The 139,291-nt window shown below is 53.6% G+C and overlaps 5 protein-coding genes and 1 non-coding gene across 22 annotated transcripts in view; 3 read left to right on the forward strand and 3 right to left on the reverse strand.

Moving 5' to 3' along the window:
• Positions 1 to 2,620: 2,620 nt before the first annotated feature.
• Positions 2,621 to 65,139, reverse strand: NCAPD3 (non-SMC condensin II complex subunit D3). Of its 7 annotated transcripts, none has more exons than XM_042233608.1 (34): positions 65,060 to 65,139; positions 63,984 to 64,138; positions 60,996 to 61,158; positions 59,513 to 59,697; positions 58,787 to 58,954; positions 58,644 to 58,705; positions 58,366 to 58,453; positions 56,227 to 56,360; positions 52,638 to 52,710; positions 51,520 to 51,645; positions 51,103 to 51,355; positions 50,676 to 50,729; positions 50,022 to 50,072; positions 37,757 to 37,830; positions 37,100 to 37,234; positions 36,119 to 36,339; positions 29,514 to 29,705; positions 29,095 to 29,192; positions 28,892 to 29,007; positions 21,425 to 21,532; positions 18,995 to 19,109; positions 18,795 to 18,905; positions 17,890 to 18,128; positions 17,705 to 17,784; positions 10,391 to 10,528; positions 10,112 to 10,245; positions 9,505 to 9,704; positions 7,816 to 7,926; positions 6,270 to 6,392; positions 5,688 to 5,824; positions 5,445 to 5,566; positions 4,364 to 4,462; positions 3,124 to 3,292; positions 2,621 to 3,045 (listed from the first exon to the last, which is right to left on the reverse strand). In XM_042233608.1, the coding sequence occupies exons 1-34, from the start codon at positions 65,121 to 65,123 to the stop codon at positions 2,940 to 2,942; spliced, it is 4,404 nt and encodes a 1,467-aa protein (XP_042089542.1). In that variant the 5' UTR covers positions 65,124 to 65,139; the 3' UTR covers positions 2,621 to 2,939. The 7 variants fall into 7 exon arrangements, with proteins under 7 accessions (XP_042089542.1, XP_042089541.1, XP_042089540.1 ...); XM_042233607.1 differs by having other exon boundaries at positions 37,757 to 37,833; XM_042233606.1 differs by having other exon boundaries at positions 50,022 to 50,111.
• On the reverse strand, positions 30,091 to 30,163 carry TRNAS-GGA (transfer RNA serine (anticodon GGA)). The gene has a single exon. It is a non-coding gene; the product is annotated as a tRNA-Ser (tRNA).
• A 633-nt stretch (positions 65,140 to 65,772) lies between the features above and the next one.
• VPS26B (VPS26 retromer complex component B) lies at positions 65,773 to 80,409 on the forward strand. 3 transcript variants are annotated; one of them, XM_042233612.1, is made up of 6 exons: positions 65,773 to 66,211; positions 73,158 to 73,314; positions 75,510 to 75,674; positions 77,148 to 77,396; positions 78,417 to 78,559; positions 78,965 to 80,409. In XM_042233612.1, exons 1-6 carry the CDS (start codon positions 65,989 to 65,991, stop codon positions 79,042 to 79,044), a joined length of 1,017 nt encoding a protein of 338 aa, XP_042089546.1. In that variant the 5' UTR covers positions 65,773 to 65,988; the 3' UTR covers positions 79,045 to 80,409. The 3 variants fall into 3 exon arrangements, with proteins under 3 accessions (XP_042089546.1, XP_027835631.1, XP_042089547.1); XM_027979830.2 differs by having other exon boundaries at positions 77,221 to 77,396; XM_042233613.1 differs by lacking the exons at positions 77,148 to 77,396; positions 78,417 to 78,559; positions 78,965 to 80,409 and adding an exon at positions 76,166 to 77,141.
• Positions 80,410 to 80,744: 335 nt separating this feature from the next.
• On the reverse strand, positions 80,745 to 85,912 carry THYN1 (thymocyte nuclear protein 1). Of its 9 annotated transcripts, XM_060399603.1 has the most exons (9): positions 85,852 to 85,912; positions 85,589 to 85,771; positions 83,939 to 84,430; positions 83,640 to 83,821; positions 82,735 to 82,803; positions 82,306 to 82,398; positions 81,780 to 81,875; positions 81,422 to 81,572; positions 80,745 to 80,926 (listed from the first exon to the last, which is right to left on the reverse strand). In XM_060399603.1, the coding sequence occupies exons 3-9, from the start codon at positions 83,946 to 83,948 to the stop codon at positions 80,880 to 80,882; spliced, it is 648 nt and encodes a 215-aa protein (XP_060255586.1). In that variant the 5' UTR covers positions 83,949 to 84,430; positions 85,589 to 85,771; positions 85,852 to 85,912; the 3' UTR covers positions 80,745 to 80,879. The 9 variants fall into 9 exon arrangements, with proteins under 9 accessions (XP_060255586.1, XP_060255589.1, XP_060255585.1 ...); XM_060399606.1 differs by having other exon boundaries at positions 84,380 to 84,430; positions 85,589 to 85,912; XM_060399602.1 differs by having other exon boundaries at positions 85,589 to 85,912.
• ACAD8 (acyl-CoA dehydrogenase family member 8) lies at positions 85,211 to 100,820 on the forward strand. Its single transcript, XM_027979829.2, has 11 exons — positions 85,211 to 85,377; positions 91,111 to 91,211; positions 91,616 to 91,785; positions 92,354 to 92,463; positions 92,750 to 92,826; positions 93,062 to 93,199; positions 96,380 to 96,515; positions 96,603 to 96,700; positions 98,961 to 99,113; positions 99,283 to 99,385; positions 100,352 to 100,820. Exons 1-11 carry the CDS (start codon positions 85,269 to 85,271, stop codon positions 100,402 to 100,404), a joined length of 1,248 nt encoding a protein of 415 aa, XP_027835630.1. The 5' UTR covers positions 85,211 to 85,268; the 3' UTR covers positions 100,405 to 100,820.
• Positions 100,821 to 125,428: 24,608 nt separating this feature from the next.
• The window catches only part of LOC114118341 (beta-galactosidase-1-like protein 2), a 39,573-nt gene continuing 25,710 nt past the window's right edge, over positions 125,429 to 139,291 (forward strand). The window contains exons 1-5 of the mRNA XM_042232642.2: positions 125,429 to 126,223; positions 126,310 to 126,507; positions 132,816 to 132,884; positions 136,747 to 136,842; positions 138,183 to 138,291. Of these exons, the coding sequence (XP_042088576.1) occupies positions 125,934 to 126,223; positions 126,310 to 126,507; positions 132,816 to 132,884; positions 136,747 to 136,842; positions 138,183 to 138,291 (762 nt within the window). The 5' untranslated portion in view covers positions 125,429 to 125,933. The remainder of the gene's footprint in view (positions 126,224 to 126,309; positions 126,508 to 132,815; positions 132,885 to 136,746; positions 136,843 to 138,182; positions 138,292 to 139,291) is intronic.

Below are 139,291 nucleotides of genomic sequence, written 5' to 3' on the forward strand. Positions count from 1 at the left end.
AATCCGCTTGAAACTAAATACTCTGCGGCAAGTCCTAGAGATTCAGGGGTTTTCTTTGGGGCTCTGGCTCCAAAGTTCTGTCTCTGTGGGGAACCATTTCCTAGTAAGAAAGCTGCCAGATGTGCCCAGAGGCTGGTCAGTGCAGGCGGTGCCCGCAGGTGGGTGCTGCAGCTGGTGGGTGTCACCGCTGCCGGGCGGAGCTGCTCCAGGCCTGGGGAGGGTGGGGGACAGCATCTTCTCACCCCTTCCTTTCTCCAGATGACCCCAACACTGGCGGCACCATCGGGGGTCCTGGCCGTTCTGACCCTCATCACAGAGGCGTCCGCTGTGCCTACACACGGGGCTCCTTCGTCAGCCACGATCGAGCATGGAGCACTGAGCCTGCCAGGCGTGAGCAGTGTGCCCCGGGCACTGCTGGGGCCTGTTGGGCCTCACTCGACTCCGCTACTTGGCTTCAGCTGCAAGAACCCAGGGAAGCTGGCCAGTGGACGGCAGGACAGGTGAGGAGGCGAGGAAGCCTGGAGACCTCGGTGTCGTCAGCAGGGAAGGTGATGTCGCCTGGGACCAGCGAGTCCCAGGAGAGAGATGTGTGCGCTCCGGAGGCTTCTGGTCCGCAGGCCTTGCTGCCGCCCCGACCGAGCTCGCGGCGCAGAGCGCGTGGTGTCAGGCTCCCTCCCGCCCACTGGGCCCCGCAGTCGCAGCTTTCTTCTAAGGTCCACTCAGAGTGGCGGGCTCCCAGGTGCCCAGGCCAGCTCGCCCGCCCTGGTCCACTTGACACCCAATGCAGCTAAGGGTGGACCAGCCCTGCCCATGCCATTCACACGCCACATGGGTCCGCCCGGATAGCACCAAGGGGGCTGGGAGGGGAAGGGTCCTCTGTGTGGCCGCTCAGCCTGGCTTCCCCGGTACCGAGCTCTGTGGCTCTGACTCAGAAAACACAGCGCCTGCTCTCTGGCCTCTAAGTGCCTTCCACTTTCTCGTGTGGTTCATGAGACGGTCCAGGGGCAAAGGCAGTTCTAAAATCGAATCTGTCAACTGCATTTACATCTGTGTAAAGACAGTGACCCCCGTTCCCTCTCTGCCGTGAGACAGGGCAGGCTCCGCCTCACCTCCCAGGAGGCTGCTCTGCGGGGCTGTGAGGCCGGCAGCCAGGGAGTGGGGGTGGGGGGGTGGGGCGGGTCGGGAGTCGGGCAGTGGCCCAGCTGAAGGGGGTGAAGCGTGAGCCCGACTCCAGGGCAGTTTCCTGACGCTGATGAAGTTCTCACCACCCGACATGCTGCCTGCTTTGAGGGCTGTCAGGGACGCCTTGCAAAGGCCTTTGTTCCTTGCAAGCAGGCGCTCCCGGCCTCAGACACGCCGCTGTGCTCCCACCCGTCATGAAGCCCTCTGGAGCAGGGGCTTCACAGAAGGATGCTCCCATGCCTCTGTGTCACTGGCTCTCACAGGGAAGGACACGGTCATCATTACGTTCAGTGTCGCCATCTTTTACGCTTTGTTTTTAATTCAGCACCCCAGACAACGCTGACCTTTCCTTCCTGAGCGTGTGGGCACCCTGCCGCAAGGATGGCAGCAGCGGAGGACAGCCCCTCATGGTGCTGGGGGAGCGTCTTCTCTGAGTGTGTGACTCGAAAGCGCAGACCTGAGACGGCCCTTCCCCTTCGGCTCCGCTCGGTGGGGACAGAGGTGCCCTCTGTCTTGGGGGCAGCTCCGTGATGAGGTGGACTTCGTGGACCCTAAAGCCTCCAGCCCGTGCCCCAGCTCTGACAGAGGAGAGGGCAGTGACGTGGGTTGGGGAGGTCGCTGCAGACAGAAAAGAAGCCTTGAGAGACTTTTCAATGTGGACGTGGCTGGAGCTTGGAGGCCGGCACCCCTGCTGCTGTGGCCTTGGCTGCAGCTGAGCTGCGTGCCGCAGACTCATGCTAACACAACCTGCGCTTGGTGTTTGTTAAACGTCATTTATGAAAGCTTTACCAAAACAAGTGGGAGCAGGGCCTCTCCACTTGCCTCCTTCTTGCATCGTGCTGGGCGTGCCCTGGGTCTGAAGCGCTGGACGGGGGCGAGGGCATCCCTCGGGGGCTGCCCTCTGACCCTGCCATGCACACACACAGAGTGTGCTGTGCAGACGTGTGCACACACAACTGCTCACACATGGGAAGCCGGGGTTAGGACAGCCTCCACGCTCTCAACCTATCAGCACTCCATGTGCAGCATGGACAGAAACCCTGTGTTCTGCTTCAGCAGATCCGGGATGAACCCTGGGCAGACCCCGTTTCTCTCTGCTCACTCTTGGACAGGGCACACGCTCACCAGTGTTAATGCGCCCAGAACCTAAGGCCCCCCCACTGCAGGGACAGCCCTTGGGACTGGACGTAAAGCAGCGCTCCTGCTGCTCTGGGTAAGAAACAGGTTCTCTCTAAGCAGGGACTGCAGTCTATGCTAAGACAGCTGCTGTGAGGAGGCAGAGAACCTGAAACTTCAAGAAAGCCTGGGTCCCTTTTCCCTAACAGGAGAGATTGGGTTTTATTCTGCTCCAACACTGTCAGCTAAATGACTACTGATAAAAACCCTGTGCTAAACACACTCAGAGGCTGGACTCATGCTTAACCTTTGTGCACTGGAAGAAGCTTTAAAAAGTTTGCAATTTAATAACAATAGAGAAAATACGACAGTCAGGATATCAGATATAGAAAGCAATGTCCTTACTGTAAGGAACTGGAAAACAGCTGACAGAAGCAGGACTCCTAAGAGACAACATTCTGGACTGGGACCAGAACAGAGCTCATTAGAATGAGCGGGATGTTTTCAGATATTTAAGTCCGTATTAAATACCTAAGGCGTTTCCCTGGTGTGTTACAGTTCTTAACCAGGTATTGACCAGCCACAGAGATGAACAGGCGGTTGGCCCCGGGGCTCCAGGCGAGAACTCCCAGGAGAGGTGGTCACTTGCCCCTCTTCTTGGAGGCCTGGCGGCGTGGCCTCCTGGAGGCGGTGCGGTCCTCGCTTCTGGAAGGAGACCTCACGTTCCACTGGGAAGTCTGCGGGGGCCTGCGGGGACAGGTGCACACGTCACGTGGGGCCCCAGCCCTCAGGTGGGACTGTTCCGGGTAGGGACTGGGGACTTACGGCATGTCAGGCAGTGACAGACACAGAACATTGTCCCCCTGGCCTGCAGCTCTCGAGCCCTGCCGGCTTCCTGGAGCGCGCCTCCTGCTCTTGCTGTGGAGGGAAAGCGACTGGCCCGGTGACACGATGTAGCTGATTTCCGAGCCAAAAGTGACATTTGGAATGGTCTCTGGAAGGGAGAATGTTCAGTGGAAGGTTAGCAAAGGCCTTCGGGGGAGAAGCTGAGCAAGGGCAGGTGCACGGTGGGGCCAGGGCCTGCCTCCCTCCCCGGGTCCCTGGCCCTGACCACCTTCCAAAAACCACTGCTCATGGCTCCTCCTCGGCCCCCCGAAGGCCTCACCGCACTCAGAGCCCCTGAAGAACCCTGCTCCTGCCACTCCTCCTGGGTGCCCTGAAGATGCTGCCCTGCTGGCTGGCCCCTGCTCACTGCCACCCACCCCCCACCTGGGCCAACTCGGGCTTTGCATCCCAGCGTGAGCTAAACTGAGAACCTCTCTCTCTAGAGGGGACACAGGCACCGTCCTCAGGGGAGTCGCCAGCTTTAAAGGAAATCAGTGGGGTCAAGTCCTCACTCGGTGCTCGGCCAGGACAACCTGAGTGCTGAGGACACGGAGCCCCCGCTGTCGTACGCTAGTGGGGCTCCCTCCCGACCCAGGGCTGTCTGTGTCCAGAGCTCTGTGCGCCCCTCAGCCTGGGCTGCGCCTCACAGCAGGTGCTACTGCCCCGGGACGCCCTGCCCCATCCCAATTAGCTGTGCTCTCACCATACCCGCCACACGGGCAGGCACCACGCGCTCCCCGTGCTGCGACCACTGAGGTCTGGGGAGACCTTCCCTGCCGGGGATCAGGTCTGCTGGTGCGTCCGTGGCGCCACAGGCCTGGGAGCCCCTCCCGCCCCTCACCGCTGCTGTGCAGACCCCGGATGGGGCTCGGAGCCCTCCGCACAGCCCAGCACGGCCAGGTGGCGGCGCTTCCGCAGCCGATTCATCACGAAGAGGGACCTGCTATCCCAGTGCCCCCTGTTCAGTTAAACCTAGCCCTGAAATCCCCTCACGTCCACCGGTGGCCCCTGGAAGGGGCCACGGTCAGCTATGCCTGGTCAGCAGCACCGTCACAGTCACTCAGGGGCAGTCAGTGTGACCACACGCCCCATGGCGTGCATGAGGAAACTGTGCTGGGGCCCTTGCACACGTGGTACGCGCTGCAGTCAGGAGACTTGCTTGTGCCCGCAGCCTACTTACGCTCAGGGGTGCTAATCCCTCGCTTCGTTTCGAGGTCAACAGCTCCACTGGACTCCGGGTCAGCTCCACTGGATTCCAGCTCCAAGACCCGCACGGGCACTGGGAGGAAAGCGGACAGCATTACCTCTCCAAAAACCCAATCAGCCCCAGAAACAAAACACGCCAATGAGAAAACCATTTGCAAGATACATGGTACACTCAACATCCCAAATAAAGTTTCTATAAAGAGATAATTCAGAAAGATACACACAAATGATAAGCATGAAAAACCATGGCCTTTCTCACTAGGATTCAAACAAATGAAATTAAAACTTTCGGCCTACAGCTCATGGGATATTATGAACCCCTTTCTCTGTAGGATATGGGCTCTCATGGGCCAAAGTGGGAATTCACGTGAAAGGAACAAGAAACAACGGTCTGACACCATCAAAAGCTTAAAAAATACTCGTGGGAATTAATCCTGAAGATCATACACACACAAGACTACATCCCAACGTTTACTGTGACGTGATCGGTTTCGGAAAGTTGAAAAACACCTACATTTTCAGGGACAGGCAGGTGAGCCCTGCTCCACAGCCATCACGGCCCGGGCGAGGCCGAGGAGAGCCGCCAGCCCCTCCCAGCCGAGCAAGGAGACCGTGGGAAGGCCACGCGCACGCCCTCCTCCTCACTGCCAGCCGCCCGCACGCCCCCCTCCTCTCGCCGCTGCTGCCGGGCACGTGCACGCGCTCCGCTCGTGCCCCACTCCTCTCGCTGTCGGCCACACGCACGCCCTCCTCTCGCCCCGCCCCTCGCCGCCGGCCCCGTGCACGCGCTCCTCCTCTCGCCCCTCACTGCCGGCGCACGCACGCCCCCACCCCTCGCTGCGCATGCGCCCTCCTCCTCTCGCCCCTCGCTGCGGGTGGGTCGGCTTCACCCTGCCCTCCAGACCGTCCCCTGTGAGCAGGGCTGCTGGACACCCTCCGACCCCGGGCCCATCCCAGTGGCTCGTTTAGACGACAGACAGAAGTGCCTGATGGGGACAGGGGTGGGCCCAGGTCTCCTGAGCTCCGGGGCGCCAATGGGCGCACGCGGGGCTCACCTGGGCTCTCAGGACGACTGTCCGAGGGCAGCGGACCCGTGGTCCGGCTACTGTGCCAGCGGCGCGACTCGACGACCTTCTTGACGGAACTCAGGATGTCCATGGTGCTCGCCGACATGGGCCTGTTGGTGCAAAGCCACCGTGAAGCACGGAGGCGGACGCGCCCGCCTGCTCCCTGGAGCCCAGTCCCCGCCCACGGGTGCCGGGGGCGCCCCTGCAGCGAGCTGAGCCGGCGCCGCACACCTGTCCTTGGGCACCAGAGACAGGGGTGCAGCCGAGTGCGCAGCGTGGGGCCTGGGCGTGAACGGCTGGTCCACGGCGGCAGCCGCGGTGTCTTTTTCTCGGCCAGCAGGAGCTGGACTTGTTTCCAAGCTCAGAACCTGTCACAGAGAAGAATTAAAGAGCACATCTCCCAGCACTTAGCATAAAGGGCATCTTACATGCTCCGCGCAGGCCCAGAGGAACTCACTTCAAAACCATGTCAGAGCCGGGCTTCCGGCACTGCCTCGCACAGAGCCCGTGGGGCTGTCCAGGCTTCCGGGGGAGCAGCCACCCCAAGGAGGGGCTCGGGGGGACTGCGCTCTCTGCCACCAAAGGAGCCAGGACCCCATCAGGGTCAGGGCTGTCTGGGAATACGCACACCTCCCTCACTGGGACGCGGGACTTTCCAGCAGGGTAGGGGTGACAGGGAAGGGCCTCGCTGACGGTGTCCCCTGAGACAGGAGGCCACCAAGGTGGGTGTGGGGTGACACTGGGCAGACAGGGGCAGGGCCGCCGCCCACCGGCCGCTCTGCTACCCGGGGCACCTGGGGCCGCCCGCCTCACCGGCTGCTGCTGCTCAGCCAGCTGCTCCTGGTAGCGCCTCATGTCGTACTCGAGTTCCGCGGCCAGCTGCTTGTCGACGGTGAAGAAGTCCTTGACTTCATCTCCGTAATCCTGCATCACCTCCTAGAATGGACCGCAGCATCCCTGAGCGCCCCCTGAGCCGGTAAACGGGCTCTTCCCTGCAACCTGATCCCGACGGGAACATGGTAGGATGCATGCTCAGAGCAGACGGTTTCCGCTCCATCGACAGACCAGCGAACCTGACACCACTTGCCCAGGAAGTGCCAACTGCTGCTGTGCTGGCCACAGGAGCCTCATCTCCTGGAAGCTTCCTGAACCCTTGCTAGGCACCATGGACCCCTAGAACTTCGGCTGGAAGCAGCCCCCAGCAGGGCTCAGAACTGTCTGCGGCTGCAGGGCTGTGGGACCTGTCTCAGGAATCCCAGCGGGAGGCTGGCAGGCGGGCAGCACACGGCATCCTGGCTAGATCGGGCACGGGGAGCCGTCCACACCGGCTTTCTCAGGACGCAGCTGAGGCTTGGGGCCATCTGTGCGTCTCCTCATGACGTGACAGAGGCTGTGAGCACACCAGGGCTAAGGTCAGAGGCGGGGACCCGGCCTCTGTGCTGTGAGGAAGAAGCCACTTTTCCTACTAGAGGCAGGGAAGATCTACCTGGCCCAACCTCTAGGGAGGAGCTCCCCCACCCCAGGCCTCGGGCAACCAGGGGGCTCCCAGGTGCAGGCGAGAACCGCAGGGGCTTCTCCGACAGGGTCCACACAAAGCCGGGCGCACAGCCCTGCTCGAGCGTGCCCAGAGGCGGGGGCTCCCTGTCCGCAAGTGTTTCAGGGGCTACCCAAGATTTCATTCCTTTCTGAGGCTCACCGGGGCAAGGACAGTGTGAGTGACCTAAAGCCCTCACTTTCTCCACAGTCAGCCTGTCTTTCCCACCTTCACTTCTGTAGGATGAAGATGTATTTGAAAACTGTATTCGATGTAATCCTGCCACAGCCCTTCTTGGGAAATAAGGAATCTGAGCATTTTTTGAGGAAGAAAACAGCATAAACGGAAGGGGAAATGCTGTGTTTCGGACTGCAAGACTCTATAGGAAGGTCTGAGACCTCATTTCTGTGCACTCTTGGTCTGCATGCGGCCCCTGGGGAGCCCAGGGCCAGGAGGCAGAAAGGCTGCTGCTGGGTGCAGTACCCCCGACTGGCACCCAGACACAGAGCCAGGGGTGAGCTCCCGTCAGCGATGAGCGCCTCCACTTCACCCCATGCAGAGTGAACCGAGATGGGGGCCCGTTTGTGGCCGCAGCTGAGAAACTTCAAACCTGAACCTAACGGTTAAGGACACAGACCCAACTCCCTAGGAAAGGCAGAGACAGCCTCTGGGGGACCTGTGGCCCCTGTCTTCTCTCCCAGGCAAAGGGCAGCCTGGGGCCCTGCTCCAAGCCACGCTGGACCCACGGTCAGGACTGTGGGGTCCTGAGTGACCAGTGGGGGCTGGGGGCGGGGGAGGCAACCACACAGTCCGAAGCCTCCTTACCCTGAGGTAGAGCATGAGTTCTCGCAGAGCTGGGATCTTGTTCTTTTCTAGGGCAGACTTCAGGGAGGTGATAATTGGAATAATCATTTCTATTAAATTCCTCTTTTGAACCTGTGGTAACAGAAGAAGGCTGTTTCAGATGCATGAAGTTCTGAAAGACAAACGTGTTTCCTTCATCTAGTTCTTGCAAGGCCGATCTCGAACACGATGTCAAGTTTACTTTTTATTTTTGATGCCATTCTGAGAACTGGAGAGGAAGTTACCTCAGCTGGGGAGACTAGGAAACCATCACTGCAAAATGGTGTAAAGCAAGAGGCATACACATACTAGTCTTATTCCCAAACAAGAAAGAGGAACTAGAAACACAGTAGAGCCTTGAACAGCCCCGTCTGTAAGTACAGAGCCTCACCTGTGTGGGAAGCAGGGAGCTGGCACCCTCGCCCACCGACCCCAAGGTCAACTGAATTAAGGACTGAAAACGAGCTCCCAGCCTTCCCACGAGCCCGTCACACAGCCCGGCTGCACCCCGGGCTCCTCCACGAGATGAGAGGGGCTCGGCCCTGCCGCACGAGCACGCCTCCTGCCTGCAGGTGGGGCAGCGCAGGAGGGGCCGGGCTTGGAGAGGGTGTGGGCCCCTCTCTGAAACTCTGTACACAGGAGATCTGCGGGTAGTCACACACTGCCGTCACCAAGAATGAGCGCCGAGCACAGATGTCTGCGCAAACCTCTGAGAATTAGAGACAGCACACTGCATTAGCCCCTGCATGCCAGATGACCCTTCAGAACCCGAAGGTCACTCTTGTCCCATTTGAAGTCACTAGCATATGCTCTTTACTTGTAATCCACTCATTTCTAAAGACTTAGCAGAGTTCCTGAAACAGGAGGGCCAAGACTAAAAAAATAATTTAATAAAGATGAGTCTGAGCAGAGGCTAAGTTAAGGAGAACCTTGAAAAGTGGTTTAAACGTATTCACTCCACAAATATCATCCAATACCTTCCCTGCACTGGACACCAGGCTAACCTCCCAGGCGACAGAAATGGGGCCAAGAACTCACGCCTTCAAGCTACTTCCAGACCAGGCTGTGTCACAACGTGAGGCTGGCAAGGTGTGAGGGGCCGTGAGGGTGCTCGGAGTGAAGGGGCAGGGCGGGGTGTGTGTCTGGGGGACTGGTTGGGCAGGCGGCACAGGGCAGGCTGGGCAGGGAGAGGCCCTGCAGGTGGAAGTGCGACCCCTTGGAGACCAGAGCCAGCGGGCTGCAGAGCTGGGGGGCGTGGGCCAGGCCACACGTGGGCATCGAGAGTTTACCCAGAAGGTGACAGGAAGCCTCCAACCCACTTACTACAGATACGTGAGTGGGTATAACATCCACACACACAACACCAGGGCCAGGCACATGCGAGCCGCTGGAGCCACAGGCTCAGGCAGAGAAGAGCCCCGACAGGGCGGGTGTTCGGGGAGGCTGGAGGGGGCTCCGGGGACCCCGGGCCTCCGGGAGCAGCGCACTCGCCTCAGGGGAGCCGGGGCCTCCGGGAGCAGCGCCCCCGCCTTGGGAGCAGCGCCCCCGCCTTGGGAGCAGCGCCCCCGCCTCCGGAGCAGCACACTTGCCTCCGGGAGCCGCACCCCCGCCTCGAGAGCAGCGCCCCCGCCTCTGGGAGCCGCGCCCCCGCCTCGGGAGCCGCGTACTCGCCTGTGAGAGGAGCTTCTTCTGCGACTCCTGCAGGGCCGCTCGGACCGGGGCCAGCTCCTCCTCCTCCCCTAGCTGCTCCCTGTCTGCTCTGGGCCTGAGCGCCTGCAGCCTGATCTCCTTCGAGCTGAGCACTTCAAACGTGTCCGAGAGCAGCTCGCTGGCTTCCATGTCCAGGGGCAGGTCGCCGTCAGCGAAGCAGGCTGGAGGAAGCAGAGGCGGACCCTGAGAACTGCTGCCCACAGTTGGGGGTGGTGGTGCTGGGCATGGATGGAGGCAGTGGCCTGCTGGCCTGAGGGCAGGACTGATGGCTGAGGGTGACGGGGTCTGGACGTCAGGACTGGGGCGTCAGGCGGACGGCAGAGGGCGTCGGGGTTAGGATGTCGGGCCACTGGCCGAGGACACGGGTCAGGACACCGGACCGACGGTGGAGGGCATTGGGGTCGGCACGCCAGGCCGATGGCCGAGGGCGTCGGGGTCGGGACATCGGGCCGATGGCCGAGGACACCAGGGTCGGGGTGTCGGGGCCCCTGGGCTGCAGGGCGGCTAGGCCCCCAGCCACTCAGCAGTTCCCCCCCACACTCTTCAGCCCTGCTCTGGCCGGTCCTACCCAGGATGCTTTCGAAGATTCTGACAGTGATGTTGAACCGCTGCTCGTCTGTGAAGTGTTCCAAGAGGAACTTGTATATCCTCATCCTTCTCTCCCTGCTCTTGGCCCCCTTCAGGGAGAAGAGCCGCTTCTCTCTGGGACAGAGCAGGACCGTCTCAGCACAGCCCCTCGGCGAGGCTGGAGGACCTCTCTCTCCTGGGCCACCTGCCGGGGGGCCGCCGTGCCTGGTGGGGATGCTGCCCCCCGGGCCCTCTGCGCCACCCCCGCCTCGGCACCGACCTGTCCGACTGCGGGAACCTGTTGAAACTGTCGTGCTTCTCATAGCTGGTAAAATGGAAGATGCACTCGATGAAGTGCTGGTAGAACAGGGCCGGGTTCCTCTTCAGGAGCAGGTGCACCAGGCAGACCTCCCCGGTGCTGCAGAGAACGGACGGGCAGGGTAACGCCGCGGGCGCCTCGCAGGCCCCCAGGAGCCTTCCCACGGAGGCCGTGACGGGGCGGACACAGCTCCGGGGCCGGGCTGCCCTGTGAACCCAGGCTCCCCAGCTATGCTTGCAAGCTCAGAGCCCCCCGTCACTCAGCCACACCTCACGTGCAGGAGCCCCCCAAGCTGCCCCTGCAGGTGGACCTGCCGGCTACGACCACCCCAGGCCTCCTGCCTCAGCCTGCACTCTCCTGAGGACCAACACGAAACCCATGAGCGGGCAGACAGGGCCGTCCACAGGCAGCGACCGCTCAACCCAGGCGGCAGAGGGCCACAGGGCAGCACCCACAGCCCCGGAGCAGACGCTCGAGGACAGGGCGGGCGCCCAGGCTGGGCCAACCCAGGATTGGGCTGGCTCTGACCCAGGGCCCAGCCAGACCCACATTTCCGCACACCTTGAGCTGACTGCAATCTCCAGCTGCCAGGAGCCTGTCCCCCAGGGGAAGGACGGGGGACAAGAGAAGTCTGAATGCGCTGCTCTTGGCCACGGGATGCACAAGACCCCCCAGAGCCCTGCCGGCAGCTCTCCTCCAGGCTCAGGACTCGGTCAGTGTGCTCAGAGCTCACACCGCAGCCAGTCAGAGGTGGCCACTCAGAGGCCCCAACAGGGCAATGACCTGCTGCCAACGGCGACCTCGGAATGTTCACCGGACGCACCCTTGAGCACACAACCGCTAAAGCGCCATCTGCTCAGGGGAATGGCCTCTCCTCCCAGGGAGGAGGCCTGCCAATTTGAGTTGGGTCGGGAAGATCCCCTGGAGAAGGGCATGGCAACCCACTCCAGTATTCTGGCCTGGAGAATCCCATGGACAGAGAAGCCTGGCGGGCCGCAGTTCATGGGGTCACACAAAGCAGAACGTGACTGAGCGACTAAGACTTTCAGACGTTCAGCGTCAGATGCTGGTCCATTCACATTAGGTCAAAAGTAGGTATAGGTCAGGATGCACGGGCAAGCACCCTGGAGAGTCACCGGCCTAACCAGCTGAACAAGTCATCCCACAGGCATGTAACTGACACACAGGGTCTGGACACAGGTGGAGGGCAGGTCCAGAGTGGGGAGAACACCCAGCCGCAGAGACAGGCCCCCAGGGAGAGACTCGCCCTGGGTGCACGAGGGCACACAGAGCCAGCCAGCTCGACCGACTCGCCAAGAGGGACAGTGTGGTATCTGTCAGCTGAAAAGTTACAAGAAACCAGCGTCCTCCGCGGTGCCTGCTGGGGCGGGCCCCTTCTCCTGCCCTCCTCAGCCCCAGGACCCGAACTGGGACCACACGCAACACACCACCAAGTCAGGCACACTGCCGACTTCACACAGAACCATCTCACGTGAAAACCAGAGGGAAGGGAGGAAATCCCTCTGGAAAATCCCGAGGAGCACTGAGAATCCAGATCTCCATTCCATCAGCCCGACAGGCTCAAGGGGCAAGCAGCGAGACCGCTTCCTCTTTGGACAGAGCAGGAAACACACACGTCACTCTTCTTTTGGACGTCTTCCTACACACGTGCTACTCAGTAGCTGATATCCCCTTGGTGGAGGCCGAGTGGATAACTCAAGAGTCCCGACCCGGATGCTCTCCGGCTCGGACGGGGATAGACCCCCGCCCTGCGCTGACTGCAGCTGTGAGCGGGATGGACCCTCGGCCTGCACTGACCACCACCGTGAGCAGATGGGGATGGACCCCCGCCCCGTGCTGACTGCCACTGTGATGGGGGTGGACCCCACCCCGCGCTGACCGCCGCCTTGTTCTGACCGCCACCATGATGGGGGTGGACCCCCACCCCGCCCTGACCACCACCCAGCGCTGACCGCCCCCTGTGCTGACTGCGGCCGTGATGGGAGTGGACCCCACCCCGCGCTGACCGCCGCCTTGTTCTGACCGCCACCATGATGGGGGTGGACCCCCGCCTGGCGCTGACGGCCGCCCGGCACTGACCAGCCCCTGTGCTGACTTTGGCCGTGATGGGGGTGGACCCCACCCCGCGCTGACAGCCGCCTGGCGCTGACCGCCCCTATGCTGACTGCGGCCGTGACGGGGGTAGACCCTGCCCTGCGCTGACCGCCACCTTGTTCTGACGGCCACCATGATGGGGGTGGACCCCGCCCTGCGCTGACTGCCGCCATGAGCTGGACCTGTGGCTGCCTCTCCTCGCTCCCTGCCGTCACCTGCGTGCGTCCCAGCTCTGCTCTGCCGCCTGCATCTTGTCGTGTGTGCTGTGGTCCTGCTCCCCCTCGGTCCCTCCTCTTCTCAGCAAGCGAGCTGTTCTTCAAGGACCCAGGGAGTGAAGCCCACCCTCTGCCTCAATCATTTTCACTCACTGACTCATCCAATGTCCCCTGAATGTCTCCTTGACTTCAGACCATCTCAGACAGGAGGGACGCCCATAAATGAGACCACGTCTGACTCCAGGATGCCTGTGTCCCACCAGGTGGACAGGTGTTATCAAAACTACACAGAATGTGTTGACAAAAGTGATCTGAAGCCAAAAGGTGGCTGGGAGGGCGTAGGGGAAAGGGAGGCGGCCCGCTGCTGGGGAGAACCCATGTCCTCCCCTAGAGTTACCAGGTTCAGGCTTTCCTCTAGCCACTCCTGAACGCATCTGTTTCACCCTCACCTGCTTGCTAGGTGCTTCCTGATTTTCTCCATTCCAAGCCCCAACATCACTGCTAGGGCAGGCATACCAGTCTGTGTTCCCCAAATTCCTGCGCTGGAAACCGGGCCCCCCAGGGGGTGCTATCAGGTGAACAGCTGGGAGGAGGCTGGCCCATGAAGGCCAGGCTCTCTCCAACGGGGCGTATCTTATAAACAAAGTCCTGGAACACCTCCCTCCCTCCCTCCCACCTCGTGAGGACACGGGGCCGTGTAGACGGGGTGGGTCTGGCTCCCTGGAAACTGCTGTGCTGGTGCCCCTCTCTGACTTCCCACCTCCAAGCAGGGAGGGGGCAGTGTCTCCTGCTCATCAGCTGCCCAGGCTGTGGGGCTTGCTCCAGGAGGCTGGCAAGCCTGCAGCAGTCGGCAGCGCACCTTCAGTTCCACACAGCCCCCTGTCCTCCCGGCTTCATCGACTCCAGGGACCCAGGCTCTGTCACAACACTGGAGCCCCACGGAGGTCGGACAAACCGCCCACTGTTCTGACAGCTCTCTGACTCCCTCAGCCCTTCACCTGTCCTGCACGGAGCCCTCTGGATCCTCAGTGACGCACTTTTTTCCCAAATCGAGCCATCTCTGCTCTTCTTTCCTCTCTATGTCACCGGCCCGTCACTGCAGTGCCCCTCCAGGCCTGCCTTCCTGCAGAGCTGCAGCATCTGCCCTGCCCCGAGACAGCCGACCTGTTGCCTGGCCATCATCCTGACTGCTGTCTGCAGGGCTCACGTAGTTGGCAGACAGGGTACATCTCATACAAGCTTGTAGCCTCCACACTAGGGGTTTATATTTTAGGACCAATCCAACACGTCATGCAAGGAAACCACAATCTGAAAAGACCCACGCAACCCAGTGTTCACTGTAGTGCTGAGCACAACAGCCAGGACACGGAAGTAGCTTGAACGCCCATCAGCAGAGGAGGAGATAGAGATAATGGGGAACGTATATACTGCGGAGCACTCCTCAGCAGGGAAGGAGGAGATAATGCGCGCGCAGCAACGTGGATGGACCTGGAGATCATCATTCCCAGTGAGGGAGGCCAGACAGAAAGACCAGCATCAGAACACCACTCACAGGCGGAGTCTAAAGAATGGTACATATGAGCTGACTTACAAAAAGAAGAGCCACCGATGGAGAAAACACTCACAGCTGCCAGGGGGAAGGAGGGCAGGAGTACACTGGGGGTATACACAGGGAGCACTGGGGGTATACACGGGGAGCACTGGGGGTATACACGGGGAGCACTGGGGGTATACACGGGGAGCACTGGGGGGACACACGGGAGCACTGGGGGGTATACACGGGGAGTACACTGGGGGTATACACAGGGAGCACTGGGGGTATACACGGGGAGCACTGGGGGTATACACGGGAGCACTGGGGGTATACACAGGGAGCACTGGGGGTATACACGGGGAGCACTGGGGGTATACACGGGGAGCACTGGGGGGTATACACAGGTGCACTGGAGGGTATACACAGGTGCACTGGGGGTATACACAGGGAGCACTGGGGGTATACACAGGGAGCACTGGGGGTATACACAGGAGTACACTGGGGGTATACACAGGGAGCACTGGGGGTATACACAGGAGCACTGGGGGTATACACAGGGAGCACTGGGGGTATACACGGGAGCACTGGGGGTATACACAGGAGCACTGGGGGTATACACAGGGGAGCACTAGGGGGTATACACGGGGAGCACTGGGGGTATACACAGGGGCACAATGGGAGGTATACACGGGGAGCACTGGGGGTATACACAGGGGAGCACTGGGGGTATACACAGGGAGCACTGGGGGGTATACACAGGGAGCACTGGGGGGTATACACGGGGAGCACTGGGGGGTATACACAGGGAGCACTGGGGGTATACACAGGGAGCACTGGGGGTATACACAGGAGTACACTGGGGGTATACACAGGGAGCACTGGGGGGTATACACAGGAGTACACTGGGGGTATACACAGGGAGCACTGGGGGGATACACAGGTGCACTGGGGGTATACACAGGGGAGCACTGGGGGTATACATGGGGAGCACTGGGGGGGATACACAGGAGTACACTGGGGGTATACACAGGGAGCACTGGGGGTATACACAGGGGAGCACTGGGGGGGATACACGGAGCACTGGGGGTATACACAGGGGAGCACTGGGGGGGATACACAGGGGAGCACTGGGGGTATATACAGGGAGCACTGGGGGGTATACACGGGGAGCACTGGGGGGTATACACAGGGAGCACTGGGGGGTATACACAGGAGTACACTGGGGGTATACACGGGGAGCACTGGGGGGTATACACAGGAGTACACTGGGGGGTATACACAGGGAGCACTGGGGGTATACACAGGAGTACACTGGGGGTATACACAGGAGTACACTGGGAGGCTGGGACTGACGCTGGGAAAGACCCTGATGCTGGATCAGGGAATGACTGAAGGTGGGAGGAGAAGCGGACGACAGAGGACGAGATGGCTGGATGGCGTCACCAACTCGATGGCCGTGAGCCTGAGTGAACTCCGGGAGTTGGTGATGGACAGGGAGGCCTGGCGTGCTGCAGTCCATGGGGTCGCAAAGAGTCGGACACGACTGAGCGACTGGACTTAACTGGCATTGCCATATACACACTACTGTGTATAAGATAAGGACCTGCTGCATAGCAGCGGAACACACTTCATCCTCTCCAACGCCCTCTATGGGGAAAGAACCTAAAAAAGAGTGGACACGTGTATGATCCGACTGAGTCACTTTGCTGTACAGCAGAAACACAACATTGTCAACCAACTCTACTCCAATAAAAACTGATTTTAAAAAAAGTCATACAATTTTGCTCATGCTGGAATCGTCAGGAAATCCACCTCGACCAAAAGTAAATTCACAGGGCTCTGCCGCTAGAGTCTCTTGTGAAGATCTGCCCTAGCAGACACACATGGAAAAATCAACATGTATAAGGAAGCAGACAGGCCTGACCTTTGGCCTAAAAATAGATGATCAGGTTGACTTAAATCAGCGTTTCAAAGCTCTTCAAATCACCCTCCACATTCTGCCGTGGTTCAAACCAACTCAGAAGGCAGGGCTAAAGTGGGCAACCCTCAGGCGACGAGGGCACTCGGGGAGACGCCTGCCTGTCCTCTAGCGTCCCTGTGACTTGTGACCTCGTCACTGCGTGCTCCACACAGCTATTGAGGCTGTGACGCATAGGGGAGGGGCCAACGCGCTGAGCTCCTCTCTGCCCCTGGGTCCCCCACAGCACACGGGGCCTGGGGCTGGCCTGGCGGAGAAGCAGAGAGGACACCGTGCAGTGGCCGAACCCCTTCCCCACTTACGCAGAGGGAAAGGAAGCGCGGGCGCCTCAGCCGCCGACTCTGGCTCTGGACATGCTCATCAGCACGCCAGCCTTCTCCCAGCATGTCAGGGAAATGCGCCTCCTTGCAGAGACATACGCAAAGGAGACCAAACAGGAATTCTCCCACGGAGCCCAGAGTGAGCCACTGTCGACAGTGTTCACAGCAAGTAAAGGTGAAGGCGTTAGCCGCTCAGTCCTGTCTGGCTCTTCCCCATGGACTGCAGCCTGCCAGGCTCCTCTGTCCATGGGATCCTCCAGGCAAAAATACTGGAGCGAGCAGCCATTCACTTCTCCAGGGGATCTTCCTGACCCAGGCATCAAACAGGTTCTCCTGAATTTCAGGTTGATACTTCACTGTCTGAGCAACCAGGGAAGCCCATTTAGAACCAGAGGGACCCATTATTACACGCTATTTAGAGTTGATGGATTTGTAAAGACCACTTTCCAACTGTGGGAGCTCCTGCCACGCATTCAACACTCTATTTTCCCACTACAGACCTGCTTTAAACAGCATTATTCGTGAAACACAACTGAGGTTAGCAAATTCTCAGCCCCTTGAAATCTTTAAGAAAATTCCAGAAGGACAGGAGTGAACAGGTGGCAAGGCAACTCTCTTGCCGTCTAATAATCAGGAAATGCCCAACCCACGGAGCCCTATTCACTGTGCACTCCCACCCCGCACTGAGCAGCCCTGCCCTACCTCCCAGAGTGCCTTCCTTAGTGTCTGCACTTCGAGGGAAGTCTGAGGTCCTGCGTCACTGGCCCAGAAGTCGACTGTGCGTCGTGCGGTGGGCACGGCTCCTGCCCCGGCAGCGGGCGTGGCAGGGGCTCGCCCTGCTCTCGGCCTCTGCCTGGGACGGGCAGTGTCGGCAGGCGCGGTCGGCGCTCGGCTTCTCCCGAGCCCCCCTGGGCCGCGGTGCTTTTGTTCTTAAACTTACATGGAAACTAAAGCTTTGTTGTACAGCTCAGTACTTTAAAAGCTGACTGATTATCTGGCAACTGCCAAAACCTCACTAAATCCTACACGACGCAAATCCAAAGCAATTTAAAAGAGAACTTTCCAGAAACTAGGCCAATCACTCAGCTGCCTGGTGTGAGGCAAGAGGCTCACCTGGCGACCTCTGGGTTTGGGTCCACGACTGTGATGATGAAACGGAAGAACAGGCAGCCCTTCCACCTCACAAAGTCCTCCTGCAGAGAGAAGGAGGTCACACACTTATTCCGCTGCTCAGACCCCACACCCCTCCTCCCCACCCCGGCCCCAGGGCCGGCTGGCGGGGCCGCCCTGCCGCACACCTGCAGGAGGCCCGTGAGCAGGAGCAGCGCCTGCTTCCGGACGAATGGGTTCGGGTCCTTCAGACATGTGCAGATGGTAGGGACGTACTTGTCCACCAGGGCCGTGTAGCGGACGCAGAGGTCACACAGGACGATGACGATGTTGTTGAGGACGTTCCCGTCTATGCCCACCTCCAGCTCCCGCACCAGGACAGGGACGCTCTCCTTTGCAAGATCCTCGTGCTGTAAGCACAGCTTTCCTGTCCCCGAGAGAGACAGACCCCCACTGTGCTCTCACTCTGCCTCACAGGCTCTTCAGCTACACCTTGCCAGGGATTTTATTCAGTTACAGTTAAAACATCACATCAACAATCACAAACAAAGAAGCCAAAGGCAGACAGACCTATTCTAAATATTAAGGCGCTCAAAACACATGTACTCCCCACCCCCAGGCTACACGAGACAGACAACGCTGAGAGGCTCCTCTAGGGCAGTACAGATGCCTTCTTCTAAGGTCAACATACAGATTTTGGAGTTTTCGACTTACCTGGAAAATGACCAATAAAATGTAACTGATGATACCTCTTATTTTTGATTATACACATAATCAATATAAGTAAAGAGCTTAGTGATGAACTTGAACCTGAGCTGGGTAGACACAGTCGTGTCCTTCCCTTCGCTTCTCGTTCAGTCAGGAGAAAAGAGGATGTTGCTGAGTTTTGTGTCTGCACCTTTTTTTTTTTGGCCTGGAGAACACTTTGCTCTTCTTTAGTTCTGAGATTTTTGAAAAATCTGATGGACACACTGAGGGTGAAAGCGCCACGGGAGCCCCAGTGCACTGACGGCGAGGGTGCTGCAGGGCCGCAGCCCCAAGAGCAGACCACCGGCTCGCTGGAGACCCGGCGCTGGGTGTGCTCCTCACTCACCCAGGGCGATGACGGCGTGCGCTCTGACCACCGAGGGCATGACAACACCCTGGACCTGGGAGAGGGGCTGCGAGGCCGGGGCCACACTGCTGCCTGGGGGTGCCCGGGGCCCTGCAGGAGAGAGGGGAGGTGGGCTTACTGCACCGCTCAGGGCGAGGCCAGCCCTGGGCAGCGAGCATGGGGCGCGTCAAGGGCCTTACGAGGCTCTCTGCTGGGAGACGCGGCCAGGATAGACAGGATCAGGAGGGTGGTCCTCTGGTCCACTCTGGCTGGACAGAGCTGGGCGACGTCTCCTAAGGTGAAAACATACTTCACCTGCAAAGAGAATTGGTTCTGCAGTAACAGTATGGCAGAGGAAAACAAACTCTAGTGGGATGAAGGCCGTGTCAGCGCAGTTCCTCTTTTTGTCCCGCTAATTAAATGGCTGTCTTTTCCCTCCGAAACAAGACACAGCCATTGGAAAAACTCAGCCACTGCCTAAAGCAGTTGTATCATCTACCTCCAGATACTCCTGCAAGTCAAAGGGGCGCTGGCTAGCAGGTACACTGTGGTAACAGGGGTGACCTCGGTGCTCCCAAGTAAACAGGAACACGGAACAGCCGACTCACAATCCTGCCGCCCACAAGATACCACCCTTGTTTTTCTGGATGACTTTCTTTTCCAAGTATTGTTATGGTCATAGGGCTCCATGCTTGCGTTTCTCCCACACTTACCAATCCCACTGGGTTGAAGGTCGCGACTCTAAATTCCAGCATCAGGCACCCTTTCACGTCAATTAGACAACAAATGCGTCTGACAACTGCACAACAGTGTGCTAAAACCAAGGATGCCGGCAGAGCTTGCCACGTGTCGCCACGCGTCTACGCGACTGAACCCTTTGCTGCCTGCATCGTCTCCGACGCACAGCCCTGCACTCTGGGATGGCGCTCTGCCTCCTCAGAAGGGCCGTGTAGGACGAGGGGGCATAGAGTCTGCTGCTGCTGCTGCTGCTACTGCTAAGTCACTTCAGTCGTGTCCGACTCTGTGCGACCCCACAGACGGCAGCCCACCAGGCTCCCCCGTCCCTGGGATTCTCTAGGCAAGAATACTGGAGTGGGTTGCCATTTCCTTCTCCAATGCATGAAAGTGAAAAGTCAAAGTGAAGTCGCTCAGTCGTGTCCGACTCTGCGACCCCATGGACTGCAGCCCACCAGGGTCCTCTGCCTATGGGATTTTCCAGGCAAGAGTACTGGAGTGGGGTGCCATCACCTTCTCCAATAGAGCCTGCTACACACTTTAAATGCACTTTCAAATTGTCCTCCTGGTTAGCTTACTAGTAAGATTCCTCCCGAAACTCATCAAAACCTCAAGGCACCATTACTGTGTCTTTATTGAGGATGTTCAGCTTAATAGTTAAGCAACAGTATTTTAATTATTCAATCATAAAAATACAAGAGTGATATTAACTAAACAGTAAAATGTTAAGTAAAGACTTTTTAGAGTAAGAAAGCTAATAATGATGTATGTGCTTAGAGAGACCTGAACATACTGTATCTCAGTGAACGGATGGAATATTTGAATAATATTTAAATAAGAGTGAAGTAAACAATATATATACGGGAAACTTCTCCATGTATTTTGACTGAAGGGTAGATTCTGGTGACATATTGAACAGGAAAAAAAGTCTTACTAAGGAAAAGTCCCTGGTCATATTACACCTTTTTCTTAGACTGGGTAGGGAATCCCAGACCCATCAACAGAGAAAGACCCTCCAGAGAAGCCCTGGGTCAAGGCCACTCTACACACTGCGGCCTCTGACCCAAAACACCAGGGTTCCTACTGATTAGGATAATTCTAATTACTGAACTGGGAGCGTATTGATGTCTCAGCACAAAGATTCTTCTCCTCCAAAATATCCAAACAGCCATTGACCCCCAGCTTCAAGTGCGAGGGGTAACTGACCTGAACAGGGGGGAACAGGAATTGAACAAACAAATGGGGAAAATGGCCGGCTTCAGCTAAGTGATAGCCTAGCCTAAAAGGCCCTTCCTGGATGGTGTCAGATGCCAGAATCAGAATCACCAATGTTTTGCTGACAGCCAGCCACTTGGATGAGAAAACAGGCCCCGTGTGCAAAGACTCAAAGGCACCTCTTCAAGACACAGTTTCTAAAGCAGCTGCATGTCACACAACCTCACTGCTCCCGGGGCAGGAATTTCTCCAGCTTTCAAACATCTCTTCTTGTTTCACATGTGACCTGGGAACTGTTCTATAGCCTGATGTTCAAACCACTCAGCAGACACAGCAGACAATTGTACAAAACACCACACTCAATCCCAAAGAAGCAAGAGCACACTCACGTTCCTCTCTTCTCACCTGTCACTTCTGAGCTCACAACACACACTGTGTTCTCCCTATTGGATCAGGAATCTCACAGGACCCAACTGGGAGAAGCATTTGCCATCATTTCCCCCAGGTAGTGAGTGAGAAGAAAATGAATAGGTCAGCAGTAAAAAATTCTAGAAAAGAAGAGTAAGCATCAGGCTAGGAACATCCTTCTCCTGTTCACGGTGTCGGAAACACACACCACAAAGGCATCCCCAGCCCCGCCGGCACGGGACGGGGAGGACGGGGAGACGGCAGCCACTTACCATCAGGTCTTCTCTCATCCGGCCCGGCCCGTCCTCCTTCAGGATGATGTCGGAAAGGTGGCGCACGCAGGTGGCAAGCACGTCCCCTGACGCCTGCACCAGTAACTCCTGCGGCAAGTCAAAGGTCACCTCTGAGGGGCGCCGTGCATCCAGCAGACTGCCCGTGGCATACGACTCGCACAGAAGAAACGCTGTGGCCTCCAAATGCATAAGCTGGAGGCCACGGAAACCCCAGCCACCATGGTTTGCATCCTTGCTCCTCCTTTCAGTGGCCTGGCAATGCAAGCTGGTCAGGTGGGATCCACAAAGAACGCTTCAGGCATGCTCTGTCCAGCACACTCTGCGCACTGCATTTTGTATGCGTATACATATTCTAACCCTGACAGTCCTCGTATATGTTAGGTCTGTCTTTCTACACTGGCTCTGTAAGAGGGACAGACATCTACTCAGGGAGGTCTCGAGGCCCCATTTCTAAGAGATCTGTAACAGCAGTGCTCCTCTAATAACAAGCACATTGCAACTCTTCTGGCGCATGAAGATGGTGAGTTAACTGCTGTACTGAAGAGTGCATTTTAAATAAACAGACTAAAAATAATAGTTGTTACCCTCCTGGAATGTATTCATTAGAGACAAGTTTTCAGAATCTCTTGTTAGTGAAAGTGACTTCCAGGGGTCCCATCTCCAGCCCATGCACCTCACCACACCCAACGGGCTGCAGAGGGTCTCAGCTGCTCCCTATGACCTGGATGCCACTCAACACCCAGGCTGAGCTGAGCGGCTCCACACCGTGACAGGTCGCTACACTGCCAGACAGTCGCTGTCTGCCATATCTTCCATTTACTTTTAATTGGAGGACACTTACTTTACAGCACTTTGATGGTCTGTGCCATGTATCAGCATGAACCGGCCACAGGCGCACGCATGTCCCCTCCCTCTTGGACCTCCCGTGCACCTCCCTTCCCATCCCAGCCCTCTAGGCGCCCCCAAGCACCAGCTTTGGGTTCTCTGCACCACAGAGCAACTCCCCCCAGCTGTCTATTTCACACACGGTAACCTCCACGCTCCAGCGCTGCACTCTCAAGCCCTCCACCCCCTCCCTTTCTCAGTGTCCACACGCCTGCGTCTCCTTTGCCACCCTGTAAATAGGATCATCAGTACCATCTTCCTAGATTTTACTTTCTTCCTCAAGTGCACACAGAACATTCTCCAGGACAGATCACATCCTGGGCCATAAATCAAACATTCGTAAATTTTTAAAAAGTGAAATCATTTCAAGCATGTTTCCTGACAATGCTATGAGATTAGAAATCAATTACAGAGGGAAAAAACTATAAAAAATACAAACACATGGAGGTCAAACAGTATGCTTCTAAATAACCAACAGATCACTAAAATAATAAAAAAGGAAATCAAAATATGCTTAGAAACAAATGACATGAAAACACGATGACTCAAACCTGTGGGAGGCGGCAAAAGCACGGGTGGGAAGGCAGTTTATAGCTGCACAAGCCCACCCCGGGAAACAAGAGAGAAATCAAACAAGTAACCTAACCTTACACCTACAGCAACTAGAAAGAGAACCAAAAACCCCCCAAAGTTAGTAGAAGAAAGACATCACAAAGATCAGAGCAGAAAGAAATGAAAAAGACATGAAGGAGACTATGGCAAAGATCAATAAAACGAAAAGCTGGTGCTTTGAGAAGATAAACAACACTGACAAACAGCAAGGCTCATCAAGAAAAAAAGGGAGAAGACGCAAATGAATAAAATTAGGGATGAAAATTTACAACAGACGACAGAGAAATACAAAAGGTCGTGAGAGACTCCCATGAGCAGCTACATGCCAATCAAACAGAGAATCTGAAAGAAGCGGACAGACTCTCAGAAAGTCTTCCAAAATGGAAGCAGGAAGAAACAGAAAATATGAACAGACCAATCACAAACATGGAAATCAAAACTGTGATAGAAAATATTCCAATAAATAGAAGAACAGGACCAGACGGCGTCACAGGCGAACTCTACCAAAAGTTTAGAGGCGAGCCAGCACCTATCCTGCTCAAACTCTTCCAGAAAATTGCAGAGGACGGAAAACTCCCAAGCTCACTCTATGATATCAAAACCAGACAAAGATACCACAAAACACAAAGTTACAGGCCAGTATCACTAATGAACATAGATGCAAAAATCCTCAACAAAATTCTAGCTAACAGAATCCAACAAAACATTAAAAGGGTCATATATCATGATCAAGTGGACTTTATCCCAGGGACGCAGGGGTTCTTCAATACATGCAAACAATCAATGTGATGCATGATATTAACAGATTTAAATATAAAAACCAAATGATCATCTCAACGGATTGGGAGAAAGCTACTGACAAAACTCACCACCCATTTATGATAAAAAACTCTCCAGAAAGCAGGCATGGCGGTGGTGGCTCAGTTGTGTCTGACTCTTGAGATCCCATGGACTGTAGCCCACCAGGCTACTCTGTCCATGGGGTTCTCCCGGCCAGAATACTGGAATGGGTTGCCGTTTCCTTCTCCAGGGGATCTTCCCAACTCAGGAATCAAACCCGGGTCTCCTGCATTTGCAGGCAGATTCTTTACCAACTGAGCTACAAGGGAAGCTCAAAAGTAAGCACAGATGGAACATTTATCAATATAATAAAGGCCAGATATGATAAACCCACAGAAAATACTATTCTCGATGCAGGAAAAAAAAGCATTTCATCCAGAATCAGGAACAAGACAAGGGTGCCCACTCTGCCACTATTAGTCAACATACTTTTGGAAGTCCCAGCCATAGCAGTCAGAGAAAAAATAAATAAATAGAAGGAATTCAGATTGGAAAAGTAAAAACTTTACAGATGACATGATTCTTTATGTAAAAAACCCTAAAGATACCACCACAAAATTACTAGCGCTCATCAATGAACACAGTAAAGTCACAGAATACAAAATTAATATGCAAATCCCTTGCACTCCTATACACTAACAATAAAAAATCAGAAGGACATTCACTTGTTTCAGGACTTACTCTACCACAGAATTACCTGCTACCTGTGGGTCTCCCCCACTGCGTGGCAGGGGCCTTAGGAATGGGCAGTCTGACCATCACCCCAGGTAGCGCCCTGCAGCTCAACCACAAGGCGGTACTCAAAGTTTGCCAAACTGCTGGCAAACCACCAACCATCACAACCCAGACTTCTGCGGCTGACCTGGCCTAAAATGTGTGCACACCCCTGCTGAGCTTTACACATCAACAGCACAACCTGGACCTTCTGGAACGAACATGCTGTGTCCCAGTCGTCTGGGTCCCCAGGCCCCCGGCTGCTAGTGAGAGGAAGACTTCAGAGGCTGGGTGAGCTGCGGGTCAGCCTGCCTGCCTGCCCACCTTGGGCCCTGTCCCCACAGGCGCTCCCGCCCTGCCTCCAGCTCTGCCCTGAGCATCCCCGCTGACCAGAGCCGTGTCCAGAGGTGAGTCTGTCTGGTCTAGGCAGACCTCAGAACGCTTTTTCTTCAGTTGCCCAAGATCTGTCTCCTTGCAATTCCCACCTACTGGTCCAAACCAGTCCTAAGTGACCCTGAGTCACTCTGATTGTCTTAGTCTCTAGGCCGACTTGCTGCCCCACGCTTCTTCCTCTCACGCACTTCCTCCTCCAGCTGCTCACGCCAGGCCCCTCAGCCACCCTGGCTAGCCTGCTCTGACCCCTCGCTGCCGCTCACCCGGTCTCACCCACCCTGCTCTGAAGGCTGTCCTGAGACAGAGGACGGGGCACTGGTCTCGGACCCAACTGGTGCAGACAGCAAGACCGCGCCTCTGCTGCAGACCCCGGTGCCACTCACAGCGCCCACTGCGGACCGCGGCTCCACAGCGGCGCAGCTCAGGGCCACTGGCAGAGCAGCCACGCCCACGTCCCAGCCTGTGGCTCGGCGGTCGTGTCTTTGGCACCTGTTTTTCTCCGTAAAACACAGGATGTTCATTTATAGAAAAAGGAGAGACAGAGGTATGTCTCTGGTCGCCTGGATGGAGATCACCCCCAGCTTCCGGGACACATCGGGCCTCAGTCCCCTGTCCACCACGCTGTGGGGGCAGAGCCAAAACCCTGCCTTCTCCTGACACAGCAGTGAGCTCCACACTCTTCCAGTCTCGTTTGTACATGAGAAGAGAACTCAGCCTTCCCCACAGACGAACAAGGACCCAGCTTACTGTTCTGAGCACCGGGGCCCGTGGCGGGCAGACAGTGCGTCCTCTCGGCCCGGCTCCCCCCAGCGCAGACCCTCCTCCAGCCAGGGCTGGGGACCTGGGGTCCGAGCCACAGGCCTGGCTCCGCACCAACAAGCAACGCACCTCAGACACCAGCAGGATGGCTCCCTCGGCACAGGCCACAAACCCCCACCTTCCCCCTGGCACTCTTCCTCATCATCAGCTTCTCGTTTGGTCCCTACCTGTTTTCTGCTATTCACGCGTGCTCCTTACTGAGGGAATGTCCCTTACTTAACAGGTTTTCACACACTTTCTTGGATCAGAGATAAATGGTTAGAAAATCAAATAAAATAAGTATCCCTTCCACCAAGAAGTGTCAAAAAGTTTAGTAAGGAAAATCCCAGACACAGAAAGAGCTGGGTATTTTTTAAATTAAGTAAATTTCAACCTGTTCATACCCTAAGCAAAAAAGTTACACTATGCTGTCTTACTATACCTGTTAACTTATGAGGGAAGGACATTTTAAAAGGAACTTATACAAGAAAAGGAAGCCTAGGAAGGTGGCAGGTGGCTCAGATGAAGCAATAATGTTTTTATTCTAGGAAATGTAAATATATTGGTTGGCCATAAAGTTCGTTTGGGTTTTCCCATAAGATGTTCCATAAAAACAAGAGGAAACTTTCTAGCCAACTCAGTATTTCGGCAATCATCTAATTTTTGGCTTCTAAAATCATGATTAATAGTCCCCAGTCCTACACTGCTTCATCATGATTAGCACTGTCTGGAAGTGCAATCCAGGCATACCTGGTGGCTCAGACAGTAGAGAATCTACCTAAAAAGTGGGAGACCCGGGTACGATCCCTGTGTTAGGAAGATCCCCTGGAGAGGGAATGGCTGCCCACTCCAGTATTCTTCCCCAGAGACTTCCATGGACAAAGGAGCCTGGCAGGCTACAGTCCACGGGATTGCGAGTGTCGGACGTGACTGAGCGACGAACACTTTCACTTTCTTCACTTTCAGAAGTATATTTCATGACAAAAACTGAATACATGGTAATAAGACGACCCATCATTAGAGATACTGAAATGGAGAGCACTCAGAAGTTAAACTAATCCCCCGTCTCCCACAGAACGCTGGTCTGTGAGGGAGCTTCCCGAGGGTGTGTCAGCAGGAGGCGCTGGTACCAGAGACATTAGGGGGAAATAGCACAAAGATCTACCAAAACCTTCTGGCCTGGGGGGAGGCCCGGCCAGGAGGAGAGCGCTTACACACCCTGGGAGGGAGGGAGGAACTGAGGCAGGAGGGGCCCCCAGGCTACTGTGAGCACCCAGCCTAAGAGGATGAGAAGACAACCTTGCAGATTCCATCTTGGGACCAAGGGCCCAGCAGGCGTACTTCCTAGAAGAACACACAGAAGAACTGTACAAAAAAGATCTTAATGACTGAGATGACAGTGATGGTATCATCACTCACCCAGAGTCAGACATCCTGGAATGCAAAGTCAAGTGGGCCTGAGGAAGCATCACTACAAACAAAGCTGGTGGAGATGATGGAATTCGGGCTGAGCTATTCAAATCCTAAAAGATGATGCTGTGAAAGTGCTGCACTCAATATGCCAGCAAATTTGGAAAACAGCAGTGGCCACAGAATTGGAAAAGGTCAACTTTCATTCCAATCCCAAAGAAAGGCAAGGCTAAATAATGTTCCAACTATTGCACAATTGCACTCATCACACACGCTGGCAAAGTAATGCTCAAAATTCTCCAAGCTAGGCTTCAACAGTATGTGAACCAAGAACTTCCAGATGTTCAAGCTGGAGATCAAATTGTCAACATCTCTTGAATCATAGAAAAAGCAAGAGAACTCCAGGAAAACACCTACTTATGCTTACTGGAGAAGACAATGGCAGCCCACTCCAGTGCTCTTGCCTGGAGAATCCCATGGACAGAGGAGCCTGGTGGGCTACAGTCCACGGGGTTGCAGAGAGCCAGGCACGGCTGAGCAACTCCACTCTCATGCTTTATTGATTACGCTAAAGCCTTTCCCTGTGTGGATCACAACAAACTGCAGAAAACTCTTAAAGAGATGGGGCTACCAGACTACCTAACCTGTCTCCTGAGAAACCTGTATACAGGTCAAGAGGCAACAGTTAGAACCGGACATGGAACCACAGAGTGGTTCCAAATTGGTAAAGGAGTATATCGCCAAGGCTGTATATTGCCACCCAGCTTATTTAATTTATATGCAGAGACATCATGCGAAATGCTGGGCTGGATGAAGCACAAGCTGGAATCAAGATTGCCAGGAGAAATATCAGCAACCTCAGACATGCAGATGACACCGCCCTTATGGCAGAAGGTGATGAAGGTGAAAGAAAAGAGAGAAAACAGAGATCATGGCATCTGGTCCCATCACTTCATGGCAGACAGACAGGGAAACAAGCAACAGTAACTGACTTTATTTTCTTGAACTCCAAAATCACTGCGAATGGTGACTGCAGTGATGAAATTAAAAGACGCTTGCTCCTTGGAAGAAAAGCTATGACAAACCTAGACAGCATACTAAAGAGCAGACATTACTTTGCCCACAACGGTCCACCTAGTCAAAGCGATGGTTTTTCCAGTGGTCATGAAGGGATGTGAGAGTTGGACCATAAAGAAAGCTGAGAGCCAAAGGATTGATGCTTTTGAACTGTGGTGTTGGAGAAGACTCCTGAGAGTCCCTTGGACAGCAAGGAGATCAAACCAGTCTCTCCTAAAGGAAATTAACCCTGAATATTCATTGGAAGGACTGATGCTGAAGTTGAAACTCCAATATTTTGGCCACCTGATGTGAAGAGCTGACTCATTTGAAAAGACCCTGATGCTGGGAAAGATTGAAGGTGGGAGGAGAAGGGGACGACAGAGGATCAATGGTTGGATGCCATCATCGACTCAATGGACATGAGTTCGAGCAAGCTCCAGGAGCTGGTGAAGGACAGGGAGGCCCGGAAAGAGTCAGACATGACCGAGTGACTTAAGTGCCCAGGATGCACTTTCTAGAAGACAGTGGCGCCCAGAACCAAGGAGGTGACCTTCTAAAGGTGCTGTCTTTAGCAGCCAAGGTCTTCTTGGGGAATGTCAACTGCTGGTCAGATGGGCGCTTCCTTGAAGACCTAACTGCCCTTCCAGGCTGGCCGAGGAGCAACCCCCAGCCTCAGGGCAGAGCCCTCTGTCTCCGCATGGACGAGTGACAGCCGCGCACGAGTCTGTGGTGTACCTGTTCCTCCGCTGGTGTCCCTGCAGTTGCCCGGCACAGGCTTTGTAAAGTGTCCACAGCTGGGGTGATCAACAGTGTCGACCAGCAGAATCCACTCAGCTTTTTCTTGAGAACAGCTAAAAAGAGCCAATTCCCTCCAGGTTTTTAACTCTCAAAACAAAGTGAGAGGCAAGCCTTTCCACGGAGCTCCGGCAGACACTCACCTGCCACCATGTCCCGGGTGCTCTGAGGAAGGTGCTTGGCGATATGCCGGATGACACACAGGATGTGCCCCAAGGTGTCCTCACTGGGGTTCTGCTGGCTGGGGAGAGGGCAGAGGAAGAGTGAGTGCAGAAGCCGGGACGCACTGCTGCCGGCGCAGCGCTCTCCTCCCGGATTATAGCACTGGAGGGAGGAGGGAGCCTGGCCCACAAGCCAAGCTGGGGAACGCGACGGCACTTCCTGTACTTGGACAATCAAAGCTTAACAGTGATTCCATTTTCCCTCTTGGTTTTTACACCAGAATTTAAAGAAAAGACCCATGTACACAAACAGCTAAGAGAGGGCCCACTTCCTCAAGACACAAGCCCTGTGTCCAGGACTCCCTCGGGTCCAGTGGCAGCCCCGTGACAAGAGTGCGAACCTGCTCATCCTCTCCCAGGCCTCGATGACAGTGGAGTGGTCCAGCACGGGCGACGCGCCAGCCACCTTGGCAAGCAGCATCCAGGCAGGCGCAGAGTGCTCCTTTTCCGTGTGGGAGAGCACATTGTTTACAAAAGTGGGGGAGAATCTATCTTTCCGGGACCAGATATGAAAAGCCTTGTTTAAATAGCAGCTGGAAAAGAGACGGAAAGCAGGACTGTCACTGAGTGCACAAGCCTCGACCACCCCTCAGTCCAGGCTGCGGGCTTCTGCGGCAGCCTCGCCTCCAGTACAGCAGCCACAAAGGAGTTCCCACCAGGCGGCACGTCTGATACCAACCGAGGTGTCCTTCCAAATGCTACGACACCAAATACGGTATGTTAACCCACCTCCTCCCCAAAGTTTCTACTTTTAAAGGGAAGAATAAAGTTTCAGAATACACAGAAAAGTGGAAGTGAAGTCGCTCAGTCGTGTCCGACTCTGAGACCCCATGGACTGCAGCCCACCCGGCTCCTCCCTCCATGGGATTCTCCAGGCAGGAGTACTGGAGTCGGGTGCCATTCCCTTCTCCAGGGGATCTTCCAGACCCAGGGATTGAACCTGGGTCTTCTGCATTCCAGGCAGACGCTGTAACCTCTGAGCCACCAGGGAAGAATACACGTGAGACCCTCTAAAACTTGTATGTACCCATATGTGGTAGGATGCCAACAGCACACACATGCAGAGCTTATGAGGTTTTAGTCACAGAGCATGTAGACAATGTCCTTTTTCAGTGGAAGGGCTGGGGAGAAAGAACATCCCAGAGGTGAAATACAGTGGTGTTAAAGGAGCTCAACTTAGCTATGACCTGTCAAAACCACTCAGAACTACATATTTCAAACTTTTCTAAAAGAAAACAAAAATTCTTCTGATGTATTAAAGTGTCTGTGTGATGTCACTGCTACTCTTAGACCATTTCTTATTTTATTTTTTCCCACAGCAGTGAATGACATACGACTCACAAGACAAATGTGACATTTTATATTTAAGTGGAAAAACAAATACATTCCTTCTCCAAGTAATTTCTTCTTCTGCTAGGAACACACACACATATTCAGGTTAGCAAAACCTTTTCATTAAATGAAAAAAACAATTCTCAAAGCATGCAGAAGATGCCTACAAGAAAATAAACACACCCATACACAGTAAGCATACGCATATAAATGAATGGTCTGCATTAACAAATTAGCTTTTATCTAAAAAATCTATCTAGACTTTTACTGCAAACGACTAACATGATTCAAACCTGACTGCTGTCCAAAACCAAGATACAGTGAATTGACAAATATTTTAAAATTTATCTACAAGAATCACACAGAGTATTAAATGACATTTACTACAGGAAGCCAACAGAATGAGAAATGTCCTCTGAACTTAACAGTTTCAAGAGCTCAAATCCAGTTCCCCTGGAGGGTGGTCACACACACCCTCCACCAGCGATGAGCCGTCTCCAAAGGCCCCCTGACTGGACCCAGCCAGTATCAACCCACTGCAGTCACAAGAATGCAGCTCAGCAAACATCACCTGGGCTTCCTGAAAAGCACGGCTGGCCGCCAGCCTGAGAGCCACCCGACGCGCCCTCGGGGCCTGCCCCAGCGACCCCTGTGGAGGAGCACTGGCCCTTCTCCCTGACACCACAGCCCACCGCCTGACCGGTGCGCCGACTCCCGTGCTCCTCATCGCACCAGATGCAGACTCCGAGAAGGCCTGCTCCACGTTCCCTGCTCCAAGCTACAGCCTAGCCTGGCGACTCCCTCCACCGCGAGAAGAGCCAAAAGCAGGCATTTAAAGCAGGGCTCCACGCACAGCACTCCCCTGCCCTGGCTGGCCCCAGCTCTGCTTCTTGGCCCAGAAATCCCCTAGCAGCCCTGTCATTTAGGATCCGAGAGGGTCAGGCCTCTCGGTCTCTGCGCTGCCATTTCCTGCCTGGAGACCCTCACCATCAGGCTGGTCTAGCTCATCTCAACTCTTTCCACCTCCAGAGATGACTGCAGTCACACCACCATCGACGGAAGCCACTCTAAGCCAGAGAAAGAAAAGGAGATAAAAACCATGCAGGGGAAAGAAAAAAATGAAACTTCTAAGAAATTACCCAGGAAGACATCTACATAGCCTACAAGACATCTATAGGAAAAGAGTTCTTAAAAAATCCATTAACCATAAAGAAAACCACTAACAAACTGAACTCGTCAAAAGGCACCATTAAGAGGCTGAAGAGGCAAGCACTGGGCCGGGGAGGAATCTGTGATGCGTGCAGCAGTGTTTCTACACGTTGAGCGCTTTTGGGTGAACAAGCAAAAGAGCGACAGACAGCCTGATTAAAAACCGGCGCGCTATCTGGGCAGGCAATGCACAGCGTGAGTATCCAGACGCTAATCCCCCTGTGAGAGGGGCTCACTGCATCACTCACCATGGCAGTGCAAATTGAGACCCCCAAGACCCCAAACACCGGCCACCAAAACGACCAGAAAGACAGACCGAGGGCACGAAGACAGGCAGCAGCTGCAGCTCCCAGAAGCGCTTCCGCCCGGCACCGCCGCTCCGGAGCGCCGCCTGCAGCGGCTCCAGGGAGGATAAGAGCACGCCCAGCAGCACCGCTCCCGGGGACACTCGCAGCAGAGATGTGCACCAAAGACACGCCCAGAAATAGTCACAGCATTCTCCCCCACAATAAAAAACTGGAAACGATCCATCGTCAGCCGACAGCCGACAGGACACATGAACTGTGGCTCCTTCGTGACTGCGACACACACACCCAACAATGACGGTGAACGCGCTACAGCTGCACACGGGCCCCGAGTGGGCCCGGCACTTCTGTGAGCGGAAGCAGCCAGACCCACAAAGCGCAGAGACCACGGAATCCCCTTCAGGGGAACAGGCGGCGCAGAGAAGCCACACCCGAGCCCGCGCCAGCGGCCCGCCTCTGAGGTGAGGAGCGCCCCTGGAAGGGAGGGGGTGCTCCCCGGCCGAGCACGGCTCCGCTCCTGGACCCAGGGACCACACCCGCTCGGGCTGCGTCCTCTGTGCTGCAGGGCTCCCTCACCCACTGAGCCGAGAACAGAAGTGGACGGCGAGGAGTGGAAGGCTGTGGCTGAGCCGCGCCACACGCCGGGACTCCCGGCTTCCGGCCAGGGTCAAGGTTTCAGCGCTCAGAGCTTTCGTGTAATAAAGTTTTATTAAAGTATAAAGGAGACAGAGAAAGCTTCTGACATAGACATCAGAAGGGGGCAGAAAGAGCACCCCCCCACTAAGTCAGACATGACTGAGTGACTGAACTAACTGAACTGAACTGCTGCTGCTGCTGCTGCTGCTAAGTCACTTCAGTCGTGTCCAACTCCGTGCAACCCCATAAACGGCAGCCCACCAGGCTCCCCCGTCCCTGGGATTCTCCAGGCAAGAACACTGGAGTGGGTCGCCATTTCCTTCTCCAGTGCATGAAAGTGAAAAGTCAAAGTGAAGTCGCTCAGTCATGTCCAACTCTTTGCGACCCCATGGACTGCAGCCCACCAGGCTCCTCTGTCCATGGGGTTTTCCAGGCAAGAGTACTGCAGTGGGGTGCCATTGCCTTCTCCGGAACTGAACTGAGCAGTCTGTTAATGAAAGAAAGGAATGTCTTAAAACTCAGAGAATGGCACCAGGCCCCTCATCCATAAAATGTATTTTGGGATAATCTCAGCACCAGAGGATTCATCCCAGGCCATAAAACGATTGACTTGAATCTTGTAGAAGAGCAGATTACCATACAAACAGTTTCGTTTACATAGATTAGGGGAACAATGTCTGAGTATAACATACTGCTTTGTCAAGCGGGTTCTGAGCCATTAGGTGGAACCAACTTGAAGACAGAGTTTGGGGTAAATGCATAGGATATTAACATAGCTTAAGACAAACATTTCCGTAATAAAAATGCATTGGTTAACTCAAGGTTTGAGAAAAGGTAAGTTCAGGGGGAACCAGGTGTCATTATGGCAACACAGTACTTTTAAGAGAAGCCTCTTTTTATCTGCACAAAGGGGGGGATATATATATATATATATATATCCCTGGCTTGTTCCCTCCTGCCGCTTGAGAGAGAGATAAGCAGCGTCTGACACCTGCAGCCTATCTCCCCCATCTGGAGGCCCCTGGCCTTCCCGCCTGTCACCCTCGCAGAAGAAAGGGGAGATATGCCCAACTGAATCCAGAGTTCTAGAGAATATCCAGGAGAAATAAGGAAGTCTTCTTAACTGAACAATGCCAAGAAAGAGGGGAGAAAACAGAACGGGAGAGACCAGCGATCTCTTCAAAAAACTGGAGATACGAAGGAACTATTTCATGCAGATGGGCACAATGAAGGGCAGAAATAATCAGGACCTAATGGAAGCAGAACAGATTAAGAAAAGGTGACAAGAATACACAGAACTACACAAAAAAGGTCTTAATGATCCGGATAACCACGAAGGTGTGGTCACTCGCCTAGAGCCAGACATCCTGGAGTACAAAGTCAACCGGGCCTTAGAAGCATCACTATGCAGAAACCTGGTGAACGCGAGGAAACGCCAGCTGAGTGTTTCAGATCCTGAAAGATGATGCTCTGAAAGTGCCGCACTCTACGCCAGCCGGCTGGGAGAACTCAGCAGTCGCCACAGGACTGGAAAAGGTCAGTGTTCATTCCAATCCCAGAGAAGGGCGACACCAAAGAATGTTCAAACTACTGTACAACTGTGCTCACTTCACATGCTAGCAAGGCAACGCTCAAAATGCTTCAAGCCAGGCTTCAGCAGTACGTGAACCAAGAACTTACAGATGTATAAGTTGGGTTTAGGCAGAGGAACCAGAGATCAAACTGTCAGCATTTGTTGGATCATAGAGAAAAAAGTTAGGAATTTCAAAAAAACATCTACTCCTGCTTCACTGACACTGCAAAAGCCTTTGACTGCGTGGATCACAACAAACTGTGGAAAATTCCTAAAGCGATGGGAACGCCAGACCACCTTGCCTGTCTTCGTAAGAAACGTGTATACAAGTCAAAAAGCAACACTTAAGAATCTTTCATGGAAAAAAATGAATGGTTCAAAACTGGGAAAAAGAGTATGACAAGGCTGTGTACTGTCACCCTGCTTATTTAACTGCTATGCAGAGCACATCATGCGAAATACTGGGAAATGAATCCCAAGCAGGAATCAAGATTGCCGGGAGAAATATCAACAACCTCAGATATGCTGATGGTAACACTCTAAGAGCAGAAGATGAAGAGGAGCTAAAGAAGGGTCTCTTGATGAAGGTAAAGGAGGATAGTGAAAAAGCTGGCTTGAAATTTAACATTCAAAAAACTAAGATCATGGCAACTGGTCCCATCACTTCATGGTAAACAGAAGGGGGAGAAGAGGCAGCAGTGGCAGACTTTATTTTCTTGGCTCCAAAATCACCGCAGGTGGTGACTTTAGCCACGAGACTAAAAGGCCCTTGCTCCTTGGAAGGAGAGCTATGATAAAGCTAGACAGTGTGTTAAAGACCAAAGAAATCACTTTGCTGACAAAGGTCCATATAGTCGAAGCAATGGTTTCTCCACAGTCATGTATGATCGTGAGAGTTGGGCCATAAAGAAGGCTGAGCACCAAAGAATTGATGCTTCTGAACTGTGCTGCTGGAGAAGACTCTTGAGAGGCCCTTGGACTGCAAGGAGATCCAACCAGTCCATCCTAAAGGGGATCAACCCTGAATATTCACTGGATGGGACTGATGCTAAAGCTGAAGCTCCAGTACTTTGGCCACCTGATGCGAAGAGCAGTCTCATTAGAAAAGACCCTGATGCTAGGACAGGCTGAAGGCAGAAGGGGACGACAGAAGACGAGATGGTTGGATGGCATCACAACTGGATGGACATGAGTTTGAGTGAGCTCCGGGAGAGGGTGAAGGACGGGGAAGCCTCGTGCACTGCCATCCATGTGTTTGCTGAGAGTCAGACATGACTTAGTGACTGAACACCAACACTACACTAACCCTGTTGCTCTTCCCACTGGATGCTGATTCCTCCACACGCACACACACAGGGAGGGCGGTGCCTCTTGCACAGTAAAGAAAACAAGGCAAGGAGAGCGCAGTCAAAGGAGCCCGAGCGAAGGCCAGCCGCAGCTCCCTGCCGCAGAGGCCAGCACTGACCAGCGCCAGCGCCAGCTCGCCACTGCACTGCCCCTGCACAGCGAGCACCAGGGAGCACCACGCGGGAAGGGCACGGCGGCGCGGTTAGGTCACCAGTCCAGCAGAGCGTCAGAAAGCCTAACGCGTCCTCATCAGGGAGCCATCTGTCGCAGCCAGAACTGTGGAAAGTGAACGGCAATGTAGCAGACCCACTAATGCCTTCTACTGCACGCTAAGACAGCAGCTCGAAGCTGGGGGCCCTCAGAAAGGCGAAGGAAGGCTGCACAGAGACTGTCACCACAAACGCTGAGAGACTTGAGCTAGGTCAAGAGAAAGAGACCAGGACTGAGTCTTTGTATATCAAGCAATTTGGAGAGCTGATTTTCCAGTATCAACCCGGGAACTGATAACCAAGGCCCGTCACGCAGCCGCCCAGGACAAGCATACCCCAGCTTCCGGCTGTCCGTGTCCAGCAGCGACAGAAGCGCCCAGGCGAGCGCCTGGCCGTCGTCCGCAGCGCAGCCCTCGCGGTGGTGCTGGACGCTCTGCAGCAGGAGCCGGTCCAGGCACTCCAGGGCCTTGTCCTGCACGCTGCTCTCATCGTCCGTCACGGCCGGGACCACGCCCCCCAGCCAGGCCTTCTGTATCTGCACACACTGCGGCTGGGCCTGAGAAGTCCAAGTCAGGAAGTCATAAAGGGGCGAGCACAGATCACACAAAGGTGTGAGCCATGTTTTAGGATGTGTTATTAGGTGGTTCCAACACAATTACAGACAAAACCTAACAGCGGGAAAATGTCATGCTCCAAATATAAGTGGAAACAAAGTTCAAGTTCCAGTTACTATAAAGCAGAGCATATTGAAATTTTAGACTTAAAGTGATTATCACTGGTAAAAAAGCAGCACTTTTTTGGAATAACTCAAGATTGAGAGAAGAAGTATCTATCTCAAGGAGGAATCGGAAAAGATGCTAATGAAGAAGGTCAAACCAGGCATTGTTTAAAGTCTTCTGCTGTGAGAAAAAAAAAAAAAACCACTTTAAAAATTCTTCAAAAGCTGGCTAGCTAGCAGAAGTGAACTATATACAGTATACAGACAGTGTCAGTGGATCTGCTCCTTCGGCAATGTCACCTACACAGGTTTCAATGGACAAAAAATAATGTAGGCCCCTGGCCTAACCAAACTGGTTTTAAACTTCACATTTCTGTGTGAGATGTATGCTGACTACTAGCGTTTTCCAGCACTAGTCCACATGGTACATGCATATTTAATAAGAAATGCAATCCAGCACAAGTGGTGGAGAGGTTCCTCTCTGTACACTGCTGGTCCCATGGTGGCTCAGGAGGGTTGCTAACGGGCGCACCATCATCATTAGGCTGGGTTATCCTGATGGAGAAGGGCACCTCAGACACACCGCGGCCAGCCTCACCAGGAGCAGCTCGGTGAGAGACTGCAGGGCCTGCTTGCGGACAGACACTGCGACGTCCCGGCAGCGGTCCTGCAGGATGATGAGCTCGTCCTGCAGACTCGAGATGTCACAGTGCTTCAGGAGGTTCACCAGGACCTAGAAGGTACGCAGGTCACACCGGCGGCGACACAGGCACCAGTCAGCACAGACTGCACACAGAACAATCCTTCAAGTTCCTGACTCTCTGTTTTGAGATCACAGATCCGTCCCTCCTCCCAGTAACATCCCACCCCTTAGAATGTGAGGAAATTTAAGACCTCTCTGGAGAAAATCTGACATATATTTTACATCAACATGTACTCAGAAACCATTTCAAGGGTTTTATGAACCCTATCAAAATCCATCTGTGGACGCCAGGTTAAGAATCCCTACTCTAAAAAACAAATTAAGGATCTAAAATTGTGGTTCCTAGGAAGCCAGCAATCCAGCAGGCCACTTAAGAACAGAGGGTCCTTCAGTTCATCTGTGTAATTTACATTTAACAGGGACAAGGTGAACTGACATCAAGTGGAACATGAGTACTGAATATGACAGAACAGGTTTTAAGACAGTCTCTTGCACCTTCAAGCTGTCAATGCTTAAAAAGAGGGCAGGGAAAGAATGTCCAGAGAAACACACCTGGACCGCAGACTTCCTGACACTGGTCTTCTCGTCGCCGACCCTATTCCTCAGTGACACCAGGAAACCCATTTCTGCTGAGGAAACACCAAGAAGTCATTACAGGCTGAGGACACGAGAGCCCCAGCCTCTCAGCGCACGCTCCTGAGAGCACGCGCCAACCCAAAACTGGCCAGTCAGCTGGTTTTAAATCATAAGAAACCACAGCAGGAAATCATGTAGAAACAGAAGAAAATTCAAATAATTACTTATTCACAATCATGCAGAAGCAGTAGTAGGCAGAGTAGCAACATTTCAAAAGGGCATAAGTTCTGGAAAATTAAGCTTTAAACTGGGCTCCTAAGACTAAGATTCTGACTTTATCTAGATTCTTCATTCTGTTTACTACAAACGGGAAGATGTAAACCACTGGGTGTTTTAAAGGCTAAGTAAGACAAGACAAAACAGGAATTTTAAAACCCTCCCGTCAAGAGTCCCCTTTACATTATTAGATATTACTGAAGACTCATAAGAGGTTTCTTTTTTTTTCAAATAAATGTGGATTGTAGCTTCTAACATGAATTAGAAACTTAAAATGAGAATTATAGAAAGATTTAATAACTCATCTTAAGATACCAAATAAGCGGCATATACTTTATAACTGAAAAATAAAAAGGCAGTGAAGAGCATGGCACTGATTCACATTCTGCAAACTCTTCACTGTCAGACCGAAAAGACAGCTGGGCTGTCATCTCTGCTCCTACCTGCTTCTGCCTGTCTGGGACCTCTGCTGCAAACTCCAAACTACACTTTCGTGCAGTTGTACAAACTACAAACTCCAAAGTACACTTTTGAGAAAACCAGAGAGTAGAAGGTAACTGAGGTCTTAATATTACTATGAAAACTACTAACTTCAAGGGCCCACTGAAGGAGGCTGAGGGACCCCAAACCACACTTGAGAAATGCTGATGCACAAGAAAGAACAGTAGAAAATGAAACAACAATTAAATCAGATTAAATCAATTAAAATCAAATAAAATTAATTAAATCAAAGTAGGTTATTTAAGATCAACAAAACTAACATTTTCCTAAATGGAAAATAACAGATGAGTCTAATTGCTAAAATCAGGAATGAAGGAGGGACAAGGTTATGAACACTAGGAACAGTTTTATGCTAACACATTTAAGTAACCTGGATTAAATATCTAAATATTATTAAAGATATACATTAGGCAAACTAACTCAAGAAGAAGTAAAGACTGAATACACCGTAACAAGTCAAGGGATTGAACTAGTAAGCAAAACACTTCCCACACAGCCACAAAGGGTCAGGACCAGATGGCTCTACTGGAGTCGGTCAACTGTTAACAAAAACACCAATTAACAGAAATTAATAACAACGCTTCCTAAACTCTTTCAAAAAACAGAATCCCTGTATCACTTTCCACCTCATTCTATGAAGCCAGTATTATCCTGAGAGCAAAACAAGACAAAATAGCTCAAGAAAACAGACCAAAATCTCTTGTGAATACAGACATAAAATCCTCAGCAAGGGCCTTCCCTTGGGTCCAGTGGTGCAGACTCCAATCTTCTGAGGCAGGGGACACAGGTTTGTTCCCTGGTCAAGGAGCCATATGCCCCGGGGTGTGGCCAAAGCATAAAAAAATTAAAAAAAAAAAATCCTCAGCAAAATATTAGCAAATTAACCCAGCAAGATACAAAAGGGATTATACTCCATGCTTGGGATTTATCCGAGGACATGGGAAAATCATTCACTGTGATACCCCATCACAGAACAGAGGACCAAGGCCACGTGATCATCTCCATAGATGCAGAAGTGCTGTGTGCAAAATCCTAACCTGTTCACGATAAAACCAGTCACCCGAACCAGAAAACAGGAGACTTCCTCACATGATAAAGGTCACCCTGAAGCAACGCAGAGCTAACACCACGCTCAACGGGAAGGACAGACAGAAGACAGGGATGTCTACGTCCCCCACTTCAACTCCACTAGAGGTCCCAGCCGGGGAAAATAGGCAAGAAAAAGAAACAAAGGCATTCAGATTAGAAAAAGGAAGTGACTATTCTCACAGATGGCATGATCTGATAGGCAGAAAATCTTAAGGAATCTCACACACACAAAACCTTTTAAGGCTAGTAACTAATTTAGCAACATTGCAGGATACAAGACCAATCATTAAAATTAGTTGTATAAACTGTCAATAAACAATCAAAAGTGAAATTAAGAAAGCAATTTCACTTATAATAAACAGAGTCAAAGAGAATAAAATACTTAGGACTAAGTGTAAACCACAAGAGTTACACACTGAAAACTATAAAGCATCACTGAAGTGAATTAGAGGAGACCTACATATAGAAAGGCATCCCTTGCTCATGGGCTGGAAAGCTTAGTGTTCTCACAGTGGCAATACATCCCACACTGGCATTCCCTGATAGCTCAGCTGGTAAAGAATCCGCCTGCAACGCAGGAGACCCTGCTTCCATTCCTGGGTCAGGAAGATCCCCTGGCGAAGGGATAGGCGACCCACTCCAGTCTTCTTGGGCTTCCCTGGTGGCTCAGCTGGTAAAGAATCTGCCCACAATGTGGGAGACCTGAATTCGATCCCTGGGTTGGGAAGATCCCCTGGAGAAGGAAAGGCTATCCACTCCAGCATTCTGGCCTGGAGAATTCCATGGACTGTATAGTCCAATGGGTCAGAAAGAGTTGGACAATTTGATATTCACATTGAAAGCTGGATTCCTAACTCACATCATAAGTAAAAATTAACTCAAAATTGAACCAAGACCAAAATGTTAAGAGCTAAAACTAAAAAACTCTTAGAACACCATCAAGAAAGTGAAAAGATAACCCAAAGAATGAGAAAAACAGGTGTGCAAATCATATTCGAAAAGGATCTGGATGTAGACAACATGAACTTTTGCCTCAAAAATCAAAAGCTAAACGGACACTTGGGCTGTTTCCACTTCTTGGCTACTGTGAAGGATGCTTCTACAAACACCCTCATACCATGCTGTGCATGAGTGTGGATGCTGTGTGTGCGCGTGTCTATGGATCCACTCCTCTTCCCTTGTGGCTGCACACTGAGGAGTGGAACTGCTGGGTCACGTGGTGACTCTACGTCTAACATTTTGAGGAACTGCCAGAATGAATGAACACACAAAATGTGGTCCATCCATACGATGGACTATGCTGCTGCTGCTGCTAAGTCGCTTCAGTCGTGTCCGACTCTGTGACCCCATAGATGGCAGCCCACTAGGCTCCCCAGTCCCTGAGATTCTCCAGGCAAGAACACTGGAGTGGGTTGCCATTTCCTTCTCCAATGCATGAAAGTGAAAAGTGAAGGTGAAGTCGCTCAGTCGTGCCCGACTCTTAGCAACCCCATGGACTGCAACCTTCCAGGCTCCTCCGTCCATGGGATTCTCCAGGCAGTACTGGAGTGGGGTGCCACTGCCTTCTCCAACAATGGACTATATTCAGCCATAAAAAGCAATCGCGTCCTGATACAGTAGTGCATGCCTCACCGCGGATGAGCCTTGAAAACAGATGGCGGAGAAGCTGTCTGCACAAGGCTACATGTTCCAGGGTTCCACGTGTGTGACATGTCCAGAAAAGGAGGATCCACAGACAGGGGGCGCACAGGGGCTGGCTGCTTGTGGGGATGCGGTTTCCCAGTCAGTTAATGAGAAGCTTCTGGAAGCTGATTACACACATTTATGAACCACTAACCACCACTGGTGGAGAAGGCAGTGGCACCCCACTCCAGTGCTCTTGCCTGGAAAATCCCATGGACGGAGGAGCCTGCTGGGCTGCAGTCCATGGGGTTGCTAAGAATCGGACACGACTGAACGACTTCACTTTCACTTTTCACTTTCATGCGTTGGAGAAGGAAATGGCAACCCACTCCAGTGTTCTTGCCTGGAGAATCTCAGGGACGGGGGAGCCTGGTGGGCTGCCGTCTCTGCGGTCGCACAGAGTCAGACACGACTGAAGCGACCTTAGCAGCAGCAGCAACAACCACTGGATTTAACATACTTTAAATGGTGACTTTTATGAATTATTTCTCAAAAGAAAAAACACCAACAATGGTACTTATTAGCACAGTATCTGGCATGTAGTAACTATACAAATTTTTTAATGCACAATTAATGCCAACAACACAAGTCATTTTAGTTTATCAAAAATAAAGTGGGAACATGGGCTCTTTACATCTGGCAAGCTCTTATAATTTAGAAGCATCATTAAAGCAATACAGTAGTGTTTGGAAGCATCTGCACAACACCGAGAATCCACTGTTGGATTCTGAGGCGGAGGAGAAAGACTTGCGCTTACCTACTCCTCCAAGAACACCAAAATTGAAACTAGATGCTGAACAACCATCCACAGGAGAATGTTGGATCTCACCAAAAAAAGATACCCCCACGTCCCAGGGCAAAGGAGAAGCCCTAACAGGATGGCAGGAGGGGCGCAACTGCATTTAGAATCAAACCTCATACCCGCCAGAGTTGCTCAGAGGGCGCAAACAAAACCCTGTCTGCACCAGGACCCAGGAAAAGGAGCGGTGACCCCCACAAGAGACTCAGTCAGACCTGCCTGAGAGTGTCTGAGTGTCTCCTGCGGAGGCACACGTCAGCAGGGGCCTGCCCTGGGGACGGAGCTCTGGCTGCAGCAGGCTGAGGGCCATGGCACCTGGCCGAAGTCCTCTTGGAGGAGGTCACCATTACTCCCACCACAGAGCCGCCAAGTAGAGGATGCACAGACTGGAGAACAATTACACCAAAGGAGTTCTCACACTGTTGCAAAGTCCTGGGGCCCGCAACAGACTCCCCGACCTGGGGATCTGGCAAAGGGGCTGATAACCCCTGGGGGCTCTGACTGTGGAGGCCAGGGGGATTTGGTTACCGGACTTCCACGGGACAGGGAAGCAGACTCTCAGAGGGCACGACCAAAACCTTGTGCCCACCAGGCCCCGGGAGGAAGGAGCAGCGACCCCCAACAGGCACAGCCAGACTCGCTCTGAGCATCTGCAAGCCTCCAGTGGAAGCACGGCTCGACAGCGGCCTGCCATGGAGCCAGGGGCGCTGAGCTCAGCAGCCCTAGGGGCCGAGGCGTTCTGGCACAAGTCCTTCTGAAGGAGCTCGTCGCCACCGCCACCAACCTCACCACAGTTTGGCCTCAGCCAAAGCCAAACTACAGGGGGCTTCCCTGACAGCTCCGTTGCTGAAGAATCTGCCTGCGGTGCAGAGACCCTGGTTCAATTCCTGGGTTGGGACGATGTCCTGGAGAAGGGACAGGCTACCCACTCCAGCATTCTGTACTGGAGAGCTCCACGGACTGTCCATGGGGTCCCAAAGAGTCAGAGAGGGCTGAGCAACTGTCACGAACGACAGGGTAGGAACACTGACCCACACGGCAGCAGAAAACTGGATTAAAGATTTACTGAGCACGGCTCCCCACCAGAGCCAGACTCGATTTACCCCACAGTCAGTGATCCCATCAGGAAGGTTCCGTAAGTCTCTTATCCTCATCTATCACAGGGCAGAGAGAATGAAAACCATAATCACAGAAAATTAAGCTAGCCAAACCGATCACAGCCTTGTCTAACTCAATGAAACTGAGCCATGCCATGTAGGGCCACCCAAGACAGACGGGTCGTGGTGGCGAGTTCTGACAAAATGTGATCCACTGGAGAAGAGAATGGCAAACCACTTCAGTATTCTTGCCTTGAGAGCCCCATGAATAGCATGAAAAGGCAAAAAGATCGACCCTAGAAGATGGACTCCCCAGGTCAGTAGGTGCCCAATATGCTGCTGGAGATCAGTGGAGAAATAGCTCCCGGAGGAATGAAGAGGCGGAGGCAAAGCAGGAACAACGCCCAGCTGTGCGTGTGTCTGATGATGGAAGCAGAGTCTGACGCTGTTAAGAAAAATACTGCACAGGAACCTGGAATGTCAGGTCCATGAATCAAGGCAAACTGGAAGTGGTCAAACAGGAGATGGCAAGAGTGAACGTTGACATTCTAGGAATCAGCGAACTAAAATGGGCTGGAATGGGTGAATTTAACTCAGACGGCCATTATATCTACTACTGCGGGCAGGAATCCCTTAGAAGAAATGGAGTAGCCATCACAGTCAACAAAAGAGTCTGAAATGCAGTACCTGGATACAATCTCAAAAACGACAGAATGACCTCTGTTCGTTTCCAAGGCAAACCATTCAATATCACAGTAATCTAAGTCTATGCCCCGACCAGTAATGCTGAAGAAGCTGAAGTTGAATGTTCTATGAAGACCTACAAGACCTTCTAGAACAAAGAGCAAAAACAGATGCCCTTTTCATCACAGGGGACTGGAATGCAAAAGTAGGAAGTCAAGAATACCTGGATAACAGGCAAATTTGGCCTTGGAGTACAGAATGAAGCAGGGCAAAGGCTATCAGACTTTTGCCAAGAGAATGCACTGGTAATAGCAAATACATAGCCTCTTCCAATAACACAAAGAGACGACTCTACACATGGACATCACCAGATGGTCAATATCAAAATCAAATTGATGATATTCTTTGCATGGGAGGATGGAGAAACTCTATATGGTCAGCAAAAAACAAGACCAGGACCTGACTGTGGCTCAGATCACAAATTGCTTACTGCCAAATTCAGACTTAAATTGAAGAAAGTAGGGACAGCCACAGGCCATTCAGGTATGACCTAAATCACATCCCTGACAACCACACAGTGGAAATGAGAAACAGATTCAAGGGATAAGATCTGATAGACAGACTGCCTGAGGAACGATGGACAGAGGTTAATACGTAGTACAGGAGTCCAGTTCAATTCAGATCAGTCGCTCAGTCGTGTCTGACCCTTCATGACCCCTTGGACAGCAGCATGCAGGCTTTCCTGTCCATCATCAACCCCCAGAGCTTGCTCAAACGCATGTCCATCAAGTCAGTGATGCCATCCAACTATCTCATCCTCTGTCGTCCCTTTCTCCTCCTGCCCTTGATCTTTCCCAGCATCAGGGTCTTTTCCAATGAGTCAGCTGTTTGCATCAGGTGGTCAAAGTATTGGAAATTCAGCTTCAGCATTAGTTCTTCCAATGAATGTTCAGGACTGATCTCCTTTAGGATTGACTGGCTGGACCTCCTTGCAGTTCAAGAGACTCTCAAGAGTCTTCTCCAACACCACAGTTCAAAAGCATCAATTCTTCAGCACTCAGCTTTCTTTAAAGTCCAACTCTTACATCTATACATGACCACTGGAAAAACCATAGCCTTGACTAGATGGACCTTTGTTAGCAAACTAATGTCTCTGCTTTTGAATATGCTATCTAGGTTGGTCATAACTTTTCTTCCAAGGAGTAAGCGTCTTTTAATTTCCTGGCTGCAATCACCATCTGCAGTGATTTTGGAGCCCCCAAAATTAAAGTCTGACACTGTTTCCATTGTTTCTCCATCTGTCATGGAGTGATGGGACCGGATGCCAAGATCTTAGTTTTCTGAATATTGAGTTTTAAGCCAGCTTTTTCACTCTCCTCGTTCACTTTCAACAGGAGGCTCTTTAGTTCTTCTTCACTTTCTGCCAAAACAGTGGTGTTATCTGCATATCTGAGGTTTTTGATATTTCTCCTGGCAATCTTGATTCCAGCCTGTATTGATTCCAGCCTGGCATTTCACATGATGTGCTCTGTGTATAAGTTAAATAAGCAGTGAGACAATATACACCCGACATACTCCTTTCCCGATTTGGACCCAGTCTGTTGTTCCATGTCCAGTTCTAACTGCTGCTTCTTGACCTGCGTACAGATTTCTCAAGAGGCAGGTAGGTAGTCTGGTATTCTCATCTCTTGAAGAATTTTCCACAGTTCGTTGGGATCTACACAGTCAAAGGCTTTGGCATAGTCAATAAAGCAATAGTAGATATTTTTCTGGAACTGTCCTGCTTTTTATGATCCAACAGATGTTGGCAATTTGCTCTCTGGTTCCTCTGCCTTTTCTAAATCCAGCTTGAACATCTGGAAATTCACGGCTCACTTACTGTTGAAGCCTGGCTTGGAGAATTTTGAGTATTACTTTTGCTAGCATGTAAAGTGAGTGCAATTGTGCAGTTCAGTTCAGTTCAGTGGCTCAGTCGTGTCCGACTCTTTGCGACCCCATGAATGGCAGCACGCCAGGCCTCCCTGTCCATCACCATCTCCCGGAGTTCACTCAGACTCATGTCCATCGAGTCCGTGATGCCATCCAGCCATCTCATCCTCGGTCGTCCCCTTCTCCTCCTGCCCCCAATCCCTCCCAGCATCAGAGTCTTTTCCAATGAGTCAACTCTTCACATGAGGTGGCCAAAGTACTGGAGCTTCAGCTTTAGCATCATTCCTTCCAAAGAAATTCCAGGGTTGATCTCCTTCAGAATGGATTGGTTGGATCTCCTTGCAGTCCAAGGAACCCTCAAGAGTCTTCTCCAACGCCACAGTTCAAAAGCATCAATTCTTCGGTGCTCAGCCTTCTTCACAGTCCAACTCTCACATCCATACATGACCACAGGAAAAACCATAGCCTTGACTAGACGGACCTTAGTCGGCAAAGTAATGTCTCTGCTTTTCAATATACTATCTAGGTGGGTCATAACTTTTCTTCCAAGGAGTAAGCGTCTTTTAATTTCACGGCTGCAATCACCATCTGCAGTGATTTTGGAGCCCCAAAAAATAAAGTCTGACATTGTTTCCACTGTTTCCCATCTATTTCCCATGAAGTGATGGGACCAGATGCCATGATCTTCGTTTTCTGAATGTTGAGCTTTAAGCCAACTTTTCGCTCTCCTCTTTCACTTTCATCAAGAGGCTTTTAGCTCCTCTTCACTTTCTGCCATAAAGGTGGTGTCATCTGCATATCTGAGGTTACTGATATTTCTCCCGGCAATCCTGATTCCAGCTTGTATTTCTTCCAGTCCAGCGTTTCTCATGATGTACTCTGTATATAAGTTAAATAAGCAGGGTGACAATATACAGCCTTGACGCACTCCTTTTCCTATTTGGAACCAGTCTGTTGTTCCATGTCCAGTTCTAACTGTTGCTTCCTGACCTGCATACAGATTTCTCAAGAGGCAGGTCAGGTGGTCTGTATTCCCATCTCTCTCAGAATTTTCCACAGTTTATTGTGATCCACATAGTCAAAGGCTTTGGCATAGTCAATAAAGCAGAAATCGATGTTTTTCTGGAACTCTCTTGCTTTTTCCATGATCCAGCAGATGTTGGAAATTTGATCTCTGGTTCCTCTGCCTTTTCTAAAACCAGCTTGAACATCAGGGAGTTGTGTAGTAGCCTGAACATTCTTTTGCATTGCCCTTCTTTAGGATTGAAACGACAACTGACCTTTTCCAGTCTTGTGGCCACTGCTGAGTTTTCCAAATTTGCTGGCATATTGAGTGCAGCACTTTCACAGCATCACCTTTTAGGATCTGAGATAGCTCAACTGGAATTCCATCATCTGCACTAGCTTTGTTTGTAGTGATGCTCCCTAAGGCCCACTGGACTTCACATCCCAGGATGTCTGCCTCTAGGTGAGTGATGACACCATCATGATTATCTGGGTAGTGAAGATCTTTTTTGTACAGTTCTTCTATGTATTCTTGCCACCTCTTCTTAGTCTCTCCTGTTCTGTTAGGTCCATACCATTTGTGTCCTTTATTGTGCCCATCTATGCACGAAATGTTCTCTTGGTATCTCTTAATTTTCTTGAAGAGATCTCTAGTCTTTCCCATTCTATTGTTTTCTTCTATTTCTTTGCGCTGATCACTGAAGAGGGCCTTCTCATCTCTCCTAGCTATTCTTTGGAACTCTGCACTCAAATGAGTACATCTTTCCTTTTCTCCTTTGTCTTTCGCTTCTCTTCTTTTCTCACCTATTTGTAAGGCCTCCTCAGACAACCATTTTGCCTTTTTTCATTTCATTTTTCTTGGGGGTGGTTTTGATCACTGCCTCGGTGATCAATGTCTGAGGAGGCCTTACCAATAGCTGAGAAAAGAAGAGAAGTGAAAGGCAAAGGAGAAAAGGAAAGATATATACCCATCTGAATGCAGAGTTCCAAAGAATAGCAAGAAGATATAAGAAAGCTTTCCTAAGTGAACAATGCAAAGAAATAGAGAAAAACAACAGAATGGGAAAGACTAGAGATCTCTTCAAGAAAATTCTATATCCCAAGGGAACATTTCATGCAAAGATGGGCACAATAAGGGACAGAAACGGGATGGACTTAGCAGAAGCAGAAGGTATTAAGATGTTAAGAAGAGGTGGCAAGAATACACAGAAGAACTATACAAAGAAGACAAAATGGTTGGATGACATCACTGACTCAACAGACCTGAGTTTAAGCAAGCTCTGGGAGATGGTGTAGGACTGGGAAGCCTGGCGTGCTGCAGTCCATGGGGTCTCAACGAGTTGGACATGACTGAGCACCTGAATGACAATGTACAACAGTGAATCTGTAACGTGCTCAGACTGGAATTAACGCAAACATTCAACATTTTTCCGTATTAAATTTCTTTAGTTATTTTAGGGAATCTGTTAGTACATCCTGAGTTACTACTCTGAATTTGAGTAATTAGCTGAATTTGAGTAATTAGCTGATAGGCTAATATCTAGTCATCTAAATGTAGTCTTTCGGACTGTAATGATAAGTACTGACTCTCATGGCACTTTACAGCACCTCAGCACCCATCTCACAGCATTTCGATTTTAGGTACCTGCATATATGCCTCTCCGCCTGCTCCTTAGGACGTGGAACTATTTTTGTTAGGGTTCGTGCCTGCAGTGCCTCCTTGGGAGGAACGATGCCCATGTTTATCAAATAAACTGATAGATCTCATTGTATCAGTTATTTTTTGCACATGTTCTCTCTTCTGTCTACCTTCTAAAGCCACTTCTCTAAATATGATTTCTGCAGACCTGACAAAAGCCCTCTGTGAAGGGCAGACGAGGTTTCAGGATCAGAACTGACAAGCAGTCAGGGAGGTCTGCTGACTCCCATGTCTTGGGTCATCCAGCTCTTTAGTAACAGAACTGGCCTAGGTATTCAGACTGCCTCTCACTTTTAATGTAGTTTTTCTCTACAACAATATGCCATATCATCACATAGGTGAAGGAAGAGCCCATGAAAGTGACTTTCACAGACCATACAGCTAGACAGAAACAGAATCTGAGAGTAGCTCCAGGTCTTTCTACCACCTAGCCAGGTGTGTTTCTGCCCTCCTGAATCACACTGACACTCTACCATCCCAGATTATTCTGGTTCAGTAAGTCACTAAAAGAGTACAAACATCACTTATGTTTAGAATCAAGTACAGGATTCATGGGAGAGAGGATCCCAGAATCTCCACACAGTATGTGTGACCCGTTAAAAGACAGTTCATATCACTGGCATAGAGAAACTATAACCCAGATTCTGCACTTTCCCATGGAAGCCAGGACTCACAGTTCCCCACCATGTATCAGAAGTGGATTCTGGGATCGCATGAGCACAGTCGAGATGCCACGTGGAAACAGTAACAAGGAGTAAAAGTAAGCGAGGGCCACGGTATTGTGCGTTTTTCCCCTCTTCTGCGATGCTTTTTCTCTAAACCACATTTAATTCTACTGCACCTTCCCTTGGAGAAGGTGATGGCACCCACTCCAGCACTCTTGCCTGGAAAATTCCATGGACGGAGGAGCCTGGTGGGCTGCAGTCCATGAATCTCGAAGAATCGGACACGACTGAGCGACTTCACTTTCACTTTTCATTTTCATGCACTGGAGAAGGAAATGGCAACCTACTCCAGTGTTCTTGCCTGGAGAATCCCAGGGATGGCGGAGCCTGGTGGACTGCCGTCTATGGGGTCACACACAGTCAGACACGACTGAAGCGACTCAGCAGCAGCGGCAGTACCTTCCCTAGTAACTGTTCCTTTCTGGTCAGCAAGCCCAAGTGTTCATAACAACTAACTTCAGTGAGCAAATAAAACATCTGTAACATTCCCTGAAGTGTGACAGAAACATATGAAATATAGAAATCCATGACAAGTGAAACGTATCTTACTCTTTACCTTGAAACGAAATACAGAAACTAGTGCAAGGACACCAACTAAGGAAATAAAACAGAAATTACTCTTAAGGGAAAACAAAAGATCTTCCAACAGTAAGGGTGAATTTGAAAAAAAATTCCCATGTTTCGAGGCTCTACCTACAGCTGTTTGAAATCTCCTGGTTGCTGCTCATCTAATAAGGGACAAGATCCGACATACCCATGGATCCGGCTGCTTCACCGCTGCTGTCCGTGTGGATCACCGCTGAACCTGCAGAAGGGTTAAGCATCTGCCTCTGATAGGAAAAAGCTTAAAAATAAATTTTAAAAAGGCTCTGTCAGTACACTAAAAACCTGTTACACTTTTCATCAACATAATCATGGCACAGTAAAGTAAATGTCGCTCAGTTGTGTCCGACTCTGCGACCCCATGGACTGTAGCCTACCAGGTTCTTCCGTCCACGGGATTTTCCAGGCAAGAAGGTGGCTCAGATGGTAAAGCATCTGCCTGCAATGCAGGAGACCTGGGTTCGATCCCTGGGTCAGGAAGTTCCCCTGGAGAAGGAAAAGGCAACCCACTCCAGCATTCTTGCCTGGAAAATCCCATGGTGAGAGTAGCCTGGTAAGTTACAGTCCATGGGTCGCAAAGAGTCGGACACGACTAAGAGACTTCACTTCACTTCACTTCAATCATGGCATATTACACATTTCAGTTACTATGAATCATTACTGAAATAAATTTTAATTTCTTTGAAGAAAAAAGTGCAGTACTAAATCAGGTAATATGCAGACAGAAAACACCAATACTCAGCTAGTCCTTTAATTAAAGGGTCAATTATTCAGCATCCGACAGTACACTGGCCCACTTTCCTACCTGATGAACTTGTCGACGGACTCTGTCGGTGGCTCTGTACTGGCACTGCAGGAGCTACAAGTAAGCCGACAGGTCAGAGGAGAAAAGACACAGCATCAAAACCCTATGTGAATATTTACAGAAGAACCCAAATCGAGGTGAGCAAGCCTGAAGGTGAGACAGATTATAGATCCTGACAACTCCCTGTGTCAGGCCTGTGCAAACAGGCCCAGTACAGCCGCTAGCCAATGACAGAGTAACAGAGACTGCAGCCAGCAACCTCAACCCGAGGACAAGACTGTGAAACCGCTCGTGTGAGAGCTATTCCACAGCACTGCCAGCTGGAAGGGGGCTGAGGGCTGCAGTTATCACAGCACTCTGATCATTTCTGCCACCCAGTCTGGACCAGCAAGAATGAGGCCAGGCTCGGGGTGCTCAGCACACTCACTGTTATGCAGAAGCTCCTGGATGCTGTCCGACGGGGCTGAGGCAGAGGACTCCAGGCAAAGTGCAAAGCTGGAGAGCGCCTTGCTGCGCACCGTCGGGGCCTTGTCTCTGCAGCGGGCGACCAGGATTTCCTGAACCAAGAACTTATGCTTCAGGAACTTCTCGTGCTCCGGGGCCAGCGGGCCATCCACCTCTCGTTCAGGCAGCTCCAGGAGGGCCAAGGCCACGTCAAGAGTGAAGACCCGGTGGGAGACCTGGTGAAGCAAAGCCGCACGCGTCCCCATCACAGAGGAACAGCGCATAGTGCCGCATGCATCTCCGCCACAGAGGAAGAGCACCCAGCGCCACTGCATCTGCAGTCTGCAGGTACAGAGCTGCAGAGCTGCAAGCCAGGAGCTCACACAGGCGCAGCGCCTACCTTGGCATTGCGTGTTAATCCATAAAGCCAGGCCATGAAAGAAGCATATTCTGCACAGGGAAGCTTGTTGAGCAGCTGGACCAGGGACTGAGCTGCATAAGTCCGGTACTCAGACTTGTCGACCACCTGAAACACAGGCCCTGAGAAGCTGCCCCGCTGGTCCCCACGCAGGACAACAGAGACACAGGCCCTGAGAAGCTGCCCCGCTGGTCCCCACGCAGGACAACAGAGACACAGGCCCTGAGAAGCTGCCCCGCTGGTCCCCACGCAGGACAACAGAGACACGTGCATTGGTGGAAGCAGACGAGCGCCAAGTGCACCCCGCTCAGCAACAGTGCAAGTGTCTACATGCTACAGAAATGACTATCCAGTTCCACGCCTCAGACCTCCTGGGAAACTAGCCTAGGAGAGGTCTCCAAGCCTCAGACCTCCTGGGAAACTAGCCTAGGAGAGGTCTCCAAGCCTCAGACCTCCTGGGAAACTAGCCTAGGAGAGGTCTCCAAGCCTCAGACCTCCTGGGAAACTAGCCTAGGAGAGGTCTCCAAGCCTCAGACCTCCTGGGAAACTAGCCTAGAAGAGATCTCCAAGCCCGATTTCAGAGTTTACAGATCTCTAGGATCCACAGAGTTCAAGTGAAGCATCATCTGCCCAAATTGCTAAACATTTTAAGAGATATTCACAGAATTTTGAATGCTAACCAGACACTGGATGATATTAAGGCATTATTCTGAATTTTTTAGGTGTGTTAATATTTTGTGGATATGTTTTTAAAGAGGTCTTATGCTGTAGAGAGACACATGCAATATTTATGTCTGAAGGAGTATGATGAAATCTGCTTCCTAAGAAAATCCAGTGTGCCTATGTGCTGGCAGAGCTTTTCCTTATACAAAATCACTTAACATTCTGTTCATTACTCTGTTCTATATCTTTATATATTTGAAGATTTCTAAAAAGGAAAAAAAGTTGTTTTATCCCCCCCAAATACTCAAAGAGAACAGCAAACATACTAAACAGAAAAGACCACTCTTGGTAACGACACAGGCTCATTTCTGGGAACACTGATACATGCGTCTACTCTTGCGTGGTTTTCAGCCTCTTAACACTACAGCCAGCAGTACCTTGACACAGATGTGCTGCAGCAGAGTACGAAGGACCGGGTACATGCTTTCCTTAAGTTCATCTACCAGTACGCTTTAAAAAAGAAAAGAATCACTGTTTATAATACATCTATAATAAAAATAAAATAACAGCTTCCCCTAAACCTATTCTCAAAAACAGTGACACTTCTACATTGTAGAAAGCCTGACTACTAAGAGCAATCTGCGCCTGTGCTGGAAGCGAGGCCTGAGTGTGTGGAGTGTGAAGAGAGCGTCACAGCGGAGCACCGTTCCCCACGCCCGGGTGGTCTCCAAACTGCTCCCAGTAGCCAGTCAGGGAGGGGCAGGGCCCAGACCTCCCAAGACCCTTGGGCTGCTTACGACGGCTCTTACCAAGGCTGAAATAAGACCCCTCGTGGCTCAGCGGTAAAGAGTCCATCTCCCAGTGCAGTGCATGCAGATCCAACCCCTGACCCAGGAAGAACCCACAGGCACAGGGGCAATCGAGCCTGTGAGCCACGCCTCCTGAGCGCGTGAGGCACCTCCCCGTGCCGCAAGCCCTGAAGCCTGGGAGCCCTCGAGTCCACGCTCTGCAGCAAGACACCCACACAGGGTGATCAGAGTAGGCCCCTGTCGTCTCAGCTAGAGAGAGGCCCACGCGTGAGGCAGTTAAGCCCCAGAAGAGCCATAAATAAAGAAACAATGTTTCAAATGCGGCAAGCTTTCTCTGTGAAGAGCTTGACTTTGAAGTCAATGCCAGATTGAGACATAGTACTACCTTGTGGTAGGTCAGCAAAACGGATTTCTAACAGCACTTCTCCAAAGTTAACCCTCAAAGAAGCTATTAAAACGCCCAGACTCAACCCATCTTCAAGTTTATTCACGCCATTATAGAAATATGGCAATTACTGACATCACGAATACACGGAAAATTTAGAACAAGTGCTTCTACTCAAAACATCTTATTTGCTGTTTAAAAAAAATCCTTAAGGCTCACTCAGGGGCCAGACAGCACCTGTACCTGCATGCCAGCACCCACACCCGCACCCCACGCCCCGCACCCGCACCCCACACTGCACCAGCAACCTGCACCCCGTGCCCCGCACCCCATATCTGCACCCACAACCCACGCCCACACCCCGCACCCACGCCCGCACCTGGGCCTGCACCCTGCACGTGCGCCCGCGCCCTGCACCCACACCCTGCGCTCGCACCTGCACCCCACACCTGCGCCCGCACCCCGCGCCTGCGCCCCATGCCCCGCACCTGCGCCCCATGCCCCGCACCCCGCACCCCGCGCCTGCGCCCCATGCCCGCACCCCGCACCCCGCGCCTGCGCCCCATGCCCCGCACCCCGCGCCTGCGCCCCCATGCCCCGCACCCCGCACCCCGCGCCTGCGCCCCCATGCCCGCACCCCGCACCCCCGCGCCTGCGCCCCATGCCCCGCACCCCGCGCCTGCGGCCCATGCCCGCACCCCGCACCCCGCGCCTGCGCCCCATGCCCCGCACCCCGCACCCCGCGCCTGCGCCCCATGCCCCGCACCCCGCACCCCGCGCCTGCGCCCCATGCCCGCACCCCGCACCCCGCGCCTGCGCCCCATGCCCGCACCCCGCACCCCGCGCCTGCGCCCCATGCCCCGCACCCCGCACCCCGCGCCTGCGCCCCATGCCCCGCACCACGCACCCCGCGCCTGCGCCCCATGCCCCGCACCCCGCGCCTGCGCCCCATGCCCGCACCCCGCACCCCGCGCCTGCGCCCCATGCCCCGCACCACGCACCCCGCACCTGCACCCCATGCCTGCACCCCGCACCCCGCGCCTGCGCCCCATGCCCCGCACCACGCACCCCGCACCTGCACCCCATGCCTGCACCCCGCACCCCGCGCCTGCGCCCCATGCCCCGCACCCCGCACCTGCACCCCATGCCCCGCACCCCGCCCCCCCCGCCCGCGCCCCCATGCCCCGCACCCCGCACCTGCACCCCATGCCCCGCACCCCGCACCCCGCGCCTGCGCCCCATGCCCGCACCCCGCACCCCGCGCCTGCGCCCCATGCCCGCACCCCGCACCCCGCGCCTGCGCCCCATGCCCCGCACCACGCACCCACATCTGCGGCTGCGCCTGCACCCCGTGCCTGCCCAGGCACCGCTTCCGCTCACAGGCACGCTCTCCGCTGTCCCCACCACCTCCGTGCTGCTGTCAGACAGACAGAACCGAGGACAGAACAGCGAGTGATGTAGCGGCATCTCCTAGTAAAGCCCCGACATGGGACTTTGCAGGCAAAGCCTGCTGACTCGTGAGAAGATGAGTCTATCAATTATTGATAAAAAAGTTAAAAAAAAAAAGTGGCAAGGAACCTAAGGAAAGAGACTTAGAGGAGCCAGAAAGGCAGAGACAGACTTGGAGCAGCAGACACAGAGACCGCAGTCGGGACTCAGAGCTGGCCTCACCAGCGGGCCCACAGGCCACGAACCCCTCACCACCCCCAACAGCACCCCCTACACCACCCCTACACCACCCCCAACAGCACTGCCACACCACCCCCTACAGCACTGCCACACCACCCCCTACACCACCCCCAACAGCACCCCTACAGCACCCCTACAGCACCGCCTACACCACCCCCAACAGCACCCCTACAGCACCCCCTATACCACCCCTATAGCACCGCCTACACCACCCCCAACAGCACCTCCAACAGCACCCCTACACCACCGCCTACACCACCCCTATAGCACCCCCTACACCCCCAACAGCACCCCCTACACCACCCCCAACAGCACCCCTACACCACCCCCTACAGCACCCCCAACAGCACCTCCAACACCACCAACAGCACCCCCTACACCAACAGCACCCCTACACCACCCCTACAGCACCCCTAACAGCACCTCCAACACCACCCCCAACAGCACCCCTACATCACCCCCTACACCACCCCTACAGCACCCCCAACAACACCCCCTACACCACCCCTACAGCACCCCCTATACCACCCCCAACAACACCCCCTACAGCACCCCCAACAGCACTGCCACACCACCACCTACAGCACCCCCAACACCACCCCCAACAGCACCTCCAACACCACCCCCAACAGCACCCCCTACACCATGCCCAACAGCACCCCCTACACCACCCCTACAGCACCCCCAACAGCACCCCTACAGCACCCCCTACACCACCCCTAACAGCACCCCCTACACCATGCCCAACAGCACCCCCTACACCACCCCTACAGCACCCCCAACAGCACCCCTACAGCACCCCCTACACCACCCCAACAGCACCCCTACACCCCCAACAGCACCCCTACAGCACCCCCTACACCCCCAACAGCACCCCCTACACCCCCAACACCACCCGCTACACCACCCCCTACAGCACCTGCAACACCATCCCCTACACCACCCCTACAGCACGCCCAACAGCACCCCCTACACCACCCCTACCGCACAAGCCAGATGGGCTGCTATGCGCTTTATCCTGAACCACAAGCCACACACAGCCCAGACACGTGTCAGCTCCTCAGGTGTCAGAAGCCGCGGCTAGCACAGGGCCCAGGCTACTGAGGGCGAGTGACGGAGAGACGCGAGCTATGTGCCCTTTACCTTACAAACTGGATGGCCAGCTTCCTACTGCTGACAACCGGCGGCGTGATGGCAAGCGGGGTGTGATGGGAGCCTTTGCCCACTTCTACCATCAGTATTATGCAGAGCATTTGATGCAAAACGTATCTGAGAACCTGGAAGAGGAAAGGACATGCAGCTTAAGGCATGACAGAGAATCCCAGGGCCTTGCCAACTGTGACGCAGACCCCAGTGAGCTGTTTCAAGTGCCAGCAGGTAAAGGAGGTTGGCACAGGTTCTGGCGGACCACGAAGGGTGCGCCTGCTGCACAACGACCAGGTGTCATACCTGCACAAAACGAACAGTGCGGAGGTGCTGCCTACAGACTGATCAGCCGGATTCCACCCAGTTTCTCTGCTTGCCTTATACTCCAGCCCAGAAACCAGGGCTCGAGAATCAGCTGCAACTGAGCAAGGCCGAAGAATGCAACGGATTACCCCCCACAGGAAAGAGGAAGGGGATGATTCTCCACCTATGTTACAGCTGAAGCTTACAGAACACCTTCCCGTATATCATCTCACAGAATCTACTCAAAGGGTTAGCTTGTGCAACCAGTGAATAAAATAATTACTGGAAACCAAGGATGTGGCCGGTACTGCATTAAGCATGTCTCTGTACTACAAGATTTGACCATACTTACTCTGAAATCTCTCAACTCAATGAGGTCAGCAAAACATTTCCATTCTATACTTGATACTATTATTATCTCCACTTTATACATACCAAAAGACTTTGAAGATGAGCAGTCCCAAGTCAAGTAATCAAAGATAAGGCTACAACCACAGTCACCCAACATCAGGCCAACACTTTTGCAATGAAAAACACCCTGTCCTTAGAGACACTGCCACCTGAAAGGGTAATTTCCCATCCTCTGCACTTTCTACTCTACAATGCTAAAAAGGGCACAGAAATTAAAAGTTTTACTGTAAATGCTATCACATATTCCAGACACAGGGAAGAGATAATGACATCAAAAATTAAAGAAGGATGGGGTGTTTTCTAAACAGCAGGCATTACGCCGAGGCACTCTTCCCTGCAGTCCTCCTGAGAAATCCACAGGAAGGGAAGGCCCTCATCCTCCTTGTCCAGGTGAGGATACCAAGGACTCATGGAGGACACACAGGGCTTCTTCTGTGGCTCAGTGGTGAGGAATCCCTCTGCCAATGCAGGGGACACCGGGTCAACCCCTGGTCTGGGAGGATCCCACATGCCTCAGAGCAACTAAGCCAGTGCTCCACGAGATGCCACTGCACCGCAATCAGAGAGCAGCCCCCACTCACGGCGACTGAGAGAAAGCCTGCTCGCAGCCGCAAAGACCCAGCACAGCCAAAAATAAGTTGGAATGTTTTTTCTTTTTAAAGGGAGACACACAGCAGTGAGGCGTAGGACCCAAGTGCGGAGCCCACGTGCCCAGGGCCTCCTCACCCCGCTCCCTGGAAACCAGGGCACTGCAGGCGCTGAAGGCAAGGGCCTTGGTCTGCCATGTTTTCTGCAGACTCCTGCTGCACTAACGACATTCAGGTTCAGTAACACCCCAGGGCTCACAAAGCCCTGACCCCAGTGTCTAGGGCTGTGCGGCTCTGAAGGTCACCACAGGCAAATCCAGATATGAATGCTGACCAGGAGTGTCAGCAGAATCATCCACTAAGGCACAGACGCTAACAGGAACACAGGGGCAGAGGGGCCTGCGGGGGAGCTGTAAGGCCCCATGGCTGTCTGTCCTCCCAGAGGACTCTGGAATCATCTGCTAAAGCACAGACGCTAACAGGAACACAGGGGCACGGGGCCTGCGGGGGAGCTGCAAGGCCTGTGGCTGTCTGCCCCCCAGAGGGCTCTGGTGAGCGCTCGAGCGGCAGCCCTGCCCAGCAGCTTTCCTGCGCCTCTGCAGGCCCCGCTGGGGCCTGCTTTATGCCTGAGCTCAACAAGAGTGTCCTGCGGCACCAGGGGCCTGGGTATGAGCCTGTAGCGAGCAGCGGCCACCACGTGCTGACGGGCGCTTCTCATCACAGACACCAACGACCCAGCGAGTTCACACAGCATCGCACTGAGTCCTTGCAGCACTTCTAGTCACACGACCCGTGTGCTTTCAATTCCCTGTAACTCAGCTCCTGTCTCCTTTACCGTGTCTCCTTCTCTGTGAAGAGGGGAACAAAGCAGATACAGTCCATGGTAGGCCAGTTCTGGTATATACTTCATTTCTCTGAGAACTCTAAAAAAAAAGGCAAAAGATTAGTTAATGGATGTGATTTCACTAGGATAAACTCCTAACCCTATCAGCCTTATTTAAATGAATGAATTCTACCTGTGTGCCAATCAGGATAGAATGACATTCACACCTCTGCTGCAGCGAAACATCTCACCATAATTAAACGTTAGCACCGGGGGATTTAATTGCTCACCTGGCTTGTGTAACCTGGAACTCGTAACGAACTGGTTCAAAACTAGTTAACGCAACAAAGACCTGGAAAACAGACACCAAGAAAAGGCCTGATTTTTCCCACTCTCTTTGAACTTGCCCAAGGTCCCTGGCATTCTCACTTACCTCCACACAATTCTGTATACACTCTGGCTTTTCCTTTAAGGAGAATTTAGAAAGAAGCCTTATAAAGTTCTTCAAAACTTGAAAGAGGACATTTCGAATCTGACGACGATCTTCAGAAGAATAAAAAACACCCTCTTCATCCTCTTCTTCTTGAGTAGTTTCATCCATCTAGATTATGCGGAAACACACAGCCGACTGCAGCACTGCCTCGCAGCCTGTCCGAGGTTTGCAATGTCCCTGAGTCAAGGCCAGTGGACTCTAGGGGGCCTCCCTGGGCCCCATGGCTTCAAGCTCAGTCTGGACCACATGAAGGCTACCACAGCTTCTGGGTCCGGATTTTCACATCAGTGAGACTGCCTGGGTTTCTTACCAGTTCTGGTGTCAACGAACCTCTACCCAGTCACACAAGAATTTGGAATTAATGCTATTCTATTATGTTCTTGTGGACATGAGTCCTCTGGACACTTCAACCATGGTCTCTAATGAAAATAAGGTAACACCTGCTGGCCTGCGGCGAGGCACACCTGGGAACAGACTGGAGGGAGGCAACAGGGAGGTTGGAAGACGGCACGGGGAACAGAGGCTCAGCAGGCCACGAGGCCACGCCTAGGGGAGGGAAGGCGGACAGCACGCTAGAGCTTTGGTATAATCATGACCCCCGACATCCTAACTTGATATAAATCCTTACACGAGTCAGACGCGCTTCCTGGCCACACCCCCGCTTACCTCCACCTCCTCTCTCCTGTGGGGTCTTGCCCTCTTACTGCTCTCCTGCGAGTTGCCCTGAGTGTTCTTTGGTTGCTCTTTCTTTCTTTTCTGATTCAAGCTGGATTCCTGAGGCCAGCACTTCTTTAGAATCTGAATGCATTTGTCAAATATCACTGGATGGAAAACTTGATTGACTACGCTGCCTATTTGTAAAGAATAAAGAGTAAGCAAGGTAGGTTTAATTGCTTTGAAATATATCTGCTACAACAATGAAATATTTAAAAACAAACGCAGGCTTTTCCTTAACTAACAGGAACCTTTAGCAAAAAAGTTTAATTCAACTTCCACCCTAGGCAACGAGCAGTCAGTTCAGTTCAGTCGCTCAGTTGTGTCCGACTCTTTGCAACCCCACGGACTGTGGCACGCCAGGCCTCCCTGTCTATCACCAACTGCTGGAACTTGCTCAAACTCATGTCCATCAAGTTGGTGATGCCATCTGACCATCTCATCCTCTGTCATCCCCTTCTCCTCCTGCCTGCAATCTATCCCGGCATCAGGGTCTTTTCAAATCAGTCAGCTCTTTGCATCAGGTGGCCAAAGTATTGGCATTTCAGCATCAGTCCTTCCAATGAATATTCAGGACTGATCTCCTTTAGGATGGACTGGTTGGATCTCCTTGCAGTCCAAGGGACTCTCAAGAGTCTTCTGCAACACCACAGTTCAAAAGCATCAATTCCTCAGTGCTCAGCTTTCATTATAGTCCCAACTCTCACATCCATACATGACTACTGGGAAAACCACAGCTATGACTAGACGGATCTTTGTCAGCAGAGTAATGTCTCTGCTTTTTAATATGCTGTCTAAGTTGGTCATAGCTTTTCTTCCAATTCTCAGATCATAGGAGTAGGTCCCTAACATTTACTACAAAGGCACCGACATAAGCAATTACAAGCAGCAGGTTGACTGACCCTGATTTTCTCTCTGGTGGACTCGCAGTCCCACAGCTGCAGCTGACTCCTCAGCCGCACCGTCTCCTGCCCTGGGCTCGGGGCGGGTCCCGCCTGGACGAGGTGGGGCACCATCCCAGACACACTCCTCCCTGGGCTCCCTCACTGTGACTAGCTGTGCTCAGCCCTGCAGGTGAGGACAGCCCACCGACCGTCCACACGACACAGCGGGAAGAGCAGCAGCCCTCCAACCAGCACTGTTCTCAGGCTGGACAGGAGTGAGAAGGCAGGGACACCACGAAGGCACGGGGCACGCCCCTCCAGCCTTACCCCTCTGGGACTGTGTGCTGGGTTACAGACTTAGCACGGTAACATCCGAAGCCACATTTACAGGAAAACAGGGGAGCTTTCTGAACACCTGTGACAGACCATGGGCTTCACAGATTCACTGTCACCTAACCTCCCAGCAAGGACAAAGCATTGATGTAACAGTTCAAAACCAAGCAGACAAATTACAAACAGAAGGCCTGCCCCATCACACCAAACGTGCATACCTGGTACTTCCAACAGCAGAAAATACAGCCCGGCGGCGTGAAGGCCAAATTCCTGCTGCTGAGCACTGACATTTTTCTTAAGGGCCTTATAAACGAAGTGGTGAAACAAGGCCATCAGCGCATTGTGGGAAATTCTGTTCTCCACGAAGAAGGTCCAAATGCTCTAGGGGAGGGCAAACGGTAAGCACCAGTCGTTAGAGCGCTGTGAGAGTCTCCTCTTGCTGTTTCTGATTCTTCTGAGTGCTTAGTGCCCTATAAAAAAACGAACAGACCATTCTGCCTCCTAATTATAAACGTCTGCCATTTTCAAAGGGACTAAAACAGAACATTTAAAAGTGTATTATTCAAAATTTACAAAGTTGAGGAGTTTCCTGGTGGTCCAGTGGTTAGGACTCCATGCCTTCACTGGGGAGAGTCTGGGTTCCATTACTGGTTTGGAACTAAGATCCCACAAGCTGAGTGGCTCAGCCAATAAAAGAAAAAGTAAACGAAAATCACAAAGATAAGAAACTATACAAGAATCTTAATTAAACTTGCAAAATAACTTTGGGTAAGTTTGAAGCGTATGTATTTCTGAAATTACTACACCTGAAAGCTACACTAAGACTCTGGGGACACCTCTGTCAGTGATTACTCAGACAAGTCACCCCTCCATCTATGTTAAATGTATCTCAATCCATTTATTACTCTAATTACTAACTAAAAAAATCAGAGCAACTTTTTTTAAGTCAAAATGTTTTGTGGGCAATGGGAGCAGGAGAGGAAAACCTGTGAGTGTCTCGCTCAACAGACTGCAGAAACAGCCTCGGTAGGAGAGGAAGTAAGCCTTAGACCACAAACCATATTTTCATTACTTTGATCACTATTCACGCTTTCCCCTCTTATAGACATGAGGAGGAAATAGCTTATTTGAGTAAAGCAAACAGTAGGAGCGAAATATGGCTCACTATGGGCCACCTTAAAAAACAGAAGCCCACAGAAGCTCAAGAAATCAGACCTCGACAACCTCTTTCCTTCACCACGAAGCTTGTGGAAGAAAGCAGTTACATCTTCATTTCTAAGGCCACCTCAGCTCCCCTCCCGCTGCCTGGAACTGTGACCCTGGGGGACCCAATCACCTTGGAAGCATTTCATACCTGACAAAGACCCAGTTCACAAAACTCTATTAACTCTATTTGAAAAGAGTCCCCAGTTTTTAGCCCTCCACCCCAATTTCCACAACTGTAACCCAGACCACACCACAACACACATTTTTCAAAAAATCAATGAGCAAAACACAACTGACTATTGCACGACACGGAGCGAGTGGGAAATCCTCACGTAATTCACAGCCGGCCCTCCACAGACACAGGTCCTTCACATCTGCGGCTCTGCATCCAGGGACTGAAACTCCTGGGACCATGCAGTCCTGTAGGTACTACTGAAAACTCTGCACAGAAGTGGGCCTGTGCAGCCAAAACCATGGGATTCAGGGGTCAGTCATAATGTCCCTAGGGAGCTCCCTGGGGACAGCATTCCCCCCTTAAGTCTGTGTTTGGTTAAGAACACCCACTGAAACAGCACTCTTCATGTTCCTGGGTCTACTGCACACTAGAACCCCTTCCTCCAAGAGGCAGATGGGAGGACAAGCGGTTTAGTCTAGGGATGACGCTTAGACCTGAACCTTGTGGACAGCAAACACCTCACTCCAGAAGCCTACCACAGACCCCACTCACAGCTGTCCTGTGGCCTCCACCCTGCCCCACCCCCTCGGACTTGCTGTACATCCCCACTGTGAGGATCCCTCCCAAGGCTGCCCTGGAATCCTCATTACTGGTCAGCACTCCAGCCATTTGTGAAGATGTGCCTCCAGCCAGCTACCTTTCTGGGACCTTCCCAGCCTCAACCTCAGCAAGCTGCCTTTTCCAGGCAAGCCAAGATGGCATTTAACGTGTCCTACAGAAGTTTCTAACACATAGAGCTGGTGGCCCGTGCTTCTTCAGGCCCGTGGATGTGGTCACTGCACAGGCTCTGGCCAGAGCAATGACAGTGCACGCTCCCAGAGCTTAATTCTCCCCTCTCCTGCAACCCCCTGTAGGGAGAGGCTCTGTACCCTCACCATGTTACGCTCCTGGGTACTGCACGTGGTACTCAGCATTACGCTTAACGAGTATTTAACAGGTCGATTTAATTTCTGAACAGCTACCTGAAACTAATAACAGAAATATTTTTTAAGTTTAAATCTTTCGGAGATATTAATACATAAGTATTCTTTGTTCTGCTTTCTAGTCCTTCAGTTTTTTGAAAAGAAGTTTATGACCTAAAGCGTAACAGACACTACGTAGAACTCCATTTAAAACAACTCTTTTTTTTCCTTTCTTAGTTCAACTAATCACTTCTCAGATCAACATTCAATTTCCTTAAAGCAAAGGCATCCTGAGTTGTTAACTGCACTGTCCTTGGCCATTTTTTCTTATTTCGCTTATTGGTTTTCATCCTTACCTTGGCCTTTACTCTTTTCCTTTAATTTGCTCGTTAACAATGCTCATGACACGGAAAGAATCACAGACTAATAACTTGGGAGGACGGTTATGAGGCCATCCCAGTAAGTTATCCCAGACGGTTATGAGGCCATCCCAGTAAGTTATCCCAGACAGTTATGAGGCCATCCCAGTAAGTGATCCCAGACGGTTATGAGGCGATCCCAGACAGTCATGAGGCCATCCCAGTAAGTGATCCCAGACGGTTATGAGGCCATCCCAGTAAGTTATCCCAGATGGTTATGAGGCCATCCCAGTAAGCGACCCCAGACAGTTATGAGGCCATCCCAGTAAGTGATCCCAGACGGTTATGAGGCCATCCCAGTAAGTGAACCGCATTCTTTACACCGCTCTTCCTTCCTTCTGCACTGCATACCAAAGAGACCAAGCTCTAGATGATACCGGGGTTTACCTGACACTTCTAACAACGAAATGGCTAGCTTGTTTTTTTTTTTTTCCTCTCTTTTACCTCAGCAGCGTCACGTTTTTCAGTAGCAAAAGGTAGCATTGCGCTGTAAAGCTCTGTGAATGCGCTCAGTCCAGTCTGCACGATCTCTGCTTCTATGCCGGCATCCAGAGGCTCGGTCTCCGTGAATTCCAGTTCCCATACTCCATCCACCCATTCTAGTAGGAAAATGCAACTACAGTCAACTAATGTTCTGTAGCAGTTAGCTTTAGACTCTAAATACATTCAAGAATAGAACAGTTTTCTGGGCACAAGTCATACCACACAGGTGAGGCAGAATGAAGAGAGAAGCAGAAAGGGTTAGAAAAATCTGTATACTCATTAAACTGACAGCTGGCTATTATGCTGGCCATCCTCTAAAAACATGAAGTAGGAAAACACTTTACAGATGTTAACCGTTTTGGGGAAGACCCAGCCTTCCCATATGTTCAAGCTAGAGAACAGGTAATAAAAAGCTGTCTCAGCTGCCCCTTTGTGAAAGTCTTATAACGAAGCTGAAGTCGCGCAGTCGCGTCCCACTGTCTGTGACCCCACGGACTGTAGCCCGCCAGGCTCCTCTGTCTGCGGGATTCTGCAGACAAGAACACTGGAGTGGGTTGCCCTACCCTTCTCCAGAGGATCTTGGCGACTCAGGGCTCGAACCCGTGTCTCGTACGCTGCAGGCAGATTCTTTACCGTCTGAGTCACTAGCTAATAAATCCAAATAAAGTGTACAGTGGAAAAGGACAGGTGAGGGAAACAAAATGAAATGACTCAAAAAAAAATGACTGCCGGCTACGGAGATGCCGCGGAATGGAACGCAGCCTCGAGACAGCGGCCAGCAGCGACTGCGGCGGGTGGGGACACCCACTGCCCTTCAGTGACGACGGGCGCCCGGAGGCTCCAGCCGCACCCCTGGGCCCCACGTTCAGAAGGTCAGCTCGGGCCAACAAACAGCCGCGCGGCCGAAGCCTCGGCACTTGCGAGGCTGTCCGCGCAGACGCGGGGGCAAGGCCGAGAAACAGGAGTACTGAGCAGAAGGAGGACGCGGCCCTTGCCCAGCATCCCCCAGAGCACCCGGGCCCCGGGCGCGTCCTCACCTTGGCTGAGGTCCAGGGGGCACCAGGTCTGCAGGGCGCACGCCAGGTTCCCGCCAGCCTCCATGACGGCCGCTCACTTCACTTTCAAAGTTGCTCGGGCGCGCGCGCCCAGAAGGCCCCGCTGACGTCAAAGGTCAGCACCGACCAATCACCGCGCCCCGCTGGCAGGACGGCAGCCAATCAGCAGGGCCTTCCGCCGGATGCGCAAAGGGAGAGAGCACCGCCCACGCAACTGAAGTTGGGGGTTTTCAGCTGTCGCTTCAAAGTGAGGCTAAAGAAACGAGCCAAGCATACTGCCTTCCGGCTTCTTTTCCCTACGTGGCGGACGCACTGAAGAGAAGCTGAAGCAGGGCACTTCCTGTTGTAACTGTCACTTCTGCCCCCTGTCAGGCGGCCTGTCGAAGGGCCGCGTTTACCCGTCACTCAGCAAGCGGAGGCGTACACAGCCGAGTGGGGGAGCTGCCTACCGGTCAACGGATTAAACACAGGAAAGGCAGAAAAGGCAGCCAGAAAGGGCTCTTTTTTTTAGAAAGGACACCGTTAGGTCTGAATTTTACTGGACTGGTGTTTGACAGGTCGGGCAGGAGCCAGGAAGGAGCCGCCGCCGCCCCGCCGGCTGCCGGGCGTGGGGCGGTGCTCGCGGCGCGCAGGCGCAGTGCGAGCTCCCCGGGGGCGCGGCGGCCGCGCTGGGGGCGGGCCGTGCGCATGCGCGCAGCCACTCCGGCGCGTCCGGCTGAGCCGCGGACGCGCTGCAAGCTGCTCCGGGGCCGGGCTGCTGCCTCCGAGGTGGGCTCCGCAGGCCGCGGCCGGCGGGTGCCTGGCGCGCCCGCTCTGCCCCGCCCTCGGAACCGCGCCGGCCCGGCGAGCGCGGGCGTCGGCGTCGTGCCCAGCCCGCCGGCCTCCCCAGGCCCGGCCGGCCCGGCAGGGCCATGAGCTTCTTTGGCTTCGGGCAGAGCGTGGATGTGGACATCCTGCTGAACGACGCGGATAGCAGGCGGCGGGCCGAGCACAAGACCGAGGATGGGAAGAAGGACAAGTACTTCCTCTTCTACGATGGCGAGACGGTGGCCGGGAAGGTGAGCCTGGCTCTCAAGAACCCCAACAAGCGGCTGGAGCACCAGGGCATCAAGGTCGAGTTCATCGGGCAGATCGGTGAGTGCGGGATCCGCCGCGCCCGGGCCCACCCCTGCGCCCGCCCTCGACCCGTGACCCCGAGCCAGCCTCTGACCTCCCTCTCCAGACCCCTGGCGCGACCCGAAACCCTGCCCCCCAGCCCCCGCACCCCCTGCTGCGATTTGAGACCGCTGCGCCCCCTCCAGCCCCTGGCGCGACCCGAACCCCTGTCTTCTAACCCCTGCACGCACGGCTGCAATTCCAGACCCCCTGTCCCCCACTCCGCCCCAGGCCCTGTGGTCTGTTGCCCGCCGCCCTGGGTCCGAGCTCCGCGGGCCTGCCTCGGCTTCCGTGCCAGCTGGGCCAGCCTGCAGGTCGTGACCACCACTCCGAGCGCCGCGTGGCCCGCCCCCCTCTCTCTAGTGTCTGTGCCCACCAGCCTCTTACTGCACCTTCGCTGGGAGCTGCTTGAGAAAGCATCCCCGCGGGCTCCGGCATCAGCCCTGCGTCCACACAAGCTGCATCCCTAAGACTTCCTGATTAGAAGAGTCTGCGGCACTCTTCTTAAAGAAAGGGTGCTCCCAAGCCCCAGATCTAAGTGGCCAAAATTTCCCAAGGCTCTAACAGTTTTCAAACATGATTGTTAGCCGTTACAGCTAGACAATAAAAAACAGGTTTGGGAGCTGCCAGTCAACACAGGGTTGTCTCCACTTCTGTTTGGACTCTCCTGTTTATTAAAACTCACAGGTACTTCTGAAATAGTTTGTGTCAGTAGTTCAGGAGTAGGGTCACAGTAAATACCACAGTTGGCTGAAAAGACATCGAGCAGAGAAATCATGCCCCATGCCCCCGCCCGCTCTGGTCCTGTGTAGGGGGTTTCCTGGGAACGCTCCTCAGAGGCTCTCTGTCACTCCCTGAGATCCCAGCACAGAATCTGTTCTCCATTTTGATGAGACAGAAAACACGGGAGCCCTGGGGAAAGGCTGTGTGCTCAGCACTTCAGTGCCCGGCCTGAAGTATTGGCTTCTGCTGTTTAAGTTAACGGAAATCAGGTCGAAGGCTAGCTGATCCTAGGAGCCCATCCGTTGCTATTCTAAACCCAGAATGAGTGGCCTGGAGCTGGAGAGTGGGCTTTAGGCTCTCTGCCCGCTCGCTTCCGACTTCGGCAGTGCCCCTCAACAGCGGTGCTGTTGGCACGGTGGGCCTGCTCGTTCTCCATTGTCGGGGGTTGCATTTCACAGCCTCTACCAGCCAGATGCCAGAACCGCAGAAATGTCTTACATCTGTGGAAGCTAAAATCACTCCTAGCAAAGAGCTCCTGGGGACACAGGATGAACCCCCAGCATTCTGTGCTGGGCGTGAGTCAGGCGATGAAGTTCAGGCCTCCCTAGATTGAGTGTTTCCATAGCATAACGTTAAGGTTGTCACTGGATTCCGCGGCTCTGCATCAGGAGTGCACATGGGCACGTCTAGCCAGCAGCTGTGCCATCCTTCCCGGGGGTGACCGCTCCCCGTCCATGAAAGGTAGCCAGAGCGCCCCTGCCCCAGCGGTTGTGGAATGGGCTGTTTGAGGCGCTGGCAAGGCCTCCCTCCAGCCCAACTGGAAGGGGGCTGGCTGCCCTGCCTGGCTTCCTGTCCACGCGCGTCCCGGGGCAGCATCCCTCCCCAGACTTCTCAGAGCCTCTTCTGCTTCCGTCGACAGCTCTTCCTGGGCCCCTGAGTCCACCCTGTGGCCTTGGGGAAGCGGTCCCCTCCCTGGGCCTCAGTGCTCTCACCTGTAAGGCAGGGACAGCAACCGAATCCCCTTGGGAGATGGTGGGGGGTCTAGGGCCCAGGCTTTGTGCAGCGTGTGGTGCCTGTGGTGGCCCAGCCTCGGGGCACTGGAGCGAGGCTGGTGAGTGCGGTCCCCACGTTGCGGGCGCGTGGTTTCTGCTTCCTCGCTTTCCTGGCGGCAGGCGGCAGGCGGGGCTTCGCTCCGGCTCTGAGGTCTGCTGTCCCGGTGACGCGCCAGGCGGCGGTCCTGCCCTAGCCGCCTGTGAGGGTGTTGATGTTGTGCTCCAGCCACCTGCCTTGTTTGTTTCACTCAGAATTTTTCTTCTTATAAGCCACTGTCTGTCCGGTTTGGAAGTGTGTACGTCCTGCCTGTGCGTTCGATGGACAGCCTGGCGTGTGGCCAAGGCCGAAGCAGGGGTTACTCCGGTTACGTGAGGCTCTGTGACGGGCAGATGTCGCTAGGGCCTTGTGAGGGCTGGAGACCGTCGATGTGTGTGAAGTGCAGGCTCCGGCACTTATCAGCTAAGCGCTCGTAAGCCCTGTTAGGCTGCATCCAGGGGCTGGACCTTCGAAGAGTCAGCTCTGGTTGCCTTGCTGACTGCCCGCAGGATCTCCGTGTCAGGCCAGCCTCGCCTGCTGCATGCCCTGCGTCTCCTCCCAGCAGGAGGGGTCGCCCGAGTTCTCGCAGGGACGGCTTTCTGGTGGCTGTTGCGTGGGTCCTGTTCAGACCGCAGTCCTCAGGGCAGGCCGGCCCGTTTGCGCCGCGGCCTGCTCTGGCAGCCCCATCTGCACCCACCGCTGCCCTGTCTGCTTGGACTCACGTCTCCCGAGCCTTTCTGCTCTCCTGAGCTCGCCCCCAGGTTCCGTGCCTGGGTCTCTGACTGCCTGCTGAACACCCGCAGAGACACCACGGGTTGCCCAAGGACACATCCAAACCAGACTGCTCCTCTCTCTCCCTGCCCCAGCCCCCGCACTGCCACTCCTCCCGTCTCCCCCGCTCTGCACGTCCCCTGGGTCGCCTCAGCCTCGAACCGGGGGAGGCCCCGGAGCACTCTTGCCTCCCCCCCACGCCCCCAGCGGCTCCGGGGGGCAGCTCGCCTCAGTGCTCCCTCACCCTCCTCGGTGCCGCTGCCCCTGACGCCTCCATGTGGAGCAGTCTCCTGACCGGCCTTCCTGCCTCTGTTTACCTTTTCTTTCAGTTCAGTTTCTGTAAGAGCGAACTTTCTCAAAGGTAGTTCTGATGCTCTCAGTCCCTTCTGTAAACTTCTCCTTGACTCCCAGTGGGTTGAAGGGGACAGTCATCCAGCTCTTTCCTGAGGTGCCCCTGGTTTTCTCCAGACGTGTCTCTCTAACCCTTCACCCAGGCATGCGTTGTTGACTGTCCCCGTCAGATGGCTGTGAGATACTCTGCACCTTCTGGAAGAAGAGGGGTCAAAGACAGGCATGAATAAGTGTCCCCTGTGGTTCGCGGGGCTGAGATGCACTTTGTTGGGAAGTCCGTGACCTTCCATCCGAGAGGCTGGGTTCACACTGTCACCACGTAAGGAGTTGCATGGTGTCTTGTCCCCCTGACCCCTGCCAGGACTGGTCTGGTGTGAGCCCCACTCTGATCTGCGCTGAGAGAATCTCACTGAAGAGGGGCCGTCAGATACCTTTGCTCCTATTTTTCTGACTCAGTCGCTCAGGCGTGTCCGACTCTTTGCGACCCCATGAACCGCAGCACGCCGCCCAATTTCATTTCCATTGAGTCGGTGATGCTATACAACCATCTCATTCTCAGTCGTCCCCTTCTCCTCTTGCCTTCCACCTTCCCAGCGTCAGGGTCTTTTCCAGTGAGTCAGCTCCTCGCATCAGGTGGCCAAAGTGTTGGAGCTTCAGCATCAGTACTTCCAATGAATATTCAGGACTGATTTCCTTAAGGATGGACTGGTTGGATCTCCTGGCAGTCCAGGAACTCTCAAGAGTCTTCTCTAGCATCACAATTCAAAAGCATCAGTTCTTCGGCACTCAGCTTTCTTTATAGTCCAACTCTCAGATCTCTGCATGACCACCGTGAAGACCATCGCTTTGACTGGATGGATCTTTGTCAGCAAAATGAGGTCTTTGGTTTTGCATGTGCTGTGTAGAACTGTCATAACTTTTCTTCCCAGGAACAAATGTTTCCTGTTTTCATGGCTACAGTCACCATCCCCAGTGATTTTGGAGCACATGAAGAGAAAATCTGTCACTGTTTCCACTGTTTCCCCATCTATTTGCCATGAAGTGATGGGACCAGATGCCATGATCTTAGTTTTTTGAAAGTTGACCTTTAAGCCAGCTTTTTCACTCTCCTCTTTCACTTTCATCAAGAGGCTCTTTAGTTCTTCACTTTCTGCCATAAGGGTGGTGTCATCTGCATATCTGAGGTGATTGATACTTCTCCTGGCAGTCTTGATTCCAGCTTGTGATTCATCCACCTTCACATTTCGCATGATGTACTCTGCATAGAAGTTAAGTAAGCAGGGGGACAATATACAGCCTTGACGTACTGCTTTCCCAATTTGGAACCAGTCTGTTGTTCTGTGTCTGGTTCTAACTGTTGCTTCCTGACCTGCATACAGGTTTCTTAGGAGGCAGGTAAGGTGGTCTGGTATTCCTGTCTCTTGAAGATTTTTCCAGTTTACGTGATCCACACAGTCCAGAGGCCTTACCATAGTCAGTGAGGCAGGAGTAGATGTTTTTCTGGAACTCTTTTGCTTTCTTTATGATCCAACGAATGTTGACAGTTTGATCTTTGGTTCCTTTACCTTTTCTAAACCTATATATCTAAACCTGTATATCTTGTATATCCGGAAGGTTTCAATTCAAGTACTGCTGAAGCCTAGCTTGAAGGATTTTAAGCAAAACTTTGCTAGCATGGGAAATGAGCACAGTTGTCCAGCAGTTTGAGCATTCTTTGGCATTGCCCTTCTTTGGGATTGGAATGAACACAGTTTTTCCAGTCCTGTGGCCACTGCGGAGTGTTCCAAGTTTATTGGCGTATTGAGTGCAGCTCTTTAACAGCATCATCATCAACAGCGTTTAGGGTCTGAAGAAGCTCAGCCTGCACGTCGTCCCCTGCACTGGCTTCTGTGGTAGCAGTGCTTCCAGAGGCCCGCTTGGCTCCGCCTCCAGGGTGTCTGGCTCCAGGTGAGCGGCCACACTGCCGTGGCCTTCTGGGTCACGGAGACCTGCTCTGTTTAGCTCTTCTGTGTATCGTCCCCACCTCTCCTAATCTCTTCTCCCTCCGTTGGGTCCATACCGTTTCTGTCCTTTATTGAGCCCATCTTTACATGAAGTGTTCCCTTGGTATCTCTAATGTTCTTAGAGAATATTGCACTCCAAAGTAGAGGACTAGCCTCGGGGTCTAAGTTTTTAGAAGTAAAGCCCCCAGGAGAGCCGAAAGCCATCAGCCTGGCATTTCCCACTTACGGTCCTCAGACACTGGGCTTTTCTCCACCTGCTGCTGTCCCCTGAAACCACGGCAGAGCTCAGAGCTTGGCACCCGAGACACCCAGCTCCCCAGTTAAGAGCTCCACCCGTTCCGGTCAGCAGAGGCTCCTGTAGGACCAGCACGAGGCAAAGGACAGGCCCCTGTCCCCTTGGCCCCTGTGTGTACCCCACCCCCACTGCCCTGAGAGGGCACCCTGCCCCCGCAGCCGCGCCCCGATGGTCTGCCCTGCCCCCCATGTGGCAGGCTCGCTGCCCGCTGCTGACACCGCCTGGCCTGGAGGAGCAGGTGGTTGTTGGTGACCTAAGGCGGATCCATGTATAACGGGGGGTCAGCAGCAAACTGCGGCCACAGGGCGCTGCTTGCGGAAGTAGTGGGGCTGGCCGGGCCTGACGCACTGCAGCTCCCCGTGACGCGGCCGCTGCCCTGCCGCTTGGGACAGCAGGCTCCGCGGGGCGGGTCTGTCAGGGCCAGCGCCCGGGGCAGCCAGCCCGAGAGCTCCCTGGAAGCTGTGCTTGCCCCACGCGCCCCCGTGGCAGGCCTGGTTGCCGTGTTGGCTCTGGAGGCAGGGGATCTGGCTTCTCAACGCCAAGAAGGCTCGATCGTCAGAGGCTTCAGGCCTTTGCTGTCTGGGGTCTGCCCAGCCCCTCATGCTCAGGCTGTCCCTGAGAGAGGCAGCCGAGAGGTGCGGGCCAGGCCTGACGGGGGGTGGTCCCAGCCCCCGTGTCCAGGCAGCCAGCAGCAGACACAGTGAGAGCACGCCGCCTCCCGCTTCCTCCCGCCGACCCGTCCTGTCCTGCTCGGGCCGCTGCGGGGCGGGGGGTCAGATCTTGACTGCGCTGGGGCCACGTGGAGGCGGTCGGTAGTAAGTGTCCCCCTTGCACAGCTGGGGACCGGGGGCGCTAGGGTCTTGGGCCTCGTCTCCAGCAGCCATCCTGGAGCACAGCTCACCACTTCAGCAGCTGTGTGATGTGGGCACAGACAGCCCAGGACACACGGGTGGCCTGACTCAGGACCGACAGCCAGCAGGACTGTCTGAGAGGAGGGTGGGTGTGCAGGAGGCCTTCTCGGAGGGCGGTCTCGGAACAAGCAGGAGTCTGTTGGGATGTCCATCCTGAGTCCCACCCAGGCCCCGGAATCAGAGATATTGGGGGGGAGTGCAGCCGTCTGTGCCTCAGCACAGCCTCGGGGGTCCTGGTGATCACACGAGTCCGGGGACTGTGGCCTAGACTGGGGTCGCCTGACAGCCCCTCCGTCAGCGGGGCCACGTGGACCCGTCTGCAAGTCCTCACCTGCCTCCCACCTCATGTTCACCCCTGATCTCCCGGGGCCCAGGAGCAGACGCGGCCCAGCAGGAGACCTGGGGCGCTGGGCCCGGCCCTGCTCCACCACGCCTCAGTTTCCCTGTCTGTCAAATGTGTGACGGGCCCACCCAGCCGCTCAGGTTGCCGTGAGGATGTTGTGACTGAGTGACGGAGTCGAGCACGCTTCCCACACTTAGGAATCACTGTAACTGTGTAAAGAGGTGATGTGGTGTTTCGGTGGCGGTGCCCCTGCTGTGTCCCCTGGGTGCTGCCCCGGGACAGGGTCTGCACAGAGCGCAGGGTGTTTGGGTGCAGGGCAGGAAGAGGGGGTCGTGAACCGACGCGCCGCTCCGCGGCCAGGAGGGGTGCTTCCGCAGCGGGCCCCCGCCGCCCCCTGTGGGCCAGGCACCAGTAGCAGAGGTCTCTGCTCTCCCCGCAGAGCTCTACTATGACCGCGGCAACCACCATGAGTTCGTGTCCCTGGTGAAGGACCTGGCCCGACCTGGAGAGGTCACCCAGTCGCAGGCCTTTGACTTCGAGTTCACCCACGTGGAGAAGCCCTACGAGTCCTACACCGGGCAGAACGTGAAGCTGCGGTAAGTGACGCGACTCCACACACGCTGGGATGCGGGCCTGCATGCTGTCACGCGAGAAGGCGTTCCCAGGCAGGACGTGAGGCTGCGGTGAGTGACGCGACTCCACACACGCCGGGACGAGGGCCTGCGTGCTGTCAGGCGAGGAGGGGGCCACAGATTCGGCTCTCTTTTAGACTGCCGCTCGGCTGCACCGGGGCCCCGCTGTTGCCGGCAGGCTCCCTCTCGCTGCAGGGAGCGGGCTCTCCCCTCTGGTCTCAGTGCTCGGGCTCCTCGCCGCAGTGACTGCTCTTGTGGCGCACGGGGCCAGCTGCCTGAGGCATGTGGGCTCTTCTGGACCAGGAATCAAGCCTGTGTCCCCTGCAGTGGCGGGCAGATTCTTGGCTGCTGGACCACCAGGGCAGTCCCAGGTTTGGATTCTGATCCCAGACCTGTCCTCTGCATCTTTTGGGACAGGAGAGGATAAAACATAGCACGGGATGAGAAGCTTTAGAACAGGAATACACACCTTTTAAGTACAGGGGATTGTTTTCCTTGTTTCAGTCTTGAAAACCCAAGGGGGGCACTGATCCCAGGCCTCTGAGCTATGTGATGTCACCCGGACTTCTGGCTCCAAGTCGTGGTCAGCACCTGGGGCCTGCGTGGGGGACCACACAGGCTCTGGGGAGGTCTCCCCTCTTCTGTCAGAAGACGGACTGCAGGCTCTTCTTTTCCAGCCTTTGCAGGGAGGTCCAAGCGCTGAAGGTGCCCCATTCAGCAGCGCTCTGTGACTGCTCTCGGAGGAGGCAGCAACAGCAAGCACTGTTTAGTTGCCAGTTAAGCTGGGACGGGGTCTTATTGTGATTTAATGTGACGCTCTGCAGTAGACTCCTCATAGACGTTCTTATGTCAGAAAGATGTTGAAGACAGTATGGCAGTTCCTCAAAATATTAAAAATAAAACTACCAAATGATTCATCAAATCCACTTCTGCGTATAAATCCAAACGCAGTGAAGCAGCAGTCAGACAAATGCGAGTGTGCTCGCGTTTGGCAGCGGCGTTCCCAGTGGGCACGCCGCCAGCGCCCATCAGTGGCTGAGTGGCTGAGCGCCAGGCGTGTCCACATGGTGAAATAGTGCTCGGCCTTGAAGGGGAAGCAGCCCCTGACCCCTGCTGCGGCCCGGCGGAGCCTGGAGAGCCTCATGCGCAGTGAAAGGTGCCTGTGTTCCCTTGGCGGGCAGCCCCTGCAGGGTGGTGAAGACGGCTAGGCGAGGCGAGGGCTGGGGAGGAAGCTGCAGGCGCGAGCAGGACTCTGGATAGCGATCTCTGGGGCGTGCTCTGGGTACTGACAACTCCGGGACAGGTTAGACACTCAGGAGGAAAGCGTAGCTGGAGAGAGACAGGATGTGTGGAGAAAGGAGGGATGCTGCAGGATTGAGATGTTGGACAGTGGTTCTCTATCAGGGTCCTGTGTTAGACTCACCGGCTAGGGTGGGAATTATTTAAAAAAAAGAAGTGCAGGTTCCCGTGTCCTCCTCCAGGGCAGTTTCATGCCCAGGGTGGTGCAGCCGGGCGCCGTTCAGGTTGAGACATCTCCTCTGCTGTTGTCCTTAGGAGGCCGGCTCTCCCTGAAGGCCCCTCCCCTCAGCGCCGGGTGCCGCCTCTGGCTGACATTCCGCAGGCACTCTAGTTCCCGACTCCCCGGGCGGGGAGATGGGACCGGGGAGATGGGACCGCCAGTCGCCTGCGACTCCCATCTCTGCGTCCTAGGTCTGGAAATAAACGCTGTGGGGACTCGCTGACCTGGCTTCTCCATTGCCTCTTCTTGTCACTTAACTGTGGGGGACTTGAACCATGCTCACTCATGGAGCACCGTCTTAGCGTGCAGACCTAAGAGGACGTGGTCCCTGTATCCGAAGAGCCAGAAGGGGCTGCAGAAATAAAAGCTGCACACGGTGCCTGGCAGGTGGCCATGAGGCTGCTGCTGGGGTACAGCCCCCCTGGGCCCCGGGCCGGGCTCAGGGAGCGGCTGGGGAAGGGCCTTGGAGCTCCCTGCAGCCACAATGGCGGGAGTGTGTCTCGTCTCTGCTGGGAGGGGGTGCCCAGAGGCGACTGCTCGGAGGAATCAAAGCCGCAGAGGCCGACTTGGCCGGGGGTTCTCGGGGGCGGTGGGGAGTGAGTAAACCCAGGTCCCTTCGCTGCTTGCCCGCCTCCCACAGGTACTTCCTTCGGGCCACTATCAGCCGCCGCCTCAACGACGTTGTCAAGGAGATGGACATCGTGGTGCACACGCTGAGCACGTACCCCGAGCTGAACTCCTCCATCAAGATGGAGGTCGGCATTGAGGACTGTCTGCACATCGAGTTTGAGTACAACAAGTCCAAGTGAGTGGTGGATGCCTGGTGCCTGAGGGAGAGGGCGTGCAGGACTTGATTTCAACTGGCCAGAACGTTTTAGACCGTGCCTGCTATTACAGCGTCGAAATATCTCAGTGCTTGTAAATCGCAGAACTTACTGACCGTTCAAAAACTACCACGAGCATCTTTCTTTTCAATATAGGACATTCCTGAAAATGCTCAAAAATCAAATATGCAAAGTAAATGTTTATTCGACTCACAGAACTAAAAAAGCCCCCATGTCGCCAAGGAGGGTCTCTGGGTGGGGCGGCCTCGCCTCAGACCTACTGGCCTCGAGAGGTTTGGGGCGAGGGCTGCCTGGGCGGCCCTCCTGCGGGACTGGGGACACAGGGCCTCCTAGGACTGGTGACGGACAGCTGTGTTTCCCCTGCCCCAGCCTGGAGCCAGCGCAGCCCCATGGGCCCCACCTGTGGGAGTGGCCCTGCCCCTGGGAGGGGCCCTTTGCCTTCTCCTTGCAGTCCCGGGGCTCACAGACCTTCCCAGGACGGAGCCCCCGGAGTGCTGCCCACCAGCACCCCAGCCACCTGGTGTAGGAGGAGCCGCCTCGTAGATACGCAAGCAGCCTCCAGCCAGCAGTGCAGTGAAGACCAAGCTGAGCAGGAGACGGGCCTGTCTGAGGCTGCACGGGCACACCGGGCCCTGCCCGCAGAGCAGGCTGAGCCCAGAACAGGTGCCCGCTGTCCCACCCACAGGGGAAGCCCGCGATTGCCCCCAAGGGCTCAGGCTGGGCTTACCGGCACTTCAGCTCCTGTACCTGGGTTTCCTGTCCGAAAATGAGGGGCTTGGGTCAGGTGAGAGGAAAGGTGCCAGGAAGGAGGAAGAGCCCGGGCCCCGGAACGGCTCCTTTGTGTCTCTTGTGGGTGAGAGTACACTGAGCGTGGAGGGGCGTCCGGGTTGCAGACCAGTGAGAACCAGGAGAGGGCATGCTCCGGCATCCCCCCCCCCCCCCGGGGCCGCACTCTGGTGCCCGCCTCCCCCCCAGGAAGTGGGGGCAGATGAGGCCGGATGCGGGCAGGCCCCCACGCTGCAGCTGTCAGTGGTCTGTCCTCCCCTGTGGTCAGGGCCTGCGTCCTCAGCCCCCACCCCCAGCTCCCATCCCCTTCCTGAGCTTCACTCAGAACGTTTGCTTTTGGCGGCCACACCGGGTGGATACTAGCCCCACAGCTGACTGATCCGGGAGGGCCTAGCTCCCAGGCGCTGGAGGAAGACCGGGACCTGGTCCCCACTCCTGGTGGGTCAGCCTCTCACCCCACAGCCTCTGAAGTACATGCTGGTTACAGCGCCAGGTAGGGGTGACGGGGACCCGCTCTCTGAGGCGTGTGTGGGAGGCAGTAGGAGTGAGGCTGGTTCCAGTGCAGGGCATTGGAATTCGCTCCGCGGGGCAGCCTGGGGGGAGCATGGGCCCGTGTGGCCTCAGCTCCCCTGGCCCGCCACCCCCAGGTGGGCGGCGCCCTCTCCGCATCCAGGAGGCTGGTCCCGCCCGGAGCCGCACCTCCTGGCCTCCTCCCTGCAGGTACCACCTGAAGGACGTCATCGTGGGGAAGATCTACTTCCTGCTGGTGCGGATCAAGATCAAGCACATGGAGATCGACATCATCAAGCGGGAGACGACGGGCACGGGCCCCAACGTGTACCACGAGAACGACACCATCGCCAAGTACGAGATCATGGACGGCGCGCCCGTGAGAGGTGAGCCCGCCCGGCTGGCCGCTGGGGCCGCGAGCCTGTGCCGTCTCCACTTACACCGCCCTTGCTGCTGGGGGAGCGAGGTGGCCCTTCCTGCTAGTCCCGCACCAGGCTGACCAGTCAGGCTCTGGGCTGCCTGGCCGAGTGGACGCCCTGACTGACACGCCCTGCTGCTGTGCGCGGTGCTGGCGTGACCTCTAGGATGAGTGGCGGGGGGGGCTGGTGGGAGCCTGGTGGTTCCTGGGAGGAGCGATTGTTGTGGTTCTTTATCGGCGCTACAGCTGCCGACTATGTGCGTTTTCCCGTGGACTCGGTGCCGCCAGGCCTCATGCAGCTCTCCCCAGTCCACGTCACGTGGGAGGAGGGGGTCGTGGCTTCTCAGGTCCTTGGCCTCCCGAGCGGGGTCTTCGGGGCAGGAATTGTCCATCTTGCCCACTGGCTCCATTGTGTCCCCAGCCACACAGCCGAGCAAGTCTTGCCCTCCCCTGGGGCACCGTGGGGCCTGTGAGCCACGCAGGGTGACGTGGGCTCCGTGTGTGGCTTTGGGCTGCTCTTGTCTTTGCCCTTGCTCAGTGGAGCCCTGTCCTGAGTTTGTTCCACTTAGCTGAGGAAGGCACGGTGTTAGAGGTAGAAGGGATCTGAGATACCCTATAGCCTGATTAACATGAGAACAGGAGGGTCCAGGGACAGCAGCAGACCCACCAGAGTTCAGTGGAGAGAGCTGGGGCCCGCCAGTCTCGGGAGGCATGGGGTGGGCCGTGCCAATTGGGGTGGGGGGGCTGACACTGGAATTGCTGGGGAAGACGGTGCGCTAGCTAGGGTGGGACAGCTGGCTCTCGCACTGGTAAGAGTCAGAGCTGCTCACCTGGCGTCCTGTGGTTGGCACTCTGCCACCCCGGTTCTGTCGGGCTCAGCCAGGAGGAGACGAAGCGGGCCTAGCCCGTCAGTGGGCGGCGCGCCTCCTGGAAGCGGGTGGCAGGCGGGGCGCCTGCCCTGCCCCCCTGAACCCTCCCGGCCCTGCAGGAGAGTCCATCCCCATCCGCCTCTTCCTGGCGGGCTACGAGCTCACGCCCACCATGCGGGACATCAACAAGAAGTTCTCGGTGCGCTACTACCTCAACCTGGTGCTCATCGACGACGAGGAGCGGCGCTACTTCAAGCAACAGGTGGGGCCCCGGGGCCGCGGGCGGAGGGGCGGGGCCGCGGGCGGAGGGGCGGGGCCGCGGGCGGAGGGGCGGGGCCGCGGGCGGAGGGGCGGGGCCGCGGGCGGAGGGGCGGGGCCGCGGGCGGAGGGGCGGGGCCGCGGGCGGAGGGGCGGGGCCGCGGGCGGAGGGGCGGGGCCGCGGGCGGAGGGGCGGGGTGAGCTGGAGGTCCCAGTTGACACCAGAGCCGGCCTCCTCGGGCCCAGCCCCCGTGGCTGCTCCGCCCTCCCGGCCCTTTGGCCAGCAGGAGCCACGAGGCCCCAGGGGATGGACAGCTGCTCGTTGGCGGGAGACCAGGGAGGCTGTTGCCTAAGAGTCCCTGGGACCCTCCCCAGGCCCCCCTCACGTGCCGTTCCCGCCGCCCCGCAGGAGGTGGTGCTGTGGCGGAAGGGCGACATTGTCCGGAAGAGCATGTCGCACCAGGCAGCCATCGCCTCCCAGCGCTTTGAGGGCACGACACCCCTGGGGGAAGCACGGACCCCCGGCCCACTGTCCGACGGAGGCAGCAGACAGTAGGCCCAGGGCGGGGAAGTGGCTGGGGCGGGAGATCGCTGCTGACCCGCTCTCGCAGCCTGAAAACAAACCATGTCTTCGACGTAAATCCTTTTTCCTGAAGAACCTGAGGGGCTGGGGTTGGGAGGCAGGGTGTCCGGGACCCTGTGCCCGACAGGGGCGCAGGGAGAGGAGGGGTGTCCCCGGGGAGCTGTCTGTGGGGCTGCAGAGGGCTCGGCTGGGAGCTGCCTCGGGAGTCTGGACGTGGCGCTTTGGCGCCTCCACAGGCCGCCATTGTCCTCCTCCGACTCCCAAGCGTGATCCTGGACCGGACGGGGTGTGGGGTGCCTCTGGCCACCGCCCCTGGGCACAGAGACACCAGGGTCCGTGTGGCACATGGATGGCAACAGGGAAAACTCTGTGGTCGTGGCCCTGGGCACCCAGGAGCTGAGGCTCTTGATCCCTGCTGTCCGTCTCATTCCCAGGGACCAGGGCTTAGTCTGACGCCTGGAAGCTGTCCTCCCCCCACAGCTTGGGACCCAGGGTGTTCTGTGTATGTGGGTGCTCGCCACGCTAGAGGGGGTCTTCCGTGGCCGCACCGCACCTGGGCCTGTCGTGTTAAGGGTGTGGCTGTCCGTCCTGGCCTCTCATCTCTTCTAGAAAGACTAGGCAGACCCTGGGGTCAGTAGGTACCATGCGCTTGGGGGTCTGGGTCCTGTGTCTTCTGGGAAGCAGACGGTTTGTTCTGTGTCGTCTTTATAGGGACCTCTCTTTTCCTCGGAAATCGGGGCAGCTGTGGGCCTCAGACTGGGCAGGGCTGGTGGGTCAGAGCTAGACTGGAGAGAGGGCGTTTGGGCGGCACCGGGAAGAGTGCCGGCACTGGGGCAGGACGGCCAGGCGAGGGCAGGTGGTCCCTCGGGTGGACCACGGTGCCGGAGGACGGAGCAGCGGCCCTCGGCTTCTCCAGAGCGTGAGCCGAGCCCTGGGCCCCCCGGGGCAGCCTGCACCCTGCTTGCGAGGACCGCCCACCCACCGCCTGCCCCCAGCCAACTGCGCCCGATGCCAGTCTTGTGTGGGAGCCAGAGCGCAGCTGCCTCTGTCCTCTGCCTGCCCATGGTCTGCCTCTGTGCCAGACAAGTGCGACTGGGACCCTGGCAGAGTGGAAGGGCCAGGTGGGCAGTGTGGCCTGCAGTTGAGCCGCTGCGCGTTTACAGGTTTCTCGATGTGTGTTTTGCAGTGGCTGTGTTTTAAACCAAGCTCTGTTTCAGCTGTGTGTCTGATTAAAGCAAGCCCCTGGGCTTGGAGGCTTCGTGCCCACAGTCCACCAGGCTCTGTGGTGTCTTTATTGCCCCGCCACACGCGCCACTCCAGCCAACGACACCTACCCTCCCAACGCCTGTGGCCCCTGTTGAACAGCAATGCCCATGTTGTTAATGCCGGTTTCAGACAAGCACATGGCTGAGAAAGGAATTTCGGATTGATTCCAGCCTGGCAAGGTGTCCTGAAACTGCTGCTTTAACCTCCGTGGGACCAGACACTTGAGGGGCAGTCAGGGAAGAGTAGAGACAGCCGTGTCACCAGGCTGGGCCCTGCATCTGGCCAAGGGGCTGTGAAACCTGTTCCACCCGCGACGCTGATGGAAAGAAACGCTTCCAACTTAAGCATGGGTGTTTATTAGAGAGGACCAGGCCCCACCTCTGCTCACAACCGGCGTGCTCCCCACACTGCCTCTCGTTTTGTGGGAGCTTGACTTTGGGGCAACATCTTGTCCTTTTCGGCAGCCGCGTCTCCATTAACTCGGTTCCTTTTCCTCCAGGCTCAGGATAAAATCAAACTCCTCTACCGAAAAGGGCACGAAGAGGAAGAATTAGGTCTGTATCACCTCCTGAATGGGCTTCCCAGGTGGCATCAGTGGTAACGAACCCCCCTGTCAATGTAGGAGGCGTAAGAGACACGGGTTCGATCCCTGGGTCAGGAAGATCCCCTGGAGGAGGGCATGGCAGCCCAGTCCAGTGTTCTTGCCTGGACAATCCCATGGGCAGAGGAGCCTGGGGGGATATGGTCTGTGGAGTCACACGACTCCACTCTGAAGGGAGCAGTCTGGCAGGCATGTCTCAGGTGCAAGGCCAGCAGCCGCTCCCTCGGGAACGGGGAGGGGCTCTGGCTGCAGCCGAGCACAGCATCCTGGGCAGCCCAGGGAGCTCCTCTCGTGTGAGTTACGGGGGGCGGGGACACAGACTCGGCCCTTAACCCTGGTGCTTAGGCTTCGCCAGCGACTACAAGTGAATTCACAGTCGTTCTGGCATGTGGTCCAAAGACAAGGGCCAGCCTTACCTCGGGTCAGGCGCTGGACGGAGAGTCTCTGGTGAGTGAAGAGAGCCATGTTTTTTAACGGGCCGCCAGAGGCTTTGTGTGCTTGGTGATGGGCTCTGAGCTCAGCCAGGGGAATGAAACGCTTCATCATCCGCACAAACTGTACGTCCACCTACAGGGCAGCGGTGCACGGGGCAGAAGGCACGTCCAACTGTGTCAGCTGAGTGTAGGAGGCCCTACGGGCGGGTTGCCCACGCCTGTCCTCCGCCCCAGGGGCAGGGCGGCCTCACTGACGAGCGGGGCTCTGTGCCCTGCCCTAGAGACCCCCAGAGCCTCCACCCTCTGTCCACCCGTGAGCTGGGAAAAAGAGTAACTTCACCATGGACCACTTGGGGTTGTCTTCTTTGCTGGATGAATCATAGTGGGGATTGTTTTTCTCAAACTGCGTGTGGTCCGGGTAAGCCTCCTTCACAATCTGAAATCAGATCCAAGTCTCTGGTCGTCTGTCCAGTCAGCTCCACAGCCAGACTTCAGTCTGAGTCCAGCTCCCATTTCTTGGCCTACACGGTCTCGCCCTGTCTGTCTGCCGCAGAGCCAGCGAGGGTTCAGACGTGGGGACACTGCAGTCTGAGACAACCCTGACGGTGGGCTCCCAACCAAGCAGAGCTCGCTGCTGGCACCGGTTTCCCCACCCACAGCCACGTGTCCGCTGGCTGCTGGCCCGCCTGAGTGCAAGGCCACGGCGTGGACCACGAGAAGCCTGTGCCCGTGGGGCCTGGGACGCAGGCCCGCCTAGCTGTAGGCCTGCCACGCACTCCTGACCGGGGCAGGGGGGCGCGGATGACCCGCCTAGGCTGTGTCCCCAGACCCACATGAAGGGAGCCGGCTCAGCCTGGATGCCCCACCTTCACGAGGCCCGCGATGCCCGGCGCTCTGCAGTTGCTGTGGTAGAAGAAGGCCTCCTCGTCCAGCCTCATGGCCCTCAGGAAGTTCCGGGCCTGTGGCAGCAGACAAGGAAAGCGCTGTCCTCCCACTGGCGGGAAGCACCAGCCGGCGGAAATCGAGTCTGCCTTTGTCAGCTGAGACTCCTTACTGCAGCTTCCCCCCGCTTCAGTTCCATCCTTGCCTTTTGCCCCGAGGTGTATCAGGACACTGGCTGGAACACAGGCAGTTTCAAAACTGCAGGCAGCCAGAGGAATTCAGGTACTTACTGTGTATCTTCAGGTTTGGGTTCAGGGAAAAAGCACCCTTGGCCAAGACAGCTTCATTCCTGAGTAGATCAGAGGGGAGCAGGCTTCTCCCCCCAAGCCTCACGGCCCCGCCAGCCCGCCTACCTGGTAGTTGCGCACACCATCCCAGCACGTCGTCTGCCTGGGCTGTGCCTGGAGATCCTCGATGCTGAACTGGGCCAGAAACAGGGTCATTCGGTAAACTCTCCTGGGCCGGCTGGTCAGCACGCATGGAAGCAGACTCGTTCCTCCCCGATTAGTGTGAACACTGCCAGCAGCAGGGCCCAGGGGCCTCTGGGATAGGACCCCACAGAGCCGCACATGCCAGGCACGCAGGGGGCAGCCTTGTGCCACCCTGTCATCGCTCAGTCCAGAGGATCAGGGGGGTGGTTAATGAGTCTGCTAATCCGGTTCTCTCTATTATTAAAATACTATATATCCCTTCTATAGCATCTCCAACTGTGTTGTCTCTGGGCTGTCGTGAGGACTGGGTCACACTCACCCCCTGCTTACCGGCTGTTGGCAGGGAGATACCTAAGGGCACGGTGGGTGGCCAGAGAAAGGCAGCCAAGGCCGTGCGTGGCCTGGCTTGGGGCTGGGGGACCAGCCCTTGGGCCGCATCCGCCCATGCCTGACTCGCAGACAGGTTCACTGGAACACAGTCAGGTGGCCTAAGGCCAGTTTCGTTGTTACTGTTTATCTCGCAGGGGCATACAACTGACTGACAACGTGGTGAGTTTCAGGAGGACAGCGAAGGGACTCAGCCATAGGACCACATGAATCCATTCTCCCCCAAACGCCCCTCCCATGCAGGCCACGCCTAGTGAGGACAGCTGCGCTGCAGGCATGACCACCTGGCCCTTTAGAGAGAAGGTGGAGGCTCACAGAGCAGACAGCAGTAAACCCTGCTGGTCCCACTCCATACACCTCCCTGCTCCTCAAAGGCAAGACGTGGGCGATGGGCCCCGTGGTGTCCCCTGTGCACCACGGAGACGGGCGCGGGACCTCACCTTCACATCCACGCCTTTCTCCAGTCGACTTTCTGGCTCTGACTTCATCAGCCAGTAGCTGCCGAGAGCCTCCCCGCCGTCTTCAGAGGCTGGAGTCCTCTGGAGGCTGGAGCTCTCCACTTGGGCTGATGCCCCCCCTAGGTTTTTAGTTTTGGAGCGTTTTCCTTCTGGCCCCTTCATGTCTGCAACAGAAGCAAAAAGAAGGTAACTTTCTTACCTGCTGAGAAAGTTCTGATGCAGGAAAAACAGCTGCTCTGGAGTCAGAGCTTCCCAGGTGGCGCTAGTGAGAAAGAACCCACCTGCCAACATAGGAAACAGATATGGGGTTCAGTCCCCAGGGTTGGGAAGATCCCCTGGAGGAGGGTGTGGCAACCCACTCGAGTATCCTTGCCTGGAGAATCCCATGGACAGAGGAGCCTGGCGGGCTGCAGTCCTTGGGGTCACAGAGTCTGAAGCGGCTAAGCAACTGAGTACAAGCACAATACAGTGGGCCAAGGCGGTGCCTGGCGTTATCATCAGTGTTCAGGAACGTGAGCTTCCATGTCACCTCAGACTCCTTCCTTGCTCACTGTGCTCTGAGCCTGCCTCCTTTCCACTCCTTGAAGGTGCTCAGAGAAGCTGGATAAAAACGCCACTGAGGAGTTTGCAGACATGGATGAGACTGAGTTTTGCCCTCCAGTGAAGGAAATGTGCCTGAAGCAGAATGGGTACCTGGTATCTAAGAGCTGCTAAGTTGTTACCTGTGCTCCGTGGTCACGCTCAACCTACAGCAGTCAGTCCACACCATCCACCTGGAGGGTATGCGCCAGATTGTACGCCAGCCTGCCACGCCGGCCTGAACCCACCTGACGCTCCTGCACGGCCTCTGGACTAAGTGGAAGCTCCCATGTGAGCCAGCCTGACGGCCCTCTAATACGCGGCACCCTCCTGCTGTGCCGGTGGTCCCCCTGGACAGTGATCGGGACACTAAACACCGCGTGCGCTGACACTCAACAACCCGCAACCCTCCCCGTCTCCCGGAAGCACTCCCTCCGCCTCTGAGCGCTCGGAGTGGGGGCCGCGAGCGCCAGCCCTCGTCCCAGCGCCTTCCCCGACAGTCAGCGCTCGGACGGACGAGCGGCAGAGATGGCCCCAGCACAGGAGCCTGGGGGCGGCTCGGGCCCCGGACCACAGAACCAGCCTCCCGGCCTCTCCCCGCGCGCGCGCGGAGCGGCCCGGCGCGCTCACCCTGCCCCGCCGGCCTCCTCCGGGCTCGCGGCATGCTGTCCCGCGGGTCGGGATGGCCGCAGCCTCGGGCGCTCGCTGGACGCCCCCGCGGGGACCCGCGAAGCCCCCGGCGCTCTCCTCTCTCAGTCCGCGCCGCGCGCTCCGGCCCGGCCCCGCGACCCCGGCCCGGCCCCGCGACCCCGGCCGGCGCCCCGCGGCGCTCTCCGGGCTTGGCACGCGCGCCGCGGCCGCGCGGGCCTCTGGGAATTAGAGTCCCGGCTCCTCCCGCAGGCGCCCCCAGCGCGCCTCGGGGCCGCCGCGCGCACTGCGGCTCCCGACGTGCAGTGCGGCGCGGCCCCCGCGGCGCGGTCGCGGGCGCTCAGAGCGCGGCCGGAGCTGCTGGGAGAGGAGCGCGCGGCGGCGATGCTTCGCGGAGGCCGCCAGCGTGTCGCGGCGCTACTGAGGGGGCTGCGCCGCGGGCCCCGGGGCCCCGCCGACAGCGTCCGGCGGGGCGTGGTCTCCTGCATCGACCGTAAGGCCCGCCGGGGGTGGGCTCCGTCCAGCTAGCCGGCCAGGCCGCCCCCGGCCCCGCGTCGGCGCGTGCGGAGCCCGGGGGCGCGCGGGCGGGCGGGGGCCCTCGGCGGCCGCCGCCGGTCCATCCCGGCGGTTTGCGGTGGGGGACCGGCGAGGCGGCCGGGGGCCGAGGTTCCCTTCTCCCCCAGCGCTCGGAGCTGCCTTGTTACCTCTGCTTGCTGATAAGGGCGAGCTTCGCCGCGGGGACTCGTGAGCTTTGCTGCTGCTGCTAAGTCGCTTCAGTCGTGTCCGACTCTGTGCGACCCCATGGACTGCAGCCTACCAGGTTCCTCCGTCCATGGGATTTTCCAGGCACAAGTACTGGAGTGGGTTGCCATTGCCTTCTCCTGTAACTGCATAGTGATACACCACTTCAGCTTACTGCTGTGGGGGGAAAACACCGTTTAATGAGACATGAAGACAAAGCACCGACCCGACTAAGGGCACACACGCTGTGGACCACAGCACTGCCGTGACCAGAGCGAGTGGGGGACGGGGGAGGGGAGATGGATGGGTGAACTACAGCCCCGGGGGCGGGGGAGGGGGCGGGGGCTCTGGTGTGACGATGACTAAGCAGACAACGGGAGGAGGCAGGAAATCTAAACCAATGATGAAAGCAGACACACCGTCGGAGAACTCCAACAGCAAGGAGAACACACAGAACTGTTCCTTAACAAATACTCGGAAAGAAAACAGGCATGAAACCACAGAGAAATCGTCGAAGAATTCAGAATATCAACTAATTAGCCAGTGATGCAAACTATAAAAACTGTGGCAGAAGACCACAAAAGGGACTAGTTGCTTCCCAGGCCGCTAAAGTGATTCACGGTTAATTTAACTCTAAGCTAACGAGGCAGCTAACATGAAATGGGTGTTCACAGAAAAAAGAGGTGATACAAGTCCAGTTACAAAGCAGAGTGTTGTACACGTGATTCCATGGGGGTAAATAGTGCACTCAGAAAACCCAAACTGAACAGGCGAGAAAGCTGGAACATGTGCTTTAGAGCCGCACGCTCTCACCAAAAGCCCTAGGTCGTCATCCCAGTTTTAGGCTCGGAAAAGTGAGGCAGCCCGAAGTCTGCCCTGGGGCCCCGGGGCCCTGGGCTTTTAACCTGGTTCCACACGCAGAGCTGGCCTGAGCGCACGGCCAGGTCCGTCAGCAGGCAGACCAGTGTGGATCCTCGGTTTTGTTCCCACCGCATGCATGCCCTGCACCCTGCAGGAGGCAGCCCCAATGGAAAATGTGCTGCACAGCTTTCCCACACCATGAGAGCTGCCTGTGGTTACTTTCACGAAGCTATCTGCTCCCTGAGAACAGAAACTTCCCTGCAGCTGCTGTGCCCAGCACATTGCTGTTATTAATCATAAACTTAAGTCCTAAAGGTAGTGAGGATGTGCAAAGCCTGCTGCTGGTTGTGATAGGTAAACAAACCTCCGGTGATCCAAGACTCGCTCATATAAATTACGTAACATCTATGGTTATAAAACAGCTGTTGAAACTCCTGCAGAGAAGTAACTTGTAGCAAGTGGGAAACTACCAGAGCTTATAGACCTGAGTGGAGTGTCTCCTAGCAAGTAATTTCCATGCGAGTCACCGAGCGGGATTTCCCTGGTAAAGAGGCGGTAAAGAGCCTGCCTGCAGCGCAGCAGAACTTCCCTGGGTCTGGAAGGTCCCCTGGAGGGGGAACCAGTGTTCTTGCCTGGAGAATCCCATGGAGACAGAAAAGCCTGGCAGGCTACAGTCTTTGGGGTTGCAAAGAATCGGACACGACTGGACACACACCCACCACGGAGTCGGGGAGACCTAGGCCGACTAGGGGGTAACTGTAACCCTGTGATGCTGTCGAAAAAGAAAAACACTTTTCTTTTGAAATCTTTCTTTTAAAAAATCTAAAGTAAATGGCACTTGTAAGCAAATAGAGCAGCTTTTGAGTGCCTCAGCTCGATGTCTAGAGTTCAAGGACACTAAGGAATAGGGCAGTTTTCTCTCCAGTGTCTTAAAGCACCTTCACAGGGTGCCACCCCATCCTTGCGCTTAGAATTTGGTAAGCAGGATCACCTTTGTTGGTTGGCAGCAAATAGGTTAAATAATACTTCCTGTGGCTGGAGGTGCAGCTTCAGCAAATGAGCTGCTTTATCAGCTTTTGAAAGAAGCTTCAGTGAAATGAAGTTGTCCCTTCAGCGTGTCACTCTGCATATTCTGATATCAAGGTAACGGGAGCGATCAACACGCTTCTCATCGTTTCTTGGTGCATTTTAATGTGAAAAGTAATTTTTAAGAGGGTTCTCATTTTCCTTATGTATCATTTTACAGATAAAGAAACCTGCTTAGGGTCTAGTGCAGCCCTCTCATTTTACGGTGGGGGACCTGAGGCTGAGAGAGGAGCCTTCCCTCCTGAAAGCTGTGTAATTAATAGTTGCAGACCCAGAGCTTGAGCGCCTGGTTGCTCGCCCATTGCAGTTTGCTGCGGCTTCCCACATGCTCTCTCAGCGCCAGGATTCTCCGGACTGTTGAGAGCTGGTGAGGTGTGGACTTTGGATGCATTCAGAGATACCTGTGTTCGGTTGTTCAGCCTCTTATTTACCCTTGAACTACTGTACAGTCAAGGTTTTCCTCCTCTAATGTGGGTCTTGTTCTCTTTAGCTCTACTGCTTCTGTGTGTGTGTGTCTTTGTGTGTATGTGCTGGCTTCTTGAACTCTGCCAGTAGCTCCAGCAAGCTTCATGTGGCCTGGTTTTTGTTGTGTTTTATTTGCTCATGTTTTCTGGAAACTGGGGTACTTATACTCAGTAACCATGCTTTCTTGTGTGTTACTTACTTTTTAACTTGACTCTTTGCTTGTTTACCCCAAGCAGTGGAGTTGTTCTTGTTGCTCAGTCGTGTCTGGCTCTTTGCAACCCCATGGACTGCAGCATGCCAGGCCTCCCTGTCCACCACCAACTCCCGGAGCTTGCTCAAACTCACGTCCATCGAGTCAGCGATGCCATCCAACCATCTCATCCTCTGTCGTCCCCTTCTCCTCCCGCCCTCAATGTTTCCCAGCATCAAGGTCTTTTCTAATGAGTCGGCTCTTCGCATCAGGTGGCCAAAGTTTGGGAGCTCCTTTTGTTGGCATTCCATTCTCCAGAATTGACTGTTACTGATCTTAAATGAACACGGGACCGTGCTGTGTGTATGCAGGCACCCTCAGAGCCGCTGTAGGTTTGGGTCACTGCAGTAAAGCAGATACTGCAGTGACGGGTTTGCTTGCCCAGTGCTTGTGAAGGCTATAGTCACACTTCACTGTAGTCTGTGACGCGTGCAGCAGCATCGGGCCTAAGGAAACAACGTCCACACCTTAATTTAAAAACACTGCATTACAAACAGAAAACAAGGCTAATCATCAGTTGACAATGCAGGGTCGCCTCAGGCCTTTGATTGGGTAAAAAAACAGGTTCTGCAGAGTGAAATGAAGGACAGAAAGACCGTGTGTGCCTTCATGTCTGACTTGTATGGACTCGTTCCCTGTTAATTAGCATTGGATGCAGTTTCAATTCAGTTCAGTCGCTCAGTCCTGTCCGAGTCTTTGCGGCAGCACGCCAGGCTTCCCTGTCCATCACCAACCCCCAGAGCTTACTCAAACTCACGTCCATTGAGTCAGTGATACAGTCCAACCATATCATCCTGTCGTCCCCTTCTCCTGCCTTCAGTCTTTCCCAGCATCAGGGTCTTTTCCAATGAGTCAGTTCTTCGCATCAGGAGGCCAAAGTATTGGGGCTTCAGCTTCAGCATCAGTCCTTCCAGTGAACACCCAGGACTGACCTCCTGCAGGAGGGACTGGCTGGCTCTCCTTGCAGTTCAGATGTACTTAGACCTTTTATACCTTGAGCTGCTTGTTTGAATCTGTCAGTCCTAATAATAGCATCTGTAAACGTGTTGAGCTGTTGCTCAGACTGAAGTTCTGTAGCCCACATACACTCAAGTGTTTGTTTCCTTAGCGCTTACGACATCCTATCCCAGCACTGCCCCGTGGTAGACCTTCGGTCCGAATTCTTTTGTGAGTGGAAACTGGCCCAAGTCCTGAGTAAGGAACCCTGAATTGTTCCTCCCTAACCGTATTTCTGAGAGCACCACCCAGTGTAGTTTCTGCCTTGGACTTCTGAAGGTGAGGCCACCTTTAACCCTCACAATTCCCATCTTACCGACAGTCCGGGTGGGGACACACAGCTCTCCTGGCTCACAGGCAGCTGCTCCCGAGGCCTGGGCTCGCCCGGGTTCTCTGAGAGGATGGCTGCGGGGCAGTCGGGTGCTGAAGGGGGTTGTCCCCTGAGACTCCACGCCTCCCGTGCTCTGTACCGTCACCCCCAGGACCTTGTTTAACGTGAAAGGACAGAGCCTTAGGAGGCCACATAGAGCCCACACCTTCCACTTTGCCCTTGACATTTTCACAGCCACCACTGTGCCTCCTGCAGTAAGAGACACTCCTTGATGCTTCTTAGCACATCTGAGGCAAGGGGTCCTTTTCAAGGGGCGGCACAAAGAAAGCCAAGGAGAGATGAATGGGATCTGCCCTGTGCGGGCTGCTGCCCGTGCTGTGGCGCAGCTCCCGGGAGTCGCGGTCCTGCCCTCTGCATCCTCTGCACTGTTCCCAGCAGGCTGTGGTCTTCTCACGGGAGCTCTGCTTAGGTTCTTTCCTCTTAGCTTCCGGCCTGCCCAGAGCAGAATGTCTGTCACCTTGCAAAATGGGGAAACGATAAGTGTTTGAGGCACGGGACTGACTAATGGGCCTGTTGCTGGGTTTGACAGTTCAGTCCTGTCCTGCATTCACCCTGTGCAGTGTTTGGTGGTAAACGAAGTACGTAGAAAAAGAACAGTGTTCACGTCATTCGGAGAACTGGCTGTTCAGAGAAAAGCTGCAGAGTACTGACACTGAACTGGGTGGTCAGTGTGTCAGGCTGATGCAGGGGTCTCTCCTAAAGACTGTCACCTGTCATGAGATGCTGGAGTAGTATTGTCTCTTTCAAAATGTTTATGGTTCTAGAAAAACTTATCCTGATGAAACTGGACTGATGGTATCGCTCAGTCAGTTCCTTAGCTTTTAAGTAGCTTACAGCTGGAAGTGAAGGAATTACCCAAAGCACTAATAGTCGGGAAAGAGAACACTCTAAAATTTCTGAATGTGTTTGGCGAAAACAGATTTAGAAGGCCCTTAGCCTTGTTTGCAGCGCTGGAAGACTCAGGATCCGTGTTATCAAATGCACAGCTTTGCTGCAGGACCTTTATCCTCAGTTTGGAAAGTAAGCCAGAGTACACCTATTTTCGTTTCCTGATTGAGCTTTTAAAATGACTCTGTTGATGCATATAGACAAATAGGCACAGATTCCAATACAGAAAAGGTGGGGCACCCTAAAGAGAAAAAAAACGTTTTACCATAATATGAGGGTCAGTGTGTGTTAATTATTCTTTTAATGTGGTTTTACGAGGAGGAAAAGAGAAAGATGCGTAATGGAAGAAATAGTAACGGGGTGAAAAAAGTCGGCTAGTGTGCTTGGGAGTGCCGAAGGGAGGCGCGGGTTCACGGGGGCGCGCAGCGGAGCTCCATGTGGGGTTGCTCTCGAAGTCGTCTGCCCGCCACGCTGCAAGGGGCTTCTAGCCTGCTGTCCTCTCCCCTGAGCCTCGACCCGGTTCTGAGTAAATGCTGCCTTGCCCACAGCTTCCATGGGACTAAATGAAGAGCAGAAAGAGTTCCAGAAAGTGGCCTTCAACTTCGCTGCCCGGGAGATGGCGCCGCACATGGCAGAGTGGGACCAGAAGGTGCGGGTGTCCAGCTGCGCGGTGCCTCCCGCCGTGAGCCCGCCTCCTCCCAAGCACCCAGCTTGCGCAGTTTGTTCTGCTCTGAAAACTCACAGCAAATGCGAGTTCCTGTAGGGGCGCAAGTCCTCCCGCAGATGCCGCTGCTTTAATTCGTAGATGAAAATTAAGATTTGGGCACTCTTAAAACCCAGGCAGTACTGGAATGATAAAAAGAAACTTGGGTGCCAGAGAGCAGTCCTCGTAGGGTGCGTTTTAACTGGTGCCACTGTGTGGGAGACAAAAGCGGCGCTGAGTCGTGGGGCTCCGTCCCCTCCTGGGTGCACACTCTGGGTCCCTCCTCACGCCCCCTGGAGAGAAGCCCGCCTGTGAGTCCCTCTCCGATGACCCTGCCCTTTTCTCCACAGGAGCTGTTCCCTGTGGACACGATGCGGAAGGCAGCGCAGCTGGGCTTCGGGGGGGTGTACGTTCGGACAGATGTCGGAGGGGCAGGCCTCTCGCGGCTGGACACCTCCGTCATCTTTGAAGCCTTGGCCACGGGCTGCACCAGCACCACGGCCTACATGAGCATCCACAAGTGAGTGCCAGCCTGGCAGGCGCAGCGCGTGCTCGCGTGGGTCGGCGGGCACCTTCTGTGTGGATGGGAGAGGGTTTCGCTGTGTAGGTTGCCTGCCCCCGAGGAGCCAGACTGTTAGCAGTTCACATGAGGTCTGCGGCTGCCTCTTGCGCTCGAATCTGTCATCTTGTGTTGCTTAGAGAATGCCGGCCGTCTCCCAAATGCCAGCTGCCCTGGTTCCAGACAAGAGTTCTGCATTAGGGAAGGGCCTCGCTTCCCTTTTCCTCAACCCAGAGATGAAGCCTCCACTAATTTGGGAGAGTACATAGGACAGCTTGATTTTCAGGGAGCTCAGTTAACCTAACCAGAGATAGTGTGGCCAGCGCCCAGGTGACCTTGGCTCTGGGCCCCTCTGGGTGCTGTGCTCCCGGACTGTGTGCTACTCCAGGCCTTTGCTTGAAAGTGCGCCTCCTCAGCTGTGGCTCCTCCCCGCCGCGCTCTTGTGCTCTGCTCTCCTCCGCATGTGCCCTCCCCCTCAGGCTGCCTTTCCCTTCTGCCTGTCTCTGCCCTGGCCTCTGGGTGTGCTCAGCATGTGTGTTTGGATGATCGACCGGTTTGGGAGCGAGGAGCAGCGGCACCGGCTGTGCCCGCCCCTTTGTGCCATGGAGAAGTTCGCCTCCTACTGCCTCACCGAGCCAGGTGGGTGTGCACGCGGCCAGTGGGCCTGCGGCGCCTCGGCCGGCCGCCCGCCCCAGGCTTGTGTCTCCATGCCCACCACAAGCTCGCGGGTCACAAGGCTCAGGGTTTCCTGGAGCGGGAGTGTGGAGGGGGAGCGGGGGTAATCTCCCTGAGCACAGAGCGCTTCTCCAGGCCTGGATCGAAGGCACCTGTCTTTAGGGTCGGTCTCTCAGGAGCTGGGGCCTCGCGGGGGCTCCCTCCCCTCCCCAGCACCCCCGCCTCTCAGCTCCCCTTCCTCCCGCCTTAGGGAGTGGGAGCGATGCTGCTTCCCTCGTGACCTCTGCCATGCGACAACACGATCATTACATCCTCAATGGCTCCAAGGTACGCGGCTGGCCGCAGCCCCCCCAGGCAGGGTGGCAGCCCTCCCCCTCGCCGCCCACCGGGCCTGGCCCGCGTGTTTGCAGGTGAACCGTGGCCTATTTCCCTGTGCTCGCTGTCGCCATTTCTCTCCAGTCTGAGCCCAGTTAGGCCCGTCCTGGGACCTCGTCCCGCTGCCCCTCACCTCCCACTGCCCCATCACCGAGGCACCCGCTGTCTTCCCGCTGCGACCCCGCAGGCCTTCATCAGTGGCGGCGGCGAAGCTGACGTCTATGTAGTCATGTGCCGCACAGGAGGGCCGGGCCCCAGAGGCATCTCCTGTGTAGTGGTGGAGAAGGGGACCCCCGGCCTCAGCTTTGGCAAGAAGGAGAAAAAGGTGAGTGCGGTTGGACAGGGAGCATCTGGCGGGAGCCCCGCCCCAGCTCAGCAAGTGGCCCACCCTGGCGCGGGCCTTGCAGGCTTTTTCGTCAGTGAGGCTTTAGACAGCCAGGGAGCAGGGGTGGGCCTCGCTGCGTCGTGTGGCACGCGTTCGCCAGTGGCTTACGTCAACAGATGGATTTCTCCACTGGCTCCTGCGGCCACTTCTGGCCTGTATTTCTTACTTCCCATCTCTCCGCCCACTTGTTAGCCGGGAAGAAACTCTGAGACAGGAGACCAGAGGTCTCAGGAGTGAAATGCTTTCGGCCCACTTTCCTTCTTTAGCTCAGCAAAGCTCACTGGAGGTAACCATGGGTCCCTCAGTAACGTAAGAGGAGGGTGTTTCCCTGGGCCTCGAGAAGACGTCTCCAGGATGGACAGATCCCACAGCCAGGCCGTGAGCCACAGACCTGTGGTTACGTCCCTGCCCCTGGTCCTGAGCTGGGGTCTGCTCAGGTGGGCTGGCCCGGTGAGTCCTCAGCTCCAGCAGGCGCCCTTAGAGTCGGGCCCGGGTAGCAGTCTGCGAGGAGATGGCCCCACGTCTGCCTCTCACCACTTCTACTGGCTCCCCAGGCCCCCAGGCTGCTCCGTGCCGTCCCTGATCCTGACCCTCTGCAGCTGCCAGGGCCTGAGAGGCTCCGCGCCCCTCTCGTGCAGCAAAGCCGGACCCTCTCAGCACTGGGTGTGCAAAGCCTTATGCTCGTGCCTGCCTGTGCTTGTAAGACACGTGCCTTCTTACCTTTGTAAACGCTGAGCTGTGTGCACGTGGCTTGGGAGACGGACTGACACGGAGTCTGACACGTTGTATTACAGAACCAGGTTATACTGATTCTGGTGTTTCTGCTCATAAAGCTAGTGTTGGCTGATTCAACATTTTCGTATTTCTGGTATCTGTTGGCAGTATTACAAAATCTAGCTAGCTTGGAAAAAAATTGTAAATAAATTCCTTATACAAAAAGTTTCTCTTTTTCTCCTTATGCTCTGTCTCCTCTCACTTTCAAGCATACATTATTTTCTTCTTTTGCTTTTTGGTTTTCTTCTTGATGATTAGTTGTGCTTTGCATCTCTCTTGACAAATGGGAAATTCAGAGGGCCAGACCGGACGCACCAGGCTGGGCTGTAGGGCCGCCTGTGAGCAGCAGGCAGGTCAGCCTGAGGGAGGGGAGCAAGCCAGGGTGTGACGCGGGCGGAAGAGAGCTGCATGGTGTAGGGACAGCCAAAGAAAGGTGTTACTTGATGCAATCTGCCAGGTCAGGAGCCAGCTGCCAGCCAGCCCTGAGGAGGGATCTGGGCAGAGGCCACAGTGGTTGCAAAGAGCCTGATGTGGAAACAAGGCTAGTGTGTTAGAAGCAGCCAGAATTTCTCAGTGTGGCTAGAGGGTCATGAGCAGAGGGCTCCATGTGGGGTGAGGTCAGAGAGCTTGCAGGCCAGGCGAGGGGTCACCTGCTGACCCCCTTGCTTGATCTGGCTGCTCTAGTGGCCTGAGCAGCTGGCTTTCTCCCCAACTCGTCTTTCCTGCAAGCACATGCTTCCATTTGGTGTACTGAGCACCTTCTGTAGCTGAGAACTTGAAACAGAAAAGGAGTGTGGAATGGCTTTAGCTTGGATTTAGATGTCAAAGATTTTGTACGGGTAGCGGGGAGGACTCCTCGATGGCAGTGGGAAGGTGGTCTTTCGAATGAAAGACAGACAGACAGGAAGGGACTCCCTCTTCTGGGCTGGGACCAGGGAATATCTTTCTGGCTGCAGCTTCTCAGGGACTCTAGGCGGTGAGGAGCCGGTCTCTTCCCTGGGGAGGAGGGAGACGTTTTCACTGGAAGGGGCTGGGAGGTGGTGGCCACGTATCTGTGGTTCTCTTACAACTCAGTGTTAAGGTCGCCTGAGCTGCCCCAGCCAGGGGTGTGTGTCCTGGATGGGAGGTGAGTATCCAGGGAGACCCACGGCCAGGGTGGGAGGGTTCAGACTTGGGGTCTGGAAGACAAGATGCCAGGGCCGGCCCTGCTGACCAGAGGGGCCTTGGGAGGCTCCACGGGGAGGTGAGGGTCGGGGGGTGTTCCCAGGGAGGGCCAGAGGCAGCAGAAGTGCGGTGCGGGAAGCCCCAAAGGGGGCGGGATAGGGGAGAGGGCTCAGGGGAGGGCGCGGGTGAGGAACAGGAGAGGGGCTGAGCCAGGGTTGGACAGAGGCCTCAGGGGAAAGGCCATGCATGGGCGGGGGCCGCTTCCCAGGCAGGGCGCCCTGAAGGGAGCGGTGCGGGGAGGGCTGCAGGCCCCTGGGCCGGGGGCTCAACTGGCCCTGTGTCCGCAGGCTCTGACAGCGTGGGTCTCCTGGAGCGGAGAGGAAGGAGGCCAGTCTGTCTGTGGGGCCCCTAAATCTGGCTCTCCATGAGGACGGGGGCTCTGCCGGCCTCCCGGTGAAGCTGCCCCTGGGGACACCGTGGCCCCAGAAGGCACGCGGGCCGCCAGCAGGCTAGTTACAGGGCATGGGCTGCGTCCTAGGGGTGGAAAACTCCCTGGGCTCGAGACTGACACGGCGAGGGGTGTCCTGCTAAACCAGCTCCCTAGGCAAAGCAGAGGCCAGGAAGTCCTCCCGTGCGGCCTTCGACGGCGTCTGTGGTGTGAATACTCCCACTTCCGGTCGCCGGCGTGGCGTGGCGTGACGTCGCCGGCGTGGCGTGGCGTGGCGTGGCGTCGCCGGCGTGGCGTGGCGGGACGTCGCCGGCGTGGCGTGGCGTGGCGTCGCCGGCGTGGCGTGGCGGGGCGTCGCCGGCGTGGCGTGGCGGGGCGTCGCCGGCGTGGCGTGGCGTGGCGTGGCGGGACGTCGCCGGCGTGGCGTGGCGTCGCCGGCCCGCTGGGGCAAGGGGTGTGACCGGCTCCCGCGCTGGGGAGCCCGTCCCGCCCCCGGTTGCTGTGGTGAGCAGCTGGTCGGAAGTAGGTGTCCTCGGTATGCTCGACCGTTGTGCTGAAAGGGAAGTCTGTCAGCGCTGACGTTCGGAAGCGTGGCCTTCCTGTTCCTCCGCAGCGGAGTTCTCGGGAGCCTGAGTCCCGGGACGCTGGAGCGCCCGTCTCGGGCCCGCGTGCACCGCAGGCGCCGCGCTGCGTGGTGACTGCCGGGCCGCCACTCAGCCCCTGCTTTTCGCCAGGTGGGGTGGAACTCGCAGCCGACCCGAGCAGTGATCTTTGAAGACTGTGCCGTCCCGGTGGCCAACAGGATCGGGGACGAGGGCCAGGGCTTCCTCATCGCCATGAAGGGCCTGAACGGCGGGAGGATCAATGTCGGTGAGCACCGCGGGGGCGGGCGGCGGGCGGCGGGCGGCGGGCGCGGGGCCCTCAGCTCACGGGCCGCCTTGGTGCCCTCCCCCCCAGCCTCCTGCTCCCTGGGCGCCGCTCACGCCTCGGTCGTCCTCGCTCGAGACCACCTCAAGGTCCGGAAGCAGTTTGGAGAGCCTCTGGCCAACAGCCAGGTAACTCCCGGGTCCCTTCCTTGGCTCTGGGCTCCAGAACGTCTTCTGGAGCAGTGGGGCCCTAACGCCCCTGCTGGTTCTGCCCTCATTGCGGCCAGAGCTTGTGCTTTCTTTCTGTCCGGTTTATGATAGTTTTGTTTGTAGTCGCAGGAAGATTCGTGATGTATGACATGGCAAGAGAAACATGATAGTTTAGGAGCATGTGCTGTTTTGTTTATGAGATACGCAGGTACGTGTAAACACTAATAACACGTTTTCAAAGATACCTCTGAAAATGCAAAAAGTAGTTATTTCAGGGGAGTGGGATTGGAGTGATTGCTTGTGACCCAGATTTTCATTCTTTTTTCTTCATTGAGGTGACGCTGGTTTACAGCATCGTTAAAGTTTCCTGCATACATTATAATTGGGCTTCTTGTCCACTATAGCGAGCTCACCACCAGAAGTCTGATTCCGTCCAGCGCCGTTCAGCTGACCCTCTTTACAAACATTCCATCCTCCCGCCCTCTTCCTCTGGTAACCCCGTCTGTTCTCTGTAACTGTGAGGTGGTTTTGTGTTTTCATTTACTGTGTGGTGTTTAGATTCTTCGTGTGAGTGAAGTCATCTGGTATTTGTCTCTTTTGTCTGACTTCATTTAATGTAACACTCTAGGTCCATCCATGTTGTCACAAATGGCAGAATTCCATTCTTTTATGGCTAAGTCGTAGTCCATCGAATACATATATTCCATCTTCTTTGTCCTTTTCTCTTGTGGACACTTAGGTTGCTTCCATGTCTTAGCTGTTGCAAATAGTGCTGCAGTGAACTTAAGGACGCATGTATCTTTTTGAATTAGTGTTTTCGTATTTTTTGGAAAAAATACCGTAAGTGGAATCGCTGCATCGTGAGATAGCTCTGTTCAGCTCTTAGCTTGTTGGGGTCCCTTCGTAGGTTATGGTCTTTTTTCTGACTGACTTTAAGATTCTTTGTTTCTGACGTTGGACAGGTTTAATTGATGTCTGGGAGACAGTCTGTTTGCCTTGAGGTAATCAGGTCGTCTCTTAGCCTTGTGGACATGTAGATCCAGTTCCTTCCCCAGATTCGGGACATTCTCAGCTCTTCCGTGAACGAGCTCTGTACCCCTGTCCCCCGTCTTCTCCTCCTGGGATGCTTGCCATCCTTGCGCTGCCCTTCCTGATGGAGTGGGATAGCTCTGGTAGGGTTGATTTTGTTTCAGTCCTAGCGCTCCTCTTCTCCCTGAGTCATTCCCAGGGTCCTGTCTTCAGGCGCTCTAATTGTACGGTCTGCTGTATTTCCATAGCTCTCTAATGCATTCTCCATCGCGTTTATTGAGTTCTTCAGCTCCAGGGTTTTGGTTTGATTCTTTCTTGGAATGTCAGTGTTCTTGGCAAAATATTCCATCTGTGCATTACTTTTATCCCTGAGTTATCTCATAGCTCATTGAATTTCCTCATGATGGCTCTTTTGAATTCTCCACCAGTTAGAGCCAGTATCCATGACTGGTTTGGTTTGTGATATCCTGTGTTACTGGTGAGTTACTCCTCTTCAGCTGGCTCATTAGAAGTAGCCACTCCCTTAGATAAAGCTTTTTTCTGCCTGATTCTAACAACCCCACAGGTTGGAAGCTAGAGGCTTTTCTTCTGGTTTCCAGTAGGCAGTTGTGCAGCCCAGGCTTTGGTTTCTCTTGCCTGCATGGCCTCTCCCTGAGGTGTTGCCTGGCGTCCCTGCTGCTCCCTGTGCCCAGGCTTCTGGCTGTGGCTGGTATCCCCCTGGAGGCGCCTGTCTTGTGGGCGCCTCTGCCTTGTCCAGGGTCACCGGGGGTAGCCGAGTGGGGGTGGAGCTGGGCTCTCGAGTGCCTCGCCTGTCTTGACTTGTTGGGTCCTGGGCGCTGCTGTGGGCTCAGCTGCCGGGCCAGGAGCTGAGGTCTGGGGTCTCAGGTCCTCGGGTCCTGCCCCTCCAGGTCCCAGCCCACCACCGTGAGGTGCAGAGGTGTGGGCCACCGGGGCACCCTGGTGTGCTGGGCAGAGGCACCTGTGTGGAGCTGTGGGCGCTTTACTGGCTGTAGGTTGAAGGGGCAGACAGAGGGGGCGTCTCCTTGAGGAGGTGGTGACTGCAGTGCGGCAGGGGAGTGGACCTGGAGCTTCCCAGGCACGTTCTCGGTGGGGCCCGGGGGCCCGTGGCGGCGGCCTATCCTTGGAGGGGCTCCCAGGCCCTGGCAGTGCTGAGCCGTCTGTGAGTGCGCTGCTCCCCCTCTCGCCGCAGTACCTGCAGTTCCAGTTGGCCGAGATGGCGGCCAGGCTGGTGGCCTCGCGGCTGACGGTCCGTGCTGCGGCCACGGCTCTGCAGGAGGAGCGGGAGGACGCGGTGGCTCTGTGCGCCATGGCCAAGCTCTTCGCCACAGACGAATGCTTTGCGGTGAGTGCTGGTGCTCCGGCTCTCCTGGGTGCCCGGGACGTGGTGGGCCTTCTGTTCACCCCTGGGATGCTACTTGAGGCACCAGTTACTCAGGATAGGCCCACGTGGGTGCTTGTGGGGAGGAGCGCCTTCCCGGGACCCGAGGTTCCTCTCCCCCATCTCCCTGCAGATCTGCAACCAAGCCCTGCAGATGCACGGTGGCTATGGCTACCTGAAAGACTACGCCGTCCAGCAGTACGTGCGGGACTCCCGCGTCCACCAGATCCTTGAAGGTAAACGCGCCCCAGATGGTTTCCTCCCTGTCGGAGTGTTCAGCCCGGCATCTGTCCCTGTGCTGCCTGGGCCCTGCCTGCCTTCCTCCCCACTCCTGGCCCCTTTGGAGGGGAGGGCACTGGCCTGGGCATCAGGGAGTTCTGGTCTGTCCGCTCTGAGGTCACCCTCCCCCTGCTCTTGGCCTGTGTCCGTTTTAGTTTTGTTTTTTTGACTGCGCTGGGTCTTGGCTGCTGCACAGCTTTTCTCTGGTCGCAGGAGCAGGGGCTGTTCTTCTCTGCCATGCACCGGCTTCCCATGGCAGCGGCTTCTCTTACTGCAGAGCACGGGCTTCAGTCATTGCCGCACACGAGCTCAGTGGCTGTGGCTCCCGGGCTCTAGAGCGCAGACTTGGCGGCCGTGGCTCCTGGGTTCTAGGGCCCAGGCTCAGTGGCCATGGCTCCCGGGTTCTAGAGCATTTTTTGCATCAGAAAGAATGTAAAAGTGAAGCAAGCAACTCATCTCCTCCCCTCAGCAACTGGCTCCACCCCCTTTCAGGGAAAAGGTTTTTGTTCTTTTAAAATCCAGTTTTCTGATTACCAACGATGTTGGTGTATTTATTGTTGAAAAATTATAAAACACAAAAAAAGGTTAAAAAAATCATTCAGGTTTTGACATCTGAATTAATATTTTGTGTTCCTTTTATATTTTAGACCAAAAATACTTTTTTTGGACTTTTTCTGTGCCTGTAGATGATATTTTTAAAGAACAGAATTATACTACATGTATGTTCTGCTGTTTTATTTGTTTTTTACCTAATAAAAGCATTGTTATCATCCGGAGAGGTTTTTGACAAGTCAATTTTTCCTTCTTCCTAACATCTGTCGAGATGAAAAGCACTGCTGTTTGCATTCCTGGTCAGACTGGTCAGAAAGACTGTTCAGAGCCTCCCTAACCCTGAGGCCCAGCCCGCCCTCTCCCTCTCGCAGGCAGCAACGAAGTGATGCGGATGCTGATCTCGAGGAGCCTGCTGCAGGAGTAGCCCGCCCCAGGCTCCGACAGCAGGTCGGAGGGGATGGCCCGGTGGAGCCACGGTGACTGTCAGGAGGCGCTGAACAGGAGGCTTCCTGCGTGCTGCTTTGGATCTGTCGTGAATCCTCCATCCCTTATTGACTCCTGAACATTCAGGAGTTAAGTGGAGCAGTTGGGTGAGGAATGCATGCATGTCCTCCGTTAGTTTTTCCTTAGGGTGATAAGTGACTATTTACGACCCTCTTCCTTTTTATGAACCATACGGTTAAAAGTGATTATTTACAACCCTCTCTCTTTCATATGGATGACCTCATGTTTCCTTGATAACTTGTAAATTTTGATTTTATCTCTGCTGAAAATAGCAACCTTGTAAGACAGTATAAGTACTCACACAATGTTGAATAAAACACCTTTGCTCCATCAGAACTTTGGTCCCCGTGTCTTTCTCTCTCTCTTTTACTTTCTTATCGTTGACTCTGGGCCACCAGGTTCCAGTCCATTAAAGGACCTCAACAGGTGACGAGTGAGTTGGGCCGCTGGAGGGGCTGACATCTCCACGGCGGCTTCGTGGCATCAGCTGAAGGATGGCTGGGCCCCCAGACTGGAGCTCCCGAGAAGACATGCCAACCAGTCTTCCTGGCACTTGGTGGTGGGGAGCTCCTCGCCCGGCCCACAGAGTCCTGGTGGTGGCCTGGATCCATCCCCAGGGCCCTGAATGCCCCAAGCAGGGCTAGGCGTGGAGAAGGAGCCGGGCAGAGGTGATTCCTGTCGGTTCTGCTCTGTCCCCTGAAGACGAGACCATCCCGCGGCCACCCTCGAGCGGCTCCTCTGAATGCAAGTCGCAATGAGAGGGATGTGCAAAGCCTCCTCTCGAGCCACAAGTGGGGCGCGCCTGCACCTCTGCTGCTCAGGTGGTCTGGGACTGGTTGTTTAGAAGCACGTGGTCTGGAAATGGTCCTCAAAGCTCCTACAACCTTTCCTGATAAATGCTTTGAGTATGTTTCTTTTCTGAGTTTTCGTTTCTCTTTTACTCTCTTCTTTTTAAATGTTTTTAATCACTACATTGATAAATCTACCACTGTCTACCTTTTCTGAGTCTGTTGGTTTTCTTCTTTCAAACAAATCCTTCCCAACTTTTTTATAATTTTATTATATGTGATTAAACATTTATTTAGATTTGGGGATTATAAACAAAAATACTCCTTGACCAAGCTGACTTTTTAAAAATAGGTTACTTGGGACTTCCCTGTTGGTCCAGTGGCTAAGACTGAAGGAGTCTTTTGGGCCTAGAAAAGAAAACAAGTTTCAAAGGCCCACTGAATCATCTAACTTCGAAGAAAACAAAACAGAACTTTAGGTCCCACCATGATGCTCCAGGCCAGTTGCATCTATCTGGGACTTATCACCCCCTCTCCAGAAACCTTCCACCCCGTACACCTGCCCCAAAGACTTAACACCCCCTGTCCAAACACCTTCCACCCCTACACCTGCCCAAAGGACTTATCACTCCCTGCCCAACTACAAATGCCATCTCAACTAAAATATACCCAAAACATCCCGCCTAATTAACATTTCCCTTATCGCTTCCACAAGCCTCCCTACAAATATGGAGCCTCCCTGATCCCTCTCTGCGCTCAGCCTGGTCGTTAGGCTGACTGTCACCCCTCCTTGCCTGAATAAAGGTAACCTACTTCTGTTGAGGTCGTCTTTCCTCTTTCTGCCTCGGCCTGAACTATACCTTACATTCTTGGTGCTGAAACCCGGGATGGGGCGAGGCACTTGGCTCACTCTGTCTCACTCTCCCTCCCCATTGTTTTCCATTTTCCCGGAGTCTGGGATCACGAACATCCCCCAAGCTCACTTTTCTGCCCGCTTTTCTGCCGGGGCTCAAGCTCCCCTCAGGGACGCCCAGTGCCTTCCTGAGCGGGGTGAGCCTCGTGCTAAGGTTTTATAGGTGCTTTGCGTGCCCCCAGGCCTCGGCTCTGCCCCCTCTCCCTCCTCTCTCTGGCGGCCTCCGGAATAGGGAGCTCTTGCCATTCGACTGCTCTACATCCAACTCTCCACTCAAGCCGGCCCCTAGAGTAAGGCAAGATCCGGACGGCGCTCTAGAGGCGGCCTAGAACTCAGTCCTCTCCGGGCCCTGGGGCCACTCTGTAGGCTACGGTGGGGGACGCTCCACCTCGACACACAGCTCTCTTCTCATGACTCCAGTCGCGACTCCGGGTGGCGACTCGAGCTCTCAACAGGAGCCTCTGCTTGCCTTTCAATTATGCGGTCTGGCCAGCCTGTCCCAAAAGACTCCCCCCGACCTGTGTTCTCAAGACTCAAACCACTCGCACTCACTGAACCCAGAGCTGACCGTTTAAAACAGCCCTGTACACAGATTTGGCCTCAGTACCAATCAGACAATCAAGACCGCTGGCCTGAAGTCGGCACATTTGACTTTAATATTCCTCAAAATCTCACCAACTTCCTTAAATGGAATGGCAAGTGGTCGGAGGTCCCCTACGCCCAAGCCTTTTGGGCTCTTCGGAGCAGGCCCTCCCTATGCAAGGCCTGCTCCACCCACGAGGCCCTTCTATGCGCCTTGCCTCCCAAGCAAAAGGACTCTTCTTCCTCAACTTCCAGGAGGGAGCCAGCACGGGAGATCCCACCCATGGCAAAGGTCATGAGGAAGAGCCCTGATGGGCAAAGGCGGGTCAGGACTCGAGGGACTCCCCGACCCCACCCATGACAAGGTCATGCAGGCAAGGCGGATCAAGACTCAAGGGGTCCCTTATATCTGCTCGAGCATCTACCCCCGAAACCAAAATCCATCTGTTATACTACACTCTTCTGACATTAACAGGGGCTATCCCTGATCACCTTTCTCTGGAAAATTAACCTAGAGCTCCAGTTAATAGTCTCCTGCATATAAAAAGAGTGTCTCAGGTCAAACCTCTGCTGGCAGACTAGCTTGTGTGACGGGATTATCCACACTCCTGCTACTGCGCACATGATTGTTTACAACCTCTCAACCATAAACAGCACAGAGAGTCTGGAGTATTTTGAAAGTCTTAGTTAGCATAGGGTTTTTCTAAAGATAAAAGTCATGTTGGTGAAGTGTTTCATTGCTGAGTTAATGATTGCTGCCAGGTCTCCATATCCTTAGGCACCTGGGAGTATGTTAATCAATGTAATTGGAATGTAGAAAAAGAAGTATAATAGTTTTGATGTTAGCAATATTGGACTTTTGAGTTAATGAATTTTCTCCTTATTATAAATCACTGTACTCCTCTTTCTTTGTTATAAATCGTTGTATCCTTGCTATGTAAGAATGTAACTTTATCACTATCTTAAGACTAAGTAGATCTTAAGGGAAAACAAGTTTTCTGATTGACTAAACCTCTGTCAATAGAAAGAAAGATGGGGCCATAAAATGTTAATCAGTCTCCAGACCAGAAGATACTGTAAGCAAACATGAGACCCTTGTAAGGACAAAGGTATGCAAAGAACACTCTGTCTTTAGATAAGGGTCGTGACTCTGCTTCTTACATTTATCTCTATGTACAACTTAAAGTGTAAAAGCTTCTCTGAAAAATACAGAGATGGACCAGGACCAAGACCAGTTCCACGAAAGCCTGGTTTCCCCATGTCGTCTTTTCTTTCTTACTCTCCTTTTCAGGCTAATTCCCATCTGGAACGCAGAGGTCTGCTGTGTTTACTTATTTGCCTGGGCTTCTAAGACCTGAACGGGAAGGTGCCCTACGTCTTCACTCCCTCGGGAGACCGGGAGGGCGCCTGTGGCCTACGTAAATGGTGCAAGTCTCTTGTCTCGAGACTTTATTGACTTTCTGTGTAAACCAAGGAATATAAGCCTCTTTCTCTCCTCTATTCTCTTAACTGCAAATTCTTTCCTTATCTCTCTCTAAATCTATATATCTCCCTTGCCCTGCCATCCACGCTTCAGATACCCTGGATCCAACCGGGGCAGGACCCCAGTACTCAACTAACCACAGACCGCGACCTTCCGCATCCCCAGCGTTCAACCCTGCGGACAAGCCCCCTCCCTACCCGCCACCCCGCCAACCCTCTCCTTCCCCTTCATCCAACTCTCCTACTGGCCAGGAAACCTCTCCTGACTCGCCCTCGACCCTGCTACCCCATCTCCCCGACTCCCCCTCCCCACTTCCTTCCCGCCCTGCCACACAGTCACGTACCCAACACACGTTTCCCTGAGAGAGGGGCAGGACCAGAGGGCCCCACCCGAGTCCATGTGCCATTTTCAGTCAGATATGAGCCAGATAGAAGAAAAGTTTGGGTCACTTTCTGGAAATCCTACCAGATACAGAAGAGAATTCCTGAGACTCTCCCAGGCCTATAACCTCACATGGAGTGATGTATATTATATCCTAAATGCCACTGTCACCCCTGATGAAAAAGACTGTATCTGGCAAGCGGCAAAAGCCGTTGCTGATCATTTACATAACCAAGACCGGGATGGCCCAGTTGCTGCTGAGGCGGTGCCTCAGTTAGATCCCCACTGGATGTCCCAGCCCGGTGACCCAGGTATCAGAAGACTCAGTCATATGATTAACTACATTCTACAAGGAATGAAGAAAAATGCTCATATCCATGTCAATTATGATAAAGTCAGAGAAGTCACCAAGGGGCAGATGAAAATCCAGCCTTATTCTTGGCACGCCTCACAGAGGCAGCCCAGAAGTGTACCAACCTAGACTTCACCACTCCTGCTGGACTACTCTTCCTTCACGTTCAGTTCATCAGCTAGTTCGCCCCTGACATCACACACAAGCTTCGACAACTAGAAAAGGGCCCTGAGGCCCCTCAAAGAGACCTTCTAGAAATAGCCTTCAAGGTGTTCAATAATAGGGAGGAGGAGGCTAAGAGAGAAAAAGAACGTGAGAGAAAAGCTAAATATGCTTTTTTAGTGGCAGCAGTTAAGAGAAGAGATCAGCCTGGCCCAAGTCATCCCAGAACGCGGCTTAAGACCCGCCCCCCAGACCCTGCTTCTGATGCAACCAGTCAGGATGCTGGGCAAAGGCATGCCCAAACCCGTGGCCCCCCACAAAAGCATGCCCAACCTGTGGCCAGTGAGGACACTGGAAGATGGACTGTCCCCAGGGACGCCCTGGCACCCCTGGGGAGGTCCCCACCTCCCAGACCTGGAGAGTGGACTGTCCACAAGGATGCCCTGGTGCCTCTGGGGAAATCCCCTCTTCTCCCCAGAACCCCAGCCCAACCCTACAAGAGTTGTCCAATGATGGGGCCCAGGTTCCAGCCCCCCAGCCCGTGTCCTGAACATGAGCTTGGAACTTGGGGTAGACGGGGTAGTGGCCAGGAAAAAGACCTCCTTTACAGTAGACACTGGAGCCACTTTCTCTCTCTTAACTTCCTACTCTGGCCCAACTCAAGACTCAGAACTCACAATCAAACAGGTCTCTGGAGTTCCTCTAAGGCCAAAAATCAGCGCTCCATTACTCTGTCATTTTGGAAAACCAACCCTTATACACCCATTCCTCATAATGCCTCGGTGCCCAATGGCACTCCTAGGGAGAGATTTGTTATCCAAACTGGGGGTCTTTATTACCATACCCCCACCTCGAAACAGTCTCTATATTCTGCATCCTGGACGGTCCCCATCCCTCACCCCGACCTTCCCTTGCATCTACCCGCCTTAGACCCCCAAGTCTGGGACACTGATCACCCATCCATAGCCAAACATCATCCCCCAGTCCACATTACCCTAAAAGACCCCTCGACTATAATCACCCAACAGCAGTACTCTCTCACCCCGGAGGCCCACAGGGGACTTAAGCCTATCATAGACCATCTTCTTCAAGCCTCTATCCCAATTCCTACCCACTCACCACACAACATCCCTATTCTGGCAGTAAGGAAGGGACCAAGCTCTTGGAGACTGGTCCAGGGTCTGCAAAAAGTCAATGAGGCCATCACAGTGACATTCCCAGCAGTCCCTGACCCTTACACCCTTCTGTCCACCATACCCCCGACTGCAACCCACTTCACGGTATGAGATCTCAAAGACGCCTTTTTCATCATTCCCCTCCACCCCCTCTCCCAACCCCTTTTCGCCTTCACCTGGCAAGACCCCGTGACTCACTTTCCTGGAAACTAACATGGACAGTTCTCCCCCAGGGGTTCAGAGACAGTCCCCACTCTTTTGGACAGGCTTTACAAAAGGACCTACAGACACTTGACCTAGCCCCAAGTCATCTCCTCCAATACGTAGATGGCCTCCTCCTTTGTAGCCCAACCCAAAAACTCTGCTTCCAACATACTGCCAAACTCCTTGGGGCCCTGGGATCCTGGAGTTATTGGGTATCTCAATCTAAGGCCCAAATAGCCCAGACAAATGTCACTTACCTGGGGCTCTCCATATCCCATCAACAAAGAACTATTCCCCAGATAGAATCCAGGCCTTAATTGTCCACTTCCAAAAACAAAAAGGGAGCGCCTGTGTATCCTCGCCCTCCTAAACTTTTTCCGTATCTGGATCCCTAACTTCTCCTGTTAGGTGAGAGACGACCAGGACACCAAAAGAATGTCTAAGAGGCTTTAATGGCGAAGCGCTCCTGGGCGGCGTTCCCGGACCGAAGCGGGCAGGTTGAGGAAGTCTGGGCGCGCGGACTGTGTTAGAAGTTTGTTCATACAGGCCCGCTGCGAGGGGTCGCGGCCGGTTAGCGGATGGGGGTTTGCAGAGGTTGCCGGTTCGCGGCGTGGCGAGCTGATAGGTTTTTCTGTGTGGCTGGGGCGGGGCGGCTTTAGCTGGCGGAGTATGCTGTCATTGGTTCCCGGGATCTGGGAGGATCCTTCCGTTGGGGACCTTCTCCCGGGTGGGAGGGAGAGGAGGGGTGGCCCATCATGGCCCCCGGGATCCGACCTCACATCTCCCTCATGCAAAGCTGCTCTATGAGGCAACTAAAGGATGTCTGGATGAGCCCCTCTTTAACCCCTCCTCACTGGCCACTCCTCTTCGCGAGCTCACCCAGAGCCTCCTCCGAGTACCCGCTCTCCACCTGCCAGATCACACCAGACCATTCTTTCTCTTTGCACTTTCCAACCAAGGACAGGCCCTGGAACTTCTGTGTCAGCGGGCTGGAGACACCTGGGCTCCCATAGCCTATCTATCAAAACAGCTGGACATGGTGACCCAGGGGTGGCCTCCCTGCATGCAGGCCGTCGCAGCCCTTGTACCCGAAGCAAATCAACTCTCCAGGCATGCCCCTTTAACAGTCTGTTCTCCACACACCTTCCGAGACTTGCTATCACATCGGTCTTTCCTCTCCCTTCCCCCTTCCAGGGCACAGGTCCTACGTGCCTTTCTCCTCGACCCTTGGCCCTCACTCTCCCCCTGCTCTCCCCTTAACACCACCAGCTTGTTACCCACGTCCTCTACAACAGATTCCCTCCTACATAGCTGCAGCCTAACAGTAGGTCTTACCCAAAACCCCTTCCAACATTTAACAGATCAGCCCATCCTAGACCCAGACACCCCACACTGGTTCGTTGATGGCAGCTCTCAAAAATCCCCACCCTTTTCAGCAGGATGTGCCATCATCCAGGGGGACCTTCGTCACAATTACAGGACCCAGAGAACTGAGGCTTCACCTCTGCCACTTCACACCACCTCCCAACAGGCAGAACGGATAGCTCTCACCAGAGCTTTGACTCTGGCTAAAAATCTAAGGGTTAACATCCACACAGACTCCAAATATGCCTCTAACATACTTCACTCAAACATCCTAATATGGAGAGAAAGAGGTTTCCTAACCCAAAAGGGATCCCCCATTATTAATTCAGACCTGATCCACAAACGTCTAGAGGCAGCGCTCTTACCACACAAAGCCGCCATCCTCCACTGTAGGGGACATCCAAAGGGAAGTCTCCTATCAGCCTGCAACAGTGCCGCAGACCAGAAGGCAAAGGAGACAGCCCTGTCCCATCCTTCCCTCCAGTCCCCTGTCCTCTTAGCTGACTCCTCCCAACCCCCCACCACCAGAGAAATCCTCTCTTATCTACACTCACTTTTTCATCCCTCATCCAAGACACTCCAGCAGTTCCTCCATAACCACTTCCCCATATCCAATGCTGACCAACAATATTTAGACCACCTTACCTGCTCCTGTCAAACATGTCAACACACTAACCCCAATTCCAACCTTAACCCGACATCCTTTCCAAGCCACCAAGTGTGAGGCCACCTCCCAGCACAGGATTGGCAGGGAGACTTTACTCATATGCCCCTGGTCCGGAGAGTCAGATACCTCCTGGTCCTTGTGGACACCTTTTCGGGATGGGTAGAAGCATTTCCCACTACAAACAAAGGAGCCCACACCGTGGCCCAAATCCTCCTCACAGAAATTATCCCCAGCTTTGGCCTGCCTTCATCCCTACAGTCTGATAATGGCCCGGATTTTGCGTCCAAGGTCACCCAACAGCTTGCCCCATTCTTACAGATGCCCTGGGAATCTCACATTCCACACTGTCCCCAGGCCTCAGGAAAGGCAGACAGGATGACTAGAATAAAGAACCCTCACCAAACCAACCCTCGGAGGACATCTGGGCTGGGCCAAACTTCTGCCAGTTCTTTTCCTCAGAATGCCGGCTTTGCCCAGAAAGCCCCTGGGGCTGAGCCCCCTTGAGGTGATGTATGGAAGGCCCATGCTCCCTCCTGGACGCCCCCCTGAACCTCCTCCCACACCAAGCTTCTTACTCTCCCCTCTGCTGGCGGAACTCCACAATACCCTCTGGAAATACCTCAACCACAACTTGCCTGCCCCGACCCCCAATCCTCCCTGCCCCCTTTACACACTGGGGACATGGTCTATGCCTAATAATCCCTAGGGGGACCTAACCCCAAAGTGGCAGGGACCATTGTAAATCATCCTCCTTACCCCAACTGCAGCTAAACTCAAGAAGGTCACCTCCTGGATACACCTCTCTCGCCTAAAACGGGTCACCTCTGACCCTGCGCTGCCCTCCTTAACTGACCCCATCAGGTCTCCCTCACAGGACCTACCTCCTTAAAATTCACCCAGCGACAACCTCTGTCGACCATCCAGGAAGACACTGAATGACCTGGACTCTCTTCAACCTACAGCTGTTCCTGACCCAACCACCACCAGACCTCTGGACCAGCGCCCACAGGAACCTCCTCCAAAGACCTGACCACACTGGTGTCTCACCTGTGGCTCCAGGGAGCCTTCTACAACCTGATTCCAGACAAGACTGATTTCTCTACTCTCATTCTCTACATCATTCTACATCCTGATGAACACTGCTCCCCCTCAGATCCAAGCAACCACCAGCTTGGGGCCTTCTCCCCCTCTCCCTGTCTCTCTAACCATAACCGCACTGTTAATCTTAATCCTTGCTGTAGGCCTAGTAACTGTCTCCCTCAGGACTGGCCACCTACCCTTCGTCTTTCCCTGGGTATCGCCTGCGTTGCCAGCTGGGTTCCACTCCTAGGCTGCTATTTCCTCTGCGCTGCCTAACTAACAGCCCATGACGCCCCTGTTCCCTATCCTGGCTGCACTCCCCAGCCTTCTGGCTACTCCCTGCCCCTGCTCTGACATTTACTCCTATGTGCATGTTATAATACAGCTCCAAAACCACGCACCATGAACCTCAGCGGTGGGAAGTCCAAATCCCTACTCGCTGTTAAAGTACAAAAGAGAGGGAGTTTCGTGAGCACCTGCCGTAAGCCAAATGGAAGAAACATATGTTTCTATCCCATTACCCATTGAGGGTACTCAGACGGGGGTGGGGTACTAGATCAAAACCGGGAAAAGAAACAAGAACAAGTCATAAAGAACAATTTCTCAGTTACAGGTGACCCCTGAGCCTTATAAAGGCCTAGACCTTCTTTCCCAATTACAGCCTCTCCTAAAACCTCCCTCTGGCAACCAGCACCTTACCCGCCTTCTCAACTCTCCCTTCCAATTCTTCCAGTGCACACAACACACATCCCAGTGCTGGACATGCATGTCACTGTGTCCCTCACCGCACACAGCAATGCCCTTACCCTCAGCCCGGCTGTCACAGGGCAACTATACTCCCCTTCCCAGCAAAAAGTACGCAACTCATTGGGCCAGTCTCTGACAATGTCCTACTCTCAGCCTCTTCAAGCCTAACCTGTATTAACTACTCTAGACCCAACTACACTGGTCTCACAAACTCCACTCCCTCCTTCTGTTCCACTGGGGTTCTCTGGAACAGCACAAATAATTGCACCAATCCGGGAATCTTCATTCTCTGTGGGACCTATGCACATTCGTGTCTCCCCTTGGACCCCCCTGGACCTTGCATCTGGGTCTTCCTGACCCCGGGCCTAACATTCCTCAAAGAGGAAGAGGCAGAATAAATAGTCTACCCCCAAGGGGAACTTTCCCACAGGAAAAGACGTGCTGTCATAGCCCCCCTCCTGATGGGGACTGGCATAGCAGCAGCCCTAGGCCCCAGGATTGGAGGCATCTCGACCTCTGCCCATTTCTGCTACAAGCTGTCCCAAGAACTTAATGAGGACATGGAGCAGGTATTGGAGTCCTTCGTTTCAATCCAAACACAAGTTAACTCATTAGCTTCTGTGGCCCTACAAAATAGGCGAGCCCTGGACCTTCTCACTGCAGGAAAGGGAGGGACCTGCCTTCCCCTAGGAGAGGACTGCTGCTATTTTGTTAATGAAATGGGCATAGTCCAGGGTAGAGTCAAAGAACTTAGAGACAAAATTGAACCTTGCAGGAAAGAGTTACAAACCTTCACAGTCCCCAAAACCTAGAACTGAATGCCGCAGAAAAGAGTTACAAACCTTCAGAGTCCCTGAAACCTGCTCCAACAGGCCCTCCCTTGGCTGCTCCCTTTCCTGGGGCCACTGATACTTATCATTCTAATCCTTTTACTTGGACCTTGTCTCTTCAATCTCTTTCAAAGTTTTCTCCAAGAACAGATTCGGGCCATTTCTCAAGATCAGGTCAAGACCATTCTTGAGAGCCTCACCCAAAGCTCAAAAATAGGAGACCCTGGGCCCTAAGACGATCCTCCATTCCAGACCCCAAATCGTCACCCTTATCCAGCAGTGTCGGGAGCCACATTAGACATTACTGACAAAATGGAGGCAGGGCCCCAACCCCCTCTCCTCATCCTGCAGGCACGGTCCCGGGATGAAGGAGTTAGGTCTTGTGATTCTGACTTCTTTCCTTTCTTCGGTTGAGTTGGCTGAAAAGAATGTTAAGGTGCTTATTGTTCTTTGAGAGAAGCATGAGAAAGCACAAACCCTTCTGCAGTTGTGCCAAAAAAATAATCTATAAAGTAACAATTGACATTTGTTCAAGGATCTTTACAAAGAATGTTCCAGGATCAGCACACAGGCCGCAGCTTGAGGTCGTGGGAAGGATTGTTATCTGAGACCTGTTTGTGAGGGGAATGTTTATGGCAAAAGAAGTTTGCTGAGCTTAGGGTTTAGAAATAATTAAAAACAGCTAGAAGCCTTTTTAGGAGTTAGTGAGCTCAGGATACTATGGGCAAGCAGGCTTTAGAAAGATAAGAAGTAAACTGAGGGACATGGTATGTGGCCCAGACAGAAGCGTGAGTCACAGTGTAGCTCTGGTTGAAGGGCAACAATGATTTATGGAGACAGTTAATCCGGCTGAGGGGAGCTGAAAATGCAAAGCCTCTGACCTAATGCTTTTGTCAAAGTATAAAAGAAGACCTGATGCTTGACATAAACATGCAGCCCCGCCCCTCGAGTCAGACGCTGCGTCATTCTCCACAGACACCGCTCACCTCTTCGGGCTGATTCCCCGTCTGCTGGAGCTAGACTCCGACACAGCAGGAAGTAACCAGAGAGATACGGCACCCCCTTTCCCATGTTCTTAATGATTTCAGGTTCTGGAATGAAGGAGTCTTTTGGGCCTAGAAAAGAAAACAACAGTTTCAAGGGCCCTTCGCCTTCCATCTAACTTCGGAGAAAACAAAACAGAACTTTAGGTCCCACCATGATGCTCCAGGCAGGTTGCATCTATCTGGGACTTATCACCCCCCATCCAGAAACCTTCCACCCCTACACCTGCCCAAAAGACTTATCACTCCCTGCCCAACTACAAATGCCATCTCAACTAAAATATACCCAAAACATCCCGCCTGATTAACGTCTCCCTTATCGCTTACGCAAACTTCCCTATAAATATGGAGCCTCCCTGATCCTTCTCCAAGCTCAGCCTGGTTGTTAGGCTGACTGTCGCCCCTCCTTGCCTGAATAAAGGTAACTTACTTCTGTTGAGGTCGTCTTTTCTCCTTCTGCCTTGGCCTGAACTATACCTTACACAGACTATCTGCCCCCATGCAGGGGCCATGGTTTCAATCCCCGGTCAGGGAACTAGGTCCCACATGCTCCAACTGAAGAGCCCACATGCCACAGCTAGGACGAGGTGCAGCCAAATAAATATTTAAAGACAAAAAACTTAAAAAAAAAAAAAAGGTCCCTTAAATTTCTAATAGCTTTGTAAGCTACTGTTTATGATTTTTGACAGCAGATTTAAATTCCTAAAGATACAGGCTTTTTAGAGAATGCTGTTATAAATGATCACATTAATTCATCTCATCCAGACTATTTTTTAACTGCATGTCAGCATTTTAAGAAACCAATATATGCACCATTAGCTACGCCAAGTTTTGAATGTGTCCTCTGAGGCCTGTGCTGAGTACAGCTGGGGAGCAGAGTGTAGCTGTTCTGCAGAGCTGAAGCTTCAGCCTCCAGAAGCCTGATTCTGCAACTGTATCATGGGGCTGCGGAAGAGAGAGCAGTCTGGCACAAGTGCTTCAGAATTTGTAAAGAAGGTAGGAATTCAAATTAAGCTCTGATGATGTGTGTGGTACCTAAAGATGGCCAAGGAAGTCAGCTTCAGGCAGGAAACATGTGGGCTTTGTTTGGGAGCTGTTTACACTTTTGTTTCAGCGGGATGGAAAGGAGGCGTAAGTTGAATTTGGATGCAGCGCTATGTAAGCCAAGTGAAAGTGGCTCAGTCGTGTCCAACTCTCTGTGACCCCATGGACTATACACTCCATGGAATTCTCCAGGCCAGAATACTGGAGTGCATTGCCCTTCCCTTGTCCAGCGGATCTTCCCAACCCAGGGATGGAACCCAGGTCTCCCACATTGCAGACGGATTCTTTACCAGTTGAACCACAAGTGAAGCACCAGGGTAGGTTTTATTTTGCAAGCAGTGGAGAGTGAAGGAGGGTTTTATCAGGGAAGATCTGATGAGATAAACCCATTAGAGGAACATTCTGGGAAGGAATTCAAGTGGGGCAAATGGGGCATGGGGCATGGCAATCTGGGCTCTTGAAGCCATCCAAGCGGCGCTGAGGCTGAACTTGGCAGATGGAGAGGGACTGTGCTGCCGCCATGGGACTTGGACAGCCTCCTGGGTGGTCCAATGCTTGCTGGTGCTCAGTTCTGACCTGAGGCCAGAACAGGCGTTGGGAGGGTCTGGCAGTCTTTGCGCGGGGGCGAGCTGCTGGGATCTCACATGTAGCTCCTGCTTTCCCTCCTGTTGCTTTCTGGGGCCCAGCCTCCAACCAGGGCTTCCCTCGGCTGCTGAGGAGTCCGCCTGCAATGCGGGAGACCTGGGCTCGATCCCTGGGTTGGGAAGATCCCCTGGAGAAGGGATAGGCGACCCATTCCAGTATTCTTGGGCTTCCCTGGCGGCTCAGCTGGTAAAGAATCCGCCTGCAATGCGGGAGACCTGGGCTCGATCCCTGGGTTGGGAAGATCCCCTGGAGAAGGGAAAGCCTGCCCACTGCAGTGTTCTGGCCTGGAGAATCCTCATGGACTGTATAGTCCATGGCGTGACAAAGAGTCGGACATGACTGAGCAACTTTGACTCTCGCTGTTGGCCTCCCAACAGCCTGGCTGTGGGCTCCGCGATGGGAACGCAGTGAACTGTGGCTCACCTCTGTCAGTGCCCTTTTTCTGGTCCATGAATGAAACCAACAGAGCAGAACGGACGGCTCCTGAGGATCCGTGCTACCATGGGCTCCGGGCGGTGCATGAGGCGCATAGAGGACCACACGCCCCACCTTCGCCAGACCTGCCAGGCTGGGAGGTGCTCAGGCTGCGGCTGGGCCACAGAGCTGCATAGAGTGCCAGGCCTTCGGGTTCCTGAGCGGGTGACACCGTGGCTTGAGTCACAGCCGCCTCACCCAGTGGTCTGAGCCCTTCCACGCCCCCTCAGGCTGCTCCCTTCTGGCCCTCTGAGCCCCTGTCCCAAGGGAAGGAAGCCCACCCACTCCTGTGTGTGGATGTTTACGCAGAGGAAGGTTTCTGCCACCTGTTGACAGTGCCTCCTTGATAGATTCAGTTCAGTTCAGTAGCTCAGTCGTGTCTGACTTTTGTGACCCCCTGAACCACCTCCCTGTCCATCACCAACTCCCAGAGTTCACTCAAACTCACGTCCATCGAGTCCGTGATGCCATCCAGCCATCTCATCCTCTGTCGTCCCCTTCTCCTCCTGCCGCCAATCCCTCCCGGCATCAGAGTTTTTTCCAATGAGTCAACTCTTCACATCAGGTGGCCAAAGTACTGGAGTTTCAGCTTTAGCATCATTCCTTCCAAAGAAATCCCAGGGCTGATCTCCTTCCGAATGGACTGGTTGGATCTCCTTGCAGTCCAAGGGACTCTCAAGAGTCTGCTCCAACACCACAGTTCAAAAGCATCAATTCTTCGGCGCTCAGCCTTCTTCACAGTCCAACTCTCACATCCTTACATGACCACAGGAAAAAGCATAGCCTTGACTAGACGGACCTTAGTCGGCAAAGTAATGTCTCTGCTTTTCAATATGCTATCGAGGTTGATCATAACTTTCCTTCCAAGGAATAAGCGTCTTTTAATTTCATGGCTGCAGTCACCATCTGCAGTGATTTTGGAGCCCCCCAAAATAAACTCTGACACTGTTTCCACTGTTTCCCCATCTATTTGCCATCAAGTGATGGGACCAGATGCCGTGATCTTAGTTTTCTGAATGTTGAGCTTTAAGCCAACTTTTTCACTCTCCTCTTTCACTTTCATCAAGAGGCTTTTTAGTTCCTCTTCACTTTCTGCCATAACGGTGGTGTCATCTGCATATCTGAGGTTATTGGTACTCCTCCCAGCAATCTTGATTCCAGCTTGTGCTTCTTCCAGTCCAGCGTTTCTCATGATGTACTCTGCATAGAAGTTAAATAAGCAGGGTGACAATATACAGCCTTGACGTACTCCTTTCCCGATTTGGAACCAGTCTGTTGTTCCATGTCCAGTTCTAACTGCTGCTTCCTGACCTGCATATAGATTTCTCAAGAGGCAGGTCAGGTGGTCTGGTATTCCCATCTCTTTTAGGATTTTCCACAGTTTATTGTGATCCACACAATCAAAGGCTTTGGCATAATCAATAAAGCAGAAATAAATGTTTTTCTGTAACTCTCTTGCTTTTTTGATCCAGTGGATGTTGCCAATTTGATCTCTGGTTCCTCTGCCTTTTCTAAAACCAGCTTGAACATCTGGAAGTTCATGGTTCACGTATTGTTGAAGCCTGGCTTGGAGAATTTTGAGCATTACTTTACTAGAGTGTGAGATGAGTGCAATTGTGCAGTAGTTTGAGCATTCTTTGGCATTGCCTTTCTCTAGGCACAAAAGGTCCTAGAGGAGCTACTCCACTTTCAAGGTCAGGAAGGGCGGTGGTGAGCAGATACCCCTAGTCCAAGGTAAGGAGCAACTGCTATGCTTTGCTGGAGCAGCTGTGAAGATATACCCCACGTCCAAGGTGAGAGAAACCCAAGTAAGACGATAGGTGTTGCAAGAGGGCATCAGAGGGCAGACACAGTGAAACCATAATCACAGAAAACTAGTCAGTCTAATCACACTAGGACCACAGTTTTGTCTAACCCAATTAAACTAAGCCATGCCCTGTGCGGCCACCCAAGACAGGTGGGTCATGGTGGAGAGGTCTGACAGAATGTGGTCCACTAGAGAAGGGAATGGCAAGCCACTTCAGTATTCTTGCCTTGAGAACCCCATGAACAGTAGGAAAAGGCAAAATGATAGGATACCAAAAGAGAATCTCCCCAGGTCAGTAGGTGCCCAATATGCTACTGGAGATCAGTGGAGAAATAACTCCAGAAGAATGAAGGGAGGGAGAGAAAGCAAAAACAATACCCAGCTATGGATGTGACTGGTGATAGAAGCAAGGTCCGATGCGGTAAAGAGCAATATTGCATAGGAACCTGGAATGTCAGGTCCATGAATCAAGGCAAATTGGAAGTGGTCAAATAAGAGATGGCAAGGGTGAATGTCGACATTCTAGGAATCAGCGAACTAAAATGGACTGGAATGGGTGAATTTAACTCAGATGACCATTATATCTACTACTGTGGGCAGGAATCCCTCAGAAGAAATGGAGTAGCCATCATGGTCAACAAGAGTCTGAAATGCAGTACTTGGATGCAATCTCAAAAACGACAGAATGATCTCTATTCCTCTCCAAGGCAAACCATTCAATATCACAGTTATCCAAGTCTATGCCCCTACCAGTAATGCCAAAGAAGTTGAACAGTTCTATGAAGACCTACAAGACCTTTTAGAACTAACACCTAAAAAAGATGTCCTTTTCATCACAGGGGACTGGAACACAAAAGTAGGAAGTCAAGAAACACCTGGAGTGACAGGCAAACTTAGCGTTGGAATGCAGAATGAAGCAGGGCAAAGGCTAATAGAATTCTGCCAAGAGAACACTCTGGTCATAGCAAACACCCTCTTCCAACAACACAAGAGAAGACTCTACACATGGACATCACCAGATGGTCAACACTGAAATCAGCAAAAGATGGAGAAGCTCTATACAGTCAACAAAAACAAGACTAGGAGCTGACTGTGGCTCAGATCATGAGCTCCTTATTGCCAAATTCAGACTCAAATTGAAGAAAGTAGGGAAAACCGCTAGACCATTCAGGTATGACCTAAATCAAATCCCTTATGATTATACAGTGGAAGTGAGAAATAGATTTAAGGAACTAGATCTGATAGACAGAGTGCCTGATGAACTATGGGCGGAGGTTTGTGACATTGTACAGGAGACAGGGATCAAGACCATTTCCTTGGAAAAGAAATGCAAAAAAAGCAAAATGGCTGTCTGGGGAGGACTTACAAATACCTGTGAAAAGAAGAGAAGTGAAAAGCAAAGGAGAAAAGGAAAGATATTCCCATCTGATTGCAGAGTTCCAAAGAATAGCAAGGAGAGATAAGAAAGCCTTCCTCAGCAATCAGTGCAAAGAAATAGAGGGAAATAACAGAATGGGAAAGACTAGAGATCTCTTCAAGAAAATTAGAGATACCAGAGGAACATTTCATGCAAAGATGGGCTCGATAAAGGACAGAAATGGTCTGGACCTAACAGAAGCATAAGATGTTAAGAAGAGGTGGCAAGAACGCACAGAAGAACTGTACAAAAAACGGTCTTCACGATCAAGATAATCACAATGGAGTGATCACTCACCTAGAGCCAGACATCTTGGAATGCGAAGTCAAGTGGGCCTTAGGAACCATTACTACTAACAAAGTTAGTGGAGGTGATGGAATTCCAGTTGAGCTGTTTCAAATCCTGAAAGATGATTCTGTGAAAGTGCTGCACTCAAGATGCCAGCAAATGTGGAAAACTCAGCAGTGGCCACAGGACTGGAAAAGTCAGTTTTCATTCCAATCCCAAAGAAAGGCAATGCCAAAGAATGCTCAAACTACCGCACAATTGCACTCATCTCACACGCTAGTAAAGTAATGCTCAAAATTCTCCAAGCCAGGCTTCAACAGTAACTGTTGAACTTCCAGATATTGAAGTTCACTGAACCGTGAACATCCAGATGTTCAAGCCAGATTTAGAAAAGGCAGAGGAACCAGAGATCAAATTGCCAACATCTGTTGGATCATCAAAAAAGCAAGAGAGTTTCAGAAAAGCATCTGCTTTATTGACTATGCCAAAGTCTTTGATTGTGTAGATCACAACAAACTGTGGAAAATTCTGAAAGAGATGGAAATACAGACCACCTGACCTGCCTCTTGAGAAATCTGTATGCAGGTCAGGAAGCAAAAGTTAGAACTGGACATGGAACAACAGACTGGTTCCAAATCGGGAAAGGAGTACGTCAAGGCTGTATGTTGTCACCCTGCTTATTTAAGTTATATGCAGAGTACATCATGAGAAACGCTGGGCTGGATGAAGCATAAGCTGGAATCAAGATTGCTGGGAGGAATATCAATAACCTCAGATATGCAGATGACACCACCCTTATGGCAGAAAGTGAAGAGGAACTAAAGAGCCTCTTGATGAAAGTGAAAGTGGAGAGTGAAAAAGCTGGCTTAAAATTCAATATCCATAAAACTAAGACCATGGCATCTGGTCCCATGACTTTATGGCAAATGAGGAAACAGTGGAAACAGTGACAGACTTTATTTTGGGGGGCTCCAAAATCCCTGCAGGTGGTGACGGCGGCCATGAAGTTAAAAGGCACTTGCTCCCTGGAAGGAAAGTTATGACCAACCCAGACAGCATATTAAAAAGAGACATTGCTTTGCCAACAAAGGTCCGTCTGGTTGCAATGTCGGACACATCTGAGCGACTGAACTGAACTGACCTCCTCTTGGGCACATTTCAATAACAGAAGGGCATGACTAAGCTGACTGCAATTGCCTTCAATGTCCCATCAAAGCAGTTCTGCTCATTTTGCCTAAGGGGAGAGGAGTCATTTCACAAGGATCAAAGTTTGTCTCTGTAAATGACTAGTTTCTTTAAGCCATTGAAGACAGCCCCTGGCCACTCACTGGTCCCCAAGCTGAACCCGTGCTCCAGACACCCTGGATTCTCCTCGCTTTCATCACTGATGATGCTGTTTCCCTTGATTCAGGAGGGACTGATGATTCCCTTCATCAGATGGCTCCCTAAATTATGTATCCACTCAACAAACACCAAGTGCCTGTCATAAAATGAGTGTCTTTGTAAGAAAAAAGTGTCTTTGTTTCTATATAGACTCCTCCTGGCTTAACGATTACTTCATTACAAGCACATTTTCCACTGATGGCAAGTTGACTGAGGATAGGGTTTCCTGTCACATACAAACCGTTGGCCAGGGAGACTAGCGCTTGCATCTTCACCCAAGTCTAGTCCCTGCTGACGGCTGAACAAGTGCTGGGCGCAGCGGCCACGGTGTGGCCGAGAGCTGGGCCTGGAACACAGGTTCACTCAAAGTAGTGTTCCTCCCGGAAAGTGCTCGCGTATCAGTCACCTGCCTCCACTGAGGGTCAGCTCGTCGGGCTGGGACCAGAGCCTCCGGTGTGGGTGCCCTGTGCTGGCCCAGAGGTCCGCCTGGCCAGCTGCTCACAGGGTCCTGCTGGGAGGACCACGGGCTCCGGGGGTAGCCATCCCCCAGCAGAGACGCCCCCCATCACCTGCCCTCCCTGAGCCCGCCTGGCTCCCAGCCCTTTCTGAATGGCAGTGGGCATCCCTGCTCTCAGAACCCACGTCAGCCTCTGCGGTAACTGCGTCCATCCCCTCTAAACAGGGTACAAGCCGTGTGAAGGTTTGCTTGCTCCTCGTGAGCAGTTCTGACCACCCCCCGCCCTGGTCCTTTTCCAGCTTCACCGGGCCTTTGGTGGCTGCTTGCCCCTCCAGCCGGGCCTGACATCGGTGCCACTGTGTGGGGACCTCCACCTGTCTGGGTCCGGGCTCCGGGCCTGCGGAGGCGTCACTGGTGTGGGCGCTGAGCCCTCCTCGGTCTGGTAGCCACTTTCAAGTCCCACGCCATGTCCCCGAGGAAAAAGCTCGAGCAGCCACTGTCCTTCACATCAGTGTCCCGAGGACAGATGGTTTAGAACTGCCTGTGGCAACTGCTCACCTTTGTAAAAACATAATGTTTTTATTCGAGTGTAACTGCTTAACAAGCTTGTGTTAGTTTCTGCTGCACCACATGAGTCAGCTGTAAGCAGGCACACATCGCCTCCCGCTGGAGTCTCCCTCCGCCGCAACCCCATCCCACTCGCCTCGACTGTCACAGAGCTGGAGCGGAGCTCCCTGTGCTATGCAGCGGCCCCCCTCGCTCTCCGTCTAACACGCGGTCTTGTGTGTGTGGCAGTCGCAGCCTCCCGGTGTCTCCCGCCGTCCCCTCCCTCCTGTGCCCACATGTCCGCTCTCTACGTCTGCGTCTCTATTCCTGCCCTGAAAATAGGCTCATCTGAACTAGTTTTTTTTCTAGAGTCCACATATGTGCATTAATGTATGATGTGTGCTTTTCTCTTTCTGACCACTCTGTGTCAGATTCCAGGTCTATACACATCTCTGCAAATGACCCAGCTCCGTTCCTTTATACGGCCAAGTAATATTCCATTGGCTACACACCACAGCCTCTCTATCCATCATGTCAGTGGGCGTCTAGGGCATCTAGGTCCCATGTTCTGTTGTAAATAGTGCTGCAGTGGACATTGGGGTGCATGTTAACAAAAACAACTTTTATCTTGTGGAAGCTGCTTATGTAACACAGGGCAGCGTTTGGAACACGGTGTGTGTTAGTCACTCAGTTGTGTCCAACTCTGTGTGACCCCGTGGACTGTAGCCTGCCAGGCTCCGCTGAATGCTGGAGTGAGTCGCCGTTCCCTCCTCCGGGGGATCTTCCCGACCCAGGGACTGGACCCACATTCCCTCCTCCGGGGGGTCTTCCCAACCCGGGGGCTGGACCTACATCTCGTACACTCACAGGCAGTCTCTCCACCATCTGAGCCACGATGAGGGAAGCTGCTATTGGAACACAGTGGGTTCCCAATAAGTACTCTTTAACTTAGTGAATAAATAAAGATGAAAGTGTGCTATTGTCCAGAAAGGAAAATTCTCTAATTTTTTCAGGCCCTTGAAGAGAGATAGTGAACAATAATTGAAATTCCTTGTGTTTAAGTGGGATCTAATTATAACTTGATGAACTTGACGAAATGATTCTACAACGTATCTGGAGTAGCACACGAATAAACAGGAAGCCTCCTTAAGGAGAATAACGAACTCACAGACTCAGCTCTGGAATATGCTGTGTTGTGCAATAATGTTCAGATCTGTAGAAAGCAAACAGAAAGGATAAGACTCATAGGATGCGTGAGGCACAGACAAGCCCTCAGCGGGATGTGCCAGACTGGGCTGATGTTGGTAGATAACCTGCTTGTGAGCGCAGAAAGGGACGGAAGGACCAAGCTTGCACCGAACATTTATGACCCCTCCTTAACCTCTGCGCCTGCTTACCCCACTCTAGTCCCAGCCCTATGCGTAGGCCTGACAGTCCGCAATATACTAAGTGTCCGTGAACCCTGCGAGGCCCTTGGGACTCATGAGGTCTAATTCCTGTACCCACCGGGGATACTCACGCCGCCCACAGGGTCCTCGACTGCAGAGCGCAGTCCCATGGCCGCCCTGCAGACTGAACGGAGAGCTGCAGCCGTCAGCCGTCTCTCGGGGGGCCGGGGCGGGGGTTGCTGCATGCTCCTAGCCTCACCTTCCCAGGGCTCCGGCGTCTGCCTGTTCACTGTCACTCTCTCCTAAGAGCGTTACCACTCCACCTCTTGCTTCTCACTCTGTGTTTCAAATTTATTTACTAAACCGTGTGGTCTGAGTCAGTTTGATCTGTAAGCCTTTCTGTTCCTTGGCCTTTGGGACAATTTGGTAGTACCCTTGGATGCCAATATTGCATCAAAGTAAGTTCCTGAGCAAAACTCGTTGAAATGTGAAAGCACATGCTGCCTGGCCCAGAGGTTAGCAGCACAGGCTTTGGAACTCTGTCGCAGGCACGGGGACCCGGGTCTGCCACGGCTGCGGCATCCTGGGCAAGTTGCCTCAGCTCACTCTGCGTCAGCTCCTTTTTTTATATTTTTATATTATTATTTTTTTACTTAATTTTACTTTACAATACTGTATTGGTTTTGCCATACATTGACATCTTTTGGGGTCTTTGTTCCTTAACGAGGGATCAAACCCTCACCTTTGGCAGTGATAGCGAGCAGTCCTAACCACCGGGCTGCCAGGGAGTTTCCTGCCAGAGTTCCTAAATCTGTGAAATAGGAATAAAAAGAGCACTAGCTGATAAAGCTGATAAATGAGTTCACAGGTAGTGAGTTTAGAACTGTGTCTGGCCCCGTGTAAGTTCTTTTCGCGAGTTGAATCTCATCAGACAGACCCAGTGGAATAAATGGAATAAAGTACAGAATCAAAAGCAGATAAAAGTATATGAGAATTTAGTATATGATAAAGTTCTTTGCAAACTGATGAGGGAAGAATTACATTTCGGAGAAATCTGTTAGCCGTTTGGAAAAAAATGAAAGGTTCATCTACCTTTCAATCTTATATTAACATAAAGTTTTGATGAACCAGAGATTTAAATGAAGAAACAAGCTGAAGAAACACTAGAAGAAAACAGAGGCACCGTGGAGCACTCTACTGGAGCACTGCCACAGAAGGTGCTCAGCTCTTGGGTGTGGAGCTATAATAGGGCTAGAGTCAGTGTTGACTGAGTCAGCATTAACATTTAGCATGTCCGTACAAGCAACAACAGGGGTTTTGCAGGAGCACATACAAAACCATGCACATCCTTCAGAACCCGGGGACTGATTCTAGAACCTCCGAAGACACCCAAGCCCACAGGTGCTCAGGTCCCTCACCATCAGTCCTCAGCATCCCCAGGTGTGGAACTCACAGTCAGACAGTGAAGCGATGGGCATGAAATGTGCGCCAAGACAGAGGAAGAGCACAGCCGGGCAAACAGCTGCAGCCACTCTGCAGGCAGCCTGCACGGAGCTCACAGCTGCTTACTCACTTCCACTTCCAGAGCAACGTGCTACATGCAATGGGGTTAGCAAAGCCTCACTACCAACAGAGCTACTGGAGGTGACAGAATTCCAGCTGAATTATTTCAAATCCTAAAAGATGATGGGTTAAAGTGCTGCACTCAATATGCCAGCACATTTGGAAAACTCAGCAGTGGCCACAGGACTGGAAAAGGTCAGTTTTCATTCCAATCCCAAAGAAAGGCAATGCCAAAGAATATTGCATCTCCCGTACGATTGTGCTCATTTCACTTGCTAGCAAGGTAATGGTCAAAATCCTTCCAGTCAGGCTTCAACAGCATGTGAGCTAAGAAATTCCACATATACAAGAGGATTTTAAAAAGGCAGAAAAACCAGAGATCAAATTGCCAACGTCCACTGGATCATAGAAAAAGCAAGAGAATTCCAGAAAAACATCTACTTCTGCTTCATTGACTACACTAAATCCTTTGACTATATGAATCACAAGAAATTGTGGAATATTCTTAAAGAGATGGGAATACCCGACCACCTTACTTGCCTCTTGAGAAACCTGTATGCAGGTCAAGAAGCAACAGTTAGAACCGGACATGGAACAACAGGCTGGTTCCAAATAGGAAAAGGAGTACGTCAAGGCTGTATATTGTCACCCTGCTTATTTAACTTCTATGCAGAGCATATCATGAGAAACACTAGGCTGGAAGAAGCACAAGGTGGAATCAAGATTACTGGGAGAAATATCAGTAGCCTCAGATTTGCAGATGACACCATCCTTATGGCAGAAGTGAAGAACTAAAGAGCCTCTTGATGAAAGTGAAAGAGGAGAGTGAAAAAGCTGGCTTAAAACTCAACATTCAGAAAACTAAGATCATGGCATCTGGTCCCATCAGTTCATGGCAAATAGATGGGGGGAAAATGAAAACATGACTTTATTTTCTTGGACTCCAAAATCACTGCAGATGCTGCCTGCAGCTATGAAATTAAAAGACGCTTGCTCCTTGGAAGAAAAGCTATGACCAACCTAGACAACATTTTAAAAAGCAGAGACATCACTTTGCCAACAAAGGTCCGTCTGGTGAAAGCTATGTATGGTTTATCCAGTAGTCATCTATGGATGTGAGAGTTAGGCTATAAAGAAAGCTGAGCACCGAAGAATTGATGCTTTTGAACTGTGGTGTTGGAGAAGACTCTTGAGAGTCCCTTGGACTGCAAGGAGATCCAACCAGTCCATCCTAAAGGAAATCAGTCCTGAATAGTCATTGGAAGGACTGATGCTGAAGCTGAAACTTCAGTACTTTGGCCGCCTGATGCGAAGAGCTGACTCAAAGGAAAAGACCCTGATGCTGGGAAAGATTGAAGGCGGGAGGAGAAGGGGACGACAGAGGATGAGATGGTTGGATGACATCACCAACTTGATGGACATGAGTTTGAGTAAACTCCAGGAGTTGGTGATGGACAGGGAGGCCTGGCGTGCTGCAGTCCATGGGCTCCCAAAGAGTCGGCAGGGGCACGCTGAGCGACTGAATAACAAAGCGGCTCTCAGAGCCTGAATCCGGATCAGCACAGACCAGCCGGGAGGGCCGTAGCCAAGCCGGCCGCCCCGCGGGGGGAGGGGCGGGCCGCCGGCGCGCTCTCAGCCCCGCCCCCGGCCCCGCCCCGCCCCGCCCCGCCCCCCGGCCCCGCCCCGCCCCCCGGCCCGCACCCCCGACCCCGCGCGGGCGGCCGCCTGCAGGTCCTGCTGGTCTGGAGCCAGAAGAGCTCCGCGCTTGAGGTTCGCCGGCGCGGCCTGGGACTTGGCGGTTTCAGGGTCGGTCTGACAAGAGCCCGACCTGCCCCGGGGATGTCGCCGGGCCTGAGAGGCGCTCCGGCTGGATCCCAAGTCCAGGGAAAGACCTCCTGCTCTCAGAGCCTCGCGCAGGGATGTGCGGCGACCGTGCCTAGGGGACGGCCGCTACCGCGTGGGGTCCTAGGGGGGCGGTGCAGACGGAGGAGAGGGTGCAGGAGAGGGGAGGCAGGAGCAGGAGGGGTGCGGGAAGGGGAGGGGTGCAGGAGGGGAGACAGGTGCAGGAGGGGGAGGGGTGCAGGAAGGGGCAGGGGTCCTGGCGGTGGGGGCGGGTCTCGGAGGGAGATGGGTGGGTGCGGGCTGCCCAGAGGCCGCAGCGGGTTGGGCACCACATGGGTCCTGCAGGGAGCTCCAGAGGAGGCCCAGGGCGGGGTCCTGGCTGTTTTGGGGTCCCTCTCTGTATGCGCTCCCCTGGGATGGCCTGTTGGGGGAGCAGGTCTAGGGCGGGGGTCGTCTGCACTGTGAGTCTGGGGCCTGTCACTTGGAGCTGGGTCCACCCTCCCCATGACCTCCCTGACACTCCCCCCCCACCCACCGGGTCCTCGGGGACACCCCTCATTGCTAGGTGGGCCACCCTGGCGGCCCCTGTTCCCTGAAGAAAGTCGTGGGCCACGGGCCGCCGTGTGGGGGAGGGGTTGGGTGTGGTGGGCGGAGATGACCGAGGCCCAGAGGCCCCGCCAGCCCTATTCTCTGCTGGACACTGATCCCTGAGTCACTCAGCCGGAAGATGTCTCTGGCAAATCACCCGAGATGATTTTGTTTATAAAGCTTCCTTGAAGGATGCTTGGTCTTCTCTAAAAAGTCAGGGGTGTCTGAAGACCCCATGGTTCAGCAGGAGCCTGTCTGCACAGCCCACCTCCCTCCTGGCAGGAGACCTGGCCTTGGCATGTCTGGAACCCAGGATAGCTGTGCAGGCCTGCCTGCCCTCGCCCCCCCGGACCCCCAAGGCCTGACCTCTCCCGGCAGCCACTCCTTCCCGGCCCGGGGCCCTGACCTCTGTCTGTCCCGTCTCTCTAGCATGCAGGCCTTCTTGTTCCTGGTGAGGCTGGTGGGCCTCCTGAGCCTGACTTCCAGGTTCCTGGTAACGTCCGCGTTGCAAGGCCTCCCAGAGAGGTAGGTCTGAGGGCAGGGCCCTGGAGGAGAGGCCCTCACAACGGGCCCACCTCTGTGGGAGTCACACGCATCCTGTGTTTCTGCAGCGTGGTCCAGGCTCTCCTGAGGCCCTCGAGCGTCAGTGAGCGGCTTGTGGGTCTGCAGGTGAGGGGCTCCAACTTCACACTGGGGAACACGCCTTTCCTCATCCTGTCGGGCACCATCCACTACTTCCGCGTGCCCCGGGACTACTGGAAGGACAGCCTCCTGAAGCTGAAGGCCTGTGGCTTCAACACCGTCACCACGTGAGTGCAGTCTGCCGCGGCCCTTGCACCGGCCTCTGCTCGGCGTCGCGCGCTCCCCGGGCCACACGTGAGTGGAGCCCGCTCCTGCGGCCGTCTGTCTCAGCAGGCTTGCTCCCGCCTGCACGCTGCTGTCTCCTGTCCCAGGCAGCTGCAACCCAGCGTCCCCTCGGTCCCGGGGATCTAGGCAGCGGGCCCCATCCTCCTTGGAGAGCTGCCCTGTGGGCAGAGTCGGCCCAGTGATGAGTGCCAGGGAAAGTCCTGTCTCACTGAGAGGCAGGCCTGGAGAATCCTGAGATTGTCCTCATTCTGCTCACTGAGGTGAAGAAAGAACAAACAGTGGATTTCTTTTCCACCTTCTAAGCTTAGAAAGTGCCCATCCATTATTGTTTGGATAGTTCTATTTGCGTCCTTTTCAGTGACTTGATTTTTAAAGTGTAAGTTTAGGAAAAATAAAAAAAAAAACCCTGTATTTTAAACATTTGGATTTTAACATGGCAAATGATGGGGAATGAGGTTTTAAAGCATTTTCCCCCAAATTGCCATGAAAGCCTTCACACATCGCATCCTTTCTCTTCCTTGCTTCCTCATTGTGCTGTTGCTTTTGAATAGCAGTGACTCAGACACTGAAACGCCGTGAACTCCTACGTTCTGTAAAAACCGGGAGTCACTGCGCTGTACACCTGAAAATGATACGCCACTGAAGTCGGTGGGACTTCCATTAAACGTATCAGGAACCAGTAAAAATGTTAAAACATTTGTGGCTGAAATAAAACCGCCAAGTTTTGTCGGTTTTAGTATCCCTGTTTAGAAATATAAAAATTCTCACCATTGTTTCATAAACTATAAGGTGCTCTGAGTCACCCGAAGCAGAACGTCCTCTCAGAATGAAGCTGCAGCACAATGCCTGCGTTTTGTAGAAAAGATTGCACTGTCTTTACGTGTATAATATACACACACACACATACTTTTTAAATTGAAATATGGTTGATTTGCAAAAGTTTTTGTGGAGAGTGTTAGTCGCTCAGTTGTGCCGACTCTTTGCGACCCGATGGACTGTAACCTGCCAGGCTGCTCTGTCCATGGGACTCTCCAGGCAAGAACACTGGAGTGGGTTGCCATTCCCTTTTCCAGGGGATCTTCCCCACCTAGGGATTCAACCCAGGTCTCCCATGTCGCGGGCAGATTCTTCACCATCTGAACCACCAGAGTTGTGCTAATTGCCCCTCTATAGCAAACTGACTCAGTCACACACACACAGACATTTAAAATCATTTTCATTATGGTTTATCCTAGGAGATTGGGTAAAGTTCCCTGTGCTATAGTGAAAGTCGCTCAGTCGTGTCCGACCCTTTGTGACCCCATGGACTGTCCGTGGAATTCTCCGGGCCAGAATCCTGGAGCAGGCAGCCTTTCCCTCCTCCAGGGGGTCTTCCCAACCCAGGGATCAAACCCAGGTCTCCCGCGTTGCAGGCGGAATCTTTACCAGCTCAGCCACAAGGGAAGCCCAAGAATACTGGAGTGGGCAGCCTGTCCGTTCCAACCCAGGAAGTGAACTGGGGTCTCCTGCACTGCAGGCGGATTCTTTACCAGCTGCGCCGCCAGGGAAGCCTGTGCTATAGAGAGGACCTTACTTTTATCCATTCTAAGTGTGACAGTTTGCGTCTGCTAACCCCAAACTCCCAGTTCACCCCTCTCCCTCCTTCCCCCTTTTAAACGTAGAGTCCATTTGCTTCATGATGTTGTGTTGGTTTCTGCTGTACAACAGCTCTGTGTATACACTCGTCCCTCCCTCTTGAGCCTCCCCCCCCCCCCAGCCTCTCAGCCGTCACAGAGCCCCAGGCTGGGCTCTCTGCGCTATGCAGCAGCTCCCCACTCGCTGCCTGTTTAACACACAGTCACGTACACATTGGAGTTTCTCTTGTGGCTCGGATGGTAAAGCATGTACCTGCAATGTGGGAGACCTGGGTTCCATCCCTGGGTCAGGAAGATCCTCTGGAGAAGGCAATGGCACCCCACTCCAGGACTCTTGCCTGGAAAATCCCATGGACGGAGGAGCCTGGTGGGCTGCAGTCCATGAGGTTGCGAAGAGTTGGACACGACTGAGCGACTTCACTTTCACTTTGCACTTTCCAGCATCGGAGAAGGAAATGGCAACCCACTCCAGTGTTCTTGCCTGGAGAACCCCAGGGACAGAGGAGCCTGGTAGGAGGCCGTCTATGGGGTCACACAGAGTCAGACACGACTGAAGCGACTTAGCAGCAGCAGCAGCTGGGCACAGCAAGGAGCCTGTGGACGAGAGGCCAGCATTCGCTCCCAAGGGCCGCATCTCACAGCTGTCAGGCTGCGCTTCTCTCTCTCCGTCTTGAACAGGTCTTCAGTCGTGGGATCATGCCGCTGTAGGTTCACAAGCGCTCCGCCCCAGGGTGGAGGGTCTCGACACGCTTTGCGGACGCGCTTTGAGGCGGGCTCGGGTCCGGCCCGTTTTCGGTGGTGCCCTGTGGCCCACCCCTCCTTGCGCCATCGCAGCACTTCTTCTGGTCTCTGATGTCCTTCCACGCAGGTTTCTAAATGCGTTTACCCTGCTTTGCGTTCGCGGAGCTTCCTGGGTCTGCGGTTTGACGACGGCCCTCCGCTTGGGGAGTTGTTGGAGCGTTGCTCCATGGACTGTTGCTTCTTTCCTTTCTCCCTTGAATCTCCTCTGGCGCTTCCGTCACACGCGTACTGTCCCACAGGACTCGGATCCTGTCCTCCTTCCTTCCGTGTTCTTTCCTCTTTGCAGTTCAGTTTGGAGGGTGCTCCTGCCCTGCCGCAAGCCCTCGCCTTCTTCCCGTGGCTCTGTGGCCGCTGAGCCCATCCGGGCGCCAGCCCTGTGTGTTAGTGCTTCCTTCTTATTCTCAGGGTTCCCGTCTCTGCTCATGTTGCCCACCTTGCCCACTGTCCACTTCCTGCTTTCGCACCTGAGGCAGAGCTGTTTTAAATTCCCGGTCTAGTAACTCCACGGTGTCTCCCATGTCGAAGCCTGGTTCTCATCTGCTTTGCCTCCTTAGCAGTGGCCTTTGTTTCTGCCTGTCTTACAGCTTTCTGTTGAAAGCAAGGCAGGCTGGCGCGGGCGAGAGGGCCTGGCACAGCAGGCTTGTGTGTGAGCTGTTACATCTGCCTGGCGTGCGGGGCTGCTGCTCTGACTGGTTTCCGAAGAACTTCTCCTCTTGCGTCCTTGCTGCTGTCTCCCCGCCGCCTTTGGCTTTCCCTGGAGATTCCCCCTAAGCAGGGCCTGAGGCCTAGAGTGCCTCGGGCTGTAACCCCTTCTGTCTATGGGAGCCTGTAGACAGACGCGCTGCGAGGGGAGGGCGGAGGCCTCGGTGGGTCTCTGCCCCGAGCGGGCCGCGTAAGGCCGGCTCTGCGTGCTTCTCTTCCTCCCCGCGGTCGTCTGGGGAATGTCCCCTGCAGCTCTGGCAATGGTACTCTCGGCTGAGGGCTGGCGTTTGTCAAGGACAGAAGAGCCTGGACGTGCTTTAAAATGCCCACTCTCCCCTAACCCTGTGGGAACCGAGAGGGATCTGTCTGAGACCTTCACAGCGAGAACCCTGGGGCTTCTGCAGGTTTTGCCTCTCAAGCTCATTGATACAGAGCCTCCGGCGAGCCGTCACTTACAGAGTGAATGTTGCTGCCAACCCCGGCTCCGGCAGCTGGCTTCAGCTGTGGCCATCTGCTCTGAATGAATGTCATCAACTGTGTTAGGAGCCTTCTCAGAGAAGCAGGGCCGGGGTGTGTGTGTGTGTGTGTGTGTGTGTGTGTGTGTGTGTGTGTTAAGGAACTGGCTCATACAGCGAGGAGAAATCTCAGGATCTGTGGTTGGCGAGCTGGAGCTGCAGAGCTAGAATGGTGAGATTCTAGCCCAAGAGATGGCAGGTGTTGAGGCAGGGGTGGTGAGACCTGAGCCCGAGCTCAGCAGCCAGGCGTTGTCGGGGTGAGGGGCGCGCAGGGTGCGGAATGTTTGGTCCAAGTTCCCCAGCATAGCCTCACTGGTAACGTTCAGCTCAGTCGCTCCATTGTGTCTGACTCTTTGCGACCCCATGAACTGTAGCATGCCCGGCCTCCCTGTCCATCGCCAACTCCCGGAGTCCACCCAAACTCATGTCCATCAAGTCAGTGATGCCATCCAGCCATCTCGCCCTTTGTTGTCCCTCCTCCTGCCTCCTCCCGGAAGAACTTCCCACAGTTTGTTGTGATCCACACAGTCAAAGGCTTTGGCGGAGTCAGTAAAGCAGTAGATATTTTTCTGGAACTCTCTTGCTTTTTTGATGATCCAGCAGATGTTGGCAATTTGCTCTCTGGTTCCTCTGCCGTTTCTGAATCCAGCTTGAGCATCTGGAAGTTCACGGTTCACGTACTGTCGAAGCCTGGCTTCGTCGCTGTCTTGTATTCGCTTTCGTAGCTGCACTTTATTGAAGTCTGGCATGTGTCCAGTATCTAAGCACTGAGCTCCGTGAGCTTAGCCGCATGGACGTGCTCCTGTGGCCTGGCCTCAGAAGCCTTCCCATCGCCTGCAGTCAGGACCACCCGGCAGAGGGGTGGCAGAGCGTGTGTCTCCAACGCATACATCACCGTGGCCTCTTTTGAACTTTATGCGCCTGGAGCCGTACAGCCTTTACTCTTGTGTCTGGTCTTCTGCTCAAGATCATGTTTGTGAGCTTCCTCCACGATCTGCCTTGCTCTAGCTTGTTCATTCCCATCGCTGTGTGTAATTCCGTCAAGCACCGCACCAACACGTGTTCTTCTGGCCTACTGTGTAGCTCGGGTCCAGTTTCCCTCACTGAGTTTCTGTCTGGATGATGGGTCCACTGGTAAAAGTGGGATATGAGTCATTTTTTTAGGATCCTGGACTTGCTCCCTGAGTTCTCATATAAAGTTCGTCACCTAGATCCCCCTCTTTTCTCACGGTGACACACTGGGGCCGCAGCATCTTGCCCTTGTGTGTTTCCATCTCACCCTCCTTTGTGCCATGCTGTGTCACGGGCCTTATTGTTTTAAACTATGAAACTCGTGAAACATTCTCTTCCTGGTTTGAACATCCGATTACATCTGAGATAAGTTCAAGGAGACAGAGTATCTGTTGTATTTGCCCGCGTATTACCCTCTCTTCACGCTCCTCGCTCCTTGTGCAGGTGGCTGTTCCCAGCGCTGCCACTGCTTTCTGCAGAGAGACGTGCCGAAGCCAGCTGGTCATGAATTGTCTTAGATTTCATCTCTTTGAAGGATATTTCTCTTTCATCTTAAATTTTGGGGGATAATTTCACTGGGTATAGCATTTTAGACTGATTTTTTTGTTGTTTGGCGCTTCGTTCTCAGCACCTTAAATATGTTTCTTTGTTATCTTCTGACTTACACATTATCTGATGGCAAGTCTTCTGTAGTTCCTATATTTTTTAAAAAATTATTTGTGTAATTTCTCGTTTTCCTCTCTCTGGTTGCTTTTAAGACGTTTTCTTTGTCATTGCTTTTCAGCTATCTGCTTCTGATGCATTCTGGTGTAGATTTCCGCCCCCCCCCCCACCCCCACCACCACTTGTGGTTCATTGAAGTTCTTGGGACTGTAGGTTTATAGTTTTCATCAATTTACCAAAATTTGGTAAAACTTCCTATTTCTTCTAGTAATTTTATCTCCCCTCTTCCCCTGGGACTTGGACTTCTTGATAAGATCCCACATATTACTGATGCTTTGTTCATTTTAACTTATACTGGTTTTCCTGTTTTCCAGTTTGGGTAATTTCTTTTGCTCTATCTTAAAACATCCTGGGATTCTATTCTGGTTTCTGTTCTGTTGTTAGTATCAGTGGTATATTTTTCATTTCCTGCTCATAACTGCATCCAGAGTATTTTTGATTTCAGATATTATATTTTTTTAAAATTTAAAAGTTCCTTTGGGATCCTTTTTATATCTTCCATTTTCTTCATTATGATCATGCTTTTATTTGCTTATTAAAGATATGGTATATGTTTGTTATACCTTTTTAATATTTTTTTGCCAGTTTCAACCTGCATGTCATTTCTGGGTTCATTTCTGTTGCTCAATTGCTTTTTCTGGCTTATGCGTCAATTTTTCTGGATTTCTTTGCTTGTTTGTTTTGGAGAGTGAGTTTGGCATGCCTAGTAAACTTTAAATGGATACACTGGCTATTGTGAATGCTGTACTATTGGTTGCTGGATTTCATTTTGTCTTCATTTAAATAATATTGTATAATCTAATATTATATAATTTACAATTGTAAAATAGAAAGTTTTTACATTTCTTATTTTTTCTGTTTCAGGCATGTTCCTTGGAACCTCCATGAACCAAGAAGAGGCCACTTTCACTATAGGGGAAACCTGGATTTGCTGTATGTTTCTTGTTTAAGTTGCTGTTTCTCTGGCTCACAGACGGGAGTTTGACTCTGTAGGGTCAGATGAAGCAAGAGTCACCTTGCTTTCCCTCTGAGAATCCCCCGGAAGCTCTGATGATTCCATCCCCCAATGGCAGCCCCCTGAGCAGGCAGCCTGTTGTCAGTGGTGGAGCCCAGACCTCCATGTCCGCTGCGCATTTCGCCCACGTGTGGCTCAGGCAGCGTCCCTGCAGCCCTAATCTACGTGGGGACCCCACTATTTCAATTGTAAGAGGAAATTTCTGAGCTATAGTTTGTGGGAGTTTTGAGACGTAATACAGTAAGAGTAATTGTTCAAAACCATGTATCTTCCATCCACTGTAATCCTAACTGTCTTTGATGCTGGAAATACACAGACTATGTGCTGTGCTGTGGAATAAGACTGTCTACCAGTCAGTTCAGTTCAGGTAAGTTGCTCAGTCCTGTCCGACTCTTTTCGACCCCATGAATCCCAGCATGCCAGGCCTCCTGTCCATCACCAACTCCCGGAGTTCACCCAAACCCATGTCCATTGAGTCAGTGATGCCATCCAGCCATCTCATCCTCTGTCGTCCCCTTCTCCTCCTGCCCCCAGTCCCTCCCAGCATCAGTCATTTCCAGTGAGTCAACTCTTCTCATGAGGTGGCCAAAGTATTGGAGTTTCAGCTTTAGAATCAGTCCTTCCAATGAACACCCAGGACTGATCTCCTTTAGAATGGACTGGTTGGATCTCCTTGCAGGCCAAGGGACTCTCAAGAGTCTTCTCCAACACCACAGTTCAAAAGCATCAGCTCTTTGGCGCTCAGCTTTCTTTATAGCCTAACTCTCACATCCATACATGACCACTGGAAAAACCACAGCCTTGAACAGACAGACCTTTGTTGGCAAAGTAATGTCTCTGCTTTTTAATCTGCTATCTAGGTTGGTCACAACTTTTCTTCCAAGGAGTAAGCGTCTTTTAATTTCATGGCTGCAATCACCATCTGCAGTGATTTTGGAGCCCCCCAAAATAAAGTCTGACACTGTTTCCACTGTTTCCCCATCTATTTGCCATGAAGTGATGGGACCAGATGCCATGATCTTTGTTTTCTGAATGTTGAGCTTCTGAATGTTAAGCCAACTTTTTCACTCTCCTCTTTCACTTTCATCAAGATGCTTTTTAGCTCCTCTTCACTTTCTGCCATAAGGGTGGTGTCATCTGCATATCTGAGGTTATTGATATTTCTCCCGGCAATCTTGATTACAGTTTGTGCTTCTTCCAGCCCAGCGTTTCTCATGATGTACTCTGCATAGAAGTTAAATAAACAGGGTGACAATATACAGCCTTGACGTACTCCTTTCCCGATTTGGAACCAGTCTGTTGTTCAATATCCAGTTCTAACTGTTGCTTCCTGACCTGCATACAGGTTTCTCAAGAGGCAGGTCAGGTGGTCTGATATTCCCATCTCTTTCAGAATTTTCCACAGTTTATTGTGATCCACACAGTCAAAGGCTTTGGCATAGTTAGTCAATAAAGCAGAAATAGCTGTTTTTCTGAAACTCTCTTGCTTTTTCAGTGATCCAGCGGATGTTGCCAATTTGATCTCTGGTTCCTCTGCCTTTTCTAAAACCAGCTTGAACATCTGGAAGTTCATGGTTCACGTATTGCTGAAGACTGGCTTGGAGAATTTTGAGCATTACTTTGCCAGCGTGTGAGATGAGTGCAATTGTGCAGTAGTTTGAGCATTCTTTGGCATTGCCTTTCTTTGGGATTGGAATGAAAACTGACCTTTCCCCGTCCTGTGGTCACTGCTGAGTTTTCCAAATTTGCTGGCATATTGAGTGCAGCACTTTCACAGCATCATCTTTCAGGATTTGAAACAGCTCAGCTGGAATTCCATCACCTCCACTAGCTTTGTTCATAGTGATGCTTCTTAAGGCCCACTTGACTTCCCATTCCAGGATGTCTGGCTCTAGATGAGCGATCACACCATCGTGATTATCTGGGTCATGAAGCTCTTTTTTGTACAGTTCTTCTGTGTATTCTTGCCACCTCTTCTTAATATCTTCTGCTTCTGTTAGGTCCATACCATTTCTGTCCTTTCTTGTGCCCATCTTTGCATGAAATGTTCCCTTGGTATCTCTAATTTGCTTGAAGAGATCTCTAGTCTTTCCCATTCTGTTGTTTTCCTCTATTTCTTTGCATTGATCGCTGAGGAAGGCTTTCTTATCTCTCCTTGCTATTCTTTGGAACTCTGCATTCAAATGGGAATATCTTTCCTTTTCTCCTTTGCTTTTCGCTTCTCTTCTTTTCACGGCTATTTGTAAGACCTCCTCAGACATTAGAGGGAGGCAAATAGCAGCTGAGGACTCATAACCCAAACTAGGGGAACAGCCTGGGGTGGGTAGCAGCAGAGGGGTAGCTCCAGTACATTGGGACCCCGAGCAGGAGTTTGTTAGACGTGATTTCAGGCCACGATCGGAGCAGTCAGAGGTGTGGGAGGGCACTGACATGAGTTAGACTGCCGTTCCTGCTGCAGCGAGGGAACCGCGACATCATCTGTCAATAAAGATCTGTTTTCATTAGGGAAGGTTTAAAATAGATATTCACAGTGAGTGTGCATTGCTCTTCCAAGAGAGAACCGGGGCTTCAGGGTCTTTCCCTCTCGTAGCTTAAGCTTTCGCCGGCACCTAGCTTTCAAGCCACCGCGCCGCCCCGCACTGCGCCCGCCAGGCACCACGCCCAGAGTGGGAAGCAGGCGGAGGGGGGTTTCTGGCGGGAGCGCTCGCTTCTGCTTCTGTTCTGGTGGCTTGGGATCCGCCTAGGTCAGTGCAAGGCGGCAGGATGTGTAGGTGAGCGTGTGCCAGGGAGGCAAGGAGCAGGCCCTGGGACTAACTTCATAGTTTCCTGGAACGGCAGTAGCGCCATCTGACTCTCCTGCTGGTTCTGAGTAGAAGAAACATCAGAAAATAGAGCTGGAGAGAGAGTCAAGCTTATCTTGGCCCGTTTTGGGTGCTATGCTGCAAAATTTGAAATCTGTTCCGGAGGGGCTATGAAGTAAGTCACCGGGGGAATTTTAATTCGGGAAATTCAGGAAGTTACTATTTGCATGCTGGTGGTATTTCTGAGAGGCAGAATAACACAGTTAAGATTTCTTTTCTGGAGGCGGATTGTCTTTTAACGCTTCCAGTTTCCCAAGAATGTGACCTCTGACTCCTTAAGCGCCTATTGTCTTATCTGTAAAATGGAGGTGTATCGATCCCTATGTGATAGAATTGAGAGAGCAAATAATCGCAGAGCTGAGTGTACTGAGTGCTGATGCTGGTACTCGGGACACGTCACGCCCGTGTTCGTCCTGGATGATTCTGCGCTCCTGGAGCGCCATCGGCATCGGAAGAGAGGCGGCAAGGAGGGAGGGAGGAAGCCGTTGGAATGGATGCGAGTTCTTTACGCAGGGTGGTAGCGGTGAAAATTAAGAGGAATTTCGCGGTCAGAAATAGCAACTGCAAGGAATAAACCTGACTCAGGCGGACTGGAGGTGGGAGATAAGGAAGGAGGAGCCAGCGGGGCTGTGAGGGCGGGTCCCGGTGGTGTCCTCGCGGGGACAGGAGGCTGCGCGCTGGTCCAGGGGCAGCCCGAGTCTGGCCGGGGTTCCTGCGAGTCGTGTGCGTCCTGCCCTCGGGGCCTCTGGACTAGGGCCTTTGTGTGGAAGGAGGCCCCGTCCCTGGGTCCTGCCTCCGGCAGGGACTTCTGTGAGCAGGCTGGGAGTTGGTTCCACCGTCCTAACCGCAGGAGAGGCCTCGGGGAGGCGGCGGTTCCAGGCTCTGCTCTTGGTGACTGCCGCTCTTGCCCCCTCCTCAGCGCTTTCATATCCTTGGCGTCAGAGGTGGACCTGTGGGTCATCCTGTGCGTCGGCCCCTACGTCGGGAGCGACTTGGACCTCGGAGGCTTGCCCAGGTGAGCCGTGCTCACGCCCCGCGCCTGTTCGGCAGCAAGTCGGAGCAGAGTCTCGCTTGGTTTCCTAGGGGTGCTTTTAGTCCGTGCCTCCTGCCCCTTCCGCTTCATGACCTAGAAAATGCACTTTAGAATACCTAGAACGATACGGTGTTTGTTTGTTTTTTATAAATGTACATCTCATCCTTGTAGTGCAGAGGTGGAATCCTTCTTTTCCTTAATGAAAGCTACTGGCTAATCGTATCATGTAATCAGTATCTTTATAAGTTCTAACTTTTGTGATGATACTAATAATAGAACAGAATTGGATTATCTCTGTTCAAAGAGGGTCTTTTTTCTTATCATTTGTAAATGGTAGTGAAATGTACCTAATATGAAATTTACCATGTGAAACGATGCAATTTTGTGGCAATCGAGTGCATCAAGATGTTGAACAACCGTCACTACTGTCCTGTCCCGGAAGGCTTTCTGCTGCTCAGAGAGCAAGCCCCTGCCCGGCCACCCCCAGCCCCTGGCAACCGCTGCTTTCCTTTCAGTTTCTGTGGGCCTGCCTAAGTCTGCACACTTCATATAAATGGAATTATACCTCATGTGACCCTCTGTGCCTGGTTTCTTTCTCTTGGCATAATTTTTTTTTCCTGCTGTGCCACGCAGCTTATGGGATTTTAGTGACTGAGCCCAGCACAGAGCCCTAACCACTGGGCTGCCAGGGACGCCCCTCCCTTGGCATAATGTTGTCAAAGTCTGTACATGCTTTAACATGAACCAATTCCTCATTTTTTAAATGACCAAATAATATTCCATTAAAAAACATTTTTTAAAAAACTCTGAAACATTTTTATAAAAAAATCTCATACCAGACTAAGGTTTGGTGAGCTTTATTTATTTATTTTTTTTTAAAAAAAGGCCAGATGATCAATATTTTCAGCTTTCAGGGGGCACAGACAGTGTCTGTTGCGAAGTTCATCTCTGCCGCTGCCTCAGGAGCACAGCTGTGATGACATGTAAGCAAGCGAAGGGTGAGCCAAGTACCAATAAAACTTTATTGATAGGAACAGTCAGCAGCTCTGACCTGGCCTGTGGGCTGCAGCTCAGCGACCCTGCCCTGGTTGCTTCCACGTCCACAAGCCTTAGTTGCATTTGGGGGCAAGAGGTGGCGGTTGAGGTGTTGAGATGTGTGTGACCGAACAGACGACTTCTTCTTAGAGACGGGTTAGCACCTCAGCCTGCTGCTCGTCTTGCCATGTGAACCCGGGCTGTTCACGTTCTCCAGCCTCGGATCCGTGAACTTCTCTGCCTGCTGTCTCCCACCGCAAGGCTGAGTCTCGCCTTCTCCCTCCTAGCTGGTTACTCGAGGATTCTCACATGAAGCTGAGAACAACTCACAAGGGCTTCACAGCAGCAGTGAATCGCTATTTTGATGACCTGATTCCCAGGATTAGAGGATTCCAGGTAAAACCTGATTCCCCATCTCTGTGACCAAGGGAAATACTTGCCTGAATGGCCTTCCTGGGCAGGGCTCAGCCTACTTTCTTTCACTCATAAGCAGGAAGCATGCATAGCAGCTAATTCCAGTTCCTTATGTAAGAAATATGCTGCTTCTGCTTTCAGGCCTGTTCCTCGTCTCCTGTCTTACTGGGACGCCGTTTCTGGCAGGATGCCGGGAACCGCGCTCTGTATATTTTCCTGTCTTCTGCATTATTTGTTTGCTCTCCAGCTCCACAAATGGGGATTTATGACGGCCATCAGAATGTCTGAACTAACCTGTAAAGACAGCTGTGTGTCAGTCTTTCACAAGCGATAGATGGCGCAGATGACCTTAGGTCAGTGATTTCGTAGAAACTGCAATTCGGCTGTTTTTTTAATATCTCTCCCCTGCAATAAAGCCATGGTGGCATACACATTCATTGTTTCAGTAGAAATAGTGTGCCACCATATTGCTGCAAGGTTTGGAAAATGCACAAAGGACTGTGTAAGTAGCTAGCAAATGAGCAGAGGGAAGGAACAAAGGTATCTATCAGGTATCAGGTTTCTGTTGGGCTTCCCTGGGGGCTGAGCGGGAAAGGATCCCCTTGCAGTGTGGGAGCTATAGGAGACTTGGGTTTGACCCCTGCAGGAGGGCACGGCACCCCACCCCAGTCTTCCTGCCTGGAGCATCCCATGGACAGAGGAGCCTGGCGGGCTACAGTCCGTGGGGTCGCAAAGAGTCGGACACGACGGAAGTGACTTGGCACACCTGCATCAAGCTTTTTATTAGGCATTTGCTGTTTATGGAGCATATTTTATCCTCACAGCAATCACTGGAAAGGGATGTTACTGTAGGGGTAGCGACAGGCCTGGACATGGCCAGGCAAGGCTTCAGGTGGTGCGGATCTTCTCGGGGCAGAGCTGGCTCCTGACTCTGAGTGTGCCCCGGGGTCAGCAGACGAGGTGATGTGGCTGCAGGGCCGGT

Source organism: Ovis aries, chromosome 15 (genome assembly GCF_016772045.2).
Source record: "Ovis aries strain OAR_USU_Benz2616 breed Rambouillet chromosome 15, ARS-UI_Ramb_v3.0, whole genome shotgun sequence".
Lineage (NCBI taxonomy): Eukaryota > Metazoa > Chordata > Mammalia > Artiodactyla > Bovidae > Ovis > Ovis aries.

What these genes read in the sequence shown, in the direction of transcription:
- THYN1 (XM_027979831.2), bottom strand. Translation starts at nt 84,900, where the DNA reads ATGCCGCGAGCCCGGAGGAGGCCGGCGGGGCAGG. An exon ending in GAGGAGGCCGGCGGGGCAGG is followed by an intron (nt 83,822 to 84,866) that starts GTGAGCGCGCCG and finishes CTTCTGTTGCAG; the next exon opens with ACATGAAGGGGCCAGAAGGA. An exon ending in ACAACCCCAAGTGGTCCATG is followed by an intron (nt 81,573 to 81,779) that starts GTGAAGTTACTC and finishes GCTGCCCTGTAG; the next exon opens with GTGGACGTACAGTTTGTGCG.
- NCAPD3 (XM_042233605.1), bottom strand. Translation starts at nt 65,123, where the DNA reads ATGGAGGCTGGCGGGAACCTGGCGTGCGCCCTGCAGACCTGGTGCCCC. An exon ending in GATTAACACGCAATGCCAAG is followed by an intron (nt 51,356 to 51,519) that starts GTAGGCGCTGCG and finishes TTGCTTCACCAG; the next exon opens with GTCTCCCACCGGGTCTTCAC. An exon ending in GCACGCCGTCATCGCCCTGG is followed by an intron (nt 18,129 to 18,794) that starts GTGAGTGAGGAG and finishes TCTCGGGGACAG; the next exon opens with GAAAGCTGTGCTTACAGCAC.
- VPS26B (XM_042233612.1), top strand. Translation starts at nt 65,989, where the DNA reads ATGAGCTTCTTTGGCTTCGGGCAGAGCGTGGATGTGGACATCCTGCTG. An exon ending in TTTGAGTACAACAAGTCCAA is followed by an intron (nt 75,675 to 77,147) that starts GTGAGTGGTGGA and finishes CGCCACCCCCAG; the next exon opens with GTGGGCGGCGCCCTCTCCGC. An exon ending in GGCGCTACTTCAAGCAACAG is followed by an intron (nt 78,560 to 78,964) that starts GTGGGGCCCCGG and finishes GCCGCCCCGCAG; the next exon opens with GAGGTGGTGCTGTGGCGGAA.
- ACAD8 (XM_027979829.2), top strand. Translation starts at nt 85,269, where the DNA reads ATGCTTCGCGGAGGCCGCCAGCGTGTCGCGGCGCTACTGAGGGGGCTG. An exon ending in TTGGCAAGAAGGAGAAAAAG is followed by an intron (nt 93,200 to 96,379) that starts GTGAGTGCGGTT and finishes GCTTTTCGCCAG; the next exon opens with GTGGGGTGGAACTCGCAGCC. An exon ending in CCACAGACGAATGCTTTGCG is followed by an intron (nt 99,114 to 99,282) that starts GTGAGTGCTGGT and finishes ATCTCCCTGCAG; the next exon opens with ATCTGCAACCAAGCCCTGCA.